Genomic DNA, 144,179 nt, shown 5'->3' on the forward strand with positions numbered 1-144,179 from the left:
TACATTTTAAGATGACGGGATTAGTCAGAAGGTTCCTGTTAAGAAGGAGAAACATGTCCTCAAGCAAGATACATTGTTATATTGACTAAGACAAAGCAATGTAGAAAAAAAGTTTGTCCTTTTCTCCTCCTTGAGAACTCCATACACGTGTGTGCTCCTCAAGAGCCCCAGACCCCTTTCTCCTCCTCGGGGACCCGAGACTTCTTATCAACCTACCTAAGAATTCACTCTCTCATATTCTATTAATGATATATTCACGAATAGGTCTTATCTATCTTATCTACAAGCTTAAAAACTGTGAAAGCACAAGAAATTTTCCTTGCCCAAGCTTTTCCTTAAGAAATCCTCTTCTTCCATTTCCAGTTTTTTAAGGAATCTCCACACTGTTCTCCATAGTGGCTGTACTAGTTTGCATTCCCACCAACAGTGTAAGAGGGTTCCCTTCTCTCCACACCCTCTCCAGCATTTATTGCTTGTGGACTTTTGGATCACAGCCATTCTGACTGGCGTGAAATGGTATCTCATAGTGGTTTTGATTTGCATTTCTCTGATAATGAGTGATGTTGAGCATCTTTTCATGTGTTTATTAGCCATCTGTATGTCTTCTTTGGAGAAATGTCTATTTAGTTCTTTGGCCCATTTTTTGATTGAGTTATTTATTTTTCTGGAGTTGAGCTATAGGAGTTGCTTGTATATTTTTGAGATTAGTTGTTTGTCCGTTGCTTCATTTGCTATTATTTTCTCCCATTCTGAACGCTGTCTTTTCACCTTGCTTATGGTTTCCTTTGTTGTGCAGAAGCTTTTAAGTTTATTTTTTTTTCTAATTTTATTTTATTTTTAAACTTTACATAATTGTATTAGTTTTGCCAAATATCAAAATGAATCCGCCACAGGTATACATGTGTTCCCCATCCCGAACCCTCCTCCCTCCTCCCTCCCCATACCATCCCTCTGGGCCGTCCCAGTGCACCAGCCCCAAGCATCCAGCATCGTGCATCGAACCTGGACTGGCAACTCGTTTCCTACATGATATTTTACATGTTTCATTGCCATTCTCCCAAATCTTCCCACACTCTCCCTCTCCCACAGAGTCCATAAGACTGTTCTATACATCAGTGTCTCTTTTGCTGTCTCGTACACCGGGTTATTGTTACCATCTTTCTAAATTCCATATATATGCGTTAGTATACTGTATTTATGTTTTTCCTTCTTTTTTTTTTTTTTTTTAAGCTTTTAAGTTTAATTAGGTCCCATTTGTTTATTTTTGCTTTTATTTCCAATATTCTGGGGGGTGGGTCATACAGGATCCTCTGTGATTTATGTCAGAGAGTGTTTTGCCTATGTTCTCCTCTAGGAGTTGTATAGTTTCTGGTCTTACGTTTAGATCTTTAATCCATTTTGAGTTTATTTTTGTGTATGGTGTTAGAAAGTGTTCTAGTTTCATTCTTTTACAAGTGGTTGACCAGTTTCCCAGCACCACTTGTTAAAGAGATTGTCTTTAATCCATTGTATATTCTTGCCTCCTTTGTCAAAGATAAGGTGTCCATAGGTGCGTGGATTTATCTCTGGGCTTTCTATTTTGTTCCATTGATAAATATTTCTGTCTTTGTGCCAGTACCATACTGTCTTGATAACTGTGGCTTTGTAATAGAGCCTGAAGTCAGGTAGGTTGATTCCTCCAGTTCCATTCTTCTTTCTCAAGATTGCTTTGGCTGTTCGAGGTTTTTTGTATTTCCATACAAATTGTGAAATTATTTGTTCTAGCTCTGTGAAGAATACCGTTGGTAGCTTGATAGGGATTGCACTGAATCTATAAATTGCTTTGGGTAGTATATTCATTTTCACTATATTGATTCTTCCAATCCATGAACATGGTATATTTCTCCATCTATTAGTGTCCTCTTTGATTTCTTTCACCAATGTTTTATAGTTTTCTATATATAGGTCTTTAGTTTCTTTAGGTAGATATATTCCTAAGTATTTTATTCTTTCTTTTGCAATGGTGAATGGAATTGTTTCCTTAATTTCTCTTTCTGTTTTCTCATTATTAGTGTATAGGAATGCAAGGGATTTCTGTGTGTTGATTTTATATCCTGCAACTTTACTATATTAGTATATTAGTTCTAGTAATTTTCTAGTGGAGTCTTTAGGGTTTTCTATGTAGAGGATCATGTCATCTGCAAATAGTGAGAGTTTTACTTCTTCTTTTCCAATTTGGATTCCTTTTACTTCTTTTTCTGCTCTGATTGCTGTGGCCAAAACTTCCAAAACTATCCCACTGCTGGGCATACACACTGAGGAAACCAGAAGGGAAAGAGATACGTGTACCCCAATGTTCATCGCAGCACTGTTTATAATAGCCAGAACATGGAAGCAACCTAGATGTCCATCAGCAGATGAATGGATAAGAAAGCTATGGTACATATACACAATGGAGTATTACTCAGCCATTAAAAAGAATACATTTGAATCAGTCCTAATGAGGTGGATGAAACTGGAGCCTATTATACAGAGTGAAGTAAGCCAGAAGGAAAAACACCAATACAGTATAATAACGCATATATATGGAATATAGAAAGATGGTAACAATAACCCAGTGTACGAGACAGCAAAAGAGACACTGATGTATAGAACAGTCTTATGGACTCTATGGGAGAGGGAGAGGGTGGGAAGATTTGGGAGAATGGCATTGAAACATGTAAAATATCATGTATGAAACGAGATGCCAGTCCAGGTTCGATGCACGATACTGGATGCTTGGGGCTAGTGCACTGGGACGACCCAGAGGGATGGTATGGGGAGGGAGGAGGGTTCAGGATGGGGAACACATGTATACCTGTGGCGGATTCATTTTGATATTTGGCAAAACTAATACAATTATGTAAAGTTTAAAAATAAAATAAAATTTAAAGTTATATAAAAAAAAAGAAATCCTCTTCTTCCAACCATCTTTCAAGATCACAAGAGCCAATTGTCTAACCTGAGGACTCAGACCTACTTTATTCAAGGCAAAGGTTTAGGGATATAAAATCTGCCCTGAGTTGACAACTGCAAGGTACTCAGTAATTACTCAAGACAGAAGTTCAGAAGTGACTGTACATTTCATAACCTTAAAAAACAGACAAGAAAACCATGCCCATCTGAAGTCTTTACAGATCTCAGTAATTGATAACCTCTTGAAAACTGAAACTCCATTAATCTTAAAAATGGTACAAATATGTTCATGACAAAGTCCAGTTTTTCCTTCCACATATTAAAAGAAAGCAGGTAAACTATCCTGACTTTCTAACATTAAAATGGAAAATGGTTAATTTCATATTTTAGTAAATTCACTTTATCTAAGCAATTTTCTAATTTCACCATTAACTTGTTGCCTTTGTTATTTACTAATACTTTCTAATTTTATGTTGATTCTCTTACAATATTTTCTCAGTTTCCAAAAATTGCAGAAGCATTTTAGCTAAGAAAAAAATGCAGTAGCTTATGTATATTGAGTTCTGTACTGTTTTCCAAAAATTATGCTATATGCAAAGAACACTGCTGGTGAACCATTAAACAATTAGAAGATAAATGCCGAGTGGAAATTAAGTTCTTTTCAGTCAGTCACCATCCTAGTGTTTTATCTATAAAGTTGTCATGAGATATTTAATCACAATTGTGTAGAATCATATAGAATTGGAATTTTAAAAATGAGTTTTTCTCATGTTAGCCCCATTTTTATCTAATAGGGGAGTTTTTCTCATGAAGCACTTAAGAATTAATAAATTATATTACCATGAATTCATTCTGATGATATAATAAGTATAAGATTTAACAATCATGAAAACAAAAACAAATTTGGCAATTTATGCTATTACAGAAAAAGGATTTACAGGCATGAGACATGCTTAATTGTGTTCATTTCCTCTTTTCTCTATAAAATATATCTTTAAAGGGAAAAGATATAATCTTCATCTTTCATGAAACTGTGTAATTTCCTTAATTGGTAGAATCTAAGCAAATGATAAAAAATAATTTAGACTTTCATAAAAAATGTTGTGTGTGAACAAAGTGTTCTTCAGAACTCCAGTAGTAAGGAATTCCAATAGTAATAAGAGGAACGCATAGGATTGTTTAAATTGAACAGAATTTAGTGAAGATACCCTCTAAATAAAATCAGACAGAATAAGTATGTTAATGCATTGCCCTTGTACCTTCTTCCGTGATACTCTTACCAATAAATGCTTTCCTTCATGCCACCTTCAAAGTATTCAGCTCAAACCTGCAAAGCCAGACATATGGGCACAATGCCCATCTTCTCTATATATCCCATCTTTTCTAGATACACATTCTGTTTCACTACAGATTACATCAAGACCAAAGACCCCTACTAAAAGGTGAATCTTTTTTTTTTTCTTTTGACACCTTGAAGCATAATAGAGTTGTTATAGATTCTAAACTCATTAACACCATATATTTAGTCTCTAATTAAATTCCCAATTGATTTTTTTGAGGTCATTTTCATCTTAGAAATTTAGGGAACATTCTTTGTTTCAAATTCCAATAGTGACAGACTTCAGAATTGTAAAAGACTGCTCTTTACAATAAGATTTAATATTTTAAAGAAATATACATATGCCCATAAAGTTTTGGATGATTACACTCCAATTTGCATAACTATTATTTATGTGAAAAGGGAACAGAAAGTAATACTCCTCCAATTAAAATAAATAAATACAATTTTTTAAAAAAGAAAAGGAAATGGTACTTTACATTTTCTTAGTTTTGTTTTTGTTTACTACTTTTACCATAATGAACCTATATTAATAACTATTTTTAAACCTTTCAGAAAAAAATGTTTGCTGTTCATATTATAAAATATGGAAAAAAGTAGATTTTTTTCTCACCATCACCATTACCACCAAAGGATAAAAACAAGGTATTAATCCACTGAATAAAGTATTTGGGGTTCTCTCTTTATTAATGAGAGGGGAAAAAAAAAAAGTAAAGCAGTTTTTATGCAACTAATACAAGATTTCCCCTTATCCAGACTGTTGAAAAGTCAGAGGGTCAGACACAATTATAACTAGAAACAGACTGATGTGGTATCTAAGTTGGAGAGCTCAGGCAGCCAAAATTCATAATATAGCAGCTTTCAAATATTGATGAGTGACTGTAGAAAGAGCAATAACATGAGAAATGATGGACTTTGGAAGAAGGCTTTTGAAGAGAAGTGAGATTTATCATAGAAAATTGAATGAAACTTAATAGAATAGCCAGACTTTCAATGAGCAATTAAGAAAGGATAAGTGAAAGAAAAATTAGAATCACCTCCTATAAAACTGAAAATACAAAGAATACGCACTCTGACTTGTATAATGTGGTGAACACATAAATATTGAATTGTGCTACTTATTAATAATACATTGAAAACATCTTAAGATCCATAAAAGAAACTTGTACAGAAGAAAATGCAACTTATCCAGAGACACTGGAGTATTCTCTAAAGAAATCAAAAGGTAGAATCATGACCAAAAGAAAAAAACAGCCCTTCATATATTGTGTATACTGTGCATAGCATGAAAATGCGTGCATCACCTCTTCCCCTCAGTTTATATGTTTTTTCATAAGTTGGTCCTAGGTTTACATGCTACACTCTTCCTGGGTATTTAGAGATTTTTTTAACATGCACGAAAAAACAAACAAAACCACAAAAGCAAAATATGTAAGGCATTTCTAACTTAGATATAACTCATAAAATGAGTCCTTCCATCTTCATTTAATCTATCAATGACCACCAGAGAGTCTGGAATCTAAACTCTATGGGTTTCAATGAAGGTCAGAAGAAGTTTAAAGTTTGTAGTAAATTTCAGTGAATAAGTAAAATGTGGGAGAATACCAGTGATCTAGAAACCTCAACTAACATTCTAGTATAATGTTCCAAAAACCCACAAACAAGAAAACAAATAGTCAGAAATATAAAACGGTCATGTAATACATGGCTCTATTTCTTCAAGGAAGATAAAAACAAAGATTATGAGTCAAGCCCAACTTGCGAAGAAATCTAAAAAAACTACTATATTCAAATTACCTGAGACCCACTTTCCCCCACATACGACCATTTTCCCCAGCCTAAGTCTGCGCTCCTCATGAGGTCTTAAATGGCAACACCACCACAATGAATCATACTATCTTCTCCACAAGGCAAATTTTTTGTTTTTTCACTTTGACTAGGAATTGGACGAGAATTAACTTTTAGGAAGTTCCTGGCACTATGCTCAGTGCTCCATGTGTATTGTCTAAACTTCCACTAAATGGATATGCATTTGAGTTATCAAACACCTTCTTTTTAAAACGCAAACACTTCTTAAAGAGTTGAGCCTCTATTGTCCACTCAAACTGTCTAGCAAATGTAAGGTAAGTTGTGTGAAAGGAGGCAGGAGGGGAATAGAACACAAGGAAGCTAACTTTGGACCACCATTTATTGCTCTCGGTAGGGCAAAGAAGCATCCCTCAACAGAATACCTCAGTGGAAAACGTGAAGCAACATCGGCATACTAAGTTCAGGGCACCTGGACTGAGCAATATTAGGGAATGGAAGAGAAGTACAGAAGGAAGGTGGCAGGATATTTGAAAGAACCTCCATTTCAGGATTTTTCAAGGGACCTGTGAGGGGACCAGGAATTCACTTTTCTCTTTTTCCTCTTCTTGTTTATTTCAAATTTTCAAATTTATACTATCTACTCAGTAGATATTAAATGGGTAATTTAAGCTTGACTGGAATTTGATTTGCTATCTTAATTCAAACACACCTATGCTTATTTCCAACTAGATATCTAGCTGTTACCTAAACATTGAGAGTACGATTCACCTTTTTGTGACTCCAGCAATAAACTGTATAGATAATTTCTTATTCCCAAACCTAAGAGTTAGTGTCCTGAGAATTTCTGTGGTAGAAAATTGGCAGTTAAAAATCCAAAAGAGAGGAGATACATGTCAGTGCCTGGCTAATTCATTTTGTTGTACAGGAGAAACTAAAACAAAACATTGTAAACCAACTATACTCCAATAGAAGTTAATTTTTTTTAATTAAAGATATTTTGGGGGATACAGAAGTGAGGAGCAAGATAACAAAAGAAATTGTGAAAACATTCATATGTGTTTTTCTAGTCTCTAAAACAATACCACCATCCAACTGAACAACTTAGTATACCTTTTAAAATAGAAATGATGGGAAATTCACAATAAACTTCCATTTGTCATTCTTTGAATTTGCCAAAGTTATCAGGATTTGTTTTTGTTACATTTTTATTACACGTTTGCAATTAATTTACTTTTTATTCAGTTAATTTGGTTTTCATTCCAATCCCAAAGAAAGGCAATGCCAAAGAATGCTCAAACTATCGCACAATTGCACTCATCTCACACGCTAGGAAAGTAACACTCAAAATTCTCTAAGCCAGGCTTCAACAATACGTGAACCATGAACTTCCAGATGTTCAAGGTGAATTTAGAAAAGGCAGAGGAACCAGAGATCAAATTGCCAGCATTCACTGGATCATCGAAACAGCAAGGGAGTTCCAGAAAATCATCTATTTCTGCTTTATTGACTGTGCCAAAACCTTTGACTGTGTGGATCACAATAAACTGTGAAAAATTTAAACTGAGGAAAATTCTGAGACATGGGAATAGCAGACCACCTGACCTGCCTCTTGAGAAACCTATATGCAGGTCAGGAAGCAACAGTTAGAATTGGACATGGAACAGCAGACTGGTTCAAAATAGGAAAAGGAGTACATCAAGGCTGTATATTGTCACCTTGCTTATTTAACTTTTATGCAGAGTACATCATGAGAAATGCTTGGCTGAATGAAGCACATGCTGGAATCAAGATTGCCGGGGAAATATCAATAATCTCAGATATGCAGATGACACCACCCTTATGACAGAAAATGAAGAAGAACTAAAGAGCCTCTTGATGAAAGTGAAAAAGGAGAGTGAAAAGGTTGGCTTAAAGCTCAACATTCAGAAAATGAAGATCATGGCATCTGGTCCCATCACTTCATGGCAAATAGATGGGGAAATAGTGGAAACAGCATCAGACTTTATTTTGGGGGGCTCCAAAATCACTGCAGATGGTGACTGCAGCCATGAAATTAAAAGACACTTATTCCTTGGGAGAAAAGTTATGACCAACCTAGATAGCATATTAAGAAGCAGAGACATTATTTTGCCAACAAAGGTCCATCTAGTCAAGGCTATGGTTTTTCCTGTAGTCATGTATGGATGTAAGAGTTGGACTATAAAGAATGCTGAGTGCTGAAGAACTGATGCTTTTAAACTGTGGTGTAGAAGACTCTTGAGAGTCCCTTGGATTGCAAGGAGATCAAACCAGTCAGTCCTAAAGGATATCAGTCCTGAATATTCACTGGAAGGACTGATGTTGAAGCTGAAACTCCAATACTGTGGCCACCTGATGCAAAGGGCTGACTCATTTGAGAAGACCCTGATGCTGGGAAAGATTGAAGGCAGGAGAAGGGGACAACAGAGGATGAGATGGTTGGATGGCATCACTGACTAAATGCACATGAGTTTGAGTAAACTCCAGGAGTTGGTGATGGACAGGGAGGTCTAGTGTGCTGTAGTCCATGGGGTCACAAAGAATCGGACTCCACTGAGTAACTGAACTGAACTGAATCCAACCTTTCTTCTAGTCTTTAAGCATGCCCAGCTGGCCTGTTCCCATTTGAGAATGACTCTGTTTCCTTTATAAACCTTAGATCAAACATTACCTCCTCAAAAAAGCCTGTTTCCTTCCTTTAACCTATTCTTGCCCTCTACTTTCAGCCTACTGCCCAAAGTTGTCTATCTTATTACCCCACTTTATTTTGCCAACAAGGCTAATCTCTACCTGCAATGATAATATTTATTTGATTACTCACTGATTATTCCTTAACTCAAGGTTGAGCCTCATGACAGCAGAAACCTTAACTGTTTTAGCCCCCAAATCTTCCCAATACCTAGAAGAGTGCCTCGTGTGTAATCAATGAATATATTCATCTAAAGTATGACATATATGAAAACTTAGAAAAAAATAGTAGTCAAATGTTAATAATTGGTTGAGAGCCTCAAAGAAGCCACTTATGTTTTATTTTTATTTTTTATTGCAACCCATCAAAACTTATTTCAATGACCATAAAATACTTTTTAAATCACATAAAATTTTATTGGAAAAACAATTTATACCTCTTGCAATCATTTTCTAAAGTAACACTTTTATAAAGTAACTGTGTTCAAAGAATAAGGGATTTGGGGGTTAGGAAAACTAGGCACAGCAGGAAAACTGGTTTCCTTGCTAAACTTCAGTCCTCTCATCTGGAGAATACGATGCTAATACAAACACATTCCCAAGGTTCTTTCCAAATCTAATTCCCCTCCACAGGGCAGATGAAAACCCTTGCAGCATGATGCATATTTATGCGTACATGTATCACTGAGCTAGAGATGATGTTGTAGAATTCTTCTAGGTAGCAGCTGTTAAGATTGATAGCGTGGTGGCCATATGCTGAAAACATCAGAATTTCCTACTGGGTCCAAGACTGCCATAAGTTGAGTTAAAAGTGGGTGTAGACATGATCTTAATTATCAGTGAGACAGAACTGAGGAGTGAGCCTCAGTTACCCTAGGATGGACAAGGTGAGGTTCTAGAGACAGATGTATTAACTTTTATAATTTACTGAATTGTCTGTAAAAGTTTACTTTCTAAGTTCTTTGAATTCAAGCCAAGTGAATGACTTGCTATTTCTTTCATTTGAGGTTCCAAAGTATTCTTCCTTGAGATTGCTGGAGACATTTTTTCCACACTACCAAAATGTTTAGATGTTTTAAAATAAAAATATATATTTCACTTTAATTTCAAAAATATATTAGCTAAAAGATTCAGAGTACAAATAAAATTAACTAAAACTAATGTGTATTTCAAGTTACACAAATGCTTGTGCATATCTACTGGAAGATGCAACGAAGTACTCTCAGATGCTTAAACTTGGTTTAATTAGCAAGCTTGAATTAAGGGAAGGAAATCAAAAGCTATTCTATACTTTGAAGAATAGAAAAATGAAAATACCAGGAGGCATGAGAGTAAAAGTTTAGTAGAATGAGTTATAACACCAGACTTATTTGTCTGTGATAAAAGGAGCCAAATACTCTTAATTGACATAGGAATAAAGTGAAAAGCAAATTTATAGGTTGTCAAAAGGAAAGAATGAGCAAGGATGGTATTATTGCATAGAACCATTGTACCTCCATGAAAGTCCAATGACATTTTAAAAATCTGTGTGGAGTGCAGAATTTTTCTTTAATGAGCAGAATTGACCCATGCATGCCAAGATATTCTTCATCCCTGGCACTCAACACCAGTAGATGCTAGCAGCACCCCCAATTATAGTGACAAACCTAAACTCCATCAGATCTAATCTTCCTTTTATATAACAAGTAGTTCATGATATTCCCATTGTACTCCTAGAACAAAAGTCATAGATCATACACAACTCCTTACACACATGAATTTCAAAAATTCAATACAGTATGAATGGCTGAGGCCTAATGTGAAGGCAAGACAAAAGGAAAGTATAATAAAATATCATATTTATATATGTGAGTGCTCAAGCATGGCTATGTTTGGAGCCATGACCTAATCTGATCTTTTCTCCTGCCAGTGATGAGTAAGTTTGAACCTAAAAGATCACTTGTAGGCAGAGTACAGAAAATCAAAGAGCAAAGATAAGGGTAAACACTCAGATAAAAACCTGAATTAGGTAAATCATAACAGAGTAAACTTATATATAGAAACAAAACAATCAAAAAACAAATAACAAGTCAAGATGAAATATAGATTATCAAAGCAGACAAAATGAGGTAGTATGGTATTCTTGCAGACAAACCACAATCTTTCTAATAGCGCAGCATTATGAAGTCATATAAATTCAAGTAGTTAATTCTTAGATGTGTAGAACCATCTCACACACTGCAAAATATCTGTCATCCTTGGACCCAGACACTAAACATTAATAGCAATCTCCATTATTGTGACAACTTAAAACACTCCCACAGATTTCCAAACAGCCATGATGAGAACCACTTACCTGGTTAATGCCTATTATTCTCAGATTAAACATCATTACTTACCTTCTTAAGCCTAGTTTAGATCCTGTTCCTATCCCCACCCCTCAGCTCTTGGGCTCCCTTGACAACCAGTCATTCTTACCCACAACACTTGTATGAATTGTAATTGGCTTTTCAAAGTCTTATTCTCAATTATTATAGAAGCTCTGTGAGAAAATAGACTAATTCTGTCCTGCTCACTGTGCCATATCAAATGCCTACTATTGTATGTGTTTAATAAATTTTCCTGAATTAAATTCAGGTTATTTACTGCAACACTGCAGTTGAAATTCTTCTTGTTCTTCTTCAGGGCAAATTTAGATTATCCAATTAAATGAATATTTTAAATAATGCCAAAAGAGGGGAAAACATTTTTTTTTTAATGAAACTTATTGGCTGGAAAATACTTTGAAATGGAATGCCTAAGATAGCTGGTGCCAGTCGGTTTGAGTTTTTATACCATAATTCCATAGACTGGAAGGCTTATTAACAATAGAAATTTGTGTCTCACAGTTCTAGATGGCAAGAAGTCCAAAATCAAGGTACCAGGATATTCAGAATCTGGTAAGAAACTGCTTCCTGGTTCATAGAGTACTGCCATTGCCCTATACCCTCACATGGTGGAAGAGATGAGGGAGTTCTCTGGAGTCTCTTCTATAAGGACACTAAAGCCATTCACAAGTGCTCCACTCTTATGACCTAATCACTTCCCAAAGGCCCCAACCTCCAAATACTATTACACTGGGGATTAGGTTCTAACATATGAATTTGAGGGGGGAGGCAACACAAACATTCAGTTTGTGTTTAATTTGCTAGAATACATAACAGTAACTATTAAAAAAAAAGCATATGGTAATAAAGTTACTAGAATGTTCATAAGATTTTGAAAAGAATTTGTTTCCATTCATTTTGCAAAAATAAAATTTCATGAAAACATTATCAAACAAGATCAATGCTTTAAATTATTTAGAACCAAAAAAAGAACAGAGTAGTCTTTCCAAAGTTTAAAAAAATTCCGAAGAAAATAACAAGATACTTTAAGAAAAATGTTACATAATGCCCTATATCAATTGAAAGTTACCAGTTCAAGTATGCAATTTACACCCTACATCTGGCCAGTAGTTACTGATATGACTGAGGTGCTAGTGACCTGGCTCTGATACATTATTATTTATTAAATCCATACATTACCATTAAATAAAGATCACATTTTATTTATACTTTAGTTTTTGCCCAATATCCCTTTCCCATATTAGGATACTATTTAGGATACAGCATTGCATTTAGTCATCATGTCTCCTTAACCTCCTCTATACTGGGATGATTTCTCAGAACTTTTCTTTGTTTTTGGTGACCTTGATAGCTTTGAGGAGTACAGATGAGAATTTTGTAGAATATCCCTCTACTGGGATTTGTCTGATGTTTCTCCTAATTAAGCTGGAGTTATGGATTTAGGGGTGGATGGCCTCAGAGATAAAGCACCAAATATTTACATCATATCATATCATATCAAGTGTACATACTACCAACATGATTTATCACTGGTGATGTTCACCTTGGGCACCTGGCTGAGGTGGTATGTATCTACCTGCTTCTCTACTGTAAAGGAGTGTGTTTTGGGGAAGGAAGTCACCATGCATAATCTATGCTTATAGTATAGAGTGATGGTTCACATCTTGAGAACAGCTACTTATATAAATTGCTTAGAATTCTTATACACAGGAAATTTGCCAACTATTCTTTTCATTTATTCAACCATTTATTTATCTCAGTATGGACCCAGAAATACTTATCTTATACTTTGGGATATAATCCACTACTACTTCTTATTTTTCTCTCAATTTTTTTCAGCTTTGACCATTGGGAGCTCATTCAAACACATCCTATACATGCTTCCATCACTGTGCTTTTGTTTTCTTTTTGTTTGCTTTGTTTTCTGAGCATTCCTAACTGTATGTTTGGGCTTCCCTGGGGGCTCAGACAGTAAAGAATCTGACTGCAGTGCAAGAGACCCAGGTTCGATCCCTGGGTCAGGAAGATCTCCTGGAGAGCGGGATGGCTACGCATTCCAGTATTCTTGCCTGGAGAATTCCATGGACAGAAGAGCCAGGAGGGGTCTCAAAGAGTGGGACATGATTAACACTTTCATTTTACTTTATGTTACTACAAATTTCTCTAGGCTCATCTTGTATATTTAGTGGCCATAGAATTAGCTGTTTCCTCCAAGGAGCCTTTTTATAGGACAATGGCATTTGAGCCAAGAGCTGGGCTCTAGGTGTGCTGGAAACTACTGGGGTGTCATCATTCCTCTGGCCTCTTAGTTGACAGAGCAGGAAGCAGATGTGTGTATATTAAACCATGTATATACACATACATATAAATATCTGTCCAAATCTATCTATAGCAAGCAAGACACGCGTTCATTCCAGTGTCTCTAATCCTAATCCATTATCACCTGGATCATTCTAGCCTATTTCCCATCGATTATCTGCAGTCTCCCACTCCAACCAAGAGAAACCCGTCTCTTTCTTAATTGTTCAATTTCAGTATATATGTACTGTTTCAAAACTCTTAACCTGTACCTAAAATGTACTTTTCAAAGAGCTAGAACAGAGCTAAAAGCCAATAGCTGTAAGTTTAAATGACCAACAAATACCTTCATTAGTATTCTATTTACACTTTGCTCATCAACTTTAATCATTTAAGTAACAGTCTTGCATTTTTTATTCAGTCTCAGTGGTCATCAATTTATATTAATTTATCCTAATTTCACTTGTTAGCCAGGACCTAGAATCAGTCAGTATTTTCATGTAAGAACAATTGTAATCACTACACAGAATCTCAATTAAATTAACAAATTGGTGTTTTCCACAATAAATGTGTAAATAGCCTCCTGAGGCATTGTCATTAATTATTCTTTCCAGCTTAAATATTAGCTTCAGATACTTGGAAAGAGACAAGGAGAAATGACATCCCTGTGTTCCTCAGGCATTCATCCATCCACCATAATGAGAGCATTTCAAATTTTGAAAAAGAAACCTTTGGTGGGGGAGGGATGTAATCTTTCATACTATTGTAGGCTCAATGTTGCTGTATAAATTTAATCTCTTTTAAAATAGCAACATTTCTTTACTGAGCACATTCTATTGGCCAGGAGCTGTTCAGATGCACTATGAGAATTCTCTCACCAGGCCTACAAAGGTAAATATACCATCCCTGTTTTAGAGACAGGAGAAATGAAACTCAGAGAAATAAATAATTTATTCAAGGTTGAATAGCCAATAAAAATCTAAAACAAGTCTCTGTTCAGAGGCTACAGTTTATCCATTTTTATGAAAGGTGGAGTGTTGCGAAGAGTATCATCAGAAATCAATGCCTGTTCGCATATATCCAATTCCTGTTGTATAAGCAAAGAGACAAATTTAGGATGAAAAAAATAAAAAACACACATTCACTCTTTCCCTCATTTCACTTGGAACATTGTACAGGAAATAAGTTCAGGCCCCAAAAGGAAAGTAGTTCTAACAAATGACTTTGGTGAAATCAGTGGCCATATCAGGATACATTTTGGTCATCTCTAATTCAAACTGGAAAATAAATCTGGCAACAAAATAAAAAGCTTCTCACCAAAGACAGAGCCTTTTTAAATTCACTAACACTTTTCCTAGTTTGCTTTCTGAAAAACTGCACAAGGGAATGTGAATAGCTGAAAGACAATTTCAACATTTAAAAGTACAAATAATTCAGGCAAAGAAGTTTTCTAATTACTACTTGCTTACCATGCAAGCTAATTTTAATTTCCTTGCCTTTTTAATCCCTTGAAAAATGGCTTGTGTTTTGTTTTAACCCAGACAAAACATAAAGTCTAAAAATGAATTAAAGTAGTTTCTCTTCATACATTTAGTATGAATGACCTCTTTGTGCCGAAAATTTGGAAAAAGGGCAAAAACATATCAGCTATAAAATATGAACTCTTTTTCAAATTAATTAAAGGCACTTTTCAATTTTGCTTTCTTTTATGAACAGAGAATTTGATCATAAATTGGTTTTAATACTACAACTGTGTCTTTTTCTTTATATGAGGAATAAAAATAAAGAAGATGCAGTCTTAAACAAAGAAGACAGTATCTGCCTAACTGGATACAGTGAGTATGCTGGGATCTGTTTAGAGCTCAGTGCTTCTGCATACCTATAATTAAGAACAAATTCTCTGCCAAATAAACTTACACTTTGAATCTTTCTTGACTATGCCAATTATGATTTAAATCTTCCAAGATAGAGATTATTTTCTATACCTGCATAAATAACTTATATTTCAAATTCATTAATTTTAAAAGGGCACATGAAAAAAAACTTAGAGGATTAGAATGGGTCTTCTGTATATTCTGGATTCCCATGATATTTAAAGAAGTCAGCCTCTTCTGTGATTATACTGGACTCTTTTAAGTTTGGCAACAGAATTTGAAGGGTGCTCACTGTAAACAGATGTTTAGGGGAAGACTGGCTAGATAAAAGAGAAAAATAGTAACAAGTACAGGTAGATATGACATAAATAGGGGAAAGTAAATGAAAATTTTCCAAAATAAACGTAATTAATGTGTAAACATCTACAGCCTCCTCAACAATAGCAGCTTGAATTTTTTTAAATAATAATAAAATCTAGAAGCAGGTGGATTCCTAGGAACATACAACCTACCAAGACTGAATCAGGAAGAAATTAAAAATCTTAATAGACCAATTACAAGTAATGAAATTGAATCAGTAATCAGAAAACTCCAACAAAAGTCCAGGGCCAAATATCTTCACAGATGAATTCTAAGAAACATTTAAAGAAGAGATAACACCTATCCTTCTCAAACTATCCCAAAAAACTGCAGAGGAAGGAACACTTCCAAAGTCATCGACAAGGATAGCATCATCCTGATGCCAAAATCGAAGACTTCACGAAAAAAAAAGAAATCCCAGGCCAGTATCAATGATAAACATATAGGCAAAAATCATCAACACAATGTTAGTAAACCAAATACAAAAATACATTAAAAGGACCATACACACCAAGAAGAATTCATTCCAGGAATTCAAGGAAAGTTCGAAAATCTTAAATCAATCAATGTGACACCACATTAGCAAAATAAGGACTTCTCTGATAGTTCAGTGGTTAAGAATCTGCCTGCTAATGCAGGGAACACTGGTTTGATCCTGGGATCATTCCACATGCTGTGGGGAGACTAAGTCCTCACCCGGAAACTACTGAAGCCCAGGTACCCCAGAGCCCGTGTTCCACAACAAGAGAAGCTGCCACAAGGAAAACCCCACACACGACAACTGGAGAGTGGTCCCCTGCTTGCTGCAACAAGAGACTGTGCACAGGAACAAAGCCCCCAAACAGTCAAAAACAAATAGCAAAATTTTTTAATTCTTAAAACAAACACAAACCAAAAAAAAAAAAAAAAAGGATAAAAATTATATGATTACCTCAGTAGCAGCAGAAAAATCTTTTGACAGAATTTAGCATCCATTTATAATAAAAACTTTGAACAAAGTGGATGTAGAGGGAGAATAAGTGAAAGTGAAAGTTGCTCAGTCGTGTCGGACTCTTTGCAACCCCATGGACTATACAGGCCATGGAATTCTCCAGGCTAGAATACTGGAGTGGGTAGCCTTTCCCTTCTCCGGGGGATCTTCCCAACCCCGAGACGGAACCCAGGTCTCCAACATTACAGACAGATTCTTTACCAGTTGAGTTACTGGGAAGCCCAAGAATACTGGCGTGGGTAGCCTATCCCTTCTCTGGGGGATCTTCCAGACCCAGGAATCAAACCAGGGTCTCCTGCATTGCAGGTGGATTCTTTACCAACTGAGCTATCAGGGAAGCCCATAGAGGGAGCATGCTGCTGCAGCACCAGTTCAGTTCAGTTCAGTCGCTCAGTCATCTCCGACTCTTTGCAACCCCATGAATCGCAGCATGCCAGGCCTCCCTGTCCATCACCAACTCCTGGAGTTCACTCAGACTCATGCCCATCGAGTTGGTGATGCCATCCAGCCATCTCATCCTCTGTCATCCCCTTCTCCTCCTGACCCCAATCCCTCCCAGCATCAGAGTCTTTTCCAATGAGTCAACTTTTCGCATGAGGTGGCCAAACTACTGGAGTTTCAGCTTCAGCATCATTCCTTCCAAAGAAATCCCAGGGCTGATCTCCTTTAGAATGGACTGGTTGGATCTCCTTGAAGTCCAAGGGACTCGCAAGAGTCTTCTCCAACACCACAGTTCAAAAGCATCAATTCTTCGGCCCTCAGCCTTCTTCACAGTCCAACTCTCACATCCATATATGACCACAGGAAAAACCATAGCCTTGACTAGACGGACCTTTGTTGGCAAAGTAACGTCTCTGCTTTTGAATATGCTCTCTAGGTTGGACATAACTTTCCTTCCAAGGAGTAAGCGTCTTTTAATTTCGTGGCTGCAGTCACCATCTGCAGTGATTTTGGAGCCCCCCAAAATAAAGTCTAACACTGTTTGCACTGTTTCCCCATCTATTTCCCATGAAGTGATGGTACCAGATGCCATGATCTTCATTTTCTGAATGTTGAGCTTTAAGCCAACTTCAACATAATAAGGACCACAGACAACAAACCCGCAGCCAACACTCAGTTGTGTCCAACTCTTTGTGACCCATGGACTGTAGCCCACCAGGCTTGTCTGTCCATGGAATTATCCAGGAAGAGTACTGGAGTGGGTAGCCATTTTCTTCTCCAGTGAATCTTCCAGACCCAGGGGTAAAACCCATGTCTCCTGCGTTGGAAGGCAAATTCTTTATCTCTGAGCCTCCAGGGAAGCCCAGACCACATCATACCCTGCAGTGCAAAACTGAAAGTATTTCCTCTAAGATTAGAAACAAGGCAAGAATGCCCACTTTCACCACTTTTATTCAGTTCAGTATTGAAAGTCCTAGTTGGAAAGAATCAATCGGAAAGAAAAAAAAAAAAAGAAATCCAAATTGAAAGGAAAGATGTAAAACTGTCACTGTTTGCAGATGACATGATGTATCAAGAAAACCTTAAAGATACCACACACACACACACACAAAAAAAAAAAACTATTAGGAATAACAAGTTCAGTAAAGTTGCAAGATACAAAGTTAATATACAGAAATTTGTTATGTTTCTATATACTAGCAATGAACTATCAGAGAAATTTAAAAGACAATCTCCTTTATAGTTGCATCAAAAATAATAAAATACCTAGGAATAAATCTAACGAAAGAAAGAAGGTATTAGCTGCACAGTCGTGTCCAAATGAGACCCCATGGACTGTAGCCCACCAGGTTCCTCTGTCCATGGAATTCTCCAGGCAAGAATACTGGAATGGGTTGCCATTTCCTTCTCCAGGGATCAAAGGTGGGTCTCCTGCATTGCAGGCAGATTCTTTACAGTCTGAGCCACTAAGGTAGTAAGCCACTAACAAAGAAGAAGGTAAAAGATCCATACTCTAAAAACTGTAAGACATTAATGAAAGTAACTGAAGATGACACAAATAAATAGAAAGAATGCTCATGGATTGAAAGAATATTGCTAAAATGTCCATACTACCCAAGGTAATCTACAGCTTCAATGCAATCCCTTTCAAAACACCAACAACATTTGTGACAGAACTAGAACAAACAATCCTAAAATATGTGTAGAAATGCAAAAGACATCAAAATAGCCAAAGCAATCTTGTGAAAGAAGGACAAAGCTAGAGGTATTTACTCTCCCTGATTTCAAGCTATACTAGGAAGCTACAATAATTGAAACAATATATTGGCAAAAAAAAAAAGCATAGATCAAGAAATAGAGAGTTTAGAAATAAACTCATGATTATATGCTCAATTACTCTGTGACAAAAGAGCCAAGAATATACAATAGAAAAAAGATAGCTTCTTCAATAAATAATGTTGCAAAAATTGGACTGCTACTACTGCTAAGTCGCTTCAGTCATGTCCGACTCTGTGTGACCCCATAGACGGCAGCCCACCAGTCTCCCCCGTCCCTGGGATGCTCCAGGCAAGAATACTGAAGTGGGTTGCCATTTCCTCCTCCAATGCATGAAAGTGAAAAGTGAAAGTGAAGTCGCTCAGTTGTGTCCGACTCTTAGCAACCCCGTGGACTGCAGCCTACCAGGCTCCTCTGTCCATGGGATTTTCCAGGCAAGAGTACTGGAGTGGGGTGCCATTGCCTTCTAGCTACATGCAAAAGAACTGGACCACTTTCATATATCATATGCAAAACTAAATTCAAAGTGGATTAAATACTAAAATGTAAGACTTGAAGCCATAAAACTCCTAGAAGAAAACATAGGCAGTAACCTCTATGACATTGGTCTTAGCAATATTATTTTGAATCTTTTCCTCAGGCAAGGAAAACAAAAGCAAAAATAAGTAAGTAGAACTACATCAAAATAAAACTTTTGCACAGCAAAGGAAACCATCAACAAAAATAGAAAGGAAGTCTATGGAATGAAAAAAGATATTTGCAAAACAATATATCTGATAAGCGATTATGTCCAAAATATGTTAAGAACTCAATATCAAAAAGTAGTCAGAAGACCTGACTAGGCACTTTTCAAAGAATATATAGATTTGGGCAACAAACACTTGAAAATATGTCAATATATTATTCATCAGGGAAGTGCAAATCAAAACAATGAGATATCACCTAACACTTATCAAAATGGTTTTCATCAAAAAGAAAATAAATGATAAGTTATTGGTGAGAATGTGGAGAAAAAGGAACCCTTGTGTACTGGCCATAGAACTGTAAATGAAAACAGAACTACCATGATCCAGCAATTCCACTTCAGGGTATTTTCGTGAAGAAAACAAAAACACTGTGTTGAAAAGATACATGCATGTCTATATTCTTTGAATCACTATTTACAATAGCCAAGATATGATAGCAATCTAACTGTCCATCAATAGATAAAAAGATAAAGATGTGATATATATATATTGTGTGTGTATGTGTGTACATATATATATATATATATATATATATGTATATAGTTAATTTTGTGTGTCAGCTTGACTGGGTTACAGTGTACAGATATTAGGTGAAACATTATTTTGGATGTTTCTTTGAAAATGTTTTGGATCAGATTAATATTTAAATTTTTGGCTTTGAATAGAGTAGATTACAATTAATAATGTGAGTGAGCCTCAAACAATCAGTTGGAGGTCTTGGTAGAACCAAGATTGATTTCCCCTGAGCAGGAAGAAATTCCACTAACTATGGCCTTTGGATTTGACCTGCAACTATTTTCTGGGTTTCCAATCTGCTGGTCTACTCTGCAGATTTTGAATTACCAAGTCTCCACAAGTACATGAGCTGATTCCTTAAAATAAGTCATTATCTCTCTTTTTTCCTCTTTCCCTCCCTCCCTCTACTCACTCTGTCTTTCTCTCTCTCCACATATCCTGTTGGTTCTATTTCTTTGAAAACACTCAGCTTAATACAGCCCAAAAGTTTGTTTCAATCTTTCTTACTTGTAAACACAGTATTTGAAGAAAATACCACAATTTTTGAGGAAAATAACTTACACTAGATAAAAAATTCAAATAATACAGAGAAATAAAAGCAAAATGTAAAAGCCCCCACAAATATCATGACCCTGTGTTAAATTCCATTAGTGTATTTTTAAGTTAAGTTTTATCAGAGTATAGTTGTTTTACAGCGTGTGCTAGTTTCTGCTGTACAGCAAAGTGCATCAGCCATACATATTCATATATATACATATAACCCCTCGCTTTTGGACTTCCTTCCCATTCAGGTCACTAGAGTGCATTAAGTAGAGTTCCCTGTGCTGTACAGCATGTTCTCATCAGTTATCCATTTTATATGCAGTTTCAATAGTACATATATGTCATATATATATATATATATATCAATAGTACATATATGTTAGTCCCAATCTCCTTCAACTGCCCTCTTCCCCTTGATATTCATATATTTGTTGTCTACATCTGTGTGTCCAGTTCTGCTTTGCAAACAAAATCATCTATACTATATTCTAGATTCCACATATATACATGTGTTAATACATGATATTTATATTTCTCTTTCTGCCTCACTTCTGTCTCTATGACACTCTCCAGAATAGATCATATGGCCCAGCAATACCACTTGTATGCATATACCCAGAAGAAAAAAAAATAATTCAAAGACACATGCACTCCAATGTTTGTTGCAGCACTATTTACAATAGCCAAGACATGGAAGCAACCTAAAAGTCCATCAGCAGAGGAATGGATAAAGAAGATGTGGTACATAATTACTATATTTTGACGAACACCAACAATTTGTCATGAGTTCCTTTCTGTAACAATATACAGTTTATTTTAAAAGAAACATAACATTTCAGGGATGTATAAGTTATTTCCAATTTTTGATAATATATGCATATGGGGCTGCTATGAAATCCTACACCCTAAAATTACATTTTCCTCAGATGTGGTTATCTCCTTATGCCGAAGACTCTTCAGAGGGATTTCCGGATAAAGTTATTTTTTGAAAAGAGAAAACTCAGGGTTAGAAAGATTTTCAAGTGTAACAAAAAGAGTGTAAGTTTGGTTAGAATTCATAGCTAAGGTCTGTCAAGTTTTTTTGTCTAGACTACTAAGAAGTTTTTTCTTAATAAATGTCTCACTGTAGAAGTTCCATTCACTATAGCAAATTTATATCATCTACTGAGGCCACAGCTTTGACAGAGCCTCAAATTTTATTTACTATAATCACTTACTAGAAGAGAAGGTAAATCTGTTAGCGGAGTGATTACTTATAGAGTTTTATATATCTATTAAAAGAGGATAGAAATCAAAAGACTTACTTGGGAACATCTTTTAGACAGAATGCATGTGGATTCCTAGGATTCCTGGCAGCTTTTGATTATTTTAAAGCAATTTATGTTCAGACAAAAAGGTCTGATTACCAGTGTTGCTGTTGAGAAAGTAAAAGTTTCACTCATATGAGAGAAAAGGTATAGACTCTGTAAAAAGAATAATTGATATATGTGGAACTAACTCATGAACAAACTTTCTGTCTTCATCAAGATTTTGATGATATTGAATAGACTATCTTGTATTTCATTTAACTAGATAATCAGCATGTTTAAAAAATTTAATCTTCCTAAGTACTTTTACTTCTCCAAAAAAAATGATCTGTGTACCCAGCCACCAACTTATATACTCGGTACCCAATAAATGCTTACTAAAAGAAAGAAGAAATGAATTAATCCGGGAAGGCCAAGTTATTTATACTCATCCATATTATTAACACTTATAATTGAGAATTAGAGAGTAAGCATATGTCTGTCTTTCCTTTAGGAGATAAAACTAGAGCTAGTTTATAGGCCAGCACTTTCAGTATGGTAGTCACTAGCTACATGTGGCCATTTAAATTTAATTAAATTTTAAAATTTAGTTTCTCAGTTACAACAGGTACATTCCAAGGGCTCAGTAACCCCACAGGACTAGTGGCCACCATATTGGATAGAACAGATATCAGGTATTTCCATTACTGCAGAAAGCTCTATTGCACAAGCCTATAGTAGGCTCTAGAGGAAGTAGCTCAGTCATGTCTGATGCTTTGCGACCCCATGGACTGTAGCCTACCAGGCTCCTCCATCCATAGAATTTCCCAGGCAAGAGTATTGGAGTGGGTTGCCATTTCCTTCTCCAGGGGATCTTCCCGACCTAGGGATCAAACCCAGGTCTCCTACATCGCATGTAGACGCTTTACCGTCTGAGCCACCAGGGAACCCTATAGGCTATGCTCAACTATCAAAAATTTCCTTTCTAGGAAATGAAAAGGAATCATAATGAAGATATGGCAACACAATTAATCACTGACAGTGAGCTGCTTTTCTATTACTAAAATATACAGTAAATTCAGGTGCACAACATAGTGATTCCACGTTTAAACACATTACAAAATTATCATTACAATAAATCTAGTAACCATCTGTTGATACTGATGATATTCCTTATGCTGTACAATATCTCCCATGATTTATTTATTTCATATCTGACAGTTTTTACCTCTTAATTCCCTTCATTTATTTCATTCATTCCCCCATCCCTTCCCATCTGGCAACCACATGTTTTTTTTTCTCTGCAACTGTAAGTCTTTGTTTTGTTTAATTTGGGGTTTTTTTGGTTTAGATTCCTCAAAAAGTAAATCATACAAAATTTATCTTTTTAAAGTTTTTAAAATTTAAATCTTATATTATTACTATAGGATATAAATGTTAGAGCGATATAAAATATTAATTGAGGGCTTGCCTGGTGGTCCAGTGGTTAGGAATCCACTCTGCAATGCGACACCAGTTTGATCCCTGATCCAGGAAGATTCCACATGCCATGGAAGAACTGAGCCCATGAGCCACAACTACTGAAGCCCATGTTCTACAGCCCGTGCTCCACAAGAGAAACCACTGCAATGAGAAGCCCATTCACTGCAACTAGAGAGGAGGCCCCACTCGCTGCAATAGAGAAAGCCTGCCCACAACAAGAGCCAGTGCAGCCAAAAATAAAATAATTTTTTAAAGTATTATTATAAAAATATTCATTGAAAATTTCCCACAATCCCATTAATCCCTAGGAGAAAGTTCAATCTGAATTAGTGAAAAGTCTTATGCAAATATTTTATTAAAGAGTTATAAAACTGAATTTCCTACATTTCCTCTCCTCTCTGGCTTTAACTTCCAACTCCAACCCCACCACCACCCCCATCCTCTTTACTTTCAGAGGATGCTTTTGCCAAATACTTCAAAGTGAAAATGATAATTATCAAACAGTGCACAGGTACACCTCAGAGACGTCCACAATAAAGAGAATATTGCAATAAAGTCAGTCATTTAAATATTTTGGTTTCCCAATGCATAAAAGTTTATGATTATATTAATACTATAGTATACTAAGTATACAATCATGTTATATCTAAAAAAACGTGCATACCTCAATTTAAAAATGCCTTATTGCTAAATATGGTAACCATCATCTGAGCTTTCAGCCGGCTGTAACTTTTTGCTGGTGGAGGATTTTTCATAATGTGAGAATTACCAAAATGTGTGACACAGAAACACAAAGTGGACAACTGTTGTTAGGAAAATAGCACCAACAGACTCGCTCAATTCAGGGTTACCACAAAACCTCAATTTGGTAAAAAAAAAAAAAAAAAATACAATATATATGAAGCACAATAAAGGGAAGTACAATAAAATGAGGTATGGCTGTATCAATTTGCTAGGGCTCCCATACCAATGGACCACACATTGGGTGGCTTACTAACTGAAATTTATTGTCTCACAGTTTGGGAGAACAGAAGTCTGAGACGAAGGTGTGAGAAGTCTGAGATCAAGTTTGTTCTTTCTGAGGACTGTGAGAAAGAATCTGTTCTATGCCTCTCTCCCAGTTTCTGGTGGTTTGCTGGCAACCTTTAGTGTTCCTTGGCCTACAGACACAGCACCACAATTTCAGTCATCTCTATGGCATTCTTCAAGTCTCTGTGTTCAAATGTCCCCTTTTTATAAGGACACAGTCATATGAGATTAGGGTCCACCCCAATGCTTTCACCTTAATTTAATCATCTGCAAAGATCCTGTGTCCAAATAAAGTCACATTCACAGGTACTGGGGATTAGGACTTCAACATTCTGTATGGGGGATACAATTCAACCCATAACAGAGACACTCCCTTAACCTAGAGTTATCTCCACTAACATCCCTCTTTCAGCATCTATCCTTCATCCCTGTCTTCCATTTCAATGGAGGGTATGCCCAGCCTTCTAATAAAAGCTGGTCTATCCAGGTGTGCTCTTGATCCCACATCTCATCACTCAATTAAACTTCCACTCTCCTATATTTTCAATAATTGCCTTCTTGCTGAATACTTTTCATCTACTTTCCCATTCATCTCAAGTTTATAAGAACAATCATCATTCCAGAATCCTCCAACCTTCCTCCTATCTTTTTTCCTATACTTCTCTGCTACCTTTTTGACAATGTCTCCACATAACACTTCTTTCCCTTCAAATTACATTTACTCTTCATCTACTTCAATCTGCTTTCTACCCCCATCCTTCTACCACTGGAACTACTCTTGTTCTGGGGATAGATGACCATGTTACTAAATCCAAAGAACAATTTTCTATCAACTTACTTATCACTGAGAGTCACAGACAGGAAACTTATCACTTGCAATTTTCAAGGCCACTCTCTTCACTGTCTTCCACCTCATGGTTTTAATCTTTGCAGCTTTTAAAGACTTCCCTGGTGGCTCAGATGGTAAAGCGTCTGGCTACAATGCAGGAGACCTGGGTTCAATCCCTGGGTCAGGAATATCTCCTGGAGAAGGAAATGGCAACCCACTCCAGTATTCTTGCCTGGAAAATCCCATGGATGGTGGAACCTGGTAGGCTACAGTCCATGGGGTCACAAAGAGTAGGACACGACTGAGCAACTTCACTTTCACTTCACTTTTAAAGAATAAATTTTATTTTTATAACAGTTTTAGATTTACAGAAAAGTTGTAAAGACAGTACAGAGATACCTCATATGTCACATACACAATTTCCCTTACTATTAACAAGGTATGTTTGTTATAACTAATAAACCTATATTGACACATTAGTAATAACTACAGTTCATCTTTAATTCAGATTTTCTTAGTTTGCACCTAAGGTCCTTCTTTTTTTCCAGGATGCCACATATGTTTAGTCATCAAGTCTCCTTAGGTGTCTCTAGCCTGGGACAGTTTATCAGACTTTCCTTTTTTTATGACCTTAACAGTTTTAAGGATTATTGGTGAATAATTTTCAGAATGTCCCTCTACTAGAACTTTCCTGATGTTTTCTCATAATTAGACTGGAGTATGTGTTTGTGGGAAGGAACACCACAGAATTAAAGTGACATTTTTATCACATTGTAACAAATACACATGCCATCAACATGACTCATCAGTGTTGATGAGCTTGATCACCTGGCTAAACTAGTATTTGTTGAGTTTCTCTATTGTAAAATTATTCTTTTTACTCTCTTTCCAATCTTCTTTTGAAAGGAAAACACCATGCAGAGTCCACACTAATGCAGTAGAGAATTGCATTCTACATATTTTTTGGCTGCACTGGGTCTTCATTGCTGTGCATAGGCTTCTCATTGTGGTGGCTCCTCTTCTCGTGGAGCACAGGCTCTAGGGCACATGGGCTTCAGTTGCTGTGGCCTGGCTCTAGAATGCTGGCTTAGTAATTGTGGTCACAGGCTTAGTTGCCCTGAAGCATGTGGGATCTTCCTGGACCAGGGATCAAACCAGTGTTGCCTTCACTGCAAGTCAAATTCTTAACCACTAAACTACCAGGGAAGCTGTATTCTACATTTTTGATGGCAGAGTACCTCCATAAATTATTTGGAATTCTTCTGCATAAGGAAGTTCTCTTCTTCCCCATTTATTTAATCATTTGCTTACATTAGTCTAGACTCAAAGATATTTATTTTATACCTCAGATTATAATCCAATACTGCTGTATTTGTTGCTCAAATTTCTAGCTTTGGGCATTAGGAGTTCTTTCAATTGACTCCTGTGTACATTTGACCTATTTCCATCATTTGGAGTTTTTTTTCTTTTATGTTACTCTTACTTTATGACATTACAAAATTCTCCTTGCTAATCTTGTATGTTTCCTACATTTCCTAGAAGCAGCCCCTTCCCCAAGGTTCTTCTCCTTTTATTCTTGCTTACTTTTAGGAGTCATTTATCATCAAGGCTATGGTTTTTCCAGAGGTCATGTATGGATGTGAGAGTTGGGCTGTGAAGAAAGCTGAGTGCCGAAGAATTGATGTTTTTGAACTGTGGTGTTGGAGAAGACTCTTGAGAGGGGGCAGGAGGAGAAGGGGATGACAGAGGATGAGATGGCTGGATGGCATCACCAACTTGATGGGCATGAGTTTGGGTAAACTCCTGGAGTTGGTGATGGACAGGGAGGCCTGGCATGTTGCAATTCATGGGGTCGCAAAGAGTCGGATACAACTGAGCAACTGAACTGACTGATCTTCAAATGTTACAGTTTGAGGCAGACTTTCCATAGGCTATCATAATTTCTCATTCTACATTCTCTTCCTCAGATGTCTCAGGCCCTCCTATGGCCTCCATCGAAATGTTGATAAATATCAATTGTGTATCTTTAATTGAGACCTCTTCTCTGAACTCATATATCCAACTTGCTACTCAACTTCTGCATTAAGATACTCTATAGAAATCTGGAACTAATGTCTTCATAACTGCTTTCTCTGCCCCATATCTATTTTTCTTTCATTGCTGTCTGTCGTATCATCATCCATCCAGTTGTTTCCACCAAAACCTAAAATTTCTGACAAATTTCTCATATCATCATATGTAAGCAATCACCGAGTCCTGTTTATTCTCATTCCCTGATTCTGTCACTATTACCCAAATCCAAGACACCGATCATCTCTCTCAGAATACTGATACAGTTTTCTAACTTTTTTCCAATGTCATTCTTTTATCCCTTTAATTCATTTCCCACATGGAAACCCTGAGTGTTTATTCAAGAACATAAAGCAGATCATATGTGTCAGTCAGCTTTTGCTATGTTATGCTAGAATAAAAAACAGTCCAAAATTTCAGTGGATTATAATAACAAAGGTTCATTTTCAGTGATGTGAAATGCCACCTGCAAGTCAGTGGCTTCTCTGATTTTTTTCTCTAAACTCTCCTAAACTTACATTCTAAAACTAAAGAAAGTCTCATTGAAAAGAACTCGACATCAATGAGATGGGAAAACAGATACCTCCCATAGAAGGCACCACAAAATTGAGGTACTACAAGTTTCATGGCATATGGGGGATATGTAAATTTCAAGGACATCAGTAAATAACTGAAGTCAATAATACAATCTACAACAATCCATCATCTTACTCATAAATATTTGAGGACTTCCTTTCAGCATCTAAAAGATCAAGCTTTTGTCTAATTCAAATATGTAAAAGTTCTAAGTGGTCAAGATCTGAAGCATAAAGTTAAGAATCTCATGACAATCTCAACATCAAATATAAACACAACTCCTCTTGATCTAGAAAAAGAACAAATTATCTGTTGACCATATAACTAAACACTGTGACAGGACAAGGACAATGTAAAGGAAACAAATATTTCTCATCAAAAAAGAGAACAATGCTAAAAAAAAATAAAAAAATAGAACTGCCATGTGATCCAGCAATTCCACTTCTGGATACATATCCAAAGGAAATGAAACCACTATCTCAAAATGCTATCTGAACTCCCATATTCCCTATAGTATTGCTTATGACAGTCAATATACAGAACAAATCTAAGTGTCTGTTGACAGAAAAATGGATAAAGAAAAAAACCTATTTTATACACATGCACACATAAGCATATACAATGGAATATTATTCAGACATTAAAAAAGAAGGAAATCCTGTCATTTGGAACAACATAGATGAAAGTTGAAGGCATTATACTGAGTGATACAAGACAGAAAAAGATAAATACTCTATGATCTCAGTTATATGTGGAATCTAAAAACAGAACTCACAGATGGTCACTGGCAGGGATGGAGGTACGAAGGATGTGTGAAGAAGGTCAAAAGGTACAAAGTTTTAGCTATATGAGGCATAAGTTCTGGAGATCTTACAGTGTGGTGACTATAGTTAACAACTGTATTGTACACTTGAAAATTACTAAGAATGTATCTCACAAGCCCCAGAATGTATCTCACAAGCCCCTTCTAATATAAGATAGAGGATTTTTCTTTTGTTTGGATATCCACATTTTATCAAAACTTAGCTTTTTAAACTGATTCCAGGTAGCTCAATTTGCCAAAAATACACACCCTCATTCTTTTGAAATTTGCTTCTTTCTCACCAGACTTAATTTTAAGTGTTTTGAGTCTATCAACCCTCTGTAGGAGAGTTATGCCCTTCCCCTGTTTTCCTGAGCTATTTATACTCATGAAAGCGTTTACTTGAAGTTGCCTTTATCAATTAAGGGTTTTAATGAAGAATAAGGTATCTGTCTTTCAAAGAATTTCTCAATTTTGGATTGAAGAAGTAGTTGCATTTTTCAACAACCCAGAAGAAAGCATAAAAATGAAGCAAAAAAGCAAATCGCATAACTTTTAGTTATTTTCTTGTAGACCATGCCCTGATATGCCCAAAATACTTTTTTTCATTTTTGGACTTAATGTGGACTTACTCTTTCTGTCAGTAATTTTAGCCCAAACTTAGACCAGTTTCTAGCTCCTCTCTTCTCTTCCCTGCAGCTTTTTAAAGCCTGTCTTTGTTTGTCAGGATGCCTTATAGAAGGATAGGAATGTAAGAGATCACTTTCTGGGATTTGATGTTTCTTTTTTTCTTCTTCTTCTTCTTTTTACTTATAGTTATTTTGAAATTCGGGCATTCTCTGTCTTCAAGTTATGTTGAGTGGTTGTTGTGTGGTTTTAGTTTTTTCTTGCTGTTCTGTGTGATTGAGGATGAAATGTGCAATGCAGGAAATGAGGCAGCTGGAATTGTCTTCAGTTACTCTTCTGTTATATTTACATTTGCACACACATATATTATTTCATCAAATCTAAGAATCCAAAAAATGTAAGGTGCATCACTATTCTAGGTATCATTGAGAAATAAAACACGTTATCAATGAAACTACAACATGACATTATTTGAGAGAAGCCAGTCCAGTTTTGGGCTTCCAGGTGGCTCAGTAGGTAAAGAACCTTCCTGCAATGTAGGAGATGCCAGAGGTATGGGTTTGATTCCTGGGTTGGGCCAATCCCCTGGAGGATGGCACATCAACCCACTCTAGTATTCTTGCCTGGAGAATCCCATGGACAGAGGAGCCTGGCAGACTACAGTCCATAGGTCACAAAGAGTTGGACACGACTGAAGCGACTGAGCACAGTCCAGTTTCAGTACTTTATATTTACACACAAAAACAACTGGTTAGAAGAGTTACTCTCTAATTGTCTTTGCTCACCTGTATTTTCTAGTTTTTATACAGAAAACAATTATAGTTTTAAAAATACATGTATTATTTAAATACTCTGAGAATCAGTAAATTTGTTTTTGATCACATTTAATTTTTCATAAACTATAATCAAGTTTAAAAATGCAAAGGGTCTCAGAGATCAGACTGTGGTTACCAAGGGGAAGGGAAGAAGAGAGAGGAGTGGACTGGGAATTTGGGGTTGGTAGATACAACTATTATGTTTAGAATGGGTAAGGAACAAGGTCCCACCATATAGCAGAGGAAACTGTATCCAAACTGAGTCACTTTCCTATTCAGCAGAGATTAGCACAATATTGTAAATCAACTGTATTTCAATTAAAGAAAAAAAGAAACACACCCACAAGCCTTTTAAAATATCTACTTGATATTCTGTTTCAATGATTTATCAATAACAAAAATTTCTTCCAAATTAAAAAAAAAAAGACTGAATCCTTAATTCCTCCAACTCACACAGAAGATCTCAAAAGCAATTTAACCTCATGGGCTTTTTATGAGAACTGAAAAAAATATGTGGAAAGCATTACATTAAGAAGAAAAAAGCAATACTCCAAATACAGTAATTAGTAATTATTTCTTTCATATCATGTGCAATAGTTTTAGCAAACTTCCTGGAAAATACCTTTTATCTTCTACAATCATATAAAAATGACAAGGAAATGGAGTAGCAGAAGAGTATAGATGCAGTAAGTATTCACTAAGCTCTTACTTATATGGCAGGCACTCAGCTGTCCCCTAACAGAATACAAAGGGAACGGTCCTGGCCTTATAGTGCTTACAGTCTAGGTGAAAACAACATACAATTGCAACATGGGATAATACTGGATTGGCCAAAAAAAAAGTTTATTTGGGTTTTTCTGTAATATTTTAGGAAAACCCAAATGAAATTTTTGGCCAACACAAGAGATGCCACAGTAGGACACGGGTACAATGGGAACAAAAAAAAAAGACATATTTACTCCACTTTCTCAGAAAAGATGATGCTTCTGCTGAGACGTAAACGACGTAAGCCCAGCTGCAGGTCAAGAAGAAATCTCTAGGAAAAGACATCTTCATCCGCCTTCAGGTCTATTAACAGGAACGGTGCCTCTTCCCCCTTCTTCACATAGAATACCGCTCTTCGGCCAAGTACTCCCGTATTTCTGAGCATATTCTTTTACTTGTGTTTATAAATACATGGAAACCATTCCCTCATAAATTGTAGAATGAACTCTTTCCCTTTTGTACTTTAAGAAACACTTTAAACTTTCTCTTTCCTTGTCTTCTATCCTCCTACCCCTTTCTCTTTCTCTCACACACATTCACACACAAACACCACCACGCGCCACATACTGAGTCAGGAATTCATTGTCAGTCTTGAGAAGAATCCAAAGACAGCCTGTCCCGTCTACTGAAGTTTTCTGATTATGTCAGGTGTCTAGCTGGTCTATTTGTAGTCTGTATAGAGCCTAATACAAAAATAGCGCCAGAAACTACCGACTGTCCCTTCTACATCCACACTGTAAAACAAGGAAGAGTGTAAGCTCCATGAAGGTAGGAATTTTTTTTCTGTTTTGTTCACTGCTTTATTCCAAATGCCTAGGCCAGTGTCTGGCACATAACAGGCACTCAGATAATATTGATAGAGTGAATAAATGAATCAACCAATCCAACAGTTTTCCAGGTATGTCAAGATATGATTAAATTTGGCTTGAACTCAAACTGGAATTTGTATTACCCTAAGGCTCGAAGGCAATGGCACCCCACTCCAGTACTCTTGCCTGGAAAATCCCATGGACGGAGTAGCCTGGTGGGCTGCAGTCCATAGGGTCGCAAAGAGTCGGACACGACTGAGCAACTTCACTTTCACTTTTCACTTTCATGCATTGGAGAAGGAAATGGCAACCCACTCCAGTGTTCTTACCTGGAGAATCCCAAGGACGGGGGAGCCTGGTGGGCTGCCGTCTGTGGAGTCACACAGAGTCGGACACGACTGAAGCGACTTAGCAGCAGCAGCAGCAGCAAGGCTTAAGTAACACATAAGAATAAACAAGATATATCCAGTTAAGGGATTTGAAGTTAAAGAAAGTCACTAGAAATACAGAATTGCATTGCTGTTATTATATAAGAAATAATTAGGCAAAAAATCTTGGGTTCAAAAACATAGGTTGGTTGGCATATTTTCATCTTACAAAGAAAAAACTATTATTTGTGACTTGTCTGTAACACTTTTTAAAGGACATCATACTTGAATACAAAATTTCACATTATGCTCTCTGGAGAATTAGTTAATTTGGTTAAATTGTCTAAAATGACTAATAAAAGACTGAATTAAATTGATGGTGCTGACTTGGTAAGCTATTATATCAGAGGAGATCACTGGTTCTGCTAAGAAGGGAACAGGCCCCCAGGGTTCCTTCCAATCTGGGAATCACAGTAGTGCATTTAACTGATACAAAGAAAAGGAGGCACTGAAATTCAGTTTTAAATAGTAAAACTGAAATACATGAACAATTGCAAAGGAAAAATCGGGACTAGTGTTTCTGAGAGCTAGGACACGTGTTATTGAAGACCTTTGTTTGTGTCTCCAGACCCAGCAATACACAGAAGTTGACTATCCAATAGCTAGTGATGCCTGTGAACTGATCTCCCACATTAGACTGAGTACTTCTTGCAAGCACAGGCAAAACACCAGAGTCACCATGGGTTTCCAGAAAACATTTGTTGCACTTTACAACATACTGAAGCTCCCCAAAATAACTTTACACACAACTGCCAATTCAATTCTCCCAGTAATTCAGGTGTTCAGACAAAAGTTTTGTGCTGAGCCCATTGAACTTCTGCTGTCCTTCTAATGGGCTTTGTGAATCTGAATGTACCAGCATGTAAGAACTTCCACCATAATACCTCTCAACATCATACAATAGGTCAATCTTTCTGAAATATATCACAAATGATACTTCTATCTGATTTGGGAGCCCCCAAAATAAAATCTGTCACTGTTTCCATTATTCCCTACCTATTTCCCATGAAGTGATGGGACCAGATCCCATGATCTTAGTTTTTTGAATATTGAGTTTTAAGCCGGCTTTTTCACTCTCTTCTTTTACCTTCATCAAGAGGTTCATTTTCTGCCATTAGGGTGATGTCATCCGCATATCTGAGGTTATTGATACTTTTTCCGACAATCTTGATTTCAGTCTGTGCTTCATCCAGCCCAGCATTTCTCATGATGTGCTCTGCATAGAAGTTAAATAAGCAGGGTGACAATATACAGCCTGACATACTCCTTTCCCAATTTAAACCAGTCTGTTGTTCCATGTCCACTTCTAACTGTTGCTTCTTGACTTGCAAACAGATTTCTCAGGAGGCAGGTAAGGTGGTCTGGTATTGTCATCTCTTTAGGAATTTTCCACAGTTTGTTGTGATCCACACAGTCAGAGGCTTTAGCATAGTCAATGAAGGAGATGCTTTTCCGGAATTCCCATGCTTTTTCTATGATCCAGTGGATATTTGCAATTTGATCTCTGGTTCCTCTCTGCCTTTTCTAAATCTTGCTTGTCTATCTGGACGTGCTCAGTTCATGTACTGCTGAAGCCTAGCTTGAAGGATTTTGAGCATTACCTTGCTAGCATGTGAAATGAATCCAATTGCATGGTAGTTTGAACATTCTTGGCATTGCTTTTCTTTCAGATTGGAATGAAAACTGACCTTTTCCAGTCCTGTAGTCACTGCTGAGGAGAAGGTAACGGCACCCCACTCCAGTACTCTTGCCTGGAAAATCCCATGGATGGAGGAGCCTGGTGGGCTGCAGTCCATGGGGTCGCTAAGAGTTGGACACGACTGAGCGACTTCACTTTTACTTTTCACTTTCATGCATTGGAGAAGGAAATGGCAACCGACTCCAGTGTTCTTGCCTGGAGAATCCCAGGGACGGGGAAGCCTGGTGGGCTGCCGTCTATGGGGTCGCACAGAGTCGGACACAACTAAAGCGACTTAGCAGCAGCAGCAGTCACTGCTGAGTTTTCCAAATTTGCTGGCATACTGAGTGGAGGACTTTAACAGCATCATCTTTTAGGATATGAAATAGCTCACCTGAAATTCCATCACCTCCTCTAGCTTTGTTTGTAGTAATGTTTCCTAAGGCCCTCTTGATTTCACATTCCAGGATACATGGTTCTAGGTGAGCGACCACACCATCATGGTTATCCAGGTCATTAAGACCTTTTTTTGTACTGTTCTTCTATGTATTCTTGCCATCTCTTCTTAATCTCTTCTGCTTCTGTTAGGTCCTTACTGTTTCTGTCTTTTATTGTGCCCATCTTTGCATGAAATGTTCCCTTGGTATCTCTAATTCTCCAGAAGAGATCTCTAGTCTTTCCCATTCTATTGTTTTCCTCTATTTCTTCCATTTCTATTGTTTTCCTCCATTTCATGTTGACAGTGTTCAATAATAATTGAAAGACTGTTGAAAGGTCATCCAAGGCTCACATAAAATGATACGTTCTCTCACTGGTAAAACTGAGAGCAACCAATACGAAATTCATTTGAAGAACAAAAGCCAAAAATACAAAGTCTGAACTGTGAACCTTTGGGGAAATTTTGAGGTAGATCACCTCTTAAGACTTTCCAGGAAAATCTAAGCGGTAAGGAGATTGCAGAGAAACTGATGAGAATGCCTGGTTTAAATGAAGTTACACTCTCAGTGGGCTTTTGATATAGTGTTTCAGAGGAAACAAATAATTTGGTGTGTTATTTCTGAACTTCCACATATTTCTGAATTTCTGCAACAAATTTATCATCGATTTAAAAGATTTAAAAAAAAGCATATCAGAAGTAAAGAACATAGATAAAAAGTAAAATTCAAAGACAAGGCAAAAGGTGTTACAAGTTGAAGGAGAGTTCTCCAAAAGTAATAAATTCATTTCAGTTACTTAAAGTAGGGGATCAAGATGAATTATTTTATTATGAGTAATGCTGAATATTTTGATAAGTGTTCAGATAAATGCATATTCAATTAAAATGTCAAGGAAGTAGGCACAACCTTTAGACTACACATGGTTCCTATCCATAAGACTTACAATCTAAAAAACCAAACTGAATGAAGTCGGAACTGACATATGGACAAGCAGGGTCATAGTCTAACTATGATTAAAGTCCCAGATTAAAGTCCAGACCAACGAACAATGTTCAGGACTACAGCATCAGGGAGGCTAATGCCAGCAGTGGGGAAATCATTCCAATGGAATCCAAGCCTACCCCAAAGCATAAAGGCCTACAGCCCAGAAGCTTCCATCAATGGACAGAAAACTCATTCATGAAGGAGTAGGGAGGTTGTCCTCCATTATCCACTCTTCCTTTCTTTCCCTCTTTATAATAATATCATCACTGACCACATGTCTAAGACTCTATTACAGCTAGATGAGGTCACATAACTAAATTATGTAAAGAATTAATTACGGTAATGAATCTGCCTGCAATGCAGGAGACTGAAGTTTGATCCCTGGGTCAGGAAGATCCCCTGGAGAAGGAAATGGCAACCCACTCCAGTGTTCTTGGCTGGAAATCCCATGGACAGAGTGAAGAGGAAAAGTTAAAATTTTACCTAACCTCCTACTCCTTCTGCCTCTGTAACCCAGCTTGCTCCATTCAAAGTCTAGATCCATAGGTCTCAGCAAGTGGGGACTCACAATACTAGGAACCAGAACTTATCTCACTCCTCCTTGTCCTGCTCTTTGCAATTGCCCTAGCCCCTACAAATCTGCAAACCTGCTTAATCATGCCTGTCCATGTATAAAAAACTCTGTAACCTCTTTGTTCAGGGCTCAGAGCTTGGAGTATTAACTCCTCTGGGCCTGATGGCATAATAAACCTGAGTTCTCCAACTCTCCGAGTGTGGTGCTTGGTTTCTCAATTACTAGTTTCTGCAACATTTCTGGAGGCCCCAGCAAGATTCTAACCACGCCAGCCCCTTGAGCCGCCAAACTGGTGGCTCAGCCGGGCTGGAGTGAAGGAATCCTGAGATGAACAAGGAGGCGCACCACCTGATGGTATTCCGGGTTCTCTTTTGTACCAGTGTTCTGACGCTCCGGACAGCCGAGCCCCAACTGGACTCATTGGAGGGACGGACCAACTCACCAGGAAGGGCCACAGGGTAAGGTAAGGACCTGGGGCTGGTCCTTGGCAGAACCTACCCCAACAGGTAGAAGAGACTGATCACCTCCTGGAGCTTCAAAGAAGGGAGGAACAGTTAAGGAAACCTGGGGACTCGGGAGGAAGGGGGGCATCATGAATGATAACCTTGGGGCTCCCAGGAAGGCAGCAACAGTTAACAGAACCTGGGGACTCAGGAGAAGGGAGGCAATGTGATAGCCTCTGAATGATTGTGAGTGCATGATTGCTGATTGAACGGACTGAGAGAAATTTTTCTTTTTGGAAACTGCAAAACCAATTCTGTTTGCAAATGCAATTAAAAACAACTAGCTTGTTAAAAGTCCTGCCCAGGGAAAAGCTTGAAATTAACCCTTTCCATGTCCTTGAAAGACACAGCCAGCTTTGCCTGAGACCTCAGCCTTGGCAAATTAAAACTTCAAGTGAAGAAAAAAAAAAAAGGGGTCAAAAAGATATTTTAAATCTCAAACAGAAAACTGTAAGATCTCTGTCAGTCTGTCTGTCTGGATTTATGTATGTCTCAGTGTATATCTTTTTTTCTGATAATATTGTTCAAGTTGTGAGTGAGTTCTAATTTAATTGGCCTAAAGAAAAGTAAGAGCTTACAAATCAAACAATTCTAAATACAAGAAAAATTAACCTAAATAAATTTCAGATTCATGTGAATTGGGAAATATTCAATTATTAAATATCTAGTATTAATGTTTGTTTGCTAATCTAATAAAGTAGGATGTATGTTTTTAATAAAGAAGCTATAAAATTACATTTTATTAAGGGAAAAGAAAGTAGGTCTGACTTACAGATGACTGTTACAAAAAGTGATTAGAAATTTTGTGGAAAGTGAACCCTGAAGAAAAAGTTTTGTGCATGGTTAAAGGATTGACAAAGTTTAAAATAAATTTAATTAAGTTTACCTAAATGACTTTAAAGTAAGCTGGCACAAAACTCGAATTTGGCCTTTCTCTTTGTTAAGAGGACATACTTTCTTCAGATGTTGAACTGCTTTTAATAATAGATTTAAGATTCTTTACCTCTTAATTGATCTGTTCTATATTTACCTTTGAAATCTTTGTTAGCTTTGGCTAAGTGAATAACTATTATTTCACAGTAACTTATATGATCCTACCTGACTGAGTGTTATAAACCCTTTTGATATTTATCAACAAAACTTACTAGATAACTTGATCTCTAGCTAACTTTGGGATGCTTCGGAGGGCCCCTGAGTGATCCCAAAGAGCTATTAAGCTACCTGGGTTCATTGGACATGTTAAATTACAAAGGAAGTACTGTTAAAGGGGTGAAAAAAAATATTTTCGGGTTATACTATATGGTTGATGTTACTAATATAGTTATCCTAAAATTATGTGAAATTCATATAGATCTGATATGCCCTGATAAAATATGGTCAATTATAATTCTTGTTATCATATTAAAGTGTTATGACCAGGTTTCTTTGTCAATTGCAATAGAATCAGATTTTAAACAGGACTTCTATGGTTTTACTCTCATGCCTTTAGAAGAATACTAGTTTTTCAAGTTTTATGAGAAAGACTTTCTAAGATTAAGCAGATAAACAAATTTTGTTATTAACAGTAAGCTGGTCCCAGACTAGAATTTGGTCTTCTCTCTGTTTAGAAAACAAAGTTTTCGTTGAATACAACTTTTAATAACAGATTGTGAATTTCTTTGCCTTTAAGTGATTTATATTTGTTTTCAAAATCTTTTGTCACTTTGGTAAAGTAAATAAACATTATTTAAGATTATGGTACATGTAGACAGAGCTCATTCTGCTTCTACAAAAAAATAACCCTTCATGGTTAGACTTTTGCTATCCTGATATCATTTTACTATCCTTAAAACATGGCAATAGTCTGCTTCTAAATCAGGAAATTAAAAATGGATAAACAACAGCTAAAAATAAGAAAGCCAGGGCTATGGGAAATTCAAGACGGCTGCTTGGCTTCTTCCAGCTTCCTGACAGTCCTCATTTTTATTTGATGGATTAAAGCCTTCCCTGGCTACAGTGTTAATGTCCTCACAATGAGTTCTCCCCCCAAAAAAGAAAGTATGTTTCACTGAATATTAAGTTCTTGTTTTGTTAATTAAGGTCTGTGCTTACTAAGACTCACTTCTGAAATAGTTCCTTGCTATGTTATATGGCTAAAAGATTTAAATAAGTTACTAAAAAGGACACTCTAAGATTGTTTCTAAAGCTTATCTCAGTAACCAATCTTTGGATAAAGGTCAGATGCTCCATGATGTACACTTGGCTATAATCGTTTAACTGAGTCAGATGACCTGGGATATACCTGGCTATACCCAATGAAAGTTCTTGCCTTAAATTCTTGCTTGTGACCTTACTATTAACTGCTAGCTATATTATTTTCTATGCAGCTTGTTTCAGAAGATTTTTTTTTCTTTTTTTTTTAATTCTTTTTTTTTTCTAATTTTATTTTTAAACTTTACATAATTGTATTAGTTTTGCCAAATATCAAAATGAATCCACCACAGGTATACACGTGTTCCCCATCCTGAACCCTCCTCCCTCCCCATACCATCCCTCTGGGTCATCCCAGTGCACTAGCCCCAAGCATCCAGTATCGTGCATCGAACCTGGACTGGCAACTCGTTTCTTACATGATATTTTACATGTTTCAATGCCATTCTCCCAAATCTTCCCACCCTCTCCCTCTCCCACAGAGTCCATAAGACTGTTCTATACATCAGTGTCTCTTTTGCTGTCTCGTACACCGGGTTATTGTTACCATCTTTCTAAATTCCATATATATGCGTTAGTATACTGTATTTATGTTTTTCCTTCTGGCTTACTTCACTCTGTATAATAGGCTCCAGTTTCATCCACCTCATTAGAACTGATTCAAATGTATTCTTTTTAATGGCTGAGTAATACTCCATTGTGTATATGTACCACTGCTTTCTTATCCATTCATCTGCTGATGGACATCTAGGTTGCTTCCATGTCCTGGCTATTATAAACAGTGCTGCGATGAACATTGGGGTACACGTGTCTCTTTCCCTTCTGGTTTCCTCAGTGTGTATGCCCAGCAGTGGGATTGCTGGATCATAAGGCAGTTCTATTTCCAGTTTTTTTAAGGAATCTCCACACTGTTCTCCATAGTGGCTGTACTAGTTTGCATTCCCACCAACAGTGTAAGAGGGTTCCCTTTTCTCCACACCCTCTCCAGCATTTATTATTTGTAGACTTTTGGATCACAGCCATTCTGACTGGCGTGAAATGGTACCTCATAGTGGTTTTGATTTGCATTTCTCTGATAGTGATGTTGAGCATCTTTTCATGTGTTTGTTAGCCATCTGTATGTCTTCTTTGGAGAAATGTCTATTTAGTTCTTTGGCCCATTTTTTGATTGGGTCGTTTATTTTTCTGGAATTGAGCTGTAGGAGTTGCTTGTATATTTTTGAGATTAGTTGTTTGTCGGTTGTTTCATTTGCTATTATTTTCTCCCATTCTGAAGGCTGTCTTTTCACCTTGCTAATAGTTTCCTTTGATGTGCAGAAGCTTTTAAGGTTAATTAGGTCCCATTTGTTTATTTTTGCTTTTATTTCCAATATTCTGGGAGGTGGGTCATAGAGGATCCTGCTGTGATGTATGTCGGAGAGTGTTTTGCCTATGTTCTCCTCTAGGAGTTTTATAGTTTCTGGTCTTACGTTTAGATCTTTAATCCATTTTGAGTTTATTTTTGTGTATGGTGTTAAACAGAAAGAGAAATTAAGGAAACAATTCCATTCACCATTGCAACGGAAAGAATAAAATACTTAGGAATATATCTACCTAAAGAAACTAAAGACCTATATATAGAAAACTATAAAACACTGGTGAAAGAAATCAAAGAGGACACTAATAGATGGAGAAATATACCATGTTCATGGATTGGAAGAATCAATATAGTGAAAATGAATATACTACCCAAAGCAATTTATAGATTCAACGCAATCCCTATCAAGCTACCAACAGTATTCTTCACAGAGCTAGAACAAATAATTTCACAATTTGTATGGAAATACAAAAAACCTCGAATAGCCAAAGCGATCTTGAGAAAGAAGAATGGAACTGGAGGAATCAACCTACCTGACTTCAGGCTCTACTACAAAGCCACAGTTATCAAGACAGTATGGTTCTGGCACAAAGACAGAAATATTGATCAATGGAATAAAATAGAAAGCCCAGAGATAAATCCATGCACATATGGACACCTTATCTTTGATAAAGGAGGCAAGAATATACAATGGATTAAAGACAATCTCTTTAACAAGTGGTGCTGGGAAATCTGGTCAACCACTTCTAAAAGAATGAAACTAGACCACTTTCTAACACCATACACAAGAAGATTATTTCTTACGTTACCAAATGAGTGACTGAACCTGTGATAAAATGCTGATATGCAGCATTCCATTTGAGATCAATAATTGTAATAATGTAACTCTAGATATGGGAAGAAGCAACAAGAGGAAATATTTTCCTGGACTAAGAGGCTAGTTAGACAGGTATGGTCCAGAGACTTTTGCTACTTACAAGGCCTGGCCTAGTGACAACACATTGAGTGGTCTGTCAACGGAATCTTTGTTAGACCTGGGAATGAGCCTTCCCAGCACCACGGGACACAATGACCATGAAATGCTCCCAAAACATAGTCAAATATGTGGCTATGAAGGGGCCCTGCTGACTGAAAGTTGGCCTTTGCCAGCTGCCTCTACAAAGATTAAATCATGACCACTACAAGATGCTGACCTTCAACATACCCTTGAAAGGACTTCAGGGTGGAGACAAATAATAAGGCACTCTGTGTTCTGGGAAAAACCCAGGAAAACAGGCCTTCAGACAGTCAGATGTTTTCAGGTAAAGATTTTTATGAGTCCAAATTCTTGCATCTTCTCATACCTAGAGAAACACTAGAGTCACAAATCAATGTCTGGACCTGGTTCTCCTGGCTGGCCCCTCAGCAGCTTTCCTACTTTTATTAATCTTTAGGCTAAATATCTTTAACTTTCTTGTTAAGTTTGTTTCTCCAAGTAGTAGTACAATAAGAATATCCCCCGACCAACACCTAGACAGTGCTGGAACAGCTGCCTTATCATTCTGTGGGCTCTCATCTCCCTCCATAAATGTATGCCAAGGTCTTCAGGCTATTATCCCTTTGAGATCTTATATGGAGACCACCCCAGTAATAGAAAACCTCAACAGAGACCACCAACAACTAGCTGACCTGGAGATGTCCCAACACCTCCAGGCCCTGGAAGTCTTTGGCCATATCACCCAAGAAACCTTAGGAAGGACACCCATTACTTTGGGCAATTGGGTTCATCCCTATCAGCCAGGAGATGAGTTACAGGCATCATCCCTTAGATCCACCACACCAAAGTCAAGAAGGTAGCAGCTTCCTGTGATGAGGACATCTAGAAAACAGTTTGGGACTCCAAAAACTCCCTCAAGGTCTGGTTCCAAAAACAACTATCCTCACCCATGAAGGATGCTGAGCCCTGCTCCAGTCACTCCAGATGCTAACTAGTCAACGAATGGCAGAAGCTTGAGGATCCGAATATCAAAGGATTTTCATTGTCAACCCTGGCCTCTATCCCTGATTGATATTATTGTTGTGCTCTTCACTACAGGACTAGCTTCAGTCTCACCCTAGGACTTGGATTTGGGTCAGAAGCTGCGGTTAGCTGTCTGTTATCTCACTGTAGTGGGAAGCCTCATTCTTATTAGATGTCTCTTATGATTGATTCTCCCTACTAACTAAATTGCTCCACAGTATAACTGACCCCACTTCGTGATAGGCTCAGTTGTTAAAGCCATGACAACCCAAAGATGGGGAGAAAATCTTTTGCTAGTGTTCATTTATCTGTTATGTTCAGGCTGCTTTGCAGCCTTTTGGTGTCCCTTGCTGTAACAGATGGTGCCACCCCCATCAAGCCCTTTTCCTTGTTTGTGGGAAAGATGCTTACTTATATCTACCTTTCAAGTGGATGGGTATCTGCACCTTAGCTTTCCTCACTCCCCAGATGAATATTGTCCCTAACAACCAGACTCGCACCATACCTCTCTCTGGCAGCACATACACGGTCAAAAAGAGACATCCAGTTTATACCCCTACTAGTTGGTCTGGAAATCATGGCTGGGATAGGTATGGGAATAGGAGGAATTACTTCATCAATCACCTTTTACCATACACTATCAAAGGACTTCACAAACGACATTGAGAGAGTGGGCAAACCTTTTGTGGCCTTACAGGACCAACTAGACTCGCTGGCTGAGGTGGTTTTACAGAATAGGAGAGGGCTAGACCTACTGACAATTGAAAAGAGAGGACTCTGTCTCTTCTTAAATGAAGAATGCTGTCTTTTATGAATGCTGTAAACCTATCAGAAATTTTCAGGGACATGGCCCAACAGCTAAGGGAACAAATCATAAAAAGGAAAGAGAAAGTAGCTAATTCCTGGAGTAATATCTGGAGCTGGGCGTTGTGACTTCTCCCTCTAACAGTTCTCTTCATGCTCTCTGTGGTGCTCTTGTTTGGCCCTTGTATTCTCAATGTAATTACCAGTTCATAACCTCTAGGATTAAATCCATAAACTTACAAAAGGAAACCCTAAATGATGGGAAGCTCTGAATGCCCTACCAAAACATGAGATGATGCTTTCTACAAAGAGCGATAGAAGCATCAAGAGAGGGGAATGAAGAGGAAAAGTTAAATTTTTACATAATCTCCTGCTCCTTCTGCCTCTGTAACCCAGCTTGCTCCTTGCAAAGTCTAGATCACATAGATCTCAGAAAGTGGGGACTCACAATATTAGGAACTGGAGCTTATCTTACTCATTCTTGTCCTGCTCTTTGCAATCGCCCTAGGCCCTAAAAACACGCAAACCTGCTTAATCATGCCTGTCCGACTGTAAAAAAAACTCTGTAACTCCTTTGTTCAGGGCTTAGAGTTTGGAGTGTTAACTCCTCTGGGCCCACTGGCATAATAACCCTGAGTTCTCCAACTCTCCGAATGTGGTGCTTGGTTTCTAGATTACTGGTTTCTGCAGCAAGAGAAGACCAGCAGGCTCTGTCCATGAGATTGCAAAGAGTAAGACACAACTGAATGACTAACACTTTCCAATCTCCACAACTAAATTATGGTCAGTAAACTTGCTGTTAAAATAAAAAATAAACATTTGCTCTGTGTCCCAAATTCCTGGCCCAGAGCTCCTAAAACTTTTGAAATTTCCTGAATGATGGAAGTGTCTTTTGTTATTCATAACGAGCCCCATTAGATCACTTGTGAGCTTATTTATGCTAATACCATGACTTAGGGTGGGCCCCCTGGAGAGCTTCAGGTTGGGGCTAGTCTCCAAAAAAATCTGTCATTAGAGTGTTAAAACTTTCAGTGTCAGGATCTCTGGGGAGGGGATAAAGATTGAGCTCTTACAAAACTCTTCAACAGTAAGACTAGGGAGCTTTGGGTTTGGCTAACCCATCTGCAAGCTAGGAAGAAGGTGTGCCCCAGCTCCATGAAACAGGCTCCTGCATTCAAGACCTTTAAAGAGTTCTTCATCTGGCTATTCATTTGGATCCTTTACAATAAACCACTAAACGTAAGCAAAATGTTTTTCTGGGTTCTATGTGTCATTCTCGGAGAAGGCAATGGCACCCCACTCCAGTACTCTTACCTGGAAAATCTCATGGATGGAGCAGCCTGGTAGGCTGCAGTCCATGGGATCACTAAGAGTCGGACACAACTGAGCGACTTCACTTTCACTTTTCACTTTTATGCATTGGAGAAGGATATGGCAACCCACTCCAGTGTTCTTGCCTGGAGAATCCCAGGGACTGGGGAGCCAGGTGAGCTGCTGTCTATGGGGTCTCACAGAGTTGAACATGACTGAAGTGACTTAAGAGCAGCAGCATGAGTCATTCTAATTATCAAATCTGAGAGGGGATCATGGGAATCCCTGAATTTTTGGTCAGCCAAACAAAACAGTGTGGGTAGCCTAGACCATTTACAGCTGGTATATGAAATAGGATCTGACAGTTTTATGGGGTCTGAAACTAACTCCAGGTAGATATTGTCAGAACTGAATTAACTTGTAAGATACTCAATGTCCAGTAATTGGAGAATTGCTGTGAAAAGATATCACATATTTGGTGTCAGAAAGAATCTTAGAGGGTGTAAAAGAAAAAGTGTCATTTGGATTCTCCAGAAAGTATCCTGAAAATGGGGAGGAATACTTTTCTCTCCTCTTTCCTCTCTGCTAAAGGCAAGAAAGCATATATAATGGTTGGAGCTCCAGAAGTCATCCTGGACCCTGTCCTTAGAAATTAAAGTTACATACGATAGAGTCACAGAATGAAAGGAACCCAGGTCTACAAACTACAGGCTGCCATACCAGTTCTGAACTGCCTGTTTCCACACTCTATGACAGAGAAAGAACTTTCTATCTTGCTTAAGTCAGTATTGCCTAGATTTATGTCACATGCAGAGCCAAATCTAAACCCAAATGATACAAGAAACTCTAGAATGAAAGCTTTGAGATCTCAAATTGGGATTTTTTATTTATTTATTTTTTTTTACTGCTCAGTACTTATACTTCATTGACTACACTAAAGGCTTTGACTGTATGGGTCACAACAAACTGGAAAACGCTTAAAGAGATGGGAATACCAGACCACCTTACCTGTCTCCTGAGAAACCTGTAAGCAGGACAAAAAGCAACACCAACCAAGTTTAGAACCAAACATGGAACAATGGATTGCTTCAAATTGGGAAAGGAGTACATCAAGGCTGTATATTGCCACTCTGCTTATTTAACTTCTATGTAGAGTACATCATGTGAAATGTTGGGCTGGATGAATCACAAGCTGGAATCAAGATTGCTGGGGAAAATATCAACAACCTCAGATATGCAGATGATACCATACTAATGGCAGAAGCAAAGAAGAACTAAAGAGCCTATTGATGAAAGTAAAAGAGGAGAGTGAAAAGGTTGGCTTAAAACTCAACATTCAAAAAACTAAAATCACTGGTCCCATCACTTCATGGTAAATAGATAGGGAAAAAGTGGAAATAGCAGATATTTTATTTTCTTAGTCTCCAAAATCACTACAGATGGTGACTGCAGACACAGAATTAAAGGATGCTTGCCCCTTGAAAGAAAAGCTATGAGAAACTTAAACAGCACGTTAAAAAGAAGAGACATCACTTTGTCAATAAAGGTCCACATAGTCAAAGCAATGGTTTCTGCAGTAGTCACATACAAATGTGAGAGTTGGACCATAAAAAAGGCTGAGTGCCAAAGAATTAATGCTTTCAAATTATTGCACTTGGGAAGATTCTTAAGAGTCCCTTTGACTGCAAGGAAATCAAACCACTCAATCCTAAAGGAAATCAATCCTGAATATTCATTAGAAGGACTGAGGCTGAAGCTGAAGTTCTAGTACTTTGGCCACCCGATGTGAAAAGCCAACTCATTGCAAAAGATCCTGATACCGGGAAAGATTGAGGGCAGGAGGAGAAGGGCAGGTGGTAGAGGATAAGATGGTCGGATGGCATCACCAACTCAGTGGACATAGCATGAGGTTTGAGCAAATTCCAGGAGATAGTGAAGGACAGATTAGCCTGGTGTGCTGTAATTTATGGGTTCTCAGAGTTGGACAGGAATTAGCAACTAAATAACAATAACCCATGCTGTGTTCAAAGTATTCAAATAGAAAAAAAAAATCTGTGACTGAATTCATGTTGAAATAAGAAAAGAAGGTCTTTGCCAGGCATGCCCTTGTCATGCCAGTTACTCAGGAGACTGAAGCCAGAGGACTGCTCGGGTCCAGGAGTTCTGGGCTGTAATGTGCTATGTCCACTATTTGGCATCAATATGCTGACCTCTTAAAAGTGGGGATTGCCTTCTGAGGCTGCCTAAAAAGGAATGATTCAGCTCAGGTCAGAAAAGGGCATATATAGAATCTGCCAGAAACATTAGAATAATGTTTGGTTTGGGTTCAGTTTTTTATTTCTCAATATATCGACGTATTATTTCCACCTCCCCATTGTATTTTATCAGTCCAAGAGTCCTTGCAACCTTAACTGTCTCTTGATCCTCAATTTTCTGTTATATAAATCAAGAGAATGTCTTACTAGTTTTAAAAAAGAATCATTGGAAAGCACAGATTACAGATTTTTCAATATCACATTCTCTAAACATCTGTTGTTCTTAAGGAAGCATCCAGTGAGCCTCAGGGGCCTAAATACATTTATCAATATTAATCACTAATATACATGTATTGAGTAATGTCAGTGCTGGGCACTGTACTAAATTCTTTACCTCCATTTTCTCATTTAATTTCAAAAAAACCTAGTGACATGGGAGATATCTCCAGATAGAGAGGAAGAAAATGAGAAATATAAAATAGACAAATTAAGACATTTGTTCATATGGTATAGCTAATAAGTCTTAGCATCTGGCTTTGAACTCCAGGAAGTCTACCTCCAGAGACCATAGTAACTATTATACAATATTACTTGCCCAATAGGGCTGGAGATCATATTGCATGTTTTTAATTAGCACTGGCAATCAGGAATTTAAGGGTTTTTTAGGACCACTATTATCTTCTAGACAAATCTTTTCTCAAAATGATACATGGAGCACTGGTTGTTCCAAGGGTCAAGCAGACCTCAGGCACTTTATTTCAGAAACAAAAGCAATGGAACAATGTTGTTCACATTCACTTAAAATTTACAGTGTGGATAAAAGATGGCTGTAATATGTTTGACATTTCTGTCATTAAGAAGAGATAGGATAGAACTCGTGCTGCAGTCCATGAGGTTACAAATAAGTTGGATACACAGAGCTGGATGTGACTTAGCAACTGAAAAACAACAGCAAGGATAATTTCCCTCCCCTGAAGCCAGCTTGGCCTTAGCAATTCACATCATATAAATGTAAAAGTGACTTTCTTGAACCATCAAGTCTGTGTTACTAAAAAACCTTAAAGCTTCTGCCTGTGTCTTCTGGGACAGTCTTTACTGGATCCCGAAACCACTGTGTTAGAAACTCATCATCCCTCTTTAACACACCACAGAGAAAGACCCCTTGACTACCTGGAGAGAGGGGTGTGTCCAGCTGACCACAGACCTCCAGTCATTCACATAAACACCAGGCATGCAAGTGAAGCATCTTAGAGCCCCCAGCCAGCCTAGCCATCATCACTTAACACTGGTGAGTCATCCCACTCAATCCCAAGCAGAGAAGGAAGATCAACCAGCCACGCCATGCCCAACCAGCACACAGAACTGAGATGCAGCATGGTCTTGTTTTCCGGCAATGAGTTTTGGGGTAGTTCGTTACACAGGAAGAGATAAACAGAACAATAAGATTAGTAATGATTTTCACAGACTCCCTGTGAGATTCTTACTAATGATTAAGTCTGTAAAGGTCACAAAAGTACTTCAAAGACAGCATAGGTCTGTTTACTTTGGCTGATGTTGACAGCATGTAGTCAGTTCAAGCCACTGCATTAACATTTCTGTGTAATTGTTTACAGTTGTTAAATTTATAATTTTGTGTGCATTACAGTCTATCATTATGCCACCAATTCCCTCAAAATGGAACAATGGCTCTAATCTTGTGCATGGATGAATAAATATAATTTTGAAAATTATAATGTAAAAAGTACAACTCATGAGAATGTCATAAACACATTTGAACTTGACTCCAAAAAGACCACAGAAAGTGAATCTTTACATGTTCAGTCAAGTGAATCTGTGAGTATGAGAATTTAGCATAAGCAGTCAAAACAGCAGAGTGCGAATAAAAGTACAATGACAATTATCTGAAAATTGGATTTTCCCAGATTGGTGATTCATTCTCCAGTGGCTGTCTATAATGAAATGTCAAAGACTAACATGCAGCCATTTTAGCCATTTCCAAGCAAAGCATAACCACCTTTCTGGCAAACCAATGAAGTTTGTCCAGAACAAGGACTAAACGATTGTACTGGTTACAGTGCTTGGTTCAAAGCAACTGAGTCTAGCTACAATAAGCCAATAGGGATTTATTTGAGGAACAATTAAGGGCATAGAACAGAATCAGTGCAAGGTTGAGGAACCAGATTCAGAAATGGGCAGGGAATAAAGCATCTCTGAGAGTTCTCCGTTAGCACAAAGGCTGGCAACAATACTCTGCTTCCTTACCTGAGTCAGAGATCTGGGGAACAAATTACCAGTGATTGAAAAAGTTGTGTTGTGGATGGTGGCTCTGGACAGAGCAGTCTCCCTGAATTAAATTTATCACCCCTCTTATTCCACAGCAGGACAGTCACACATCTCCCCCGACAGAGGTAAGACCATTCCCATGAGGCAGGAGCATGGCCGAGTGCAGCTCTCTCGCAGATAGGCTGACATGAAGAAGAACAGAAGACACGGCTGAGCTGAGATTACCCACTGCCTTCTTCTGAGTTCACAAATCGCATGGTCTTCTCCCTCGCAACAGGACTGGGAGTAAAAGCAGTGCAATGGGAAAGGCCAGGAAGATTCTCCACGTGGAACCATGAAATGTGAGACAGAGTAGTTTCTGTTACCAAGGTCATACTACAGAAGAGTCTGGGTTCTTGCCGATGCTGCCACAGCCATGAACCTTCCCATGCACCTCACATCATGCCTTATGTACCTATTTGCTTGGCCACCGAGGACACCTGAGTCCCAGGCCATCTCTCCTCACCTGAACCCTTACCGCCACACAGCTCTGTACTCTACCTGATATGGACCAGCCACCGACCCCACATTAAAAAAAAAAAAAAAACTCTTGACCTTCAGAGTAATCATCTGACATGAGTAAAATGCCTTCTACCATAACTTTTCACTCCAAATATTTGCTTCTCTTTCTGGTTCCAAACAAAATCTCGCTGTCTCTTAAAAACCTTACTTAGTCGTTATTATATGAAATGGTTGCTATTTTTTCCAAACTCAAAGACATGGGGCCTCAAAGTTTCCTAAAATCTTCATAAGTCCTCCTAGAACCTCATGCCATCAGATCATAACACCATAAAGCCTTCATTACTGCCATTAACTAAAGACCTTAGAGTCACCCTCCTTCCTTCCCAGAAGACTTAGCTCTTGACTCTCACTCTCTCTACCATTACTTGTGTCTTGCTTATTTCTGAATCCATAAGTTGTTCTATTAACATGCTGCCCTCTAAGTTCAGTGGCCTCCTTATTTCAGTAATCCTGTCCTAAACTCCACCTCAGTCGCCTATTCTCTATGATTATAACTTGAACCTTGTTATACTCATAACCAAACACCCTTTGCAGTCCCAATTTTAAAACCCCATACTGCAACCAGCTTCTCCTATCAATCACTACCTACTTTAGGAGGGACTTCCCAAATTATTCAGTGAGAATGACAATGATCCTACATGATCATACATGAAGTCCCCATTTTCCTTCTAAATTGGCTTAGGTCCCATGGCCTATTGTTGTAATTATTCTTTGTGTATACACTCGATGACCATATCCTCTCTGTGTTCCAAGGAGTTACATGTTACTAAGAAACATACCACTAGAAAAGGGAAGCCTTTTACACTGTTGATGGGGATGTAAATTGTGCAGCCACTATGGAAAACAGTTTTGTGGTCCCTCAGAAAACTAAAAATAGAATTATCATATGATCTAGATCTATGATCTGGGAACATACCCAGACAAAACCATAATTCACAATAAACAAAACATGGAAGGAACCTAAATGTCCATCAACAGATGAATGGACAAAGAAGTGGTGCATGTACACAATGGAATACTGCTGCTGCTGCTGCTAAGCCGCTTCAGTCGTGTCCGACTCTGTGCAACCCCATAGACGGCAGCCCACCAGGCTCCCCCATCCCTGGGATTCTCCAGGCAAGAACACTGGAGTGGGTTGCCATTTCCTTCTCCAATGCATGAAAGGGAAAAGTGAAAGTGAAGTTGCACAGTCGTGCCTGACTCTTAGCGACCCCATGGACTGGAGCCTACCAGGCTCCTCTGTCCATGGGATTTTCCAGGCAAGAGTACTGGAGTGGGGTGCCATTGCCTTCTCTGAACAATGGAATACTACTCAGCCATAAAAAGAGTGAAATAATGCCATTTTCAGCAAAAGGGATACAACTAGAGATTATCACACTAAGTGAAGTCATAAAGAGAAAGACAAATACCATGATATCACTTATATGTGGATCTAAAATATGGCACAGATAAACCTATCTGCAAAATAGAAACAAGCTCATAGGCACAGAGAACAGACTTGTGGTTGCCAAGGGGGAAAGGTGGAAGAAGAGAGATTGGACTGGGAGTTTGGGGCTGATGGATGCAAACTATTCTATTTAGAATGGATAAGCAACAAGGTCCTAATCTATAACTCAGGGGACTATATTCAATATTCTGTGATGAACTATAATGGAAAAGAATATAAAATAAGAATATATATATGTGTGTGTTTAACTGAATTACTTTGCTGTATAGCAGATTGGCACAACATTGTAAATCAGCTATACTTCAATTAAAAAAAATGTTAAATAACTAAATAAAATGCAATAAATAAATAAGAAAAACACACAACTGTGTTGACTGGTCTTACCCTGAATTCATGACCACAAGTCAACAAGTCTCCATGCTGCTATGTTTTCCTAGTCATTTCTCTTTTTCATCTTCCCTCCCCCTTCAAACTTTAATACTCCTTTCCCTCTACTGACAACTCTGCCTGTTCAATAACAAAAACAGAATTAAAAGAAAAATTACAAGTTCTCCTGACCAAATACGTCAACCTATCTGCATCAGACCTATACTTTTCACCTTTCTTTTCTAATACAAAGGATGATCCATCCATCAGTAAAATATGGTGCAGGGTCCCTCACAGTTGTGTTAAGCAAAGTGCTACACGCCTGGCTTTGAAATGAAAGAAAGGGCCACAAACCAAGAAAGCTGGAAAAGTTAATTAAGCAAAGGGATTCTCCTAGAGAGCCTCTGAAGGGAGCAAACCCTTTGGCAACAGGTTGATTTCAGCCTGAAGCTGACTTTGGAATTCTGTCTGCTGTGAGAGAATAAACATGTGTCGCTTTAATCCACCAAGTGTGTAGTAATATGTTACAGTAGCCATAGAAAATTAATACAATAGATATACAATATAAGAGTTAAGTTACTATCACATGGATATTCCACTGGACATCTCAATTTAGAGTTGAACAAAACCAATGATGTTCAGAGTATGAATCTGTTATTGACAGAGTATAATTCATACACAAGGGAGATGTGCCAATAACATTTTGCTTTAATGCTAAAAATCTATAAGATGGAATGTAGACGTAAGAAAGATACTTTGGGACCAGTACTGATCAGCATGAGTTATGTATACAGCAATGAAAAACATTACTAAGGGAATAAGTAGTTTTTCCTGAGTGTCATTTCACATATGGCCTTTTCAAAGAACAGGTTGTGTCAATGGTTCTTAAGCCAGTGTTAAAGGAAATAGCGTAGAGACAGATACAATCTAATTGAAGCCACTGAGTATATGACATTTCAATGGGCTCTGGGAAAAATGTGAGCCTGAATACACAGCTCTGCTGATTAATACTGGATTACGTTGACTGCTTAATAGAAAGATGTTTATATGTGTTTTTAAATTAAAGATAATATTTCTTCATGACATTAATAGCTAAAGAATAATTCTACTATTTTATATAACTAAAGTAGAATACTTCAGTAATATATTTAGAATATTTACTAGCTTGAATCTAAAAGTTCTAAAATATTATGATTTTTTACATGTTGAGAATAAGATATCAGGCTGTCTTAAAAAGACCAAACTGTGATATGAATGACTCAATCTAAGATAATTTTATTCTTTCCTAATACTTGATTTTTTTTCATTCAATGAGGAAAGATGATAATGATTATTGGATACATTTTTTAAAATAAAACCAAATATTTCAAAAGAATGTAATGCTTTTCAAAGCTGAATGAAACCAAAGCTGAATATCAATCACCATTTATTCTAAGAAATATTCAGTCTTCCTGCTTTAAAGGGCATTACCCTCCTCTGAGCATTTAACCAAAAGCTGAAATCTTTGCTGAAAGACCTCCCCATAATTTCCATATTTATATTCCATCCAAACACAAGTAGGACACTTGCCTTTTTCAATGCTCTCTAATAGTTGGTGTTTTCTGATATAAATGCATAAGAAGTAAGAGAAGAAACCACCTATTTTGAGATATGATCTATGGCTTCAGATAGTTGTAATTTGATGATATATACATTATTCAAAAGCTAAAATAATATCAACCTAGTAAATGTATAAATAAAAATCAGTTCTATATATATTATGCTTGTATTTTTATTGCTATAAACTTATTTTTTGACATCTAAAATCGGTAGTTTGGCTGTGTATTAGATAGTCTGTGGATGGCAGAAGTTTCAGAAATATTGTTCTATATTCTAAGCCAATTTTATAATTCCACCCAAACTGGTTAATTCCTTTTGGAAGAAATTACTAGCATGACAATTTTCAAGACGGTGAAATGATTGCTCAAATTTCTAGTCTCACATGTTTTCTAGAACCATACCACTCCCCATCAAGAGGCATAGCCTATTTCTTCACTTCTTAAACCTGATTAGGATTTTTTTAACTGCTTCATTAAATAAAATGTGTTGTGAATAATGCTACATGACTGCCAGGGCTAGGTCACAAAAGACTATTTGGCTTCCATTTGTCTTTTACTTTAAGGACACTTGCTTTTAGAACCCATGCACCATTATCTGAGCAAGTCCAAAGAAGCTCATGTAGAAAGACCTCACAGAAACCCACAAGGGGGCGGATCTGAGACTCGAAGCAATAGTTGTCATCAAACACTAGGCTTGTGATTGAGCAAGGCTTTAGATAATTTCAGCCCATGACTTTGAGCTGCCCCAACTAACATAAAATGAAACAGAAAAGAGTTATCTCTACCAAATCTAGCATAAATTTCAGCTATTAGTTCTGAAGCCATAGTATCTGGAACACAACCAAGAGGTAACTTGAACTAAGAAATAGAGTAAACCCAAACCCCAGTGGGCTTCCCTGGTGGCTCAGATGGTAAAGCGTCTGCCTGCAATGAGGGAGACCTGGGTTCTATTCCTGGGTCAGGAAAATCCCCTGGAGAAGGAAATGGCAATCCACTCCAGCACTCTTGCCTGGAAAATCCCATGAACGGAGGAGCCTGATAGGCTATAGTCCATGGGGTCGCAAAGAGTCGGACACAACTGAGCGACTTCACTTCACTTCACTTCAAACCCTTAAAACCTCCCATAGGTTATTGCGGGTCCCAGAAAATAACAACACTCTATACAATAAACAGAAAAAGATTTCTAACATCCATGCACGTTTAATATAAGAAAACTTTTGAGATAAAATCCTCCATAAATGGCAATCAACACTGATCTAAGAGTTGATATGAAAATAAAATTCACAGGATAAATAGGTTTAGCTAAACACTGAGTTTTTCATGCAAATCATTGGTATTTTTTATCAAGAAGTCTTTGACTGCAGCCCTGGATGGGAACAGTTGGTTGCAAGAAGGAAGGTCAACACAGGTGGACCAGCTCCATGTGAAAAATCTGCCAACTATATTCCTGTTTATCAAAAACCCCTAGTTATGCAGCATAGCAGTGTCTGTGTCAATTCACAGCCTTGCAAGTCCACGACAGTTCATAAGTCAGGAGTCATACATTGTGTTTTAGTCACTCAGTCATGTCCGATTCCTTGTGACACCATGGACTATAGTCCACCAGGTTCCTCTGTCCATGGGAATCCCCAGGCAAGAATATTGGAGTGGGTTGCCATTTCCTCCTCCAGGGAATCTTCCCAACCCAAGATAAAACCTGAGTCTTCTGCAGTGCAGGCAGATTCTTTACGTTGTACATTAAGCAAAATCAATAACCAGATAACCAGGTCCTGATACTATTAACATTTTAAATATATATTAACCTGGTACAGTTCCAAAAACAGTGTGGCAAGAAGTTAACCTAAGGTCTTGTGAGGCATACATGGGGTGCCTCAGGCATTCCTGGGGGTGGGAGGAACTGGTACAGACCACAGTTAACCCATTAACTAACACACACATACACACATCCCACAGGAAAACTTTCTCCAATGTAAAGTAAATGTCAATAAACTATGGCTGCTGCTGCTGCCGCAAAGTCGCTTCAGTCATGTCCGACTCTGTGCGACTCCATAGACAGCAGCCGACCAGGCTCTGCCATCCCTGGGATTCTCCAGGCAAGAACACTGGAGTGGGTTGCCATTTCCGTCTCCAATGCATGAAAGTGAAAACTGAAAGTAAAGTCACTCAGTCGTGTCCAACTCTTTGCGACACCATGGACTGCAGCCTACCAGGCTCCTCCATCCATGGGATTTTCCAGGCAAGAGTACTGGAGTGGGTTGCCATCGCCTTCTCCAAATAAACTGTGGAATGTATTTTAAAGAGGAAAATCCCAAATTTAGACACAGAATAGAAACAGACAGGAAAATAGAAAATACAGTTTTTAGAGAGCTGATCAAACACCAGAAATAGACTGAAGAAAATACAAAATCAGTTCAGAAATAAAAACTAAACTACAAAATTCTTTAGGGATAATAGATAAACACTGAGGAGAGAGAGGATAAAAATGAAAGAGATCCCAAAATTTAAAAATGACATAAAAATAGAGGTGCAAATAAAAAGGAACTGAAATATATATAGAAGACAAACAAGATGACCCAACATGTATAGAAATATATATATTTATAAAAAAGAAAGAAGCAAAAGAATAGAATTACTATCTAAACCTACAATCTAAGAAACTGCCAGAAATGAAATGTGACCTGAATCAACATAGTAAAAGAGTTCATCTTGTTCCTGGGAAAAATGAACAAAGAAGGTCAACCCCAAAACATATTGCACAGAAACTATTAAACTTTAAAGATTAATTTAAAAAAAAATCTTCTGAGCTAAATAAAATGTTCATGTCACTTGCCTGCTGATAGCAACATATTAAAAAAAGACAATAATGTAACAACACTTTCAAAAAACTCAAGGAATCCTGAGCCAAGGATTTTATCCCAAATCAAGTTGTTGTTCAACTGTTAAAATCACAGACAATTCATTTAACATAAAATAATGCAAAGAAAATTGTATTCACAACTCCTTTCCAGAGAAACTTCTTGGAATAAGATTCACCCAATCACAATTTTAGTGGGGACACTTCTGCAAAACAGTTGACAGAGAACATTTACAACATTAAATTGTAACTATAAGACCACAATAAAGCTATGGATATAGGTAGCAGAATACCATGGAGAAGGGTATGGCAACCCACTCCAGTATTCTTGCCTATAGAATCCCATGGACAGAGGAGCCTGGTGGGCTACAGTCGTGGGGTCACTAAGAGTTGGACATAACTAAGCGACTAAGACACATACACACAGCAGAATGCCATATAAACCATACAGGTTCAGGGAAAGGAGAAATAGAAAATCATAAAGTGAAAAGAAGAATGAGCTACTGACTGCAAAGTGACTGATAGGATAAAACACAACAAAGTGATTTAAGGAGGCAAAACAATTACAGTCCCAAGAAGAAAGGGACAAAGAGCAATATAAAAATATTAATATAAAGAAAAGTCTTATAAAAAAATTACATACCTTCTGAATATCAAAAACGTTTTGAAAAGCACATTAAATATCATATAGAATATTATGACAGAGTTAAAACTCAAAAGAGCAGTCATATCAGTAAATGTGAATTGTCTTCATTTTCTTATTTAAGGGGAAAGATTTTAGAATTGTTTCACAAAGCAAAATGCAACTCTGTGCTATATATTAAAATATTCTAAGTGATATGGTTTTGCAAAACTAAATAAAGGGATAGGCAAAGACATATTAGGCAAATAGAAAGAGTATGAAAACAAAGGCTGTGATTTTATATTAAACAAAGTAGAATTCTGGCCCAAAAGCAATAAATGAGACACAGAAGGGCACTGAAAAGAGTTAAATATTATAAAGGTAATGTCTACAATGAAGATATAACATTAATGAATATATAAGAATATATATACTAAATAAGAAACCACCTTCATAAAGCAAAAACAAATCAGTACAGAGACACATAAACAGATGAATAATCAGAGACTCTAATACATCACTCACATTACAAGGTCAAGAAGAAAAAAATATGTAACAATAAGCACAATTGCACTCATCTCACACACTAGCAAAGTAATGCGCAAAATTCTCCAAGCCAGGCTTCAGCAATACGTGAACTGTGAACTTCCAGTTGTTCAAGCTGGTTTTAGAAAAGGCAGAAGAACCAGAGATCAAATTGCCAACATCCGCTGGAACATAGAAAAAGCAAGAGAGTTCCAGAAAAACATCTATTTCTGCTTTATTAACTATGCCAAAGCCTTTGACGGTGTGGATCACTGTAAACTGTGGAAAATTCTGAAAGAGATGGGAATACCAGACAACCTGACCTGCCTCTTGAGAAACCTGTATGCAGGTCAAGAAGCAACAGTTAGAACTGGACATGGAACAACAGACTGGCTCCAAATAGGAAAAGGAGTACGTCAAGGTTGTATATTGTCACCTTGCTTATTTAACTTCTATGCAGAGTACATCATGAGAAACGCTGGGCTGGAGGAAGCACAAGCTGGATTCAAGATTTCCGGGAGAAATATCAACAACCTCAGATATACAGATGACACCACCTTTATAGCAGAAAGTGAAAAAGAACTAAAGAGCCTCTTGAAGAAAGCGAAAGAGAAGACTGAAAAAGTTGGCTTAAAGCTCAACATTCAGAAAACTAAGATCATGGCATCTGGTCCCATCACTTCATGGCAAATAGATGGGGAAACAGTGGAAACAGTGTCAGTTTGTTTTTCTGGGCTCCAAAATCATTGCAGATGGTCATTGCAGCCATGAAATTAAAAGATGCTGGCTCCTTGGAAGGAAAGTTATGACCAACCTAGACAGCATATTAAAAAGCAGAGACATTACTTTGCCAACAAAGGTCCATCTAGTCAAGGCTATGGTTTTTCCAGTAGTCATGTGAGAGTTGGATGTGAGAGTTGGACTGTGAAGAAAGCTAAGTGCAGAAGACTTGATGCTTTTGAACTGTGGTGTTGGAGAAGACTCTTGAGAGTCCCTTGAACTGCAAGGAGATCCAACCAGTCCATCCTAAAGGAGATTAGTCCTGGGTGTTTATTGGAGGCACTGATTTTGAAGCTGAAACTCCAATACTTCAGCCACCTGATGTGGAGAACTGACTCATTTGAAAAGACCCTGATGCTGGGAAAGATTGAGAAGGGGAGGACAGAGGATGAGAAGGTTGGATGGCATCACCGACACAATGGACATGGGTTTGGGTGGACTCCGGGAGCTGGTGATGGACAGGGAGGCCTGGCATGCTGTGGTTCATGGGGTTGCAAAGAGTCGGACACAACTGAGTGACTGAACTGAACTGAACATAGATTTCCCGGATGTATATGAAACTTTGCACCCAAAAACAAAGAATTCATCCTCTTTTCAAACGTACATAAACATTAACCTCAACAAATTCCATATCACATAAATAAAGCAAATAATTTTATCTGACAACAGAGCAATAAAATAAAAATCAACAACAAAAAAATTTTAAAGGCCCTTCCATCAGAAATTCAAAAGCTCTCTAAAATATGCTTCAGTTAGAGAAAATATTCACATTGCAACTGCAGAATTTCTTTAATTTACAGGAAACAAAGAAGTGATCAGATGAAAGTTCACAATCTTAGATATTTATCTCAATAAAAATAAAATAATAAAAACATATGAATTAAGTTCTCAAGGCAAAAAGAAAGAACAAATTAAAAGTAGATTAAAGAGACAGAAAAGCAAAACCAAAAACTGTCAATGAGGTAGAGAACTATTCAAAAGAATCAACAAAGTAAGTGACCAGAAAACAATTTTTAAAAAACAAAAACCACATACAAAGGAGATTTAAAAATTATTGTAAAGAAGAAAATAACCAAACACAAAGAAAAATTATTTTTAATCACAAAATCTACATTGAAGAACTAATGTAAATTAATTTGAAAACCTAGATTATACCTAAAAGATTACAATTTATCTCTTTAGATATAGTGGAGATAAAAAGTTTTAAAAATAATATTCTCAAAATATATCAGAAAAGAATATTTATAGAACCGAAACAATAAATATACAAATTGTAACAAAAATGTTACATTTCTTTTAGAATTGATAGAACAAGCTGACAAAATATTAATGATACAACAGTGTTTAAATATCACTGAAATGGAGCTAATGGCAAATATTGAACACTCCACCCCAAAGATTTCAAGCACACATTCATTTTGTGCACATCTAAAATATTTACAGAAACTTACTATATAATGACCAGTAAAGCAATTTCAAAAATTGTGAAAGAATTAAAATCTAAAAGAATTTTCTTACCACATGTGCATTAATTTGAGATAAAGTAAGAAAGAGATAGGTAGAAAGTCCCATGTTTTGAAATTTAAAATGAGTCAAAAAAGAACAGAAAAAACATATTCTAAATGGAACGGAACAAAATGCTACATATTAATAGTTGTGGATATATCTAAAGCAAAATTCAGAGAGAAAATATAGTTAATACACATATATGGTTTTAATAATGCAATGAGCTAAGCATCTCTATTAAAAAGTGGAAGAAAAATTATACACCAAAGAAACCAGAAGAAAATAATGGGCTATAAGATATTAATGAAATAGAAAACAAAAACATTATCAAGAAGACAAAGCTGAAAGTTAGCTCTGTAAAGAGGCTAATAAAAGTGACAAATATTTGAAAAGATTGACCAAGTCAAGAGAGAAATAGTATCAGGAATGAAAAAGGAAGCATAATTATAGATGATACAGATGTACAAAATGTTAATAAAATATCTACAGAAAATATATTTATCCATTCATCAGTTGATGAATTTTTTATTCTAATTTTTGGCTTTTATGAACAATGCTGCGATGAATATTTGTATGCAAGTTTTTGTGTGGAACTACCTATCTTTTCATTTCTCTTGAGATTGTTAGACTATTCTATATATACTTTCATATCATCTTCAAATAGAGATAATTTTACTTTTTTCTGTGCAATTTAGATACTAGGTGTGTATCTGTACAAGTTTACATCTGGGCATATGTACTCATTTCTCTTGAATAAATATTTAAAAGCTTCAGAATATGAGAGGTCTAGCTATTTCATATACTTACTAGCATCTGCTATTGTCTTTTTTGTTAGTGTTAGTCATTCCAGTGATGTCTTGTCACAGCTTTTATCTGAATTTCCCTTATGATCAATGTTGAAACTTTTTAACAGGCTCATTGGCCATTTGTATAATATTCTTTGTGAAATGTATGTTCAAAGTCTTTTTCCCGTTTTTAATCTGGTTATAAATACGGTAAGTATTGAATTATAGGAGTTTTTTTTTTAATACATTCAAGATACATAGTCAAATTTTTCTATTTTGTATATTTATTCCTAAGTTTTTTCTTTCATGTTTATTTTCTTTTTTTTAATTTTATTTTATTTTTAAACTTTACAATATTGTATTAGTTTTGCCAAATATCGAAATGAATCCACCACAGGTATACCCGCGTTCCCCATCCTGAACCCTCCTCCCTCCTCCCTCCCCTACCCTCCCTCCCCTACCCTCCCTCTGGGTCGTCCCAGTGCACCAGCCCCAAGCATCCAGTACCGTGCATCGAACCTGGACTGGCGACTCGTTTCATACATGATATTATACATGGTTCAATGCTATTCTCCCAAATCTCCCCACCCTCTCCCTCTCCCACAGAGTCCATAAGACTGATCTACACATCAGTGTCTCTTTTGCAGTCTCGTACACAGGGTTATTGTTACCATCTTTCTAAATTCCATATATATGCGTTAGTATACTGTATTGGTGTTTTTCTTTCTGGCTTACTTCACTCTGCATAATAGGCTCCAGTTTCATCCACCTCATTAGAACTGATTCAAATGTATTCTTTTTAATGGCTGAGTAATACTCCATTGTGTATATATACCACAGCTTTCTTATCCATTCATCTGCTGATGGGCATCTAGGTTGCTTCCATGTCCTGGCTATTATAAACAGTGCTGAGATGAACATTGGGGTACACATGTCTCTTTCCCTTCTGGTTTCCTCAGTGTGTATGCCCAGCAGTGGGATTGCTGGATCATAAGGCAGTTCTATTTCCAGTTTTTTAAGGAATCTCCACACCGTTCTCCATAGTGGCTGTACTAGTTTGCATTCCCACCAACAGTGTAAGAGGGTTCCCTTTTCTCCACACCCTCTCCAGCATTTATTGCTTGTAGACTTTTGGATCGCAGCCATTCTGACTGGCGTGAAATGGTACCTCATAGTGGTTTTGATTTGCATTTCTCTGATAATGAGTGATGTTGAGCATCTTTTCATGTGTTTGTTAGCCATCTGTATGTCTTCTTTGGAGAAATGTCTATTTAGTTCTTTGGCCCATTTTTTGATTGGGTCGTTTATTTTTCTGGAGTTGAGCTGTAGGAGTTGCTTATATATTTTTGAGATTAGTTGTTTGTCAGTTGCTTCATTTGCTATTATTTTCTCCCATTCTGAAGGCTGCCTTTTCACCTTGATAACAGTTTCCTTTGTGGTGCAGAAGCTTTTAAGTTTAATTAGGTCCCATTTGTTTATTTTTGCTTTTATTTCCAATATTCTGGGAGGTGGGTCATAGAGGAACCTGCTGTGATGTATGTCGGAGAGTGTTTTTGCCTATGTTCTCCTCCAGGAGTTTTATAGTTTCTGGTCTTACATTTAGATCTTTAATCCATTTTGAGTTTATTTTTGTGTAAGGTGTTAGAAAGTGTTCTAGTTTCATTCTTTTACAAGTGGTTGACCAGTTTTCCCAGCACCACTTGTTAAAGAGATTGTCTTTAATCCATTGTATATTCTTGCCTCCTTTGTCAAAGATAAGGTGTCCATAGGTGCGTGGATTTATCTCTGGGCTTTCTATTTTGTTCCATTGATATATATTTCTGTCTTTGTGCCAGTACCATACTGTCTTGATAACTGTGGCTTTGTAATAGAGCCTTAAGTCAGGTAGGTTGATTCCTTCAGTTCCATTCTTCTTTCTCAAGATAGCTTTGGTTATTCGAGGTTTTTTGTATTTCCATACAAATTGTGAAATTATTTGTTCTAGCTCTGTGAAGAATACCGTTGGTAGCTTGATAGGGATTGCATTGAATCTATAAATTGCTTTGGGTAGTATACTCATTTTCACTATATTGATTCTTCCAATCCATGAACATGGTATATTTCTCCATCTATTAGTGTCCTCTTTGATTTCTTTCACCAGTGTTTTATAGTTTTCTATATATAGGTCTTTAGTTTCTTTAGGTAGATATATTCCTAAGTATTTTATTCTTTCTGTTGCAATGGTGAATGGAATTGTTTCCTTAATTTCTTTCAGTTTTCTCATTATTAGTGTATAGGAATGCAAGGGATTTTTGTGTGTTGATTTTATATCCTGCAACTTTACTATAATCATTGATTAGTTCTAGTAATTTTCTGGTGGAGTCCTTAGGGTTTTCTATGTAAAGGATCATGTCATCTGCAAACAGTGAGAGTTTTACTTCTTCTTTTCCAATTTGGATTCCTTTTATTTCTTTTTCTGCTCTGATTGCTGTGGCCAAAACTTCCAAAACTATGTTGAATAGTAATGGTGAAAGTGGACACCCTTGTCTTGTTCCTGACTTTAGAGGAAATGCTTTCAATTTTTCACCATTGAGGATAATGTTTGCTGTGGGTTTGTCATATATAGCTTTTATTATGTTGAGGTATGTTCCTACTATTCCTGCTTTCTGGAGAGTTCTTATCATAAATGGATGTTGAATTTTGTCAAAGGCTTTCTCTGCATCTATTGAGGTAATCATATGGTTTTTGTTTTTCAATTTGTTAATGTGGTGTATAACATTGATTGATTTGCGGATATTGAAGAATCCTTGCATCCCTGGGATAAAGCCCACTTGGTCATGGTGTATGATCTTTTTAATGTGTTGTTGGATTCTGATTGCTAGAATTTTAAGGATTTTTGCATCTATGTTCATCAGTGATATTGGCCTGTAGTTTTCTTTTTTTGTGGGATCTTTGTCAGGTTTTGGTATTAGGGTGATGGTGGCCTCATAGAATGAGTTTGGAAGTTTACCTTCCTCTGCAATTTTCTGGAAGAGTTTGAGCAGGATAGGTGTTAGCTCTTCTCTAAATTTTTGGTAGAATTCAGCTGTGAAGCCGTCTGGACCTGGGTTTTTGTTTGCTGGAAGATTTTTGATTACAGTTTCAATTTCCGTGCTTGTGATGGGTCTGTTAAGATTTTCTATTTCTTCCTGGTCCAGTTTTGGAAAGTTGAACTTTTCTAAGAATTTGTCCATTTCTTCCACGATGTCCATTTTATTGGCATATAATTGTTGATAGTAGTCTCTTATGATCCTTTGTATTTCTGTGTTGTCTGTTGTGATCTCTCCATTTTCATTTCTAATTTTATTGATTTGATTTTTCTCCCTTTGTTTCTTGATGAGTCTGGCTAATGGTTTCTCAATTTTATTTATCCTTTCAAAGAACCAGCTTTTGGCTTTGTTGATTTTTGCTATGGTCTCTTTTGTTTCTTTTGCATTTATTTCTGCCCTAATTTTTAAGATTTCTTTCCTTCTACTAACCCTGGGGTTCTTCATTTCTTCCTTTTCTAGTTGCTTTAGGTGTAGGGTTAGGTTATTTATTTGACTTTTTTCTTTTTTCCCTAGGTATGCCTGTATTGCTATGAACTTTCCCCTTAGCACTGCTTTTAAAGTGTCCCACAGGTTTTGAGTTGTTGTGTTTTCATTTTCATTAGTTTCTATGCAAATTTTGATTTCTTTTTTGATTTCTTCTGTGATTTGTTGGTTATTCAGCAGGGTGTTGTTCAGCCTCCATATGTTGGAATTTTTAATAGTTTTTCTCCTGTAATTGAGATCTAATCTTACTGCATTGTGGTCAGAAAAGATGCTTGGAATGATTTCTATTTTTTTGAATTTACCAAGGGTAGATTTATGGCCCAGGATGTGATCTATCCTGGAGAAGGTTCCATGTGCGCTTGAGAAAAAGGTGTAATTCATTGTTTTGGGATGAAATGTCCTATAGATATCAATTAGGTCTAACTGGTCTATTGTATCATTTAACGTTTGTGTTTCCTTGTTAATTTTCTGTTTAGTTGATCTATCCATAGGTGTGAGTGGGGTATTAAAGTCTCCCACTATTATTGTGTTATTGTTAATTTCCCCTTTCATACTTGTTAGCATTTGTCTTACATATTGCAGCACTCCCGAGTTGGGTGCATATATATTTATAATTGTTATATCTTCTTCTTGGATTGATCCTTTGATCATTAGGTAGTGACCATCTTTGTCTCTTTTCACAGCCTTTGTTTTAAAGTCTATTTTATCTGATATAAGTATTGCTACTCCTGCTTTCTTTTGGTCCCTATTTGCATGGAAAATCTTTTTCCAGCCCTTCACTTTCAGTCTGTATGTGTCCTTTGTTTTGAGGTGGGTCTCTTGTAGACAACATATGTAGGGGTCTTGTTTTTGTATCCATTCAGCCAGTCTTTGTCTTTTGGTTGGGGGCATTCAACCCATTTACATTTAAGGTAATTACTTATAAGCATGATCCCGTTGCCATTTACTTTATTGTTTTGGGTTCGAGTTTATACACTGTTTTTATGTTTCCTGTCTAGAGAATATCCTTTAGTATTTGTTGGAGAGCTGGTTTGGTGGTGCTGAATTCTCTCAACTTTTGCTTGTCTGAGAAGCTTTTGATTTCTCCTTCATATTTGAATGAGATCCTTGCTGGGTACAATAATCTGGGCTGTAGGTTATTTTCTTTCATCACTTTAAGTATGTCTTGCCATTCCCTCCTGGCTTGAAGAGTTTCTATTGAAAGATCAGCTGTTATCCTAATGGGAATTCCCTTGTGTGTTATTTGTTGTTTTTCCCTTGCTGCTTTTAATATTTGTTCTTTGTGTTTGATCTTTGTTAATTTGATTAATATGTGTCTTGGGGTGTTTCGCCTTGGGTTTATCCTGTTTGGGACTCTCTGGGTTTCTTGGACTTGGGTGATTATTTCCTTCCCCATTTTAGGGAAGTTTTCAACTATTATCTCCTCAAGTATTTTCTCATGGTCTTTCTTTTTGTCGTCTTCTTCTGGGACCCCTATGATTCGAATGTTGTAGCATTTAATATTGTCCTGGAGGTCTCTGAGATTGTCCTCATTTCTTTTAATTCGTTTTTCTTTTATCCTCTCTGATTCATTTATTTCTACCATTCTATCTTCTAATTCACTAATCCTATCTTCTGCCTCTGTTATTCTATTTGTTGCCTCCAGAGTGTTTTTAATTTCATTTATCGCATTATTCATTTTATATTGACTCTCTTTTATTTCTTCTAGGTCCTTGTTAAACCTTTCTTGCATCTTCTCGATCTTAGTCTCCAAGCTATTTATCTGTGATTCCATTTTCATTTCAAGATTTTGGATCAATTTCATTATCATTATTCGGAATTCTTTATCAGGTAGATTCCCTATCTCTTCCTCTTTAGTTTGGTTTGGTGGGCTTTTATCCTGTTCCTTTATCTGCTGGGTAATCCTCTGTCTCTTCATCTTGTTTAAATTGCTGAGTTTGGGGTGTCCTTTCTGTATTCTGGCAGTTTGTGGGGTTCTCTTTATTGTGGCATTTCCTCACTCTGTGTGGGTTTGTACAGGTGGCTTGTCGAGGTTTCTTGGTTAGGGAAGCTTGTGTCGGTGTTCTGGTGAGTGGAGCTGTATTTCTTCTCTCTCCTTTCAAAGACTTGGGTTGCTTTTCTGGGTGCCTGATGTCCTCTGACGGCTTTCAGAAGTTGTTTTGTGGAATTTACTCGGCGTTTAAATGTTCTTTTGATTAATTTGTGGGGGAGAAAGTGTTCTCCCCGTCCTACTCCTCCGCCATCTTAGCTCTTCCTCCCTCATGTTTATTTTCTTAAAGATGTTTGATGAGCAAAAACTTTTTAATATTGATAATGTTCAATTTATCATCTTTATTTTTTGAAGTTAATGCTTTCTGAGTCCTATCAAGGAAATTTCTAAGATCAGTAAAATGTCTGCTTAAGTTTTATTATGTAAGTTTTATATTTTAACTCATGTTCAGGTTTATAATTCATATCTAATGACTCTTATAAATAGGATGAGATTAGAATTGTTAATTTTTTTTCCATATAGTGTTGGCTTTTGTCAAGCACTTTCCTTAACTATCAATATATTGAGATGATCATATGATTTTACTCCTATTTCTTTCAACATGGTGAATTTTATTAATCTTTAAATATTAAACCAACCATGAATTCATCATCTTAAATCCTCTTAGTCTTGAGGGTTTAATAGTATTATCCCTCTTAGTATTATTCCTTCAATATGACTACTTTAAGGATTTTTGCATCTATGTCCATGAGGGGATGGGTCTGTAATTTTCTTTTCTTGTAATGATCTTTTCTATTACTGGCATCAGGGCTGAGTTGGGCTTTTTAATGTCTGTTATGAAGTACCCTCCGCTCTTCTATTTTCTGAATGAGTTTGCATAATATTAATATGATATTTTTCCTAAAGACCCAATGCAATGCAGCACAGGTTTCCAGTTTCTTCATTAAGCAGTTCCCTCTTGTCTGGCATTATGCCCCATAAATTCCAATGCCTCATTTTCTCTGACTCTGATTTCTGTCTCTTCAGCTTATTGACATAACTAACCTCTCTTTGGTCATTACTTCCCTATTCCAAATCTGGAAAATGACTCCAGGCAAAAATTAGTCTCATCCTAAGTGATTATATCCCCTTCATGGATCACTGCCTTGTCACAGTGAAGGGACTTGCGTAACTCAAGGAAGGTATGAGCCATGGCATGCAGGGCCACCCAAGACAGATGGGTCATAGTGGAGAGTTCTCACAAATGTGATTCACTGGAGGAGGCAATGGCAAAACACCTCAGTATACTTGCTGTGAAAACCCATGAACTGTATAAAAAGCAAGAAGATATGACACTGAAAGATGAGCGCCCCAGGTCGGAAGGTGTCCAATATGCTACTGGGGAAGAGCGGAGGACCACTACTAATAGCTTGAGAAAGAATGAAGCAGCTGGGCCAAAGCAGAAATGATGCTCAGCTGTGGATGTGTCTGGTGATGAAAGTAAAATCCGATGTTATAAAGAACAGTCTTGCATAGGAACCTGGAATGTTAGATCCATGAATCAAAGTAAATTGGACATGGTCAAGCAGGAGATGCAAGAGTAAAAATGGACATCTTAGGAATCAGTGAACTAAAATGGATGGGAATGGGCAAATTTAATTCAGATGACCATTATATCTACTATTGTGGGCAAGAATTCCATAGAAGAAACAGAGTAGCCCTCATAAACAACAGAAGAGTCTGAAATACAGAACTTGGGTACCATCTCAAAAATGACAGAATGATCTCAGTTCATTTCCAAGGCAAACTATTCAACATCACAGTAATTCAAGTCTATGTGCAAACCACCAAAGCTGAAGAAGCTGAAATGATCAGTTCTATGAAGACCTAGAAGACCCCCTAGAACTAACACCAAAAAAAAAAAAAAAAGATGTCCTTTTCACGGTAGGGGATTGGAATGCCAAGTAGGAGGTCAAGAGATAGCTGGAGTAACAGGCAAGTTTGGCCTTTGAGTACCAAATGAAGCAGGGTAAAGACTAACAGAATTCTGCCAAGAGAAGGCACTGGTCATAGCAAACACCCTTTTTCAACAACACAAGAGACAACTTTACACATGGACATCAACAAACGCTTAAGACAAAAATCAGATTGATTATATTTTTTGTAGCCAAAGATGGATAAGCCATATACAGCCAGCAAAAACAAGACCTGGAGCTGACTGTGACTCAGATTGTCAGTTTCTTATAGCATAATTCAGGCTTAAACTAAAGAAAGCGGGGAAAACCACTAGGCCAGCCAGGTGCAATTTAAATAAAATTCCCTATAAATATACAGTGGAGGTGATGAATAGATTCAAGGGATTAGAGCTAGTAAACAGAGTGTCTAAAAAATTATGGGCAGAGGTCTGTAATATGGTACAGGAGGCAGTGAACAAAACAGTCCCAAAGAAAAAGAAAAGCAAGAAGGCAAAGTACCTGTCTGAGGCGGCTTTACAAGTAGCTAAGGAAAGAAGAGAAGTGAAAATCAAGGGAGAATGGGAAAAGTACATCCAACTAAATGCAGAGTTCCAAAGAATAGCAAGGAGAGACAAGAAGGCCTTCTTCAGTGAACAATGCAAAGAAATAGAGGTAAATAACAGAAGGGGAAAGACTAGAGATCTCTTCAAGAAAATTGGAAATATCAAAGGAACATTTCATCCAAAGATGGGCACAATAAAGGACAGAAATGGTAAAGATCTATTGGAAGCAGAAGAGATCGCAAAGAGATGGAAGGAACACAGAAGAATTGTACAAAAAATATCTTGATGACCCAGATAACCATGATGGTGTGGTCACTCACCCAGGGCCAGAAATTCTAGAGTGTGAAGTCAAGTGGGTCTTAGGAAGCACTGCTATCAATAAAGCTAGTGGAGGTGATGGAATCAGATAAACTTTTATGAAATGCTTTGGGAATTAGGATATTTTGGGAGAGAGAGAGTATGAGAGTTTTCTTGATGAAAATAGTAGAGGCTGATTTCTTTGTTGCTGTTGTTTAGAGGGTGATGTCTGGACTGTAGCTAAGGCAAGATTTTCCTGTAGCCATCAGTTTGCCTGTCACTTTCTAATTTCTGGATTGAACTAAATTGGTATGATCCTGAAAGAAGAATTTGAATCATCAGCTTTCTGATAATGAAAGATGTAACATTTCCCTTAGTAATCTTAAGTGCTCTTTTGAGACTTTCTTGGGGAAGACTGGTCTAGAGTCCTCCAGAGCACTTTTCAAAATTGAAAATCTGTGGAAACTCCAAGATAAGAGCCTCATTTCTTCTCAGACTTTTCTTCCACATCTTGTTCATGTACTCTATGTCTCAGATAGGCAAGTGTCAGTCACTCAGTAGTGTCTGACTCTTTGCAACCTCGTGGACTGCAGCCCACCGGGCTCCTCTGTTCACGGGGTTCTCCAGGTAAGAATATCGGAGTGGGTTGCCATTTCCTCCTCCAAGGGATCTTTCTGATCCAGGGTTCAAACCCACGTCTCTTACGTCTCCTGTATTGGCAGGCAGTTTCTTTACCACTAGTGCCACCTGAGATAATAAGTCAGGTATGATATATTGATTTGCCTCCAATTTTTAAAAACTGCTAAAGACTGTCCTTTCATATGCCTGATCTGTCAAGTTCAAGATATAGGAAAACAGTTAAGAAGAATTATGACAAATATAAGTAGCTGAGACCTTTTTTAAATTTATAAATAGTTTTAATTCAATATTCCAAGGTAAATTGATATGACTATTATCTGATGATGGTATGTATAATTTCTAGATTTATAGAAACCCACCCTAACAGAAGAGTTGATTTTATTGTAATAACAACAGGATTGCCTGCTTTTATTTTTTTTATTGTGAACAATCTCACAGTTCAGATTAAAAAACAAATCAAGTCTTTCTTATATAAAAATTCCTGTATGATCCACATCATCCTCACATTGCAGGAGCAGTTGAAAGAGGGGAAAAAAAAAATCAGTATTTTAATGAGAAAATTGTCTAAATTTTCTGACAAGTTTAACTTGGTCTGAATATTTGATTTACCCAAATTTAGTGACCTCAAGGGCCACATCAAATTGGAAAACTAAATTGTCTCATCAAATAATTATAGCAGGCCTAAGAGGTTACTTGCATCTACTGAAAAACATTCCATTACAGTTATCTGATAATAATAGCACTTTATATTGTCAAGCTCTTAAAAATACTGCTTTGTTTTATCATTCACCAGCCATATCTGCCTTTGTAAAGTCACACTTAGCAAGTCCCCAGACCTAACCTAGATATTGAATCCAAATTAAGGAACATGTATGAGATGTGATTTGACCATTCTTGAATCAGATCATACCAAGTGTTCCCAACAACTCATATTGCCATAAATTGCCACATTAGAGAAACATGGACATTTGCAGTCCACGGCAATGACTACCATACAAACCTATATCCCAGCTGACTTCTTTTCTTCATGAAGTCAACATAATAACACTGCCAACAAAACGCTAACAAAGCTCTACAACTTGCTTAGATGGGAACTTTATCTTCTCTTAGAAAGCCAGCACTTTCTTAAAAGAGGTATATTGTGAACTTCACCTTTGGTAAATGATTGTCACCTTTTTATACTACACTGGTCCTTGAAGATTAAAATGGTGTTTACAACTGAATGGAAATAACGCCACAGAAACATGGAAAACAGCATAGTGGTACAAGCCAAATATACCATATATAGGATTGACCAAACAATGCTGAGTTAATTTTGCTGGTTAAATGTTTAACATACTTGATCACATTTACATATATTATTCAACTATAGCTTAGATTACAATCTTACCCTGTTACTTTTTTAATAGTGCATGAGTGAGTGCTCAGTAGCTCAGTCATGTCTGACTCCTTGCAACCCCATGGACTGTAACCCATCTGGTTTCTCTGCTCATGGAATTTTCCTGGCAAGAATACTAGAGCGGGTTGCTGCTTCCTGCTCCAGGAAATCTTGACCCAGGGATCAAAACTGAGTCTCCTGAGACTCCTGCCTTAGCAAGGGGTTCTTTACCACTAAGCCACCTGTAATATTTCCCCTAATATCCCAACCAAAAGGTTTTATCCTGACTACAAATAGCCCAGATTCTCAAGCTGGGCTGAGCTAATCCAGAAAAAAAATTTTATTTCCAGATCTGATTACTTCTGAAAATGTTATTCTGTCCATCTTAGCATTAAAAGCATTATTCAACCTTATTAATTATCTATTATCAACTTGACTATGCTCCCCAGAATGGTACAGAGCAGACTTCCAGTAAAGCAAGCTTCTCACAAACCTGAGACTCCACTCTTATTTTCTCATTTCAAAAATAATAATAAGCCACAAATCTAAATTTGGATTAGCTCCAAATTATTGTTCATTTTTGATCAAAACATATTAGATTCTAACAAACTTAGGTTAAATAATCTGAAACAAATAATGAACTGTCCATGTATTTTCTTCCTAACTCTGCTCACAAATAAAAGGGAACAAAACAAAAAGGAAGTACCAACTTCTTCCTCAACCTGACTCAGACCACTACTATCTGCCTAGAAAATGGATGAGTCTGTGGCCATGGTAGAGCCAATGGAGATCAAAGCATGCGACTCCTGAGTGTCCCAGTCAGATTACCCATTTTAGTTCAAACTCATATGCACTATATAGTTTCAAAATAAGCCTCTCATTCATATGTTCAAACTAGGACTCATGCTTATAATGAGCTCCACCAACTGACAATCTGATAACAGCAAGACAGTTATAAATATGCTAAGAGAATAATTGTTCTTGTTTTAAATAGAACAAAAGGAGGGAAACTGAAGTGGAAATTTCCCACCCACTTTGATTTCTACTTTACATGTAAATGAATCATTACATTAAATGCAACAATTTTTATGTAATATTACATTTCTATACTACCAGATTCAAAGGTGATAGAACCTGAATGATCTAAATTTAGAAAATCTGTCATTGTCTAAGCACCAAAACTATAAAACTGGACTCTGTAATGGGGAATGTATCCCTTAAAAATGGGCTTCCCTGGTTGCTCAGTGGTAAACTATCTGCCTGCAATGAAGGAAACACAGAAGACACAAGTTTGATCCCTGGGTCAGGAAGATTCCTGGAGACAGGAAAGGATACCCACTCCAGTATTCCTGCCTGGAGAACTCCATGGACATAGGAACCTGGCAGGCTACAGTCCATAGGGTCACACAGAGTTGGACACGACTGAAGCAACTTAGCACATCCTCTAAAAAGACTTCTTTACGTGGCTGACCTCAATATTTTCCATGAAAACATTTATGTATGCAATAGTTCTATGAACTCTCAAACCAAAAGGGTATCTCTAGGTTAAACAATAAAAATGTGAACTGTTCTGGAGGGATTTAACCTCAGTTTTTCTGAACTGGGGGACAAAGAATACAGCTGGGGTTAGGAATGAGGCTCCTTACTGAAAAGAAGGTAATAATCTAGAGTCTGCATTCATAAAAATGAACCCTCCAGTTCCCTGATCCCTTTGAACCCTAGGAATTTGTTTGCAAAGTTTATACTATCCCAGAGAGGAGACTGGAGGTTCTTCTTTAGGAAAATGACTAACCTACAAGAAAAGATATTGAAATTAAAATTTGTAGAGCCCCTAACAAAATAGGCTGATTACCCTGCGCCATCTGACTCAGTCAGAGACACAGCCCTGCCCAGTGAGCTTTCCATGCTGAGTACAGATGGAGGCAAGAGCTGCCACACCTGAAGCACACCTCTCACAGAAGGCGGCGACTAAAGCGAACAACAAAGGAATGCATATAACATAGAGGCAATGAAGGAAGAAGTGACCTGGAAGACAAAACCGTTCCTAGAGACAAAATCATTCTTATAGCCAGGAAAAGACCAAAATGTTACTAAATGAGACAAAGACAGAGTGAGATAGGGAGGAGAGGAGATTCAAAGATACACACACACACACACAAACTTGATAAATTTAAAAATATGATGGCAGACAATTATAAGACAACATTAATAAAGATTTAAATATAACAGAAAAATCTTCAATAAAGAAGACTTTAAAGACAGTGTATTGGAAATAATGGTGAAAAGATGTGAATATAAAAGGATTTTGCAAGGTAGTCTGCCTTTGAATAACAGGAGTTATAGAGAGAACAGAATAAAAAATAGGGGAAGAATTTACCAAGGAAAAAATTCCAGTGTTTCCCAGGTAACAAAATCATGAATTTATAAACTGAAAGAACCCACAGAGAGATCCAAAATTTAAATTCAAAAGACCTCTATCAAGGCATGTAATCACAAAATATCAAGACACCAAGAAGAAGAGAATATTCTAAAAACTTCTGGTGCTAATTTCCTTCAGTCTTGTCCAACTCTGTGGGACCCCATGGACTGCAGCCCACCGGGCTCCTCTGTCCATGGGTTTCTAGTGGGTTGCCATTTCCTTCACCCAGGATCTTCTCCACCCAGGGATCAAACCTGCATCTCAAGTCTTCTTCATTGTCAGACGGGTTCTTTACCATTCGTGCCACCTGGCAAGCTTAAAAACTTCTAGGAAGAAGTTAAAGAGGACATACAAAGCATTAGGAATTAAAATGGCAAGAGAAATTTTAGCAAGAACATTGGAAGTTAGAAGACAATGGAAAAACAACTTCAAATTTGTGAAAAGAGTATTTCCAACACATTTTTATACCAAACCAAGCCAGCTATCAAATGTGATAGAATATATAACATTTTCAATTACGAAAGATTTTCAAAACTTCGTCTTCTCTGAGTTATTTCTTGGGAAACTACTGAAAAATATGTTCCACTCAAAAATTTACTAAATCAATAAAGATAAAAACATAGAGTATAGGAAACAGGGATTCAAGCTCAAAGCAAAGAGGATTCCTAGGATAACAAATAGTAATCTTATATACAAAGCCTAGAGAAATCTCCAGGAAGAATGTGTACAAGAAAAAGTTATAACAGATTTTCTGATGTTTCTGACCATAATAAAGATGTTTCAGAGTTCCTTCCAGGAATTTATGTTGAAAATATTGATGTCCTCATAGAACTTGAATAATTAAAAACTCAAGAAATAGAAACATATTAACATAGGTATAATCAGGAAAGCCATAAAGACGAAACACCTAAAATTGTATAAGTAATTAATTGTGTGGAATGAGCCTTGAGAGAAGTGGAATTCTATACTTATTTGAGCTGCAAACTATAAATTTAGAAATTTTTAAAAGGTCTGTATTAACACACAGGATCTTTAAGGCTCATGTCCACTTCCTGAAAATTATCTCAGGGAAAAATAAATCAAAGGCAAACACAAGAGTATACCTACAGCTATGTTCATTATTGCATTGCTTATTATAATAGGAAACAGAAGGTAATCAAAATGCTCAGAAATAGATAAGTTCAATGTATGTCCTGACATATGTTAATGAATACCAATACTAAATATGCTGCTAAGTCGCTTCAGTCGTGTCCGACTCTGTGTGACCCCAGAGAGGGCAGCCCACCAGGTTCCCCCGTCCCTGGGATTCTCCAGGCAAGAACACTGGAGTGGGTTGCCATATGAAGTTGTGGTAAACTTTGATGTTGAACGTTTTCACAATATATTATTAAAATCGTAATCACATGATTACCATTCACATGATTACTGTCTTTTATAAATAAGAAAATGACATGAAAATGTCTGATAGAAACTTAAGGAATGAAAAATGACATTAATCATCATGAATTCTGGATGAAAGGAGTACAGAAACTTCTTTTTTCAAGCAACTTTGTTTCTCTTTTTCACCTACACTAAAAATGTGATAGTGGTTTGGGAAAATGGTAACAACATTTTACAGCTCCTCATATCAAAAGCTTGTCTATTTTCTCATCCCTTGACTCTAGCTGGCCTTGTGACCAGCTTTCACCAACAGAAGGCAAAGATACATTGCATCAGTGCTGAATCTAGGCTTTACTAGGAAGAAAATGTTTCCTCTACGAACTTAGGCACTTCAGATCAGTCGCTCAGTCGTGTCTGACTCTTTGCAACCCCATGAATCGCAGCACGCCAGGCCTCCCTGTCCATCACCAACTCCTGGAGTTCACTGAGACTCAATGATGCTAAAGCTGAAACTCCAGTACTTAGGCACTTAGGGACCTGCAAATTAAGTAACAACAGACAGGTTAACAAGAAAAGAATTTAATTCATAGGCATGTGGGATCATCCCATACAGAATGGATCACCAAACAGCTAGGAATAAAGGCTTTGTATACCAGTTTAATAGGGGAAAGAGGGAAAGAGAGCTTCTTTGGAAAACATATAGGCTTCCAGGAGGAAAAGCTGGAAGATACGGAAGTTTCTGATAAAGTATATTTAGAAATTTCTCATCCCAGTGCTAATGGGCAGTCTCCTTTCTCACTGGAAGCTCCCACAGAAAGGGAATTTATAGCAAATTCATTCTCAGAAAACTCTGGCTTTAATCAGATAAGAGAGACTCAGCAAAGGTTTCTTCCTTTATCTCCAACATCTTAATTTTAGAGTCACCTTTATATCATTTTGGTGGGATGGGTCCCTTGAACCTCAAGACAACATGCAGCTGCTGCTCTCCCATTTCTGTTCTCTCGTGCTTATATGGTCCCCATGAAATAAGCCTAGTGGAGAATGACAGTACATATAGAGGCCCTGCCATCCTAGCTGAGGTTCCTAAACCAGCTAGTCCCACCTCCCCAACAGCTGAACTCAGACTCACAAGCCAGACCAGCTGAGCACAGCCAAACAAGGCCCAGACAAGAACCACCAGCTGAGTCCAGCCTGCGCTGCCAACCTACAGAAACATCACTGTGTTAAGTTACAAAGTTTTGGGGTAGCTTGCTTTGTAGCAATAGATGCCTGATAGAGAAATATATTGTTTTCAAGAAACTATGGTAATGAATGATTTACTAAAAATAATTAACGATTGTTTAATCACAAAAGCTAAAGAGTTGGCAACATGAAAAAATTCATCTTAAAATGATGGACAAGAAATTTATTAAGATCTTTCTAGTTGTTTATATAAGAAGAATAAAAAAGGATATTAAATTTGAAGCCAATAAAAGGGAACCTTTCTCTATATCCAAGGCATAATAATTAATGTGAGGGCTTTGTTCTACTCAGTGGGAATTACTGAGTCAAACATTTTACAGGGATCCCAGAAATATGAAACAGACTTTCAGTACAACTTTGAACAATGTATTTGAGGTCAAAAGAAGCTAAAATCTTAAGTCCTTAGATATGGAAACAGGAAGTGACGGAGAAGAGATATACCAACAGCATGCACTGAGTTTGCCCTCAGCTGTTATGACTCAAGGGGCCATTACTGGAAGAGCACTGTTGCTTAGCCTCAGGGTTCGCACAGAGATTGCTAGCTTGTTCTTTTATCTTTATTATTACTACCATATACCCCAGCCATTACTGCTGTGTAGGACTAGACAACTGGTTGTTCCGACAGGGTTTTAAGCCTTTCCTAGATGCACCTAGCATTAAGCACCGCCAGCTGGGATAGGAAAATAAATGGGAAAGGGAAACCATTTCTTCTCCCCTGTTGCACTTTAAATCTTACCATACTCAATCAAGATTCTAGGAAACAGCTGATTGTTTAAAAAAGAGAAAAAAAGCACTTTTTCCTGATTTCCTCAACAGCAATGCCTGGAAGCATATTTGCATGCAAAATACACTGTGCTATAAAGTTGATAGCTGTGTTCCTTGCAAAAGCCACTTAGCATTGCTTTGTTTTGTCATTTGTGTGAGTAAAAGAGACCTAGTTTTATTTTACAGAGTTTATGGGATCCAGTCATTTGTTTCAATGCAGGGCAGTTGTTGAAAATCTGTGCTTAGTCACCCAGTTATGTCCAACTCTTTGTGACCCCATGGACTGTAGCCTGCCAGGTTTCTATGTCCATGGGATTTTCCAGAGAAGAATACTGGAGTGGGTTACTATTTCGTACTCAAAGGATCTTCCTAACCCAGGGATTGAACCCACATCTCTTGCATCTCCTGCATTGGCAGGCAGGTTCTATACCACTGTATTGAAAATCTAGTTGGTCATTGAAATGACACATGACATTTTCTGGTGGTGAGGATGAGATACCTTTATTTTTGATAAGGCTTCTTTCACAATAGAGAAAGGGCCACACAATAATTTAAAATAATACTGTATCACAAGAAAATACAAAACCTATAATTACATTATCTACCCTATATTTACTATATTTACTATATATAGTAATACTGTATCACAGTATCATAGTATATTTACTATATATAGTAATATTTACTATACTATATATATACTATATATATATAGTATATGTGTATATATAAATATATATACTATATATATACAGTATATACTATACTATGATACTATCACAGTATCATAGTATATTTACTATATATAGTAATACTGTATCACAAGAAAATAATACTGTATCACAAGAAAATACAAAACCTATAATTACATTATCTACCCTATATTTACTATATATATATCTACCCTATAATTACATTATCTAAATATTACATAGGGTAGTGTGCAAAAGCTGCAAATATTATTAAAAATATAAATGTTGATCTGTTGGTAAATAAATTCATTTTAAATTTATTACTATGTTTTTGATAGTGTTAGTGTAATATATATATTTTCTTCAAAAATGTTTTAAGTAACAGGATAATAACAACAGTATATGTGTGAGTGGCCTGGTCAAGTCCAACTCTCTGTGACCCTTTGGACTGTAGCCCACCAGCAGTATAAACCCTCTTAAATACTTAAACACTTTATTACAGATTCTGACTTAATGTATCAAATTGCTGCTTTGAGACATATTCAAAGGCTTAGTGTTAGCCCCTTCCTGAATTACATATGCTTTTATATTATCCTGAAGCAAATTCATAAAGAACTCTTGAAAATCTAAGAGGCCTGAATATGTGCTACAATGTTTCTCAAAGCACTCCCTTCATCTAAAGTCTAGGGAAAGCAGTGAATATTCAGGATTCAAGGAACATATGTAAATTTTATGAATTAGATTAACAGCTTGATGAGGGCCTCACTTTTTAAAGTGCACATTTCTGCTGCCCCAATACTAATAATCCTCTAGGAGCTGACTGCTGCTGCTGCTGCTGCTGCTGCTAAGTTGCTTCAGTCGTGTCTGACTCTGTGCGACCCCATAGACAGCAGCCCAGCAGGCTCCCCCGTCCCTGGGATTCTCCAGGCAAGAACACTGGAGCTGGCAGTACCTTTAAAGCAATGATCAACAGAAATGAATGACTTCTTATAAATGGGCAATTTTATTACAGGAATCAAGAAGTTTTATAATTACTTCTGTTGTTTAGTCACTAAATTGTGTCTGACTCTTTTGCAATCTCCGAACCATAGTCCGCCAGGCTCCTCTATCTGTGGGATTTCCAAAGCAAGAATATTAGATTGGGTTGCCATTTCCTTCTCCAGGAGATATTTTTGACCCAGGATCAAACACATGTCTCCTGCACTGACAGGCAGATTCTTTATTGCTGAGCTACCACGGAGGCCCCTGATTATGCCTATACACACCTATGCCTTTTACTAATGGTACTGATGATAAGCCTCATGTTAAACAGTTACACCTTCTTTCTAAATTATGTCATTCAAATTCCTGAGTCTTTCACCCTGTGTTACCTATAAGGTTTGGAAGTATAATGGTGAATATTGAGTCCCCAAGCCATTTCTTGTTAAAAAAAAAAAAAAAATCATGCTTATAGTAATAATAGCTACAATTACTGAGGGTGTGTAAAGTACTCTATCAGGCATGTTACATAATTCTCACTGCTTATTACTCCCATATTATAACCATGATGTAAATGAAAATTCAACCCTAGAATAGTTGATTTACCTATTTCCTTGAAACTGGCTGGTATTACCTTGTAAGCTGAGTCACAAGCTATTTGAATTGGAAGCTGTACAAGCTGATTGAAAATTTTTCTTTTGCTCTAGGGAAAAACCTCTGAGAATTGGGATCCCAGCTATCTAAATATTTTGAGAGAGCCCACCCATAGGGACTCTGGCTGATTTTGTGTTTAAAAACCATGGTCCTTTCTCATCTGCATTTCTAACTAAATAGGCCTAACTGACCAAGGTAATTTAGAATATCAATGGCCATTATGGGGAATTTTTGAATCTCCAAACTTAATTCTCTTAAAATCAATTTGGATTACAATAGCTCAAAAATCTCCATAACTGAATGGTAGGCCTATTTCAATTGGTGTTTTGAGGCTTACAAACATTATCTGGAGCTTAAAATTGCCTTTCTGCAAAATAAGGTTTTAAGGTTAACTGAGGCAAACAAAGTGACTGACATGGGATTAACCTCTAAAACATACAAACAGCTCATGCAGCTTAATATTAAAAAAACAAACAACCCAGTCAAAAAATGGGCATAAAATCTAAATAGACATTTTTTCAAAGAAGACATATGAATAGCCAAAAAGCACATGAAAAGATGCTCAACATCATTAATTATTAGAGAACTACAAACCAAAACTACAGTGAGGTATCACCTCACACTGGTCAGAATGGCCATTATCAAAAAATCTATAAACAATAAATGCTGGAGAAGGGGTGGAAGAAAAAGGGAACCTTTCTACACTGTTGGTGGGAATGTAAATTGGAACCATTAGGAAGAAGAGTATGTGGGTTTCTTTAAAAAAAAAAAAAAATAGAACTACATATGATCAGGCAATCCTATTCCTAGGCATATATCTAAAGAATATGATAATTTGAAAAGATACATGCATCCCAATGTTCATTGCAGCACTGTTGACAATAGGAGGGACATGGAAGCAACCTAAATGACCATCGATAGATGAATGGATAAAGAAGACGTGGCACGTATATACAATGGACTATTACTCAGACATAAAAAGAATGAAATAATGCCATTTACAGCAACAGACATGGACCTACAGAGTCTCATACTGAGTGAAGTAAGTCAAATAAAAACAAATATCATATTATATCACCTATATCTGAAATCTTAAAAAAAAGTGGTACAAATGAACTTATTTACAAAATAGAAATAGAGTCACAGAATGCAGAAACCAAACTTATGGTTGCCAAGGAGATAAAGGGGGGATAAATTGGGACACTGGGATTGACATATACATACTACTATATATAAAATAGATAATTAATAAGAAAGAACCTACTGTATAGCACAGGAACTCCACTCAATAATCTAATGATTTATATGGAAAAAGAATCTTAAAAAGTTGTTTTTCAGTTGCTCGATCATGTCTGACTCTTCTCACCTCATGGACTGCATCATACCAGGCTTCCCTGTCCTTCACCATCTCCCCAAGTTTGCTCAAACTCATGTCCATTGAGTTGATGATACCATCCAACTATCTCATCCTCTGTCACTCCTTTCTCCTTTTCCCCTCAATCTTTCTCAGCATCATGGCCTTTTCCAACAAGTTGGCTCTTCTCATCAGGTGGCCAAAGTATTGGAGCTTCAGCTTCAGCGCAGTCCTTCCAATGAATATTCAGGGTTAAGTTTCTTTAGGAGTGACTGATTCCATCTCCTAGTTTCAATTATTTCTGTTTCCCAATTTGGATATCTTTTATTTCTTTTGTTGCAAATTTCCATGGCTAGGATCCATGATACAATATTGAACAGAAGTGATGGGAGTGAACATCTTTGTCTATTCCTGATCTTAGCAGGGAAAGCATTCAGACTTTCAACATGAAGCATGGTGTTAATTGTGGGTTTATTGCATATATCCTTTATCAGAGGAAGTAAATTCCCTTGTATATCTGGCTTGAGGTTTTTTAAATCCTGAAAAAAAATTTTTAGCAAATGCTTTTTCTCCATCTATTGAGATGACTTTTATGTACTTTCTATCCTTTTTTCCTGTTTGGTTTTCTTAAACCAACCTTGCATTGATGGGATAAATACCACTTAGCCATGGAGTGTAATCCTTTTAAGTTTCCACTCAGGATTTGTTCATCCAAACTGAAATCAACGCCTTAGGCAACTGTGATATTACTACTATTTTCAGTAACATCCTGGGGGTGGCAGGGCATTTCCACTGAACTCAGTTCTAAGTGTAATCAGATAGCCATCAGTTCAGTTCAGTTGCTTAGTCGTGTCTCTTTGCAACCCCATGAATCGCAGCATGCCAGGTCTCCTTGTCCATCACCAATTCCAAGAGTTTACTCAAACTCATGTCCATCGAGTCGGTGATGCCATCCAACCGACATCTCATCCTCTGTCATCCCCTTCTCCTCCTTCCCCCAATCCCTCCCAGCACCAGAGTCTTTTCCAATGAGTCAACTCCTCGCATGAGGTGGACAAAGTATTGGAGCTTCAGCTTTAGCATCATGCCTTCCAATGAACACCCAGGACTGATCTCCTTTAGAATGGACTGGTTGGATCTCTTTGCAGTCATATCACCCTGGAAATAGAGATTTTCCAGGAAGCTGCAAATTTGGGTGGTGTGGGGAGGAGGGGCCGGGAAATGTACTGTCTGGGGATAGAACATTTAATGGAGCTCCAAAAGATGTCAGTCCTCATTGTTCACAAGGCTGCCAGCTAGCACCATGACACATAGCTGGGAAAACAAAGAGAATGAGACTAGCCCCCAGTTAAAACTTTAAAGATCCTTTCATCTTTCTCTTGCACGAATGCCATATAGTTTGTTCTTTGTCTTTGGTTAATTTCCATCATTCTTAAATTGTTGTTTTGCCATATTTTCTCTGTTTTTTTATGAGAGACTGAGTCACTAAGGTCCCAAATGGTTCACTCTCTACCAGTTCAGAAGATGTACAATTGCTTGGCTTAAGAGGATGGTTTGTGTACAACTGGACACATGATAGTTTGATTCACTGCAATGACTTGCATAATATTTTGCAAGAATTCAGAGTTGGACAGGACCATTTTTTTGTAAATCATTCAACAAATATTTATAATTTTTTTTAATTTTTAAATAATGTACATACTAATAATCAATGAATAAGACTAAACTCCCATCATCAACACGAGTAAGTCTGTTTGGAGCAGAGGAGCTATTATGGAGCATATACTATTTGCCACTCCTTTTAGTGAGATCACTTTTAGAAAACAGAGAAAGAAAAACACTGAAGAATCTTATCTAAAGACACTATCTTAAGCTGAGACATGAAGGATGAATATGACATTTCCAGTTGAACTTAGCACAGGAGAACATCCCTTGGTATAGAACATGGACTTCAGAGAATGAAGGATCACATTTAATAAGGGATTATTCCTGATATGGAGAAGGCAATGGCACCCCACTCCAGTACTCTTGCCTGGAAAATCCCATGGACAGAGGAGCCTGGTAGGCTGCAGTCCATGGGGTCACTAAGAGTCGGACACGACTGAGTGACTTCACTTTAATTTTCACTTTCATGCATTGAAGAAGGAAATGGCAACCCACTCCAGTATTCTTGCCTGGAGAATCTCAGGGACGGAGGAGCCTGGTGGGCTGCCGTCTATGGGGTCGCACAGAGTCGGACACGACTGAAGTGACTTAGCAGCAGCAGCATTCCTGATATTGGAGGTAGAATATTTAATGGAGCCAATGGTTCCTGCCTATTTAGTTTAACTCAACAGAGGGAAGAATAAATATTTTTTAACTGAGCAACTATATCTTCACTTGACCAAGAATTTAATAACAAAAATTTTAGATAACAAAAGGAAACAAATATAAGTTTGCCGTTATAATATACACATAAGAATTTCATTGCAATTAGATGACAACTGGCTATATAAGCTATGCTGTACTGTCATAGTCAACTTCAGAGTCTATAAGTCTACAGTACCTATTTATTCCTGAGAAATCAAAAACTAAATGAAAACATATCACTGCTGCTACTGCTGCTAAGTCACTTTAGTCGTGTCCGACTCTGTGCGACCCTATAGACGGCAGCCCACCAGGCTCCTCTGTCCATGGGGTTTTCCAGGCAAGAGTACTGAAGTGGGGTGCCATTGTCTTCTCTGGAAAACATATTAAAATCCTCCCCCAAAAATCTACTTCTGCTTTATTGACTATGCCAAAGCATTTGACTGTGTGGATCACAACAAACTGTGGAAAATTCTTCAAAAGATGGGAATATCAGACCACCTTACCTGCCTACTGAGAAATCTGTATACGGGTCAAGAAGCAACAGTTAGAACCAGACAAGGAACAATGGACTTGTTCCAAATTGGGAAAGAAGTATGTCAAGGTTGTATACTTTCACCCTGCTTTTTTAACCTGTATACACAGTACATCATGTGAAATGCCAGGCTGGATGAATACAGGCTGGAATCAAGATTGCTGGGAGAAATATCAATAACCTCGGATATGCAGATGACACCACCCTTATGGCAGAAAGTGAAGAAAACCTAAAGAGCCTCTTGATGAAAGTGAAAAAGGAAAGTGAGAGAGTTGACTTAAAACTCAACATTCAAAAAACTAAGATCATGGCATCTGGTCCCATCACCTCATGGCAAACAGATGGGGAAACAATGGAAACAGTGACAGACTTTATTTTCTTGGGCTCCAAAATCACTGCAGATGGTGCCTGCAGCCATGAAATTAAAAGATGCTTTCTTCTTGGAAGAAAAGCTATGGCCAACCTAGACAGCATATTAAAAAGCAGAGACATTACTTTGCCAACAAAGGTCCATCTAGTCAAAGCTATGGTTTTTCCAGTAGTCATGTATGGGTGTGAGAGTTGGACCATAAAGAAAGCTGAGTGCAGAAGAATTGATGCTTTTGAACTGTGGTGTTGGAGAAGACTCTTGAGAGTCCCTTGGACTGCAAGGAGATCAAACCAGTTAATCCTTAAGGAAATCAATCCTGAATATTCATTGGAAGGACTGATGATGAAGCTGAAACTCCAATACTTTGGCTACCTGATGCAAAAAACTGACTCACTGGAAAAGACCCTCAGGCTGGGAAAGATTGAAGGTGAGAGGTGAAGGGGAGGACAGAGGATGAGATGGTTGGATGGCATCACTGACACTATGGACATGAGTTTGAGCAAGCTCCAGGAGTTGGTGATAGACAGGGAAGCCTGGTGTGCTGCAGTCCATGGGGTTGCAAAGAGTCAGACATGACTGAGTGACTGAAGTCAACTGACCTATTTATTCCTGAGAAGTCAAAAACTAAACAAAAACATATTAAACTCAAGCAAAAAGATTATATACAACTTTGATTGAAAAGCAATGTGGGAGGAAGAAAAATGAAATCAGTTTGGTTTTGACCTTCCATCATACACAGTCTGCACTGCTCTGGTTAATAAAGACATTACCCAGTTGTAAAAATAGGTGAAAGAAGCCCTTGAGTTCATAGAGCTCAGTGACTTCATGTGGGTGTTTCAAGGAAAATTTCAAAATGCCAGATGTATCCTTGCCATCAGCTCTCATGGCATGTGTGAAGCTCAGGAAAGAAAACTGAATCCTAAAAACCGGCATTTGGGACAAAGCTGCCTTTATTCAACATAAATTAGAACACACATTTCACAAGACTGCTAAGTCACTTCAGTCGTGTTCGACTCTCTGTGACCCCATAGACGGCAGCCCACCAGGCCCCCCCCATCCCTGGGATTCTCCAGGCAAGAACACTGAAGTGGGTTGCCATTTCTTGCTCCAATGCATGAAAGTGAAAAGTGAAAGTGAAGTCGCTCAGTCCTGACTCTTCGCGACCCCATGGACTGCAGCCTACCAGGCTCCTCCGTTCATGGGATTTTCCAGGCAAGAGTACTGGAGTGGGGTGCTATTGCCTTCTCCATTCACAAGACTACAAATTCCATGTGGTAATATTTTCAAGTGCCACCAGTGTTACTACCTTCTTACCTCAAAGGCATGAAACAAGGCAGGGAAGAATGGGGGAAGGGATAGTTAGGGAGTCTGGGATGGATATGTACACATTGCTGTATTTAAAATGAATAATCAACAAGGACCTACCATACAGCACAGGGAACTTTGCTCAATGTTATGTGGGAGCCTGGATGGGACGGTAGTTTGGGGGAGAATGGATACATGCATATGTATGGCTGAGTAGACCTGCTCCTTCAACACCTCTAAAGTCTCTCCTGAATCGTGCTCCCATGACCAGGACAACCTCTCATCTTATCAAAAGACTGTGATCATTTTAAATCAATCATCTGTCCTCTTGTTTCTTCCCTTCCCTTTCAGGAGCTGCTTAAACAGGTTGCCTCCTTAGCAGCTTTAGGGTGCTTTTTGAAAAAAGTTATACTAAGACCTTAAGAGACGATGTATGTTTTAAATTATTTCCAAAGACATAGAACAGGAACAAACTTACTGACCTTGCAGGCCTACAAGTCCTGTCCATTTTAAAGGGAAGGACAGAAGCTCAAGTTTGTAAGGTAGGAGACTCTTCAGCATCTGAGAAGAAATCATTTATTAGGCTTGTAATTTTGGTCCCTGACTTTCTGTTTTCTGGACTCATTAATTATGCTGTAAAGTGGGGAAAGCCTTATCTGTTCAGACATATTGTAAGGAACTAAGTATAAACCAAGTATGTGTCTGTTAATATTAAAAACTAACACATTTACAACGAAAAAAAAAAATAACACCTTTGCTATTCACCTGAAATTATCACAACATTGCCAGTTATACTCCAATATAAAACAAAAAGTTAAAAAAATATTAAACATGGGTTGTCCAAGGATGGCAGAGGAATAGGACAGGAAGACCACTTTCTCCACCACAAATTCATCAAAAGATCATTTGAACACTGAGAAAATACCACAAAACAACTTCTGAACGCTGGAAGAGGACACAAGGCACCCAGAAAGGCAGCCCACTGTCTTCAAAAGGAGGTAGGACAAAATATAAAAGATAAAAAGAGAGACAAAAGAGTTAGGGATGGAGACCCATCCCACGGAGGGAGTCGTAAAAGAGGAGAAGTTTCCAAACACCAGGAAACCCTCTCACCAGTGGGTCTGTGGGGAGTTTTGGAATCTCAGAGGGCAACATAACCGGGAGGAAAAATAAATAAATAAAACCCACAGATTACGCGACTAACTGCAACTCCCAGCGGAGAAGTAGCCCAGACCCTCGCATCTGCCACCAGCAAGCAGGGGCTGAACAGGGAGGCGTGGGCTGCACTGCTTAGTATAAGGACCTGGCCTGAATGCCCTGAGGGCAATCTGAGGGAGCTAACCTGAGATAGCAACCCAAACTGTGGGATAGCCAGAGAGAGAATAAAAAAAAGAGGACAGAGAGCGAGAACTTACCAGCAAAAAGCTCTAACCTAAAGCACTGTCAAACCCGCTCACAGAACAAAGGACTGAGCTAATACCAGAGGAGAGCTAGCCTGCTGAGGACAGGCCCCTCCCCCCACTGGAGGCAAAGAGGCAGGCGGGCGACAGCCAGAGCCAGAAGGCAAGGGGCAAACTCAGCCCCAGAGATGGCATCCTCTACCAAACTGCAAGCAGGCTCCCAGTTGCTAACCAAGTCTTCCTTGGATCCTGGATGGTTGACATCCCCCAGGAGAGTCACGCCAGAGATCAATTCCACAGAGGAGACACACAGCACACCTGAGATGGCGCTCCCACTGCACACCCAGGAAACCGAGCGGCTGGGACAGGGGAGGTGATAAGAGGCACCGCCCCACCTGGGAAGAGTGTTCTCACCAAGCACCTGGTCACCTGAGCTGCTCGGACCTGGGAAGGGCACAAAACGCAGTCCCAACCGAGTCTGTGCCTTTGTGGAGTACCCGAGAACCTAAACATGAGTGGCTTAGACCTGGGAAGTACACACAACTCAGGGCCCACTTTAGACAGTTCCCCTGCAGAGCAACCTGGAGCCTGAGCAGTGTAGACCGGGAAAGCACACATGCTGTGAGTGGGGGCAAACCCAGTGTGGCCCAGACACTGCGAGCACTGCCCCCACACACCAGTGATATTTGTTTGCAGTGTTCCTCCCTCCCCGCAGTACAATTGAACAAGTGAGCCTAAACAAATGACTACCTTCACCCCCTTGTGTCAGGGTGGAAATTAGACACTGAAGAGACTTGCAAACAAAGGAAACCAAAATAAAAAAAGAAGAGGGAACTGCTTTGGAAGTGACAGGTGCAACAGATTAAAACCCTGTAGTTAGCATTGACTACATTGGAAGGGGCCTATAGACATTGAGAAGAAGTATAAGCTGGAACAAGGAACTATCTGAAACTGAGCTGAACCCACACTGCCCTCAACAGCTCCAGAGAAATTCCTAGATATATTTTACTATTATTATTTTTAATTTAAAAAAATTTTTTAAGTTCATTATACCTTTAATTTTCATTTTTAAAACCTACTATTACTGTGCAAGAAAAATACCCTATTTTTAAAGCAAATTTCATTTTTTATATAATTTTTATGATTTTTGTTTTTTAATATTGTATTTTTGAGAGTCTAACCTCCACTCTAGATTTTTAACCTTTGCTTTTTGGTATTTGTTATCAATTTTGTACCTTTAAGAATCCAATTTTCAGTACCCATTTTTACTTAGGAGTGTGAATACTGGCTTGATTGCTCTCTCCCCTTTTGACTCTCCCTTTTCTGCCCTAGGTCACCTCTATCTCCTCCCTCCCCCTTCTCTTCACTAGTTAACTCTATGAATCTCTTTGGGTGTTCCGGGCTGTGGAGAACATTTAGGAAACTGATTTCTGACTAAATTGGTCTCTCTCCTTTTGACTCTCCCTCCTCTCCCCCTGGTCACCTCTATCTCCTTCCTCCCTCTTCTCTTCTCTGTGTAACTCCATGAATTTCTCTGAGTGTTCCAGATTCTGGAGAGCAAATAGGGAATTGATTACTGGCTAGATTGCTCTCTCCCCTTTTGATTCCCCCTCTTCTCCTGGTCACTTCTATCTCCCTCCTCCCTCTTCTCTTCTCCATGTAACTCTGTGAACCTCTCTGGGTGTCACTCACTGTGGAGAATCTTTTCACCATTAACCTAGATGTTTTATCATCAGTGGTGTATGGATGGAGAAGTCTTGAGGCTACTATAAGAATAAGACTGAAAACCAGAGGCAGGAGGCTTAAATCCAAAACTTTAGAACACCAAAAAACTCCTAACTCCAGGGAACATTAATTGATAAGAGCTCATCCAAAAGCCTCCATACCTACACTGAAACCAAGCTCCACCCAGGAGACAACAAGTTCCAGAGCAAGACATACCAAGCTAATTCTCCAACAATGCAGGAACATAACCCTAAGCATTAAAATACAGGTGGCCAATATTGCACTCCAGAGAAAAGAGATCCAGCTTCACCCACCAGAACACCGATGCGAGCTTCCCTAACCAGGAAACCTTGACAAGCCACTCGTCCAATCCCACCCACAAGGAGGAACCTCCACAACAAAGAGGTACCACAAATTTCCAGCATACAGAAAGGGCACCCCAACACAGCAACCTAAACAAGATGAAAAGGCAGAGAAATATTCAGCAGGTAAAGGAACATGATAAAAGCCTTCCAAACCAAACAAAAGAGGAGGAGATAGGGAGTCTACCTGAAAAAGAATTCAGGATAATGATAGAAAAATGATGCAAAATCTTGAAAAAAAAAATGGAGTTACAGATAGTCTGGAGACAAGGATTGAGAAGATGCAAGAAATGATTAACAAGGACCTAGAAGAAATAAAAAAGAGTCAATCAATAATGAATAATGCAATAACTGAGATCAAAAACATTCTGGAAGGAACCAACAGTAGAATAACTAAGGCAGAAGATAGGATAAATGAGGTGGAAGATAGAATGGTGGAAAAAATTGAAGCAGAGAGGAAAAAAGAGAAAAGAATTAAAAGAAATGAGGACAACCTCAGAGACCTCTGGGACAATGTTAAATGCCCCAACATTCGAATCATAGGAGTCCCAGAAGAAGAAGACAAAAAGAAAGGCCATGAGAAAATATTTGAGGAGATAATAGTTGAAAACTTCCCTAAAATGTAGAGGGAAAAGCCACCTGAGTCCAAGAAACACAGAGAGTCCCAAAGAGGATAAACCCAAGGTGAAACACCCCCAAGACACATATTAATCAAATTAATGAAGGTCAAACACAAAGAACAAATATTAAAAGCAGCAAGGGAAAAATAACAAATAACACACAAAGGGATTCCCATAAGGATAACAGCTGATCTTTCAATATAAACTCTTCAAGCCAGAAGAGAATGGCAGAACATACTTAAAGTGATAAAAGAGAAAAACCTACAACACAGATTACTGTACCCAGCAAGGATCTCATTCAAACATGAAGGAGAAATAAAAAGCTTTACTGACAAGCAAAAGCTGAGAGAATTCAGCACCACCAAACCAGCTCTTCAACAAAAGCTAAAGGATCTTCTCTAGACAGGAAACACAGAAAAGGTTTATAGACTCAAATCCAAAACAACAAAGTAAATGGCAATGGGATCATACTTATCAATAATTAACTTAAATGTAAATGGGTTGAATTCCCCAACCAAAATACAAAGACTGGCTGAATATATACAAAAACAAGACCCCTATATATGCTGTCTACAAGAGACCCACCTCAAAACAAGGGACACATACAGACTGAAAGTGAAGAGCTGGAAAAAGGATATTTCACACAAATGGAGACCAAAAGAAAGCAGGAGTCGCGATACTCATATCAGATAAAATAGACCTTGAAATAAAGCTGTGAAAGAGACAAAGAAGGACACTACATAATGATCAAAGGATCAATCCAAGAAAAAGATAAAACAATTATAAATATATATGCTCCCGGAAAATTTTGAAAGAGATGGGAATACCAGACCACCTGACCTGCCTCTTGAGAAATCTGTATGCAGGTCAGGAAGCAACAGTTAAAACTGGACATGGAACAACAGACTGGTTCCAAATAGGAAAAGGAGTACGTCAAGGCTGTATATTGTCACCCTGCTTATTTAACTTATATGCAGACTACATCATGAGAAACGCTGGGCTAGATTAAGCACAAGATGGAATCAAGATTGCAGGGAGAAATATCAATAACCTCAGATATGCAGATGACACCACCCTTATGGCAGAAAGTGAAGAAGAACTAAAAAGCCTCTTGATGAAAGTGAAAGTGGAGAGTGAAAAAGTTGGCTTAAAGCTCGACATTCAGAAAACTAAGATCATGGCATCCAGTCCCATTACTTCATGGGAAATAGCTGGGGAAACAGTGGAAATAGTGTCAGACTTCATTTTTGGGGGCTCCCAAATCACTGCAGATGGTGATTGCAGCTATGAAATTAAAAGACGCTTACTCCTTGGAAGGAAAGTTATGACCAACCTAGATAGCATATTCAAAAGCAGAGACATGACTTTGCCAGCAAAGGTCCATCTAGTCAAGGCTATGGTTTTTCCTGTGGTCATGTATGGATGTGAGAGTTGGACCGTGAAGAAGGCTGAGCGCCGAAGAATTGATGCTTTTGAACTGTGATGTTGGAGAAGACTCTTGAGAGTCCCTTGGACTGCAAGGAGATCCAACCAGTGCATTCTGAAGGAGATCAGCCCTGGGATTTCTTTGGACGAATGATACTAAAGCTGAAACTTCAGTACTTTGGCCACCTCATGAGAAGAGTTGACTCATTGGAAAAGACTCTGATGCTGGGAGGGATTGGGGGCAGGAGGAGAAGGGGACGACAGAGGATGAGATGGTTGGATGGCATCACTGACTCAATGGACATGAGTCTGAGTGAACTCTGGGAGTTGGTGGTGGACAGGGAGGCCTGGTGTGCTGCGATTCATGGGGTCGCAAAGAGTTGGACATGACTGAGCAACTGAACTGAACTGAACTGAACATAGGAGCACCACAATATGTAAGGCAAATGCTAACAAGTATGAAAGGGGAAATTAACAGTAACACAATAATAGTGGGAGATTTAGTACCTGACTCACATCTATGGATAGATCAACTAAACAGAAAATTAGCAAGGAAACATAAACTTTAAATGATACAATGGACCAGTTAGACCTAATTGATATCTATAGGACATTTCACCCCAAAACAATGAATTTCACCTTTTTCTCAAGTGCACACAGAATCTTCTCCAGGATAGATCATATCCTGGGCCATAAATCTAGCCTTGGTAAATTCAACAAAATTGAAATCATCTCAAGCATCTTTTCTGATCACAGTGTGGTAAGATTAGATGTCAACTACAGGGGGAAAAAAATAACTTAAAAATACAAACATATGGAGGCTAAACAACACACTTCTGAAAAACCAACAAATCACAGAAGAAATCAAAATACGCATAGAAATGAATGAAAATGAAAACACAACAACCCAAAACCTATGGGATTCAGTAAAAGCAGTGCTAAGGGGAAGGTTCATAGCAATACAAGCCTACCTCAAGAAACAGGTGAAAAATCAAATAAATAACCTAACTCTACACCTAAAGCAACTAGGAAAAGAAGAAATGAAGAGCCCCAGGGTTAGTAGAAGGAAAGAAATCTTAAAAATTAGGGCACAAATAAATGCAAAAGAAACAAAGGAGACCATAGCAAAATCAACAAAGCTAAAAGCTGGTTCTTTGAGAAGATAAATAAAATAGGCTAACCATTAGCCAGACTCATCAAGAAAAAAGGGAGAAGAATCAAATCAACAAAATTAGAAATGAAAATGGAGAAATCATAGCAGACAAAACAGAAATACAAAGGATCGTAAGAGACTACTATCAGCAACTATATGTTAATAAAATGGACAATTTGGAAGAAATGGACAAATTCTTAGAACAGTATAGCTTTCCAAAACTGAACCAGGAAGAAATAGAAAATCTTAACAGATCTATCACAAGCACAGAAATAGAAACTGTAATCAGAAATCTTCCAACAAATGAAAGCACAGGACCAGACGGCTTCATAGCTGAATTCTACCAAAAATTTAGAGAAGAGCTAACACCTATCCTACTCAAACTCTTCCAGAAAATTGCAGAGGAAGGTTAACTTCCAAACTCCTTCTATGAGGCCACCATCACCCTAATACCAAAACCTGACAAAGATCCCACAAAAAAAGAAAACTACAACCAAAATAACTGATGAACATAGATGCAAAAATCCTTAACAAAATTCTAGCAAACAGAATCCAACAACATATTAAAAAGATCGTACATCATGACCAAGTGGGCTTTATCATAGGGATGCAAGGACTCTTCAATATTTGCAAGTCAATCAATGTGATACAGCACATTAACAAATTGAAAGAAAAAAACCATATGATTACCTCAATAGATGCAGAGAAAGCCTTTGACAAAATTCAACATCCATTTATGATATATAAAAAAAAAACCTCCAGAAAGCAGGAATAGAAGGAACATACCTCAACATAATAAAAGCTATATATGATAAACCCACAGAAAACATTATCTTCAATGGTGAAAAACTGAAAGCATTTCCCCTAAAGTCAGAAACAAGACAAGGGTTGCCCACTCTCACCACTACTATTCAACATAGTTTTGGAAGTTTTAGCCAAAGCAATCAGAGAATAAAAAGAAATAAAAGGAATCCAGATTGGAAAAGAAGAAGTAAAACTCTCACTGTTTGCAGATGACATGATCCTCTACATAGAAAACCCTATAAGACTCCACCAGAAAATTACTAGAGCTAATCAATGAATATAGTAAAGTTGCAGGATATGAAATTAATACACAGAAATCCCTTGCATTCCTATACATTAACAATGAGAAAATAGAAAGAGAAATTAAGGAAACAATTCCATTCACCATTGCAACGAAAAGATTAAAATACTTAGGAGTAAATCTACCTAAAGAAACAAAAGACCTATATATAGAAAACTATAAAACACTGACGAAAGAAATCAAATATTACACAAATAGATGGAGAACTATTTCATGTTCATGGATCAGAAGAATCAATATAGTGAAAATAAGTATACTACCCAAAGCAATCTATAGATTCAACACAATCCCTATCAAGCTATCTAGTTCACAGAACTAGAACAAATAACTTCACAATTTGTATGGAAATACAAAAAAATCCTCAAATAGCCAAAGCAATCTTGAGAAAGAAGAATGGAACTGGAGGAATCAACCTGCCTGACTTCAGGCTCTACTACAAAACTACAGTCATCAAGACAGTATGGTACTGGCACAAAGACAGAAATATAGATCAATGGAACAAAATAGGAAGTCCATAGATAAATCCACGCACCTATGGACACCTTATCTATGACAAAGGAGGCAAGAATATACAATGGAGAAAAGACAATCTCTTTAACAAGTGGTTCTGGGAAAACTGGTCAACCACCTGTAAAAGAATGAAGCTAGAACACTTTCTAACACCATACACAAAAATAAACTCAAAATAGATTAAAGATCTAAATGTAAGACCAGAAACTACAAAACTCCTAGAGGAAAACATAGGCAAAACACTCTCTGACATAAATCATAGCAGGATCCTCTATGACCCACCTCCCAGAGTAATGGAAATAAAAGCAAACATAAACAAATGGGACCTAATCAAACCTAAAAGCTTTTGTACAACTAGGAAACTATAAGCAAGGTGAAAAGACAGCCTTCAGAAGGGGAGAAAATAATAGTAAACAAAGCAACTGACAAAGAATTAATCTCAAAAATATACAAGCAACTCCTGCAGCTCAATTCCAGAAAAATGACCCAATCAAAAAATGGGCCAAAGAACTAAACAGACATTTCTCCAAAGAAGATATACAGATGGCTAACACATGAAAAGATGCTCAACATCACTCATTATCAGAGAAATGCAAATCAAAACCACAACGAGGTACCATCTCACACCAGTTAGAATGGCTGCTATCAAAAAGTCTACAAACAATAAATGCTGGAGAAGTTGCGGAGAAAAAGGAACCCTCTTACACTGTTGGTGGGGATGCAAACTAGTACAGCCACTATGGAGAACAGTGTGGAGATTCCTTAAAAAACTGGAAATAGAACTGCCTTATGATCCAGCAATCCCACTACTAGACATACACACTGAGGAAACCAGAATTGAAAGAGACACGTGTACCCCAATGTTCATCACAGCACTGTTATAATAGCCAGGACATGGAAGCAACCTAGATGCCCATCAGCAGATGAATGGATAAGAAAGCTGTGGTACATTTACACAATGGAATATTACTCAGCTATTAAAAATAATGCATTTGAATCAGTTCCAATGAGGTGGATGAAACTGGAGCCTAGTCTACAGAGCAAAGTAAGTCAGAAACAAAAACACCAATACAGTATATTAACGCACATATATGGAATTTAGAAAGATGGTAACGATGACCCTTTATGTGAGACAGCAAAAGAGACACAAATGTAAAGAACAGACTTTTGAACTTTGTGGGAGAAGGCAAGGGTGCAATGATTTGAGACAATAGCATTGAAACATGTATATTATCATATGTAAAATAGATCGCCAGTCCAGGTTCCATGCATGAGACAGGGTGCACTGGACTGGTGCACTGGGATGACCCTGAGGGATAGGATGGGAAGGGAGGTGGGAGGGGGGTTCAGGATGGGGAACATATGTACACCCATGAAACAAAGACGTTTTAAGCACAAGTATTCCATACATACATACATACATATATATATATATACACACACACACACACACATATAAAACATGAAAAAAAATGCATGAAACCCATTTCAAATGAAAAAAAACTTCAAGGCATGCAAGTGACTGGTCCAAACAGTGATGTGCTATAATTACATATAAGACAAATATTTACCTAGCTAAGAAGAAAAGTCCAAAGACAAAGATATGCCAGTTAGAATGTCTTCTGTGTTAAGCAACAAAATATATAACTACATAGGTCTTAAAGGATAAAGGCATTTATTTGGTCACTTAAAAAGAATCTGGAAAGAGACTGGTCCAGCTGGTTAATTTAGTGACACAATGGAATAATCAAAGACCTGAGTGCTCTCTCTCCATTTTGTCATCTTCAAAGTGTTGCTTTCAAGTTTGTCAGATCAAGATAACAATGTGGCTGCCATCACTCTAGGCATCAACCCAGCAAATAATCACATTCAAAGTCCAGAAGGTGAGTTATTCCACACAAGTATCTATCAGGGAAGGAAGACCATATATACGACTGCACAGGTTGAACCTAAGAACCCCAGAGAAGAGGTCACAGAAGCCATAATGAGTATGCATACTGTAGAGGTGATCATCTTTTTAACAGCCACACAAATACTCTATACTATAAACAGCTACAATGATATTTAATTATTTTAAGGCCAAATAAATTCTGATATCATGTTAAGCTTGTGAAAGTGAAAGTCACTCATTCATGTCTGACTCTTTGAGATCACATGGGCAGCTATATGGTCTATGGAATTCTCCAGACCAGAATACTGGAGTGGGTAGCTGGTCCCTTCTCCAGGGGATCTTCCCAACCCAGGGATTGAACCCAGGTTTCCCGCATTGCAGGCAGATTCTTCACTGTCTGAGCCACCAGGGAAGCCCATTAGATATCTTTAAATATTTTAAAGGGACAAAAATCACATCAGGAAATTATATGTAGAAATATATAGCAATTTGTCATTTTAATTTTCACATACTGGTTCTTAATTTTTAAAACCTAGCAATTCGAGCACTTGCTCCCTGCCCCCAGAGAGCATCTGAAAGCAAACATAATTTGTTCTATAATTTCAAGTCATCTTCTTTTCCATAATCATAATCCTGTATATAATAAGATTAGCAGCTCCATTTTTACTAACATGGCATTAAACCACCTTTCAATTGTCACTCTTAAATAAAAAATACTCCTAAATGTCAACTCATAAAAATTTGACAAGTCACTCCATTATTCAGGCTGTCCTTAAAGTGATCAATAGTGGGCTCTGTGAGAGAATACACATTCTTCCCTCATAAAAACAATTTTAATGGTCTCAGCCACTCATTTTCTACAGAAAATATTTTCACTCCTGCTGCTGTGTAACCTCAGTGACAGTTAAGCCCAAGTATTTAAACTCAAAGGACATGCTAAAATAAACTATTTAATAACTGAAGTATGTTATCAACCCTATCCACTCCTCCCCTAGATTGGTCATTCGGTGTTACTTCAAAATACAGTGCTACACAGTTATTGGTGGCTTGTCTAGGACTTGATAAGCACATAAACTTAGAAAACCATGACATTCACTCCAGCCTCATAAAATATCATTTTTATGACTGCTATTTACATACATCCAGGCCTCAGCATGGCTTGCAGATTTATTTAATAGAGGATGATAACAATCATGGTAAGTTACAACACACCAATATTAAGGTTGGAATTCATACTTTATTCTGAGTAGACATTGATGCTAGAGCTAGACGGATGAATTTCTGTCATGGTCACATAACATGGTTGGGATTCCCAACCCAACCAAAAGACAATGCATTTCAATTCAGGGGTTTTTTTGGTCTTTTCTTCTTCTTTTTTTTTTTTTGGCGTATATTTTTAAACAAGGAAGAAATGTAAATAAGATAAGCGTCAATCCTTGTGTTGGAATATTGGCAAGAATCTCCAATCCAGAGGTAAAGGGGGTCAGTGGACCATTCAGTAACAGGAAACTAGAGGAGAAAATTGCAGTAAATAAGCCCAACCAGCGTGCTAGTTCATCATTCAAGGCAAAACTTTTAGAAGTACTTTTCTACCAAGTATATGCTCTAAAGCTGGCATCCCCATTTCTCTCCCCACCTGCCCCTATTCTAAACATGTAATCCATCATTTTAAAAATAATTAGGGGAAGGCGCCAAGATGGCGGAGGAGTAGAACGGGGAAAACACTTTCTCCCCCACAAATTCATCAAAAGACCATTTAAACGTCGAGTAAATTCCACAAAACAACTTCTGAATGCCGGCAGAGGACATCAGGCACCCAGAAAAGCAACCCAACTCCTCGAAAGGAGGTAGGAAAAAATATTAAAGACAATAAAAGAGACAAAAGAGGGAGGGACAGAGTTCCTGTCCCGGGAAGGGAGTCTTAAAAAGAGAAAAGTTTCCAAACACCAGGAAACCTTCTCACTGCCGAATCCGTGCCGAGCTTTGGAAGCACAGAGGACAACATAACAGGGAGAAAAAATAAATAAACAATTAAAACTCGCAGATTGCGAGCCCTACGGTAACTCCTCCAGCGGAGAAGCAGCGCAGACGCCTGCATCCGCCATTAGCAAGCGGGGGCTGGGCAGGGAGGCGCGGCGCGGGCTGCATCGCTGAGAGTAAGAATCTGGCCTGAATACCCTGAGCACTATCTGAGCGAAATAATTTGGGCTAGCAAACCAGACTGTGGGATATCTACCATGCGAAAAGCCAGCCCTAACCTAAAACACCGCCAGCCCGCACACAGAACAAAGGACTAAACAGAGGTAGCCGGCTGCAAACCTTCCCCCTCCGGTGACAGGCAGCCAGAGCCGGAAGGGGGCAATCGCAGCCCCAGAGAGACATTATCTATAAAACTGGCTTCTTTGCTAACTAAAACTTATTGGGGGTCTGGACGGTCAACATCTGCCTGAGAAGGTGCGCTGGTTTTACACCCAGATAACCAAGTGGCGGGGAGGCGATAAGTCGCAGCATTGGCGCTTGCCAAACACCTCATCACCTGAGCTGCTCGGACCTGGGAAGAGCACAAAACACAGCCCCAACTGAGTCTGCGCCTCTGAGGACTACCTGAGTGCCTGAACCTGAGCGGCTTGGACCTGGGAGGTGTATGCAACCCAGGGCCAGCCTCGGATTGTTCCCGGCGGAACAACCTAGAGCCTGAGCAGTGTGGGCAGGGAGGCTACACGCGCCGTGAGCGGGGGCAGACCCAGTGTGGCTGAGGCACTGCGAGCGCACGCCAGTGTCATTTGTTTGCAGCATCCCTCCCTCCCTCCCCATAGCGCGACTGAACAAAGAGAAGAAATACAGCTCCACCCACCAGAACACCGACACAAGCTTCCCTAACCAGGAAACCTTGACAAGCCACCTCTACATACCCACACACAGCGAGGAAATGCCACAATAAAGAGAACCCCACAAACTGCCAGAATACAGAAAGGACACCCCAAACTCAGCAATTTAAACAAGATGAAGAGACAGAGGAATAGCCAGCAGATAAAGGAACAGGATAAATGCCCACCAAACCAAACAAAAGAGGAAGAGATAGGGAATCTACCTGATAAAGAATTCCAAATAATGATAGTGAAATTGATCCAAAATCTTGAAATTAAAATGGAATCACAGATAAATAGCCTGGAGACAAGGATTGAGAAGATGCAAGAAAGGTTTAACAAGGACCTAGAAGAAATAAAAAAGAGTCAATATATAATGAATAATGCAATAAATGAAATTAAAAACACTCTGGAGCCAACAAATAGTAGAATAACAGAGGCAGAAGATAGGATTAGTGAATTAGAAGATAGAATGGTAGAAATAAATGAATCAGAGAGGATAAAAGAAAAACGAATTAAAAGAAATGAGGACAATCTCAGAGACCTCCAGGACAATTAAACGCTACAACATTCGAATCATAGGGGTTCCAGAAGAAGAAGACAAAAAGAAAGACCATGAGAAAATACTTGAGGAGATAATAGTTGAAAACTTCCCTAAAATGGGGAAGGAAATAATCACCCAAGTCCAAGAAACCCAGAGAGTCCCAAACAGGATAAACCCAAGGAGAAACACCCCAAGACACATATTAATCAAATTAACAAAGATCAAACACAAAGAACAAATATTAAAAGCAGCAAGGGAAAAACAACAAATAACACACAAGGGAATTCCCATAAGGATAACAGCTGATCTTTCAATAGAAACTCTTCAAGCCAGGAGGGAATGGCAAGACATACTTAAAATGATGAAAGAAAATAACCTACAGCCCAGATTATTGTACCCAGCAAGGATCTCATTCAAGTATGAAGGAGAAATCAAAAGCTTTTCAGACAAGCAAAAGCTGAGAGAATTCTGCACCACCAAACCAGCTCTCCAACAAATACTAAAGGATATTCTCTAGACAGGAAACACAAAAATGGTGTATAAACTCGAACCCAAAACAATAAAGTAAATGGCAACGGGATCATACTTATTAGTAATTACCTTAAACGTAAATGGGTTGAATGCCCCAACCAAAAGACAAAGACTGGCTGAATGGATACAAAAACAAGACCCCTACATATGTTGTCTACAAGAGACCCACCTCAAAACAGGGGACACATACAGACTGAAAGTGAAGGGCTGGAAAAAGATTTTCCATGCAAATTGGGACCAAAAGAAAGCAGGAGTCACAATACTCGTATCAGATAAATTAGACTTTAAAACAAAGGCTGTGAAAAGAGACAAAGAAGGTCACTACATAATGATCAAAGGATCAATCCAAGAAGAAGATATAACAATTATAAATATATATCCACCCAACATGGGAGCACCGCAGTATGTAAGACAAATCCTAACAAGTATGAAAGAAGAAATTAACAATAACACAATAATAGTGGGAGACTTTAATACCCCACTCACACTTATGGATAGATCAACTAAACAGAAAATTAACAAGGAAAAAAAAAAAAAAAAACATGTATCTATAAAGCTCACTAAAGCAAAGCACAGTAAAATGAGGTATGGCAATAAAAGGCGTTAAATTTATCAAATAAAAAAAATAAAGTGCTGAAAAATTAAAGCTTTAAAAAAAAATAAAAAAAATAAAAATAAAATATCCAGTTATTGAATGAAAAAAAAAAAAAATACTGAGAGAAATTTTTCTACCCATCACAGATGCTTCCAGCCATATCATTACATGATCTACAAAATAAAAGTCCATTAGTTAAAGGAAACAGTAATTGATACTCAACTTAGTGATCTGAAGGAAAATGTATCTCAAGGCTCAAAGGCATAAGTTGAATAGAAGTTCTTACGCTAAAAATAAAGATACAACGTCTTTCCTGCTCTCTGATTACAGAGAACTTTAATATTCTCAAAAAAAAAAAAAAAAGATTACATCTGGCAGTGAAGCCCAATAAATCTGGTGGATTCTACCTATTTCGATCTCATTAAAGTTGTTTTTGTTTTTGTTTTCATGTTACTGTTGGGGTTTTGTGATTTTTTGCTGATTTGTTGTTATTTTAAATGTTGATTTTCAACATTGAAAAGTGAGTGAAAAAATGTAACAATCTTTTAGTTCCATTCCCTTGGTACTCTTTGTCCGGATTCCATAGAAAAATAAATAAATAAATAAATAAAAATAAAAATAATTAGGCATTGAGAAAACCTCAGAAAGTCTTCAGTGTCTTAAAGTAACTCTGTGGCAACTGCCTGATTTTAAAAGGCCTTACTGTACATTATTCTGTGTCACATAATAGTCATGTTGCTGTATTGATAACAAGCATTTCCAGAGATTTAATGGCTTTCTCCAAAACCTCTTCATCATTTCTCTGAGCCACCTAGGGAGAGTGTACATTGTCCAGCTCCTTTTCCTCATTCCCCTGCTAAGAAACAAACACCTTCTCTGGGTGTTTCCCACCCCATTTTAAAAATCTCGAAGAGAATACCAGACTTAGTTTCTACCTGAACCCCAGATTTCAGGACTTACTAATGATGTGCTCTCGTGGAAAGATCCAGAAGTGAAGAGAATGCTTTGAAATGAGGCCAAGAAGAACCGAGGATCCTGGCCTGCTTTTAACCATGCTAGTCCAATGTGTGACTCCAAATCCAAAATCTTTAGCATCTTATTAAATGAAATACATCATACACATTTGAAAATTCAGTCTTATTCATATGCATATAAAAATTAAAATCAGGTATCTCAAAGTTAAATTTACATTACTTTTTACTACTGGCATTCCTTTCTACCCCACTGGTAACTAGAATAAAGCCTTCATATAAGAGATGAGTAAAAACACCTAAAAGATAAAAATTGTACAAAAATTAACAGTCTAAATATGAAGCAAACTGAAATGTGGTACCATTTTCAAGCAAGTGTTCGAGTGTTTAAAAAAGAGAAAAAATTAATCCTTGACATCATGTTCCTTTGAGAGGCATGAAATTAATGTCAATAGATTCTGTTTCTTTTCTAAGGGCCCAAATGTACTACTTGGTCTTACAGGGAACAACATTCACATACTTATACCATTGTAAAACCTACTTATTGGATTATAATTTTTAGAGTCAACCTGAGGACAAAGTATAGCATACTTACTAACACTCACATCTAAAAATAATATCTTCACCTAGACCTCTCATGCTATACACAAAAACAAACTGCAGGGGGAAAAAAGGATGACTATTTGATATTTAAAAGAGGGCCAAGAGGCCATGAAATTAATATCACTAATAATTAGAGATATGCAAATCAAAACTACAGTGAGGTATCACCTCATACCTTTCAGAATGGTCATCATCAAAAACTCTATAAACAATAAATGCTGGAGAGGGTGTGCAGAAAAGGGAACCCTCCTGTGCTATTGATGGACATTTAAATTGATACAGCCACTATGGAGAACAATATAAATGTTCCTTTAAAAAAAATTCTAAAAATAGAACTACCATATGACCAAATAATTCCACTTCTGGGCATACACTAAGAAAACAATAATTCCAAAAAGACACATGCACCCCAGTGTTCACTGCAGCACTATTTACAATAGCCAGGATGTGGAATCAACCAAACTGTTCAATGACAGATAAATGGATAAAGAAGATGTGGAACATATAAAATGGAATATTAGTCATTTGAAGGAATAAAATTGGGTCATTTGTACAGATATGAATGGACCTAGAGACTGTCATACAGAGTGAAGTATGTCAGAAAAACAAAATATTGTATATTGCTGCATATACATGGAATCTAGAAAAATGGTACAGATGAACCTATATTTGGAGGGTAGGAATTATAGACGCAGACACAGAGAACCGAGACAGGTGGACACAGGGGATGGAGGAAGAGAAGGCAGGATGAACTGGGAGGTTGGAATTGATGTGTACACACTACCATGTGTAAAATAGCTAATGAGAACCTGCTATACAGCACCGGGAGCTCAGCTCAGTCCTCTGTGGTGATCTAGATGGGTGGAATGGGGGGCGGGAGGAAGGTCCAAGTGAGAGGGGACATATATATGCATGTGGCTGGTTCACTTTGTTGTACAGCAGAAGCTAGCACAGTGTGCTTATTTTCTCAGTCGTGTCTGACTCTAGGACCCTGTGGACTGTAGCCCACCAGGTCCTCTGTCCATGTGGATTCTCCAGGAAAGAATACTGGAGTGGGTTGGTGTGTCCTTCTCCAGGGGATCTTCTCAACCTAGGGATCAAACCCAGGTCTCTCACACTGCAGGTGGATTTTTACCATCTGAGCCACCAGGGAATCCCAGCACAGTATTATGAAGCAACTACATTCCAATTTTAAAATAATAAACAAGACCCTATCTGTAAAACTAAAAACAAGTGACAAACTGATATGGATGATATTAAGAACTTCTCCAAATCAAAAGGAAAATTGATAATTAAATAGAAAAGATAAGGGAATATTATGAACAGGTAATACATAGAAGAAATAACATTGGGGTACACGTGTCTCTTTCCCTTCTGGTTTCCTCAGTGTGTATGCCCAGCAGTGGGATTGCTGGATCATAAGGCAGTTCTATTTCCAGTTTTTTAAGGAATCTCCACACTGTTCTCCATAGTGGCTGTACTAGTTTGCATTCCCACCAACAGTGTAAGAGGGCTCCCTTTTCTCCACACCCTCTCCAGCATTTATTGCTTGTAGACTTTTGGATCGCAGCCATTCTGACTGGCATGAAATGGTACCTCATAGTGGTTTTGATTTGCATTTCTCTGACAATGAGTGATGTTGAGCATCTTTTCATGTGTTTGTTAGCCATCTGTATGTCTTCTTTGGAGAAATGTCTATTTAGTTCTTTGGCCCATTTTTTGATTGGGTCATTTATTTTTCTGGAGTTGAGCTGTATGAGTTGCTTGTATATTTTTGAGATTAGTTGTTTGTCAGTTGCTTCATTTGCTATTATTTTCTCCCATTCTGAAGGCTGCCTTTTCACCTTGCTAATAGTTTCCTTTGTTGTGCAGAAGCTTTTAAGTTTAATTAGGTCCCATTTGTTTATTTTTGCTGTTCATCGCAGCACTGTTTATAATAGCCAGGACATGGAAGCAACCTAGATGCCCATCAGCAGATGAGTGGATAAGAAAGCTATGGTACATATACACAATGGAGTATTACTCAGCCATTAAAAAGAATACACTTGAATCAGTTCTAATGAGATGGATGAAACTGGAACCTATTATACAGAGTGAAGTAAGCCAGAAAGAAAAACACCAATACAGTATACTAATGCATATATATGGAATTTAGAAAGATGGTAACAATAACCCTGTGTACGAGACAGCAAAAGAGACTCTGATGTATAGATCAGTCTTATGGACTCTGTGGGAAAGGGAGAGGGTGGGGAGATTTGGGAGAATGGCATTGAAACATGTATAATATCATGTATGAAACAAGTCACCAGTCCAGGTTCGATGCACGATACTGGATGCTTGGGGCTGGTGCACTGGGACGACCCAGAGGGATGGTGTGGGGAGGGAGGAGGGAGGAGGGAGGAGGTTTCAGGATGGGGAACACAGGTATACCTGTGGTGGATTCATTTCGATATTTGGCAAAACTAATACAATATTGTAAAGTTTAAAAATAAAATTAAAAAAAGAAATAACAAAAGAGTAAGAGTATCAAATTCTGGCAATTATATGAAGGAAAATTAAAACAATATCATTTCTATCAGGTTGACAAAAATTAAGATGATTAACAACATTATCCAGTAATTGTGAGAATTTGGGGAATCAAGCAGTCTCATGCCTTATGGGTGAGTACGTAAATTGGTAATGCCCATCTCAGAATAATATGGCATTAACTAACACAGTTTATAATGTTCACACCCTTGGTCCTTTATTTTCTATGTACAGTTACCTATACTAAAGCATTACTCCATCTGATAACAAAGATACATGTAAAAATATTGTCACTGTATATTTTATAAGAGTAAAAACTGAAAATACCAAATTGCTGAATGGTTACATAAATTATGGGGCATTCATTTTATATGCATTGATCTGAGAGATAAGCTTGATATATTGCCTGAACCAAAATAACAGGTATCTGTGCAGTGTATACAACATGATTATGATTTAATTAAAAAAAGAAAAACTGAACTACCATCTATATATATGTTTTAAGATGGGAATGTTTCCAAGTTCCTCTATTCATTATTAAAAAGGACAAGTCATAATGCATGCTTTGTTAAGATACACAATTTATACATAAATATTTATGCATGCTCCTGCTGCTGCTAAGTAGCTTCAGTCATGTCAGACTCGGTGTGACCCCACAGACGGCAACCCACCAGGCTCCCCTGTCCCTGGGATTCTCCAGGCAAGAATACTGGAGTGGGTTGCCATTTCCTTCTCCAATGCATGCATGCATGCTAAGTCACTTCAGTTGTGTCTGACTCTGTGTGACCCTATGGACAGCAGCCCACCAGGCTCCCCTGTCCACGGGATTCTCTAGGCAAGAATACTGGAGTGGGTTGCCATTTTCTTCCCCATAAATATGCATACATATGTGTATATGTATATATAATGATTTATGTAGTACAATATATAATATATAAATCAGTTGGAATGATATACGGCAAATCAGTGTTATTCTAGGTTGGTAAGGAAAGCATGAGGGAGAATCATAATTTTTAACAAGAATGTACTCCTTACTTTTTTACACAATAAGCAAAATGAACCAATTCTATGTAATACAGACTGACAATAAAATCATTTTAAAAAATAAATTTAACAAACTAAGCATATTTGTAAAACAGGAAATAAATCTGAACGAGAGAGTACCACCTCTCTCTATCTCCACACCAGCACTATCCAGCTGGGTTAAGGGCTGTCAGTTTTCTGTTTCTTACCTTCTACACTGAAAGTCTAAAATGTAAAGGGTCAAACCTTTCAGAAATGAATCCCCCCTACCTAAATTCATCAAAACAATTATTCTTTTGAATTTGTCATTCTTTTAAAAAATTATTTGACCAAGAGAAGACTAAAATGAAGCAGAATGTATTAATTACTAAGGAAATGAAGATAAGAATCCTGCCTTAATTCAATAATTTCCTTAATTACCACTAAAGGGATGATGCTGAAACATTACGTTACCGTAAGAAAATGCTACAGTAAAAAGTAATCAAAATAGATTTTATCAAATGGTGAAGGTTAAAAATATACACAATTTTCTTGGTTAACTACTCAGCTTTAACAAGACTTTTATATTTTGTGCATAATTCATTTAAGAATGAATAGGCTGACTATGTTCTGTTAAGAGTAAAGAGGCACACACATCTAATCAGAGTAGTAATCATCTTTGTGGTTTTTTGACATTTCAAATAGCTCAAGATATATCAAAGAATTATAAGCATATTAACAAATCTGTAGTCCTAAGTTTTAAAAACAGTGTCAGACTAGGATATGTCTTAACCACAAAACATCTGGGAATCGTTAACTTAAAGAACCACATTCCACAAGTGCATAATTAAACACAAGTCCTGTATCAGCTGGAGGGGCCTGATATGTTTTGGCTAGATTAAAATGAACTCAGAAAATCTTCTCCAGCTTCATTCTAGCTAGGATCAATTACTCAAGACTCAGACTAGGTAGGGGGAAAGTTTTCATTATTTTTTATTGAATTTTTTCATAACAAAATCACCTTTTACTCAGATCTAGACATGGAATAGATCACAGAGATGAAAGTCATCTTGAAGACATCATATGAATCAGCTTCCTGCTAAATTAAGAAAAGTGAAGCGCTTTCATTCCCATTTTACAAATGAAGCAACTTGAGTTTACAAATGAAGCTACACAGAAAAAGTAACTGAAAAACCTGAAGGAGCACTAATTATTCCAGTCTGGAATATTAGTACTCTCATTCCAAATTCATCCTTGGTACTAATGTGCTTTGGCTGTACTACTTGAGTTCACAAAAGCATTAATGTTGTTGTTGTTGTTTAGTTGCTAAGTTGTGTCCAACGCTTTTGCAACCCCATGGACTACAGCCCACCAGGCTCCTCTGTCCATGGGATTTCCCAGGCAAGAATACTGGGATAAGTTGCCATTTCCTTCTCCAGGGGATTTTCCTGACCCAGGGACCGAAACCACATCTCCTGCATTGGCAGACAGGTTCTTTACCACTGAGCTACAAGGGAAGCCCGAAAGCATTAACAGAGTTAGTTAACGAGGTAGCACATAGGGAAAGACATGCAGTACAATCTATTTGAATTTATTTTAGGCGTCAGAATTCTCTCTTTCCAGCCCTCCTCTCTAGTCATCCAAAACCCCTAGATCTAGGGTTCACGCCATTGATCCTGAGCCTTTATGTATATTTCTCTTAAGAGAAATCTACAAAATGATTAAGAAGACATTATTTATTATGAAGACACATTAAGCTTCCTCCATCTAAGAACGTAACGTATTTCCTCTTCTTCTTCATAACTTTCCATCATTGGCTCTTGGAAATTATATGCTTGTCTAGATAATTTGACTTTAAATTGCTCTATCAGAAAGGATGAGTTTAATGATAACAAGATATATATAGAACTCTTTCAAGAATGTTTCATTTTTTAAATTTCTCTTTTTTCAAGTACTTATAAGTTTTTAAAAATATATTTTCTGATTAATTCCACATGGTATCAGTTCAGTTCAGATCAGTCCCTCAGTCATGTCCTACTCTTTGCGACCTCATGAATTGCAGCATGCCAGGCCTCCCTGTCCATCACCAACTCCCGGAGTTCACCCAAACTCATGTCCATCGAGTTGGTGATGCCATCAAGCCATCTCATCCTCTGTCATCCCCTTCTCCTCCTGACCCCAATCCCTCCTAACATCAGAGTCTTTTCCAATGAGTCAACACTTTGCATCAGGTGGCCAAAGTACTGGAGTTTCAGCTTTAGCATCATTCCTTCCAAAGAACACCCAGGACTGATCTCCTTCAGAATGGACTGGTTGGATCTCCTTGCAGTCCAAGGGACTCTCAAGAGTCTTCTCCAACACCACAGTTCACAAGCATTACTTCTTCGGTGCTCAGCCTTCTTCACAGTCCAACTCTCACACCCACATATGACCACTGGAAAAACCATAGCCTTGACTAGACAGACCTTTATTGGCAAAGGAATGTCTCTGCTTTTGAATATGCTATCTAGGTTGGTTATAACTTTCCTTCCAAGGAGTAAGCATCTTTTAATTTCATGGCTGCAGTCACCATCTGCAGTGATTTTGGAGCCCCAAAAAATAAAGTCTGACACTGTTTCCACTGTTTACCCATCTATTTCCCATGAAGTGATGGGACCAGATGCCATGATCTTAGTTTTCTGAATGTTGAGCTTTAAGACTTAAAATCTAAACAGATCCAAAGGCAGAAAAGAGATTCTACTTCATATCAGATCAACAAGAAATTGTCTAGCTCTGGGCTATAAAAAAGCACAAAGGGTTACTTGCTCTACACTTAAAAAAAATAATAACAGTTCAGAATCCCTAAAGAACGATGATCTTAACTTTTATTGCTTCCTAATACAGAAGCAAATTTAATATGTGGCTTTGATTAAACAACAAGGGCAGTTCAAAACAATGGCATAAGACATAAAAGGCTGAAGTTTCTGAAATCTTTAGCACATTTATCATGTCCTGATATAGATGAGCATAGAACAGATGAAGTGAAGGAGACATGTCCATCTCAACCACAGAACTGAACTTAGTGAAACTTGCCTGTTCTTGATTATACTATACTTTTGCTTCTACAGTTGAAATCCTGTCAAAATAAGGTTTCTCTGGAATTATGTCATAGATCATTATTGAGGCATTGGAAATCTTCAATTGTTCAAAGGGCTTATGAAATGGGACCTGACTTTTATGCTCTTTGAATCATTGAAAAGTAAAGAAAAATGTCTAGCTAAGAAATAATAAGTAAGAGTATATTTACCCTCCATCATTCATTTTTCAAGGTGTCTCTATTTTTGTTACACTTTTTTGTTGTTGTTTGGCTGCTAACTTATATCTGACTCTTTGTGACCCCATGGACTGTACCACTCCAGACTCTTCTGTCCTCTGCTCTTTCAGGGTTTGCTCAAAATCATGTGCATTGAATCTGTGATGCTATTTAACCATCTCATCCTCTGCCACCCCCTTCTCCTCTTGCCTTCAACGTCTCCCAGTATCAGGGTCTTTTCCAATGAGTTGGCTCCTCACACAAAGTGGCCAAAGTATTGCCACTTCCGCTTCCGCATCAGTCCTTCCAATGAATATTCAGGGCTGATTTCCTTTAGGATTGACTGATTAGATCTCCATGCAGACTCCTTGAGAATCTCCAAGAGATTCTCAAGAGTCTTCTCTAACACCACAATTGGAAAACATCAATTCTTCAGCACTCAGCCTTCTTTATGGTCCAGCTCTCACATCTATACATGACTACTGGAAAAACCTTGGTTTTGACTACAAAGACCTTTGTCTACATAGTGATGTCTCTGCTTTTTAATATGCTGTCTGGGTTTGTCACAGCTTTCTTTCCAAGGAGAAAGCATCTTTTAATTTCCTGGCTGCAATCACCACCTAAGAAAATAAAATCTGTCACTGCTTCCACTTGTTCCCCTTCTATATGCCATGAAGTGATAGGACCAGATTCCATGATCTTAGTTTTTGTTTTTTTTTTTTAATGTTGAGGAAAATTCTGAAAGGAATGGGAATACCAGACCATCTGACCTGCCTCTTGAGAAATCTGTATGCCCGTCAGGAAGCAACAGTTAGACTGGACATGGAACAACAGACTGGTTCCAAACTGGGAAAGGAGTATGTAAAGACTGTATATTGTCACTCTGCTTATTTAACCTACATGCCTAGTACACCATGAGAAATGCTGGGCTAGATGAAGCTCCAGCTGGAATTAAGATTGCTGGAAGAAATACCAATAACCTCAGATATGCATATGATACCACCCTTATGGCAGAAAGTGAAGAAGAACTAAAGAGCCTCTTGATGAAAATGAAAGAGGAGAGTGAAAAAGTTGGCTTAAAGCTCAACATTCAGAAAACTAAGATCATGGCATCTGGTCCAGAGGAAACAGCAGCTGACTTTATTTTCTGGGGCTCCAAAATCACTGCAGATGGTGACTGCAGCCATGAAATTAAAAGATGCTTACTCCTTGGAAGAAAAGTTATGACCAACCTAGACAGCATATTCAAAAGCAGAGACATTCCTTTGCCAACAAAGGTCTGTCTAGTCAAGGCTATGGTTTTTCCAGTGGTCATGTATGGATGTGAAAGCTGGACTATAAAGAAAGCTGTTCAGTTCAATTGCTCAGTCATGTCCAACCCTTTTGTGACCCCATGAATCACAGCATGCCAGGCCTCCCTATCCATCACCAACTGCTGAAGTCTACCCAAACCCATGTCCATTGAGTTGGTGATGCTGCCCAACCATCTTATCCTCTGTTGTCCCCTTCTCCTATTGCCCTCAATCTTTCCTAGCATCAGGGTCTTCTCAAATGAGTCAGCTCTTCACATCAGGTGGCCAAAGTATTGGAGTTTCAGCTTCAACATCAGTCCTTCCAATGAATATTCAGGATTGATTTCCTTTAGGATGGACTGGTTGGATCTCCTTGCAGTCCAAGAGACTCTCAAGAGTCTTCTCCAACACCACAGTTCAAAAGCATCAATTCTTCCGCACTCAGCTTTCTTCACAGTCCAACTCTCACATCCATACATGACCACTGGAAAAACCATAGCCTTGACTAGACAGACCTTTGTTGACAAAAGAATGTCTCTGCTTTGTAGTATGCTGTCTAGGTTGCCCATAGCTTTCCTTCCAAGGAGTAAGAGTCTTTTAATTTCATGGCCGCAGTCACCATTTACAGTGATTTTGGAGCCCCCAAAAATAAAGTCAGCCACTGTTTCCCCATCTATTTGCCATGAAGTGATGAGACCGGATGCCATGATCTTAGTTTTTTGAATGTTGAACTTTAAGCCAACGTTTTCACTCTCCTCTTTCACTTTCACCAAGAGGCTCTTTAGTTCTTCTTCACTTTCTGCCATAAGGGTGGTGTCATCTGCATATCTGAGGTTATTGATATTTCTCCCGGCAATCTTGATTCCACCGGGTGCTTCCTCCAGCCCAGCCTTTCTCATTATATACTCTGCATGTAAGTTAAATAAGCAGGGTGACAATATACAACCTTGACGTACTCCTTTTCCTATTTGGAACCAGTCTGTTGTTCCATGTCCAGTTCTAACTGTTGCTTCCTGACCTGCACATGGGTTTCTCAAGAGGCAGGTCAGGTGGTCTGGTATTCCCATCTCTTTCAGAATTTTCCACAATTTATTGTGATCTACACAGTCAAAGGCTTTGGCATAGTCAATAAAGCAGAAATATATGTTTTTCTGAAACTCTCTTGCTTTTTTGATGATCCAGTTGATGTTGGCAATTTGAACTCTGGTTTCTCTGCCTTTTCTAAAACCAGCTTGAACATCAGGAAGTTCACGGTTCACATATTGCTGAAGCCTGGCTTGGAGAATTTTGAGCATTACTTTGCTAGCATGTGAGATGAGTGCAATCGTGCGGTGGTTTCAGCATTCTCTGGCATTGCCTTTCTTTGGGATTGGAATGAAAACTGACCTTTTCCAGTCCTGTGGCTGAGCACCAAAGAATTGATGCTTTTGAACTGTGCTGTTGAAGAAGACTCTTGAGAGTCCCTCGGACTGCAAGGAGATCCAATCAGTCCATCCTAAAGGAGATCAGTCCAAAGTGTCCACTGGAAGGACTGATGTTGAAGCTGAAACTCCAATACTTTGGCCACCTGATGCCAAGAGCTGACTCATTGGAAAAGATCCTGCTGCTGGGAAAGATTGAGGGCAGGAGAAGAAGGGGATGACAGAGGATGAGATGTTTGGATGGCATCACTAACTCGATGAACATGAGTTTGGGTAAACTCTAGGAGTTGGTGATGGACAGGGAAGCCTGGCGTGCTGCGGTCCATGGGGTCACAGTGTCAGACACAACTGAGCAACTGAACTGAACTGAACTATTATCCTTACTATAATCCCATTACATGAGTAGCTTACATATGACCATCTACACTTCTCAGACACAGATCTAAAGTCATATAGGTAGTGACAGAGAAAAGAGGAATTAAAACTCCAATATCCTTGTTCATTTTCATTACTTTTTTGTTGTTGTTACCATTTTCCCCACCGTCAAAAAATAAATAAGCCCCAAATGGAGTCACTTGTGCTAGGCTATGCCACCAAATGAGGCTTAATAGCCAACATAATTGATGCTTCAATCTCAAGGGATGTAGTCTTAAGTGGTCAATCAGAATTTTCCAACCAACATTAATGAGGTAATCTGTCACATGGGAACTTTTCCATCCCCCATCCAAAGGAAGAGGATGTAACCCATCTATTAAGAACATTTTTTCCCAAAAGGAGATGACCTAAATTGAAAAAATCTCTTGCTTGGTTACGGCTTCTCTGTCTTCTCTTTCTGTGGTTGTGGTTTCCATTCTGTCTGCCCTCTGAGGGATGAAGGTAAGAGGCTTGTGGAGCCTTCCTGGTGGGAGGGACTGACTGTGGGTAAAACTGGGTCTTGCTCAGGTGGTCAGGGCCATGTTCAGTAAATCTTTAATCCAATTTTCTGCTGATGGGAGGGACTGTGTTCCCTCCCTGTAGTTTGGCCTGAGGCCAATATGGTAGGGGTAATGTTGACCTCCTTCAAAAGGACTTTTACCAGCACATTTCAACTCCCAGGACTGTTAAATCAGTGCCCTTGACCCCACAGCAAGCCATGGTTGACCTACACTGTCAACTTTCTCCTGGGTTCTGGGGAGCACACAACGTTTTGTTGTGCCCTCCAGGAGTCTGTTTCCCTGAGGCTTCTCAGTCCTTTTGCCAGACTCCCAGGTTGGGAAATCTGTTGTGGGCCCTAGAACTTTTGCAATAGTGCAAGAACTTCTTTGGTAGAATTGTTCTCCAGTTTGTGGGCTATGGGCTCAGAAGTTCTATAGTGGCGCTAATGGCAACCTCCTCCAAGAGGACTTATGCCACAAGTTGTGCCTCCCAGGTCGGCTGCAGCCAGAGCCCCATCCCTGGAGTCAGCCACTGCTGACTCATGCCTCCACAGGAGACACTCAAGCACTCGAAGGCAGGTCTGGATCAGTGTCGTCCCTTTAAAAACCTATCCCTTTCTGTAGATTTCAAATTATTACTTGATGGGATGCTGTCTGATTTATGAATTGCTCAATGAAATCAACTTGATTTTAAAAACTTACTTGGTTGAATTTTGCTTTGTAACTCTATGTGTCTATTCCTTGTTTTGTTTTTTTTTCTTCCTTTGGTTCCCACATTGCTATCCCTCATTTTGATTCCCAGTATCTCTCTGACTCAATGCAGACCATTTGGGGTTAAAATATCCAATTCAATGTTTTGATAGAAACCATTCAATAAGTCAAGAGCCCCTTGATGAAAGTGAAAGAGAAGAGTGAAAAAGCTGGCTTAAAACTCAACATTCAAAAAACTAAGATCATGGCATCCAGCCCCATCACTTCATGGGAAATAGATGGGGAAACAATGGAAACAGTGACAGATTTTATTTTCTGGGGCTCCAAAATCACTGCAGATGATGACTGCAGTCAAGAAATTAAAAGATACTTGCTCCTTGGAAGAAAAGCTATGACCAACGTAGACAGCATACTTAAAAAGCAGAGACATTACTTTGCCAACAAATGTCCATCTAGTCAAAGCTATAGTTTTTCCAGTAGTCATGTATGGATATGAGAGTTGGACCATAAAGAAGGCTGAGTACCAAAGAATTAATGCTTTTGAACTGTGGTGTTGGAGAAGACTCTTGAGAGTCCCTTGGACTGCAAGGAGATCAAATCAGCTAATCCTAATGGAAATTAATCCTGAATATTCATTGGAAGGACTGGTGTTGAAGCTGAAGTTCCAATACTTTGGCCAACTGAGGCAATCAGCTGACCCATTGGAAAAGATCCTGATGCTGGGAAAGATTGAACGCAGGAAGAGAAGGGGATGAAGGAGAATGAGATGGTTGGATGACATCACTGACTCGATGGACATGAGTTTGAGTAAGCTCCAGGAGTTGGTGATGGACAGGGAAGCCTGGTGTGCTGCAGTCCATGGGGTCACAAAGAGTGGGGCACAACTGAGTGATAGAACTGAACTCAATAAATACAAATGAATTTGAATTATTCATATAATCAGCAAGATTCATTGTGTTTTGCCTATTGTCTGTGTGTCTCTATAGGAATATCTTTAATTGTTCTTTATTTCTGCCTATTCTAGGGATATTCATCTAAAACAGCAAGAAGCCATGCCTTTTTGCAGAGCACAGTACCTGAAGAAAACCTCAATCCTTCCTTCAAACAGCATCTTTCAAAAACATTTTTGAAAACATCATCTCTTATCCCTAGGCAATGAGGTGGCCCTGAAAATACGTTCTTGACTTCTCCGAACAGTTTGGAGTAAGAATTTTCATAGCAAGCTCACCATTAAAACATAGACCAGATTTGTCCCAGAATGGACTCCAGTTCTATCTATCTCTGAAAATAGAAATTAAAGAGACAGAGGGGGAAAGCTCTTAAAAATCCACAGCATTAAGTAATTCAATTGAAAAAGAGATCTTACCCACTGCAAGTTCTAATTAATGTAGATTTCCACTTGGAATGGTTGTGTCTTCAAACAAAGGTGCTATTTTAATGAATACAAAAGGAAAGTGTTTTTACCTCCTTATTCCGAAGAGCTGATAGTTGAGAAGAGCTTGGAAGGGAAGTGGGGGTAGGGGGCGCTCACACGTCACTGAATCTGGAATATATGCATTGTGCATAAAAATTTGGATTTACAGTTGATCTTATTCTTTTCTTTGATTTAATACTCACAGATTTTTTTTTTAAGGAACCTGAATACTCTTCAGATCTTTTAGGCTTTGAGAAGTGGTTCTCCCATTGCATCAAAACCTAACAGACTTTTAAGGTTAAGTCTTTGGGATCACTGTAAATGATAAAAAGAGGAGATGTACCATGAGCCCACTGTGAGCCCATGTGTGTGTACTCAGTCACTCAGTTGAGTCCAGTTCTTTGCCACCTCATGGACTATATAGCCTGCCAGGCTCCTCTGTCCATGTAATTTTCCAGGCAAAAATACTGGAGTGGGTTGCCATTTCCTGCTCTAAGAGATCTTCCTGACCCAAGGATGGAACCCATGTCTCTTATGTCTCATGCATTGGCAGGCATATTCTTTACCACTGCGACACCTGGGAAGCCCACTGTGAACCCATTCTCATCATATTTTCACAGCACTTGAATATGTTAATTCTTTGAAATTATACCTTTACATTTTAATCAAGTTACCTTGAACCACTGTAGCCACTGCATTGACCATGGCCTTGAAAGATGGCAAGTAAGTGTAGCTTTTCAAATAATACATTTTAATCCATGCTCTGACTAAATTCACAATTTGTTCCTATACTTTTCCTTTTAATACTGACAGAAAGCTCTCAGAAAGCTCTCAGATTTTCCTCGCTTACCAAAATGTTTTAGCTGCCAAAAGTATTCCCATTAGCGAGGACTTTAATAAAAATTAATTATAAATGGAAACTTGAATAAAAATTTTTTTTAAAAAAGAGGATGCCTTTCTATTTTACCCTGAATTTAAAGAAAACTGCTTCTGTAACAGTATTTCAGATTTTTGGCAGCTCTTCCAGTTACATTTAAATTTAAAGGGAGAAAATTCATCTTTAATGAGATAGCATGGAAGCACTTCTGTGTAATCAAAAAGAAATTCATTTGTAAATGTGGAACTTGTTTGACAGAGGGGAAAATTTTAACAAACCAGGTTTGACCTGTAAAGAAATACCCAATCCGTCAGAACTACTGTCTAAAAATGCACATATGGCATTCACTGTAGAGCTCAAACATGCCCTGAGCACAGAAACTGAGAATACTAATCTAACTTACAAATGCAGAACTTAAGAAAGAAATTTCACATTTTCTGCTGGAAAAGTCACTCTGGGGGTCAGGAAGACCAGATTCTAAGAGAAAGTCTCTTTACTGGGCTCAGGAAAGGAAAGAAAGGAGGGAAGAAGGGAGAAGAAGAATGACAGTCATGCTGCTCTATAAGGTTGCTTCTTACTCTCATTCTAACACTCACAAATTGTGATGGATTCCAGTCATCTTCAGTTCTGCTAATAAATCTGTACAGAACACACAAGTGAAGCTTTACCATTTAAAAAAATGATATTTGCAAAAACAAATCTACAAACAGTTAATCTGTAACAGTATTTATAACTCTAGAGGCAAATTTCAAAGTAGGAAAGCCATTTATAATGTTTTGATTTTTCTTCCAAGTGGCCACTTCATTTGGTCAACAAGCATTCTTCTAGGTAATCTATTAAGGATACAAAGTTGAATATGACACACTTCCTGCTCTTCTTAGTTTCACTAATTGAACAAATCATGGCAGCAATGGAAGTGCTATAACCAAGGTATGAAAGAGAAACAAAGGTAAAAGCTTTTCTCTTCCCAGATACATCATGGAAGTCTTTCTAGAAATGGTAGCAGCATTATAGAATGATTAAAAGTGTGGACTCTGGAGCCACAGAGCCTGGATTCACATTATTATTTCATCACTTATGAGCTCAGTGTCCTTGAACTGTCATTTAAACTCTCTGTGCCTCAGTTTCCTCTTCTTTAAAATGGGAGCAATAACAGTACTTATCTCATAGAACAGTGTGATGATCAAATGAATCAAAATATGTTTGAGCACTTAGGAAAGTACCTTGTTCATAATAAGCATGTTAGGAAACCATTGACCAAAACTGTCCACCCTGGCCAGGCACAGTAATAACCACTTTGTGACTTATCTCACAACAAGAGGTCTCAATAAGGAACACAGTGCTGCAGAAAACTAACCAGGAGAATTCTAGAGGGGTCAAAAGGAAGGAGGAGACACCAACCCATAACATGTCCTGACAACCTCAGAAACCCTCATGCTAGAAACCATCTTGATCAAGAGATGGCACACCTCCAGGACGGGAATTGAATCAAACCACACACGGGCATAGGCAAGATGACTAGCCAGAGGAAACCCACAAAGCTAACCCCACCATGATAAACCCTGAGGCTTCAAGCCACACGGTTGAGCAGTTCTGGGCTTCCTTACCCTGCTGCTGTCTGCCCAGGTGCCCTGTCCCAAACAAGTCTTTTGCTTTCTTGTATGTGTATCTCCTCAGACAATTCCTAAGTTTAACAAGAGCCTACCAGCAGCCCCTGGAAGGAATCCTCCTGCTGGAAAATATAAGCACAAAAAATGTAAGGTGCTATTACTATTTTTTGAAAATTGATTACACATCATCTAGGAAGAAAAATATATGGGGCATAGTGGGCAGAAGGAGCAATATGTATAAAGCAGATTTTTATACAAAGGGAAAGAATGGTGTGTTTAAGACATTTCAAAGAGTTCAACATGGCTGGAATATTGCATACATCTGGAGAAATGAGGAAAGATGACACCAGAGGGATGGACAGGACATTTCATAAAGGCTTCATGCAACATGGTTAAAATATTTTTAAATAATTGAAAGATTTAAAGATTTACCTGGGTTCCTATGAAAGGCCTTAAATACGCACAAGAAATGTAGGTGTTAGATGTAGAAATTATGCTCCCCAAAATAGAGGTTTTAAGTGTAGAAATGTCTTCTAAAGTCTATGTTTTAAACTTGCAGGCAGGTAATAATTTCCACAACTTGTACTGATAAGCACATAATTAGATTGGCAGTTTCAGTTTTCTCAAACAGTAACCGGTGTCTGACCCTTTGTGACCCATGGACTGTACTGCACCAGGCACCTCTGTCCATGGAATTCTCCAGGCAAAAGTATGGAGTGGGTAGCTATTCTCTTCTCCAGAGGATCTTTCCAACCCAGGGATTGAAATTAGGTCTCCGGCATTACAGGGGAATTCTTTACTTTCTAGGCCATGAGGGAAGCCCAAAGCCTACACGGTTAACTCTGAATTTAGCATTTTTAGTGATACACTTTGGAATATATCACTCCAAAGCTTCTGCTTTAAATCTCAGACAATTGTGAACAATAGACATATCCTGTGCTTATTTACACCAATATTTCATTCACACATTAATTGTATTTCCCATTTATTTCTCCAAGTTCCTTTCCATGAGACTATGAGTGTTAGCTACAGAAATGTATAGCCTGATATATCAGGAAAGCTGTCAGAAATGGCCAGAGGGAGAATTTAAACTTAACATATATCTTAAATAATAATCCAGATATAGACCCTTTAAGGGAGTCTGTGAGAATTGTGAGATTCATTTTCAATGTCCTAGTTAGCATCTTATCAATAGTTCAAATTTAGAATAGAACTACATCATATTTAGTTTTATCACATTTTTATGTAGTCAGGAAATAAAAAGAATGATCCACCTGTCTAACACTCATGAAATATTCCAGATTTTCTTTTGGATGCATCTAAAAATATCTTCAAGCCCTAAGCAAAAATAGTCCTTGCCTGGAAGATAGTTGAACACAAAATCACAACTCCTGAGGCAAAAGAATAAAAGGTCAAATCTCTGTCCAGTTGCTCCGAAATCTGAAAGCCAAGGAAGAAAGAAAGATGGGATTTTCCAGAATATTTGAGCTGACGCCACATATTTGATTAACACTGAGAACCACTTTAGCATGATGCAAAATACCCACCCACACAAAAATTTAAAAAAACAAAAAACAAAAAAAACAACTACATGGTGGAGGAGTAGGTGGATGTGAAGTACATCTCTCTTCACGGATATATCAGGAATACATGTTCAGACACAGAAGTGCATTCAGGACACCAGCTGAGAGTGGACAGGAGTAACTGACCAGCAAAACAGAATACATAGAACCATGCAAAACTTGGTAGGATGAACGAACTAGGAGAAAAAAACAGGAGTGTTAGTAGAACTGGACCTACCCTCGGTGGGTCGGGGAACTGAAGCAGGGGTCTGATCCCCACATCAGGGCAATTGTCTGAGTCAGAGGAGAAACATTTAAGGCTGAGAGTGAAACAGCTGATCTGTGGCAGCCTAGGTGGAATGAGAATCAGACAGTCTTTGCCACAGCCATACATAGCCTGGACAAGAACGCTGGTCCCCTGGAAGGGGCAGTGGCTGGGATCTGGAGTTTCGGGAGTGTGGAGTGATCCCAGGGGCGAGGGCTGCTGTTGACTGTGGAGAGAAAGATTGAGAGGATGTGAGAGAGGAGATTGTAGTGGGAAATGCCGGTGAAGGAAAGCCAGGCAGCCATGGAAGCAGGGTGATACTGGTGAGTCATGTGTAGGGGGTGGAGCCATCACCATAGCCTCTCTCTCCCCCACACACCAGCATCTGCAGCTGAACAATAGAGAGGCTGGTCCATCAAATGCCTGACACCCTGAACTACAGAGTAGGACCACACCCAGGGTGCCCCTTTAAGTTCCTAATACACCGATCTACAGAGTAGACCCCAGCCAGGGGGACCCCTCTATGTGTCGGACACAATGAACAACAGAGAAGGACCCCAGTTAATGGAGCCCTCTACGTGCCTCAATGGGTGGAGCTACGGAGAAAGACTGGCCAAAGAGGTCTTCTGATCGCCAGTTTACAAGAGGCTTGAAAAAAAGACTCTTATAGGGCCATAACTCCTGCGGTGGAGGCAGTCCATGTTCCTGCACACTAGGTGCCACCAGGGTCCCCACAAGCCAAGCAGCTGCACCACCTTCATGCTCAGCTCTCACTGGGCCAGAGGTGCCGCAGGCAAAAAAGTCTTGTGTCTATGTATGCAGGGTCACTTTGGTCATGTCCGACTCTGTGCAACCCTGTAGACTGCGGCCTACCAGGCTTCTCTGTCAGGGAGAGGGGGTCTCCAGGCAAGAATACTGGAGCATATTGGCCAATACTGGTTCTTCTCAGTTCAGTTCAGTTGCTCAGTCGTGTCTGACTCTTTGCAACTCCATGAATCACAGCATGCCAGGCCTCCCTGTCCATCACCAACACCTGGAGGTCGCCCAGACTCACGGCCATTGAGTCAATGATGCCGTCCAGCCATCTCGTCCTCTGTCGTCCCCTTCTCCTCCTGCCCCCAATCCCTCCCAGCATCAGGGTCTTTTCCAGTGAGTCAACTCTTTGCATGAGGTGGCCAAAGTACTGGAGTTTCAGCTTTAGCATCATTCCTTCCAAAGAAATCCCAGGGCTGATCTCCTTCAGAATGGACTGGTTGGATCTCCTTGCAGTCCAAGGGACTCTCAAGAGTCTTCTCCAACACCACAGTTCAAAAGCATCAATTCTTCAGCGCTCAGCCTTCTTCACAGTCCAACTCTCACATCCATACATGACCACAGGAAAAACCATAGCTTTGACTAGATGAACCTTTGTTGGCAAAGTAATGTCTCTGCTTTTTAATGTGCCATCTAGGTTGGTCGTAACTTTCCTTCCAAGAAGTAAGCGTCTTTTAATTTCATGGCTGCAGTCACCATCTGCAGTGATTTTGGAACCCAAAAAAATAAAGTCTGACACTGTTTCCACTGTTTCCCCATCTATTTCCCATGAAGTGATGAGACCGGATGCCATGATCTTTGTTTTCTGAATGTTGAGCTTTAAGCCAACTTTTTCACTCTCCACTTTCACTTTCATCAAGAGGCTTTTGAGTTCCTCTTCACTTTCTGCCATAAGGGTGGTGTCATCTGCATATCTGAGGTTATTGATATTTCTCCCGGCAATCTTGACTCCAGCTTATGCTTCCTCCAGTCCAGTGTTTCTCATGATGTACTCTGCATACAAGTTAAATAAACAGGGTGACAATATATGAAAGAAATCAAAGATGACATAAACAGATGGAGAGAGATTCCATGTTCCTGGGTAGGAAGAATCAATATTGTGAAAATGACTATACTACCAAACACAATCTACAGATTCAATGCAATCCCTATCAAATTCAGTTCAGTTCAGTTCAGTCACTCAATCGAGTCTGACTCTTTGAGACCCCATGAACTGCAGCACACCAGGCCTTCCCGTCCATCACCAACTCCCAGATTCCACCCAAACCCATGTTCATTGAGTTGGTGATGCCATCCAACCATCTCATCCTCTGTCATCCCCTTCTCCTCCTGCCTTCAACCTTTCCCAGCATCAGGGTCTTCTCAAATAAGTCAGCTCTTCACATCAGGTGGCCGAAGTATTGGAGTTTCAGCTTCAACATCAGTCCTTCCAATGAACACCTAGGACTGATCTCCTTTAGGATGGATTGGTTGGATCTCCTTGCAGTCCAAGTGACTCTCAAGAGTCTTCTCCAACACCACAGTTCAAAAGCATCAATTCTTCGACACTCAGCTTTCTTTATAGTCCAACTCTCACATCCATACATGACCACTGGAGAAACCATAGCCTGGACTAGATGGACCTTTGTTGACAAAGTAATATCTCTGCTTTTTAATGTGCCATCTAGGTTGGTCACAACTTTCCTTACAAGGAGTAAGAGTCTTTTAATTTCATGGCTGCGGTCACCATCTGCAGTGATTTTGGAGCCCAAAAAAATTACCAATGGCACTGTTCACAGAACTAGAACAAAAAAATTCACATTTTATATGGAAACACAAGAGACCCCAAATAGCCAAAGCAGTCTTGAGAAAGAAGAATGGAGCTGGAGGAATCAACCTTGACTTCAGATTATACTACAAAGCTACAGTCATCAAGACAATATGGTACTGGCACAAAAACAGAAATACAGACCAATGCAACAAGATAGAAAGCCCAGAAATAAACCCATGAACCTATGGATACCTTATTTTTCAGCTAACGGTCTCCCAACTGAGCTATTCCGGCTCCCTTGGATACCTTATTTTTTACAAAGCAGTCAATAATATACAATGGGGCAAAGACAGCCTCTTCAATAAATGGTGCTGGGAAAACTGGACAGCTACATGTAGAAGAATGAAATTAGAACACTTCCTATCACCATGCTGCTGCTGCTGCTAAGTCGCTTCAGCTGTGTCCAACTCTATGCGACCCCATAGATGGCAGCCCACCAGGCTCCCCCGTCCCTGGGATTCTCCAGGCAAGAACACTGTAGTGGGTTGCCATTTCCTTCTCCAATGCATGAAAGTGAAAAGTGAAAGTGAAGTCGCTCAGTCATGTCTGACTCTTAGCGACCCCATGGACCCACCAGGCTCTTCCATCCATGGGATTTTTATCACCATACACAAAGATAAACTCAAAATGGATTAAAGAAACTATAAAACTCTTAGAGGAAAACATAGGCAGAACACTTGATGACATAAATCAAAGCAAGATCCTCTATGACCCACGTCCTAGAATAACCAAAATAAAAACAAAAGTAAACAAGTGGGACCTGACTAAACTTAAAAGCTTTTGCACAGCAAAGGATAATAAGCAAGGTGAAAAGACAGCCCTCAGAATGGGAGAAAATAACAGCAAATGAAAGAAATGACTAAGGATTAATTTCCAAAATATACAAGCAGATCATACAACTCAATACCAGAAAAACAAACAACCCAATCAAAAAGTGGGGAAAAGACCTAAACAGACATTTCTCCAAAGAAGACATACAGATAGCTAACAAACACATGAAAAGATGCTCAACATCGCTCATTATTAGAGAAATGCAAATCAAAACTACAATGAGATATCACCTCACATCAGTCAGAATGGCCATCATCAAAAAGTCTACAAACAATAAATGCTGGAGAGGGTGTGGAGAAAAGGGAATGCTCTTGAACTGCTGGTGGGAATGTAAATTGATACAGCCAACATGGAAGACAGTATGGAGATTCCTTTAAAAACTAGGAATAAAACTATCATAGGACCCAGCAATCCCACTCCTAGGCATATACCCTGAGGAAACCAAAATTGAAAGAGATACATGTATCCCATTGTTCAGTGCAGCACTATTTACAATTGCTAGAACATGGGAGCAACCTAAATGTCCATCAACAGATGAATGAATAAAGAAGTTATGGTACATATACACAATGGAATATTACTCAGCCATAAAAAGGAATGCATTTGAGTCAGTTCTGATGAGGTGGATGAATGTAGAACCTATTATACAGAGTGAAGTCAGAAAGAGAAAGATAAATATTGTATTCCAACTCATATATATGGAATCTAGAAAAATGGTACTTAGAATTTATTTACAGGGTTATAATGGAGAAACAGACATAGAGAATAGACTTATGGACATGGGGAGAGGGAAAGAGAGGGTAAGATGTATGGAGAGAATAACATGGAAACTTATATTACCATATGTAAAATAGATAGCCAATGGGAATTTTCTGTATGGCTCAAGAAACTCAAGCAAGGGCTGTGTATCAACCTAGAGGGGTGGGATGGGGAGGGAGATGGGAAGGAAGTTCAAAAGGGAGGGGATATATGTATACTGATAGCTGATTCATGTTGAGGTTTGACAGAAAACAAAATTCTGTAAAGCAATTATCCTTCAATAAAAGTAAATTAATTTTAAATAAAAATTTTAAAAAATTGTTTAAATTGTTTTTAAACTGGAAAACAGATATTGTATGTTTGTGTAAATGTATAAAATTACTGCTATTAGATCAAGTCACTTAAAAAATCAAGTAGAAACATCTGGAAAGAAATAAGGAACAGAAGTGTATTGTTTTCCCCAGACCAGTAGTTAGTGTCTCAGGACCACTTTACATTATTAACAATTATTAACAACCAAAAAGAACTTTGGTTTTGTAGGTGATATGTATTGATGTTTACTATTAATATATTAGAAGTTTTAAATATATTTAATTAATAATTTATATGAAAATAGCCATAATAACCAATGACAGGTTAAAACACATTTTTTTAAATAAAAAGTGGCTTTATTTTTAAAACATAAAAGTAGTGAGAAGAAAGGTATTGTCTTACAGCTTTGCAAATATCATTTAATAGCCTCAGTAGAAGACTACTGAATTCTCTATTGCACTATGTTCTTTTGTTTAAAAAATTAAAAAAATAAAATAAATAAATAAAAGACATGAAAGGTTAGTTGAAAAGGGGAGTATTTTAATAGCATTTTCAGATAATTTTGGATATTACATATGCATACTAAGTCCAAAGCGAACAAATGGTATTTCTTAAAGTTTAGCTGCAATGTGAAATTTGGAACTATGTCAATGAATTTTGTATACTCATACTTATGTTAAAATCACTTATCTATCTTGTATTTCGAATGGATCTTTTACTTACGCATGATTACAAATGTCAGCTTTGGTGATTTGGAAAATATTGGTTCATGAGTTATGCAAACCTCCCAAATGTTGGTTGTTGTTGTTCAGTCGTTAAGTGATGTCCAATTCTTTGTAACCCCATGAATTGCAGCATGCCAGGCTTCACCGTCCATCACTATCTCCCCGAGTTTGCTCAAACTCATGTCCATTGAGTCAGTGATGCCATTCAACCATCTTATCCTCTGTCATCCCCTTCTCCTCCTGCCTTCAGTCCTTCCCAGCATCAGGGTCTTTTCCAGTGAGTCAGCTCTTCACATCAGGTGGCCAAAGTATTGGAGTTTCAGCTTCAGTGCCAGTCCTTACAATGAATATTCAGGGTTGAATTCCTTTAGGATTGACTGGCTTGATCTCCTTGCTGTCCAAGGGACTCTTAAGAGTCTTCTCCAGCACCACAGTTCGTAAGTGTCAATTCTTCAGCACTCAGCATTCTTTATGGCCTAACTCCCATATCCATACATGACTACTTGGAAAAACCGTAGCTTTAACTATACAGAACTTTGTCAGTGAAGTGATGGCTCTGCTTTTTAATACACTGTCTAGGTTTGTCATAGCTGTTCTTCCAAGGAGCTTCTTTTAATTTCATGACTGCAGTCACCATCCACATTGATTTTGGAGCCCAAGAAAATGGAATCTGACACTTTTCACGTTTTCCCCATCTATTTGCCATGAAGTGATGGGACCAGATGCCATGATCTTAGTCTTTTAAATGCTGGGTTTTAAGCCAGCTTTTTCACTCTCTTTTTTCACCTTTATCAAGAGGTTCTTTAGTTCCTCTTCACTTTCTGGTACCTTCTATCAAATGATATAAAAACCAAATTCATTAATACATCACCAAACTCATCAAAAAATCTCTAATTATTGGGAAGCTATCAAGCTTACAATGACAAATACAAATTTTCCAAAATTCTAATTTTCACTCAAATTTCATCACTGGTAAGTATTGTGTATGGAAGAAACAGCCTCATTTCATTTATACTCATGAAAATAGCTGACTAAATGTACAAGTTTGATAGTTTTTCTGTCTGTATTTCAAAAATGGTGTTCCATAAGTGGCTATTGCAGCTGGCAACTCAATCATACAAATGCTTCTTCTAAAGACAATTCACATATTTCAGTGTGCTTTATGCATGTATTCTATTTTTAATATAAAATATTAAAAAGACACATACTCAGGGACCAAATTTTAATAAAATATTTATTACTGCTTTGTTGAGAACAATCTCTTTTTCTTTTTTTTTAATTATAGTACATGTATGGTGGTGGAGAATGCAGTTTAAAGCTACAGCTTTGATTTACAATTAAGGTATCAACAGCTTTGTCATTTCTTTTGCACCATTGTATAAATATCAGTTCAGTAAAAATAATAAATAACATCTTATCAAAGGGTCTCAGAGACCCCAGGTTTTGTGGACTACAATTTAGGAACAGCTGTTCTAGCCCTTCTGTTCTTCAAACAATTCCTATGACTTCAAATCCCGTTAGTTTCCCCTAGTATCTCTCTTGTTGATATACAAAGCCTATCAAGGTTGAAAGTGATGGCAGCCAATCCTAGCTTCTCTGCTGCCTGAAATTTATCTAAGAGTTAACTTCATCCCATTATAATTGCTAGCAAGTAGATCAGACTGATCAATAAATTCATAGTCAGTGTTGTTTTTACCTGTAATATTTACTTCTACAGAAACTACAAAACTAAACCATACCAAGAAAATTATTAAAGTTTCCACTTCTGGATGTATAACCAAAAAATTGAAAGCAGAGTCTCAAAGAATTAGTTGCTTACACATGTTTATAGCAGCACCGTTCACAATAGGCAGGAGGTGGAAGCAATACAAATGTCCTTCCACAGAAGCACGGATAAACAAAATATGGCATGTACATACAGTGGAGTAGCATTCAGCTTTTAATAGGAAGGAAATTCTGTCACCTGCTACAAAATGGATGAGGACATTGTGCTAAATGAAATAAGCCAGGAACAAAAGGGTAAATACTATAAAATTCCACTTACTGAGGCATCTAAAGTAGTCAAATTCACAGAAACAAGAATGGGGGTTGTCAGGGGCTGAGGGAGGAGGAAAGGTAAACTGTTTAGTGGACATCAAGTTTCAGATTCAGAAGATGAAGTTCTGGAGATGTGTTTCACAATAATGTGTGTACTTAACACTGCTAAACTGTACACATAAAAATGCTTGAGATGGTAAATTCCATGTCTTTCACCACAATAAAAAAATGTCAATTATATTTCTAAATATGTCATACACTAAGTAACGTTCAATGTATGTTTCCATTTATATAAAGTACAAAGAGAGGCAAAACTGATCTAAAATATTTAAGAATATATATTGAAAAGAAAGAAAGAAGGAAAACTACAGAAATAATTATCAATAAGGTCAAAATCAAGGTTAGCTTTAGTGTGGAAAGAGGGGTTTGTGATCGGGAAAGGACTGAGAGTAGCTTCTGGCAGGCTGGCGATATTCTGATTCCCAACCTCTGTGGCAGACACAGGGGTATTTGTATTATAACAATCTGTTAATCTATGTGTTATGCATTTTTCTGTGTGTGTGTGTGTGTGTGTGTGTGTTTTAACCACCAGAACAAAAAAATTGAAAGAAGGAAACCAAGGCACTGAGACCTTGTAAGTTTTCTGTCTTCACATAACTTATAAGTGGCAAAGCTGAAGAACTCAGGTCTCTGGACCACAGGGCCCATTTTTGTAGCTACTTAATGAGTACAAAATTAAGAAATAAACCTTGAGTCATGAAAACTAAGGTCTGAAAGTATTAAACTGAAGAAGATCACAATGACACGTAAAGATAATCCAAAATACAATTTGCAGAAGCCAAACAACAGCTCAGTTCAACAAGCATCAGCTGAACTTATAAAATGTGCCAGACCCTACACTAGATATCGAAAATAGAGAAATAAATAAGACACGTTCCCAGCACTTGAGAGTTTTGTAATATAGTGAGACAGATATATCAGTTTATCATTACAACACAGTGTGGTCTCTTACAGCCTGGGAGGTCTTGTGTGGGGTGGTGGGGGTGAGGAATGGAGACAGGACTGTGGGAGCTTCAAGAACTCTTATTCTGTGAATCACAGTTACAAATGAGTTGGAAATAGGAAAGAGTAGAAAGGGTCTTTCAGGCAAAGAAGATAACATCAGCAGAACTGGAATCAAGAAAACCCTCAGTATTATACATATTGCAGAAACACGACGTGTGAGATAGAAAATGGTCAAGACAAAGCTGGAAAGATTTGGACAAAGATCCATTTCTCTCTGTGACCTAACAAGTTACCAGCTAATAAGGAACAGATAGCATTATCCCTACAACTAGCTCTGAGGCCTTGGGTATGTCATTTCCTCTGTCAGAGCCTCAGATACCTTGTTAAAGAGGGACCTTGAACTATTAATGGATAGCCTCCAAGATCAGCCACTCCTGGATCTGATTCTTAAGTTTCATGAAGCAATGTCAAATCTGGTAGTCAGTGTCATTAAACACTTCTGTGAAAAAAAGAAACTAATAAAGAGATCTATTCTATATAACTCTGAAAAACTGAAAGCTCAAGCAAGGAACCAAAAATGAAAAGGTATATAAACTGCCTCATCAAATACAAAGATTTCTAAATGTAAATCAAAACTATAATGTATAAAATGCCTCAGCCATATTGGTAATATTTTTTGAGTGTTTACCCTACATCAGATGCTTTACCTGTATTATTTCATTTAATCCTCAAACACCTCTGAAACTGGCCTTCTTGCCTTGATTTTAAATAAGAGTCAGAGTTTTGGGATACTAAAAAACTTATCCAAACTCCTCACGAAGGAGATAGGAGAGCCAAAGTTGTGCAAGTTTGTCAACTTTCCAAATATATTAGGATTCCCAAAAAAGTAAGTGGAAAGAATATGCTATTTCTTGAGAATCCATATACTCAATTTACATAAGCCCAATATCATCACTCTCAATTCTATGTAATATTTATGCTTCACTTTGCATGCTTAGAAGATGTAAAAAACATGACAATGATAGCTTTTAGCAACTGAATTACTGTTTATCCAGAAATTATCTGTTCAAAATAAATGAAATTATATTTACAACTACCCAGGCTGTACCCAAAATGCTTTTAAGCAGCCCAAAATGCTTTTAAGCAGTCGCTGTAAGTTTATTCATGTGTTGAAACACTAACACAAAAAGAAAAAATGGATTATACTAAGATTAAATTAAGAGTCTCCTTAAAATAACAATCCCCAAGGCAGTCATAGACACTAACAAATCCATTTCTCAGAAGTTATTTCCAAGGAAGGAAAATAAAAATCTTGAGGCCTTGGCTGTTGCTATTGAACAGAAAATCAAATGAAATAAGGCATTTCCAGTGACTGTTCACAGGAGAGGTGACCGCTTGGTTCAGAAATTAGCTATTCTCTAGATTTAAAAAAATGGTTTCCCCCTAAATGTAACATAAACATTTAATTCTATGCAGGCCTTTTGGTTTTTTGATCAGCTATTGGTATATGATGAGCATGACAAAAGGAAGAACAGTGAACGCCACAGCAACAGCAATGAGACAGGAACAGCACAGAGCAGTTCAAACTTCATCTAAATGCCATTCTTGAACTTGACTGTGCATCAGAATCCCCTGCAGGGCTTATGAAGCACAGCTTAGTGAACCTCACCCCCAACCTCCGACCCCACCCGCACACACCCAAGCTTCTGATTCAGTAGTCAGGAGAGGAGCCCAAGAACTTGCATTTAAATTACCTTCACTGGCAATGCAGTCTGTGAACCACATCTATGCCTGGTTTTGGAAGTGAAGTTATAAATTTCCATGTGCTATTTATAATTGATAAGTGGATTCATTGTTGATAGATGACAATCCTTCAAGTGTGTGGTGGACAGTTAACAGACAGATTGTTTTGGTTATTTGCAAAATGTAAAATTGTTGTTGCTGTTGTTTAGTTACTAAGCTAAGTCCAACTCTTTTGTGACCCCACAGATTGTAGCCCACCAGGCTCCTCTGTCCATGGGATTTCCCAGGCAAGAATACTGGAGTGGGTTGCCATTCCCTTCTCCCATTCTGACCCAAGGATTGAACCCATGTATCCTGTATTGGCAGGTGGATTCTTTACCACTGAGCCACCAGAGAAGCCCAAATGTAACTCTAATCAACTTTAATCATTGGTAAGATTAACAGTTAATCTTAATGTTAAGCTTAGAATTCTAAGTCTGCATTTTTGCTATAAATATGTAATAAAAAATCATAGCATCTATTGAGAAGCTATTGCATGCCAGGAACTGTGAAACTTATCTTAATACCTAGAATTTGATTTAATCTTAATTAAAAATCTAATATACAAATTTCATTATTATTGTTATTCCCAGTTATAATAATAAATATTCTTAGAGAAGTGAAATCACTGCCAAAGTTTACACTGTTAGTAATTGATGGAAGCAAGCTTCAACCCAAGAAGTCTGACTCCAGAGTTGGAGTTTTATTTTGCCTCATAGTCTATGGCCTCCTGAATAAATAGCACAGTGACTATCAGCAGTGAAAATTATCATCTCAAACTCTAAACTGAAATGTGAAACTCTAAAACCAAAACACGAAATAATTTATGAGCATAGGCACAGAACTGCACAGAATCCCAGACCCACTGTACCAAAGAATGTGTCGTGGTTCAGTTCAATTCAGTTCAGTCACTCAGTCGTGTCCGAATCTTTGCGATCCCATGAATCGCAGCACGCCAGGCCTCCCTGTCCATCACCAACTCCCGGAGTTCACTCACATTCACGTCCATAGAGTCAGCGATGCCATCCAGCCATCTCATTCTCTGTCATCCCCTTCTCCTCCTGCCCCCAATCCCTCCCAACATCAGAGTCTTTTCCAATGAGTCAACTCTTCGCATGAGGTGGCCAAAGTACTGGAGTTTCAGCTTTAGCATCATTCCTTCTAAAGAAATCCCAGGGCTGATCTCCTCCAGAATGGACTGGTTGGATCTCTTTGAAGTCCAAGGGACTCTCAAGAGTCTTCTCCAACAGCACAGTTCAAAAGCATCAATTCTTTGGTGCTCAGCCTTCTTCACATCCATACATGACCACAGGAAAAACCATAGCCTTGACAAGCCGGACCTTTGTAATGTCCGGCAAAGTAATGTCTCTGCTTTTGAATATGCTATCTAGGTTGGTCATAACTTTCCTTCCAAGGAGTAAGCGTCTTTTAATTTCATGGCTGTAGTCACCATCTGCAGTGATTTTGGAGCCCAAAAATAGTGTCGTGGTTAGGCCACTATAAATTTTAAAAAGGAGAACTTGGTGTATAAAAAGTTGATGGAGCTGAATTAGCCATTCTTAGCATAGGTCTTTCCATGATTTTTTTTTTCCATTTTCACTAAATATTAAAATTCTATGTTAAATGAAACTCAACTATGAGAGCAAAATGATGCCTAGGCAGTGGGAGTAAGGAAATGTTCAAAGGACATAGGAAGCTCAGTCATGTTCAAGATTAAAGTCATGTTCAATATTAAAGCCTGCAGTATTTCAAGGGAATACTAGACTCCCAGAAGCTGGATATAGTACAAAGATATGACATCAAGACTAGACATAACCAAGAGGCCAAGCAACAAACAGATAGGTATCAGAGAGTTGCATCTACATATATCAGCCTGTGTTGTAGCTAGAGAAAAACTGGGAAGCAGTACTAAAAACAAACAAACAAACAAACAAAAAACAGAAATCTTATTTTAGGAATTAGAATACATAGAGATAAGCTATGCCTCAGGAGAAAATGATGAAGTATCATTGATCATAAACTGGCAGGACTAAATTCCAAGGAAAGTGAAAACAAGATTTCCAGGGAAAGTTAAAGTAAGATTCATGGATATCTCCACCTGGGAACTTATTAGCCAGCACCACAGATCCTAACTCTGGTTGGGGAAAACAACAAGATATTAGGGTTGAATCTTGCCAGATTAGAAAGACAAAATGAGCCAAGAAATGCAGGTGGCCTCTAAAAGCTGGAAAAGTCAAACAGATTCTCCCCAAAAGCCTTCAGAAAAAAATGCAGCCTTCTTGATACCTCAGCTTTTAATCCAGGGAAATTTATTTCAAACTTCTGATCTCTAGAAATATAAGAAAATAAATTGGTGTTGTTTTATTCCAGTACATTTGTGGTGATTTATTCCAACAGCAAATGGAAACAAAAATAAGAAATAATTTGATAAGCAGAAATATGGGTAAATACAATAGACTTTCCTTCTTCTCTAAAGTTCTAAATTATGTTTGATGATTGAAAAAAAAATTATATCTAATGTGGTTCTGCTGCTGCTGCTAAGTCACTTCAGTCGTGTCTGACTCTGTGCGATCCCATAGACGGCAGCCCATCAGGTTCTAGATGTATATAAAATAATGTATAATTTTATTATAAACATATATAATAAGTTAATAGATACCATAATTGTTTTTATATATTTATAAACAAGGGAGGAGAAACAAAATGTAAAGGAAAGTAAGGTTTCTATATGGCACTTGAACTGGCAAAGTGATTATACCAGTAGATTCTTATTGTTGGGGTCCTTTAATGGACCAGAACCTGGTGGTCTGGAGTCAATGGTAAGAAAGTAAAGGAGAGAAAGACGCTGATATTCCTTGGTTTACACAGAAAGCCAACAAAGCCCCTGCACAGGGCTTGCTCTGTTCACGGAGGCCTCAGGCGCCCTCTTGATGGGGTGAAGGCGCAGAGCACCTTCTTGAGAGGGTCTTAGAAGCCTGGGCAGGAAAGTGAACTCAGAGAGCCTCTGTGCTCCAGGGGATCAGCCTGAGAGAGAGACAGAGAGAGAGAACGAAAGACACAGGGACCAGAGCTCTGATGGAGCAAAGGTGTTTTATTCAACATTGTCTAGGTATTTATAGTGTCTTACAAGATAACTATTCTCAGCAAAGATACAGATTAAAATTCCAGACTTACAAAACATAGGCAATCCATATGAAAGAGACAGAGAGTTGTAAACAATCACTTTTACCGTATGGTTCACAAGAAGGAAGAGGGTACTTATCACCATATATAGAAACACTAATGAAGGAAAGGCCTGGATTCCTCAGTCCCAGGAGAGGCTTGCCTCTCCTCTGAATTCCTGAATATTCAGGAATTAATAAGGAGCAGAGAATTCCTGACGGATCCAAAAAAGCACACAGGAAGCCTCCTGTTAAATGCTTCCTGACACTTATAACATTTTGTATGTGTAATGTTATATCTAGAGCCACCACAAAAGAACTATATAAAGAGATATACTCAAAAACACTACAGATATTGATATATTTTGGATATTAATCTCTTATTGGTCATATTACTCACATTCTGTAGGTTGTCTTTTTATTTTGTTAATGGTTTCCTTTGCTGTGCAAAGACTTTTAAGTTTCATTAGGTCCCATTTGATATTTCTATTTCCCTTGTCTTAGGAGACAGATCTAAAAAGTTATTACTACAATTTATGTCAATGAGCATTCTGTCTATATTTTCCTCTAGGAGTTTATAATTTCTGGTCTTATATTTTGGTCTGTAATCCATTTTGAGTTTATTTTTGTATATGGTGTTAGAGAATGTTATATAATTTCATTTACATGTAGCTATACTATTTTCCTGTATCATTTACTGACTCTTTCTCCAATGTATCTTCTTGCCTCCTTTGTTGTAGATTAACTGACCATGAATGCGTGGGTTTATTTTAGGGCTTTCTATCCTGTTCTATGTGTTGATCTGTGTGTCTGTTTTTGTGACACTACCATTCTTCTTCACTAACGTAGCTTTGTAGTATTGTCTGAAATCAGGGAGCAAGAGTCTTCCAGCTCTGTTCTTCTTTCTCAAGATGGTCTTTTGTGTTTCCACACAAATTTTAAAATTATGTGTTAGTTCTTTGAAAAAATGCCATTGGTATTTTGATAGAGATTGCACTGAATCTAGTTCCAAAGAATAGCAAGAAGAGATAAGAAAGGCTTCTTAAGTGAACAATGCAAAGAAATAGAGGAAACAATAGAATGAGAAAGACTACAGATCTCTTCAAGAAAATTAGAGATACCAAGGGAACATTTCATGCAAAGATGGACACAATAAGGGACAGAAATGGCATGAACCTAAAAGAAGCAGAAGAAATTCAGAAGTGGTAAGAATAAATAAAAGAACTATACAAAAAAGTGTTAATCATCTGGATAACCATGATCACTCACCTAGAGCCAGACATTCTGGTGTGTGAAGTCAAATGGGTGTTAGGAAGCATTACTATGAACAAAGCTAATGGAGGTGATGGAATTCCAGTTGAGCTATTTCAAATCCTAAAAGATGATCCTGTTAAAGTGCTGCACTTAATATGCCAGCAAATCTGGAAAACTCAGCAGTGGCCACAGGACTGAAAAAGGTCAGTTTTCATCCCAATCCCAAAGAAGGGCAGTGCCAAAGAATGTTCAAACAACTGCACAATCGCATTCATCTCACATATTAGCAAGGTCGTGCTCAAAAATCCTTCAAGTTAGGCTTCAATACTATGTGACCCAAGAACTTCCAGATGTAAAAGCTGGATTTAGAAAAGGCAGAGGAACCAGAGATCAAATTGCGAACATCTGTTGGATCATAGAAAAAGCAAGAGAGTTTCAGGAAAACATCTATTTCTGCTTTATTGACTATGCCAAAGCCTTTGACTGTGTGGATCATAACAAAATTTGGAAACTTCTGAAAGAGATGGGAATTTCAGACCACCTTATCTGCCTCCTGAGAAACCTGTATGCAGGTCAAGAAGTGACAGTTAGAACTGGACAAGGAACAAAGGACTGGTTCAAAATTGGAAAAGGAGTACATCAAGGCTGTATATTGTCACCCTACCTATTTAACTTATATGCAGAGTATATCATGCAAAATGCCAGGCTGGATGAATCACAAGCTGGAATCAAGATTGCCAGAAGAAATATCAGCAAACTCAGTTATACAGATGATACCACTTTAATGGTAGAAAGTGAAGAAGAACTAAACAGTCTCTTGATGAAGATGAAAGAGATGAGTGAAAGTTGGCTTAAAACTCAACATTAAAAAAACTAAGATCATGGTATCTGGTTCCATCATTTCATGGCAAATAGATGGGGAAAAGATGGAAACAGTGACAGACTTTATTTTCATGGGCTCTAAAATCACTTTAATAATAATAATTCTTTCAATCCAAGAACATGGTATATTTTTCCATCTGTTTATGTCATCTCCAACTTCTTTCATCAGTGTCTTATAGTTTTCTGAGTATTACTCTTTTACCTCCTTAGGTAGGTTTACTCCTAGGTATTTTGTTCTTTTTGATGCAATAGTCAATGTGTTTACTTCCTTAATACCTCTTTCTGATATATAAATAGCTCATACAACTCAACAACAACAAAAAAAACAACAATTAAAAAAATGGGCAGAAGACCTGAATAGACATTTTTCCAAAGAGGACACACAGAGAGATGGCCAACAGGCACATGAAAAGATACTCAATATTGTGAATCATTAGGGAAATGTAACTCAAAATCACAATATCACGTCTGGATAGCTATTATCAAAAAGAACACAAATAACAAATATTGGCAAGGACATGTGGAAAAATGAACTCTTGTGTACTATTGGTGGCAGTATAAAGTGGTGGAGCTGCTATGGAAAATAGTATGGAGATTTCTCCAAAAATTAATTAAAATTCAAATAAATTAAATTTAATTCTAATTAAATTTAAAAATTAATTATGAGTCATTAACTATCATGACTCATCAATTCCACTTCCAATATAAATTGAAAAGAAACAAAAACACTAATTCAAAAAGATACATGTATCCCAATATTTATAGCAGTATTCTTTACAACTGCCAAGATATGGAAGCAACTTCAGTGTCCATCAACAGATGAATGGATAAGAGGATGTGGTATGTATATATTTACATATAATTGTATATGTATACACAATGGAATACTACTCAACTATAAAAAGGGTGAAATTTTGCTATTTGTAATAAAATGAACGAACTTGGATGGTATTATGCTAAGTGAAATAAGTCAGATAAAGAAGGACAAATGGCATATAATATAATGTACATGTGGAATCTAAAAAAGACAACAAACTAGTGAATATAACAAAAAAGAAACAGACTCACTGAAACAGAAAAGAAATGATTGGTTCCCAGTGTATAGGAGGAAGGAGGGAGGGGCTATACAGGGGTAGGGGTTAAGAGGTAAAGCAATTATGTATAAAATAAGGTACAAGGATATATTGTACAATGCAAGGAATATAGCCAATATTATCTAATAACTATAAATGGAGTATAACCTTTAAAAATTGTGAATCATCATATTGTATACCTGTAACAAATATTATCATACATCAACTATGCTGCTGCTAAGTCACTTCAGTCGTGTCCAACTCTGTGCGACTCCATAGACAGCAGCCCACCAGGCTCCCCCGTCCCTGGGATTCTCCAGGCAAGAACACTGGAGTGGGTTGTCATTTCCTTCTCCAATGCATGAAAATGAAAAGTGAAAAGGAAGTCACTCAGTCGCGTCCAACTCTTTGCGACCCCATGGACTGCAGCCTACCAGGCTCCTCCGTCCATGGGATTTTCCAGGCAAGAGTACTGGAGTGGAGTGCCATTGCCTTCTCTGATACATCAACTATACTTCAATTTAAAAAAAAACTATACATGAATCAGAATGGAATTCTAAAAAATGTTCAAGTAAAGCATGTGAGGCATAAAAATAAGGGAAAAACAAAAAAAAAAAACAAATAACAAACAGAAAACTAAAATTAAAATATCAGATTTCAACACCACCAACCAATAGTAACTAATCAATATTTATAGAACATTTCACCCAACAAAAGGTGAATATACATTATTTTCCAGTAAATATAGCCCAAGACACCATCAGATCAGGTCAGATCAGTCACTCAGTCATGTCCAACTCTTTGCGACCCCATGAATCGCAGCACGCCAGGCCTCCCTGTCCATCACCAACTCCCGGAATTCACCCAGACTCACGTCCATCGAGTCAGTGATGCCATCCAGCCATCTCATCCTCTGTCATCCCCTTCTCCTCTTGCCCCCAATCCCTCCCAGCATCAGAGTCTTTTCCAATGAGTCAGCTCTTCACATGAGGTGGCCAAAGTACTGGAGTTTCAGCTTTAGCATCATTCCTTCCAAAGAAATCCCAGGGCTGATCTCCTTCAGAATGGACTGGTTGGATCTCCTTGCAGTCCAAGGGACTCTCAGGAGTCTTCTCCAACACCACAGTTCAAAAGCATCAATTCTTTGGCACTCAGCCTTCTTCACAGTCAACTCTCACATCCATACATGACCACAGGAAAAACCATAGCCTTGACTAGACGAACCTTTGTTGGCAAAGTAATGTCTCTGCTTTTGAACATGATATCTAGGTTGGTTATAACTTTCCTTCCAAGGAGTACCATATGCCTGGCCATAAAACAACTTTTAACAAATTTAAAACAATTAAAATCATACAAAATGTACTCCCTGACCATAATGAAATCAAATTAGAAATCAGTAAGACAAAGATGACTGTAAATTAATGAACACATTTATAAATAATCCATTAGTAAAAAGGAAGTTTTAAGGGAACTGAAAACATACATTAAAATGAATGAAAATGAAAATGTAATGTATTATAGTTTGTGGTGCTCCATTAAAGCAGTACTAAAGCAAAATTTCTATACTAAATACATAGACTAGAAGAGCTTCCTAGGTGGCATGGTAGTATAGAATCCGCCTGCCAATGCAGGAGGCACAAGAGACACAGGTTTGATCCCTGGGTCAGGTATATCCCCCAGATTAGGAAATTGCAACCCATTCCAGTATTCTTTCCTGGAAAATTCTATGGACAGAGGAGCCTGGCTAACATTATATGAGCAAATATAATGTAACATAAACTATAAAAAGAGTTCAACACCAAGATGGAGTGGGCAGTATAGGGGAATGCAAGGCTAATTCAATATTGAAAACTAATCAATGTAATCTACCTTATAAACATGCTAAAGAAGAAAAAACACAATTCTATATTTAGTGAAGAAAAAATATTTGAGATATAATTCAATTATATCTAAACTGGGGAAAAGAGGAAGAGTGGGTTTGGGTGAACTCCAGGAGTTGGTGATGGACAGGGAGGCCTGGCGTGCTGCAATTCATGGGGTCGCAAAGAGTCGGACACGACTGAGCAACTGAACTGAACTGAACTGAAAATCATTTGATAAAATTTAATACCCATTAAGAAATGTCTCTTAAGAGTAGGCTGCCCTGGTAAAGATGGTAAAGAATCTGCAAGCAATGCTGGAGACCCATGTTTGATCCCTTGGGTCAGGATAACCTCCTGGAGAAGGAAATGGCAACCCGCTCCAATACTCTTGCCTGGAGAGTTCCATAGACAGAGGAGCCTGGCAGGCTACAGTCCATAGGGTCACAAAGAGGTGGTCATGACTGAGTGACTATCTCACAATAATAATAATAATATCTCACAATAACTGAGTGACTCACTCACAATAATAAAGACCCACAGAAAAATGAGAATAGAGAGTAACATCCTCAACTGATGAAGATAAGCTACAAAAAGCGTACAGTAAGTGTTACACATAACAGCACAAGATTTAAATGCTTTTCTGCTAAGATTGGGAACAAGGTAAGGATGCCGAGTCTCATTGCTCCTCTTCACATGACTAGAAATAGTGAATTTCTAATTATTATATTAGGGAAATAAAAGGCATACAGATTAGAAAGGAAGAAATAAAACTATCCTTGTTTGCAGATTGTCTATATTGAAAATTCCAAGTAATTGACAAAACAAAAACCAGAAACAAAAAAACTACCTCCTAGAACAAATAAGTGAATTCAGTAAGACAACAGGATGTAAGATAAACACACAAAAATCAAGAGGATGTCTATATTTTAGGAATGGACATGTGGACAACAAAATTAAACGTAATACTACCAATCACCAGAAACATAATAATAAGCTAGGTATAAATCTAACTAAACATGCTAAAAATTAATAAATGCTGATGAAATAACTCAAAGAGTATATAAACAGAGATGTGTTCATGGATTGTTGTCGTTTAGTTGCCTATCCATAACAAACTCTTTGTGACCCCACAGACTGTAGCCCACCAGGCTCCTCCGTCCATGGGATTTCCCAGGCAAGAATACTGGAGTGGGTTGCCATTTCCATCTCCAGGGCATCTTCCTGACCCAGGGATCAAACTTGCATCTCCTGCATTGGCAGACAAATTCTTTACCACTGAGCCACCAGGGAAGCCCTGTTCATGAATCAGAAAACTCAAAATAATAAAGATGTCTATTTTCTCCAAACCAATACACAGGTTTAATGCAATTCCTTTAAAAAAAAAATCTCAACAAAAATTTTTTAGATCTAGACAAGGTTATTTTAAAATGTAAATAGAAAGGCAAAGGAACTAGAATTACTAAAACTATTTTGAAAAGAGAATAAAATGAAAGAAATCTCTCCAACAGATTTTAAGACATCACATAGCTACACAAAATCAGTGTGGTATTTCCAGTAGGACAGACACAAATCAATGAAACAAAACAGAAAACCCAGAAGCAGACCCACTCAAATGTATCCAACTGATTGTTGACAAAGATGCAAAAGTAATTCAATGTAGAAAACAGCTTTTTCATAACAAAGGGGGCATTCAAAGGAAAAACAAAAATAAAACTTGACCTAAGTCTCATCCCTTGTATAAACATTAATTCAAGATGGATCACAGGATCAAGTATAAAAAACCCAACTACATGGCATTTAGAAAAAATATATAGGAGAAAAAGTTAGGAACCTAGAGCTAGGCAGATTTCTTTCAACTTAACACCAAGAATACAATCCATACAGGGAAAAGCTGACAAGTTCAACTTCATCAAAATAAAAATATTTACTCTGTGAAAGAACTTGGAAAAAGAATGAAAAGACAAGCCTGGGAGAAAATATGGGCAAACCACATATCAAAAAAATAAAAAAACAACTACTGTATAAAATATAGAGAGAATTTTCAAATCTCAACAGGAAAAAAATACTCAAAGAAAGCTCATTAAAGAAGATATACAGATGGCAAATAAGCATATGAAAACATGTTCTATATCATATGTTATCAAAGAAATGCAGATTAAAACAATATAGCATTACTCACATATTAGAATGGTCAAAATCCAGGATAAGGATGACACCAAATACTGGTGAGGATGTGGAGCAACAGGAATTCTAATAGGTTACTGGTGAGACTGCAAAATGGTACAGCCACTTTGGAAGGCAATTTGGTGGTTCTTACAAAATTAAGGGCTTCCCTGGTAGCTCAGCTGATAAAGAATTCGCCTGCAACACAGGAGACCCCAGATCAATTGCTGAGGAAGATCCCCTGAAGAAGGGTAAACACACTCTCACTGGTACCATTCATCGATTGCACTCCTTGGTATTCACTCAGATGAGCCACTTATGTCCACACAAAAATCTGAACACAGATATTTACAGCAGCTTTATGCTTACTGCCAAACTTTGGAAACAGACAAGATGCCCTTCTGTAGGTGAATGGACAGACAAACTGTTGTGCATCCAGATGATGAAATACTATTCAGTGTTAACAAGAAATTAAGTCTTGAAAAGACATGGAGGAAACAATACACATGACTAAATAAAAGAAGCCAATCTGAAAAGGCTACATACTATATGATCCAACTATGTAACATTCTGGAAAAGGCTAAAGCATAGAAAGCAAAAAAAAAAAAAAAATCAGCGGTTGCTAGAGGTTAGGGCTGAGAAGAAGGATAAACAGGTGAAGTACAGAAGGTTTTAGGGTGTTGAAAATACTGTGTGATATAATGATGGATACACGTCACTGTACATTTGTCCAAACCTACAGAATATCTCATACCAAGAGTGAACCATAATGCAAAGCATGGACTTTGGGTAATGATTACGTATCAATGTAGGATCATCAGTTGTAACAAATGTAACACCCTTGTGGTGGGGAAGGGGATGCTAATAATAGGGGAGGCTCTGCTTGAGTGAAGAGTACAAGGGAAGTTTCTGTACTTTCCCTACAATTTTGCTATTAACATTTCATTTTTTTTTTAAGTCTTAGGCAAAAGACATTAATGGATATTTCCCCAAAGAGAATATGCAGATGACAAACACATAAAAAAGAGGTTCAACGTGGAGCTATTACGGAATGCTAGTTAAAACCACAGTGAAAGGCCATTATATGCCTATCAAAATGGCTAACATAAAACATACTGACAATACCTCATGCTGGCGAGGATGCAAAGAAAGTGGATCACTGCTATGGAAAAGACAGGCAAGTTTAAAAAAAAAAAAACTAAAGTTGCAACTACCATACTATGCAGCAGTTGCATGACCAGGTATTCATTTCAGAGAAAAAAAGACTGTTATTCACACACAAAAAAACTTACACAAATGTTATAGCAGCTTTATTCATAATAGCTAAAAACTGGAAATGCGCTTAAGTGGGTCAATGATTAAAACTTAATCATTAAAACTAATGATTAAGACTGTGATAATCTCCATACCACAGAATACTTCTCAGTAACAAAAAGGAAGCAACTGCTGCGTGCAATAAGCAGGTTGAATCTACAGAGAATTATCCTGAATTAAAAAGCCAATCTCAAAAGGATACATAGTGTATGATTCCTTTTATATAAAATCCTTGAAATGATAAAATTATAGAATGGAAGGCAGATTAGTGGATCCAAGAGGTAAAGGAAGGTTGGAGATGGAAGCAAAGTGGGTGTGGCTATAAAAAGGTCAGTTTGAAGGATTTTCAACTTTTCTGTCTTGACTGTATCAGTATCAATATCCTGGTTATCATAATACACTAATGTCTGGCAAGATGTTAGTTACCATTGGAAATGTGGGAAAGGATACAAACGGCAAGTTCAGATTCCCTATCCCACTTCCAAAGAGACTCGTTCACACAGTCTGGAATGGATTTGGAAATCCGCATGTTTAATCACGCCTGGTGATTCTGATAGCATGGTCCATAGACTACAGTGAGATGAGCACTCAAATTTGATGCAATATGCCTCCAATTGAATTGCTTCCTATAAATCAGCTCTGCTCAGACTAGTATAATATTTGGAAGAAAGCCAAACCTCTAGAAAGCAGAATTGCTACATCCAAGCTCTATTCTGTCACCAATCAGCTGGTTTCTGACATCCAAACTACATGGCAAAGGGCCTCCTGCACAGAGAACAGTTCTTAGTGTGAAGATCTGACTAAAAGAATTGGATCTTGCAGGCATTCCTTTAACAATGCATTGGGGAACAGCCATGGCATATCATATCCTAAAAATGAGAAAAGTGAGCTATGGTCTCCTTTGTGAATAAAATTTATCCAAAAAATAATTTGCTGCAATATGCTGTGCAGATAACAAAACAGAAAGTGATGCTGCCACTCCTCACATTTCAGTGAATCTTCACTTGCTCCTCAAACGGAAAAATAAAATTACATCTTCACAAAGTGAGTTTCTCTTTTAGATGGGTAATGAGAAGAGAGAATGTATTCTAATCTTGTCAAGCATTTAGGTGTAATTAGAGACAGGCTACTTTATGAAAAGGAATGTCAGTCTAGTCAAAAAGAATGAGATCTATACAAAGCAATACAGTAGCTAGAAAACAAACCAAAAAAAGACTCAAAGGAGAATAATTGAGATTATTTTTTAATTTGAAAACATTTACTAGCTACACATTGCCTAAATTTTTTGCAGATCTACTGCCTTGGCTTCTCTTTGATTGGAATTATCAAGTTCATAACACAATCTTAAATCAGAAATGATATACCAGACTTCTGAACATTACCAGGAACCAGATTTCTCCCTCCCCAGGCCTAAAGACAGTCTGATTGGCAATAGCCAAAGGGAAATGTACTGATCAAGGAAAGCAGAAATGTATTGGATTAAATAATGAATGTACAAAATGGATTTGATTAAAGAGTCTTTAAAAGGCAGGGCTTCCGTGGTAGTGTTAGGGGAAGCACACTGATTGAAACCGCCCACCCTGGTCAGGCACCATAGTAACCATTTGCTTGAGTTGTTTTATGACAGGAGATCCTGATAAGGAATATGGAACTAATAAGCCACCACCAACTGGAAGAGTTCGGAAAGGTCTAAAGGAGACACCGCGTGTCCGTCCACTTCCCAGAATCCCTCTCGCTAGCATCCATCTTGGCTGAGCGATGCATGCACCACCAGGAAAAACTCCGAATTAGAATGATTGGCCAAAGGCCACCCGGAAACTAATCCCATCACCATAAAACCTGAGACTGCGAGCCAGGAGGCAGAGCAGTTCTCCTGGGTTCCCTTACCCTACTGCTCTCCACCTGGGTGCCCTTTCCCGATAAAATCTCTTGCTTTGTCAGCACATGTGTCTCCTCAGACAATTCATTTCCCAGTGTTAGACCAGAGCCCAGTTTTGGGCCCTGGAAGGGGTCTGCCTTCCTGCAACAGTAGCACAGTGGTAAACAATCCATCTGCCATGCAGCAGACATGGGTTCGAACCCTGATATGAGAAGATCCCACATGCCTCAGAACAACTAACCCATGTGCCACAACTATTGAACCTGTGCTCTGGAGCCTGGGAGCTGCAACTACTGACCCCAGGCACTGCAGCTACTGAAGCCTGGTCACCCTAGAGCTTGTGATCCACAACAAGAGAAGCCACCACAATGAGAAGCCCATACACAGCTAGAGAGCAGCCCCCTCTCTCCACAACTAGAGAAAGACCACACGGCAGTGAAGACCCAGCACGGCCAAAAAATACATAAAATTATTTTTCAAATGAAAGGCATAGTTATAAGACAATGCACATTTGGGAATAGTGTGCATGTTTCTTTTACAAAATTTTGATATTTTCTATCTGCAGAATTAGATAAGCATGATTCAGCCTAACAGAAGAACAAGTGTCTTGGACAATAGAGTCTTAAGGGGAATTAGACATGAAAAAAGGAAGCAAGCGTTCAGTTCTGACATCCCTGTAATCACAAGTGAAAAAATAAGTATGGAGGATACACTAATACACAGGACAACTACCAGGATCATGTAAGGAAAGAGTTTCATTGTCAATCAGAAGACTTAAAAGGATGGGTTGTGCCAGTGAATTTTGAGACTTTGGGGCAGGGTGCATGCCTCCCATTAGCGGCCTGTTAATAGTATGAATAATCCAAGAGTTTTGAGTTTAAATGGCTTTGTCTGTCCTGCCTAGCTGTATCTCTGACCCAGAAATGACCGGGCCAACTCTCCTGGTGGTTTTCATAGGCTGTTGTATTGCTCCTTGTTGAAGTCAGAAGTCTACCTGATCAAGAAAAGAAGGGACAGCACAGGGCAGTGAAAGGTTGTTGCTAAACCTTGAAAGACGCTGGAATTCTTGGCCACCGGAGGAGAAGAATTCAATCTGGGGCCAGAGACAAGGCTTGATCACTTAGAGCATTTGTGTAATAAAGTTTTATTAAAGTATAAGAGAGATAGAGAAAGCTTCTAACACAGACGTCAGAAGGGGGCAGAAAGAATACTCCCCCACCCGCCCCCCCAACCCCCTGCTAGTCTTTAGCTGGATGTTATATAGCTACTAGCAGTCTGCTAATATATACACAATGGAGTATTACTCAGCCATTAAAAAGAAAACATTTGAATCAGTTCTAGTGAGATGGATGAAACTGGAACCTATTATACAGAGTGAAGTAAGCCAGAAGGAAAAACATAAATACAGTATACTAACGCATATATATGGAATTTAGAAAGATGGTAACAATAACCCTGTGTACAAGACAGCAAAAGAGACACTGATGTATAGAACAGTCTTATGGACTCTATGGGAGAGGGAGACGGTGGGAAGATTTGGGAGAATGGCATTGAAATATGTAAAATATCATGTATGAAACGAGATGCCAGTCCAGGTTCGATGCACCTGGATGCTTGGAGCTAGTGCACTGGGACGACCCAGCGGGATGGTGTGGGGAGGGAGGAGGGAGGAGGGCTCAGGATGGGGAACACATCTATACCTGTGGCGGATTCATTTTGATATCTGGCAAAACTAATACAATTATGTAAAGTTTAAAAATAAAATAAAATTTAAAAAAAAAGAAAAAATAATAAAACTTAGTTTTAACTAGGAAAAAAAAAAAAAAAGAAAAGAAAGGAAATGTCTCAAAACTCAGAGAATGGCACCAGGCCCCTCACCCAGAAGATGCATTTTGAGATAATCTTGGCACCAGGTGAGTCATCCCGAGCCATAAAATGATTGACATGAATCTTGAAAAAAGACAGATTCCCATACAAATGTATAGTTTCATTAACATAGATTAGGAGGACAAGGTATGAGTACAACATACTGGTTTGTCAAGTTGGTTCTGAGCCTTTAAGTGAAACTGACTTGAAGACAGAGTCGGGGTAAATGCATAATACATTAACATATCTTAAGACAAACATTTCCATTTAAAAAATTGCGTTGGTTAGCTCAAGGCTTTAAAAAAGTTAAGTTCAGGTGGAACCAGGTGTCATTATGGCAACACAGAATTTTAAGAGAAACCTCTTTTTAAATTTGTATAAAGAAGGGGAAAAAATATAGTTTGTTTCCTCCTGCCACTTAAGAGAGAGAGAAAAATTGTCGGACACTTGCAGCCTATTTCCTCCGTTTGGAGACCCCTGGCCTTCCTGCCTATTACCCTCTCAGTGGTACCCCCTCCCCAATTTTTTTTATGCCAAAGACCATCAAGAAAATGGTAATATTTGTTCAACACACTGAAGTAAATTGAAGGAGACTGACAGACCTCTACATAAGTCCTGGTTAAAAAGTCATTACCTTTTCCTCATTATTGGGTAAGAAAAATAAAGTGCAAAAAGGTAGGGAGTGTATTAAGCATAGAATTTTTATGGAACTTCCAATTAAAATCTTTCAACATTTTTAAGGAAGCTCTTTTAACCATTGGGGGTAGGGGGGGGAATCTGAATTAACAAGCTATGTGCATGGCTATAGTTCGAATGGTTTTATTCAATTCCTGTTCAAGACATTTTAATGATGGTCTCTATAAATTTTTGATGGGCAGCACAGAGAGCAACTTTATTCTTACTAGCAGATGATTTTTTAAATATAAATCTTCTCATGCAACCATTCAAAATTTTACAACAGCTGAAATTATATTTAAAGAATTTAAGAGCTCTTCCCTTGACAAATGTAACTGTACAATTTCTTATAATAACATGAAGAGATTTTAAATCCAACTGAACTTTTAATATCAAGTATTTCAAAATAATGATGAAGCCCTGATTTGCAGAACATATATATTAGTGAAACAGAACCCTGCAGCTAGTTTGCACACACTAATAGGACTGATCTATGGAGAATGGACAGAAATGTCTAATATTGGACAAGAAGGAGTTTTTGGATTTCTGTCTAAAAGTGCAGTCATGAGGAACCCCAGTGAGTCTCCCCACCCCCAGCAGGCATCACCTTAAACCGCACCTTTGGCCAGTATACCTAGAGCATAAGACGACCCAGTACTGCATGGATGTCTTCATATGAGAGGTAGCAGAACGCTCTGCAGCAGTTTGGAGGAGATGTTGAAGCAATAGGCTGCCCCAGTACAGAAGCCAGGCCAGAGGT

General features: G+C 38.0%; 1 long non-coding RNA gene across 1 annotated transcript; it reads left to right on the plus strand.

Moving 5' to 3' along the window:
* The first annotated feature begins 31,694 nt into the window (after positions 1–31,694).
* Positions 31,695–113,171, plus strand: LOC109566068 (uncharacterized). Its single transcript, XR_002181741.2, has 4 exons — positions 31,695–31,748; positions 36,271–36,353; positions 102,910–102,990; positions 112,513–113,171. It is a non-coding gene; the product is annotated as an uncharacterized lncRNA (long non-coding RNA).
* Positions 113,172–144,179: the final 31,008 nt, after the last annotated feature.

The sequence above is a fragment of the Bos indicus genome, chromosome 11, assembly GCF_029378745.1.
Source record: "Bos indicus isolate NIAB-ARS_2022 breed Sahiwal x Tharparkar chromosome 11, NIAB-ARS_B.indTharparkar_mat_pri_1.0, whole genome shotgun sequence".
Taxonomy (NCBI): Eukaryota; Metazoa; Chordata; class Mammalia; order Artiodactyla; family Bovidae; genus Bos; species Bos indicus.